Source organism: Triticum urartu, chromosome 5A (genome assembly GCF_056163025.1).
Source record: "Triticum urartu cultivar PI428250 chromosome 5A, HENAU_Tu73, whole genome shotgun sequence".
Taxonomy (NCBI): Eukaryota; Viridiplantae; Streptophyta; class Magnoliopsida; order Poales; family Poaceae; genus Triticum; species Triticum urartu.
In genome coordinates this window covers 644,581,724-644,725,902 of record NC_141877.1, presented here as the reverse complement: position 1 = coordinate 644,725,902, position 144,179 = coordinate 644,581,724, and the positions used below count along the sequence as shown (strand labels likewise).

At 43.6% G+C, this 144,179-nt stretch overlaps 1 protein-coding gene across 1 annotated transcript; it reads right to left on the bottom strand.

The window, feature by feature from the left end:
• Positions 1–19,104: 19,104 nt before the first annotated feature.
• On the bottom strand, positions 19,105–19,903 carry LOC125529389 (uncharacterized). The gene has a single exon (XM_048693803.2). The coding sequence runs from the start codon at positions 19,647–19,649 to the stop codon at positions 19,440–19,442; it is 210 nt and encodes a 69-aa protein (XP_048549760.1). The 5' UTR covers positions 19,650–19,903; the 3' UTR covers positions 19,105–19,439.
• Positions 19,904–144,179: the final 124,276 nt, after the last annotated feature.

Here is a 144,179-nt window from a genome sequence, read left to right as displayed (position 1 = left end):
ATTCAACTATTTACTCATAGGATATAAGTGAAGCACACGAGTAAATGACAAACTACTCCAAAAAGATATAAGTGAAGATCAATGAGTAGTTGAATAATTACGCAACTATGTGAAGACTCTCTAACATTTAATAATTTCAGATCTTGATATTTTATTCAAACAGCAAGCAAAGCAAAATAAAATTACATTCTAAGAATGTCAAACATCATGTGAAGAAGCAAAAACTTAGGATCAACCGAAACTAACCGATAGTTGTTGAAGAAGAAAGGTGGGATGCCAACCGGGGCATCCCCAAGCTTAGATTCTTGATACTTCTTGAAATATTATCTTGGGATGCCTTGGGCATCCCCAAGCTTGAGCTTTTGTGTCTCCTTAATTCCTCTCATATCACGGTCTCCCTAAATCTCAAAAGCTTCATCCACACAAAACTCAACAAGGACTCGTGAGATAAGTTAGTATAAACCAATGCAAAAACCTTATCATACTCTACTATAGAAAATCACTAAAATTATTATTCAACATTGCATACTAAATGCCTCTGCATATTTAATAGTCCTATCCTCAAATAGAATCATTAAAGAAGCAAACATATGCAAACAATGCAAACATAACAGCAATCTGCCTAAACAGGACAGTCTGTAAAGAGTGCAGGAAGATCCATAATTCCCTAACTCCAAAAATTATGGAATAAAATTCCCACTGTATTAAATTTATCATATCTTAATATGCAAAAGGTTTCAATATTTTATCACATTCTGACTTTTCTAGGGAATTATTGCAACAGCGGTAAACTTTCTGTTTTCAAACAGCAACATGAAGACTTGTAAAATAGGCATAGTAAAGGCTACCAATGCCAATAAAGATGCAAAACATTGTTCTAAATAACAGAAAGAAAATCCTAACAAAATAAATTGACGCTCCAAGAAAAACACATATCATGTGGTGAATAAAAATATAGCTCCAAGTAAAGTTACCGATGAACGAAGACGAAGGAGGGGATGCCTTCTGGGGCATCCCCAAGCTTAGGATCTTGGTTGTCCTTGAATATTACCTTGGGTTGCCTTGGTAATCCCCAAGCTTAGGCTCTTGCCAGTCCTTATTCCATAGTCCATCGAATCTTTACCCAAAACTTGAAAACTTCACAACACAAAACTTAACAGAAAACTCGTAAGCTCCGTTAGCGAAAGAAAACAAAACACCACTTCAAGGTACTGTAATGAACTAATTCTTTATTTATATTGGTGTTAAACCTACTGTATTCCAACTTCTATATGTTTTATAAACTCTTTTACTAGCCATAGATTCATTAAAATAAGCAAACAAGACATGAAAAACAGAATCTGTCAAAAACAGAACAGTCTGTAGTAATCTGTAACTAACGCAAACTTCTGGAACCCCAAAAAATATAAAATAAAATTATGGACATTACTAATTTATCTATTAATCATCTTCAAAAAGAATTAACTAAATAGCACTCTCCAATAAAAAATGGCAGCAATTCTCGTGAGCGCTAAAGTTTCTGTTTTTTACAGCAAGATCAACAAGACTTTCCCCAAGTCTTCCCAAAGGTTCTACTTGGCACAAACACTAATTAAAAGCATAAAACCACATCTAAACAGAGGATAGATGAATTATTTATTACTAAACAGGAACAAAAAGCAAGGAATAAAAATAAAGTTGGGTTGCCTCCCAACAAGCGCTATCGTTTAACGCCCCTAGCTAGACATGATGATTTCAATGATGCTCACATAAAAGATAAGAATTGAAACATAAAGAGAGCATCATAAAGAATATTACTAGAACATTTAAGCCTAACCCACTTCATATGCATAGGTATTTTTTGAGCAAACAACTTATGGGAACAAGAATCAACTTGCATAGGAAGGTAAAGCAAGCATAACTTTAAAACTTTAAGCACGTAGAGAGGAAACATGATATTATTGCAACTCCTACAAGCATATATTCATCCCTCATAATAATTTTCAGTAGCATCATGAATGAATTAAACAATATAACCAGCACCTAAAGCATTATTTTCATGATCTACAAGCATAGAAATTTTATTACTCTCCACATAAGCAAAATTCTTCTCATTCGGAATAGTGGGAGTATCATAAGAGACTTGAATACTATAAATTGTTTCCATATTAAAAGAGAAATGTTCAGAAAAAGGGTAATCATAATCATGACAAGTTTTATAAATATAATCATCACTAATTTTTATAGCATAAGTGTCATCACAATAATCATCATAAGTAGCAACTTTGTTCTCATCATAATCAATTGAAACCTCTTCCAAAATAGTGGAATAATTACTAAATAAAGTCATGACCTCTCCAAATCCACTTTCAACAATATAATCACGATAAGTAGGAGGCATGCTATCATCATTATAAATTTGCATATCAAAACTTGGGAGACTAAAAATATCATATTCATTAAACGTAGCATCCCCAAGCTTGCGACAAACATTAATTGCAGAAAATATATTCTCAAAAACATCATATTCATAAAACATAGCATCCCCAAGCTTGGGCCTTTTCATATCATAAGCATAATCACTCTCATCATCAATAGTGTGGATAGCACCGATAGTATAGCAATTATCATCATCACAATGAGTAATAGGAGCAACATTATTTGGGAGAGATACCTTTCTTCCTTTGCTTCTCCGTCTTCTATTTTTCTTCTTCACATCATGTGTGGGGTTAATCTTCTTTTTAGAGCTCCTTATTAATGAGATTGGTTGAATAGAAGGCTCCTCCTCGTTACCTGATTCATCATAAGAAATAATAGGAGGATATTAGGAAGTCTCTTCCCATTCATTAGTATTCTCTTCATCCTCTATTTGTTTTCTTTTCTTTATGTAATTGGCAATATAAGGGTTTCAATGCAATTCACCGCACAATACATATAAATTTCCTCTAGATCAAAATCAAGAAATTTATCGAGATTAAATTTTGGAATACCCTCAATTATACGTTTCATTTCTTCATAACCCAAAAGAAGACTAAGCTCTTTATGATGCTCAAGGGTAATCAAGTTATCACAATTTTTGGACACGACTTGATCATGAAACAAATAGCATTGGAGCTTTAAATGACCATGTTCATTGCAAAGTTCACAAGGATGGCGATAAATATTGAATCTTTCAGCACAAACATCTAGCCTTTCTTGCAACAATTTAGTTTCTAAATTCTTAGGCCTCTTGCAATATCTATCTTCCCTATTTGGTGTGTACTTGCAAACCCAATGCACTCCACAAAAATTGACATGTTTATAGGAGACATTTTCATCATAACTAGTGCAATCATCATTAGTACTATGGATATTCAAGGAGTTCGTACTAACAACATTGCAATCATGCTCATCATTCAAAGATTTAGTGCCAAACGTTTTAATGCATTCTTCTTCTAACACTTTGGTACAATTTTCCTTTCCATCATACTCACGAAAGATATTAAAAAGATGAAGCGTATGAGGCAAACTTCATTCCATTTTTTTGTAATTTTCTTTTACAAACTAAACTAGTGATAAAACAAGAAACTAAAAGATTCGATTGCAAGATCTAAAGATATACCTTCAAGAGCTAACCTCCCCGGCAACGGCGCCAGAAAAGAGCTTGATGTCTACTACACAACCTTCTTCTTGTAGACGTTGTTGGGCCTCCAAGTGCAGAGTTTTGGAGGACAGTAGCAAATTTCCCTCAAGTGGGTGACCTAAGGTTTATCAATCCGTAGGAGGCGTAGGATGAAGATGGTCTCTCTCAAACAACCCTGCAACCAAATAACAAAGAGTCTCTTGTGTCCCCAACACACCCAATACAATGGTAAATTGTATAGGTGCACTAGTTCGGCGAAGAGATGGCGATACAAGTGGTATATGGATAGTAGATAATGGTTTTTGTAATCTGAAAATATAAAAACAGCAAGGTAACTAATGATAAAAGTGAGCACAAACGGTATTGCAATGCTAGGAAACAAGGCCTAGGGTTCATACTTTCACTAGTGCAAGTTCTCTCAACAATAATAACATAATTGGATCACATAACTATCCCTCAACATGCAACAAATAGTCACTCCAAAGTCACTAATACCCGAGAACAAACGAAGAGATTATGGTAGGGTACGAAACCACCTCAAAGTTATTCTTTGCAATCAATCTGTTGGGTTATTCCTATAAGTGTCACAAACAGCCCTAGAGTTCGTACCAGAATAACACCTTAAGACACAAATCAACCAAAACCCTAATGTCACCTAGATACTCCAATGTCACCTCAAGTATCCGTGGGTATGATTATACGATATGCATCACACAATCTCAGATTCATCTATTCAACCAACACATAGAACATCAAAGAGTGCCCCAAAGTTTCTACTGGAGAGTCAAGACGAAAACGTGTGCCAACCCCTATGCATAGGTTCATGGGCGGAACCCGCAAGTTGATCACCAAAACATATATCAAGTGGATCAATAGAATACCCCATTGTCACCACGGGTATCCCACGCAAGACATACATCAAGTGTTCTCAAATCCTTAAAGACTCAATCCGATAAGATAACTTCAAAGGGAAAACTCAATCCATTACAAGAGAGTAGAGGGGGAGAAACATCATAAGATCCAACTATAATAGCAAAGCTCGCGATACATCAAGATCGTACCACCTCAAGAACACGAGAGAGAGAGAGAGAGAGATCAAACACATAGCTACTGGTACATACCCTCAGCCCCGAGGGAGAACTACTCCCTCCTCGTCATGGAGAGCACCGGGATGATGAAGATGGCCACCGGAGAGGGATTTCCCCCTCCGGCAGGGTGCCAGAATGGGTCTAGATTGGTTTTCGGTGGCTACGGAGGCTTCTAGCGGCGGAACTCCCGATCTATTCTTCTCCCCGAAGTTTTTAGTGTATATGGGTATATATGGGGGGAAGAAGTACGTCGGTGGACCTCCGGGTTGTCCACGAGGCAGGGGGCGCGCCCAGGGGGTTGGGCGTGCCCCCCACCCTCGTGGGAAGCCCGGGACTCTCCTGGTCCATCTCCGATACTCCGTGGGCTTCTTCTGGTCCAAAAATAAGTTCTGTGAAGTTTCAGGTCAATTGGACTCTGTTTGATTTTCCTTTTCTGCGATACTCTAAAATGAGGAAAAAACAAAAACTGGCACTGGGCTCTGGGTTAATAGGTTAGTCCCAAAAATAATATAAAAGTGTCTAATAAAGCCCATAAACATCCAAAACAGATAATATAATAGCATGAATACTTCATAAATTATAGATACGTTGGAGACGTATCAACGCGTGCTAAGAGAGATTGGTTTGTAAAAGTGTGTTCTTCTAGTTTTTGCGAAAATAATGATGAAGATCTTAAAGTGATTGGTGTGACTCCAATTGAATCATTATTTGCTAATATAAATCTTGATAAAGATGGTACTGGAGATGAGTCAACTTTACCTAGAAGGCGTCCCAATAATTTGGAGGGTGAAGATCTTAATGAAAAAATTGAGAAAAGTGGGATTGGAGAGGTCGAAACTTGAAGTAGCGATGAACCCACTCTTTTGGATTTCAAGGACTTTAATTATGATAATTGTTCTTTGATAGATTGTATTTCCTTGTTGCAATCCATGCTTAATTCACCTCATGCTTATAATCAAAATAAAGCTTTTACTAAACATATTGTTGATGCTATGATGAAATCATTTGAAGAAAACCTTGAGTTGGAAGTTTCTGTCCCTAGAAAGCTTTATGATGAGTGGGAACCTACTATTAAAATTAAAATTAAAGATTATGAGTGATATGCTTTCTGTGATTTGGGTGCTAGCGTTTCCACTATTCCGAAAACTTTATGTGATGTGCTAGGTTTCCATAAATTTGATGATTGTTCTTTGAATTTTCATCTAGCGGATTCCACTACTAAGAAACCTATGGGAAGGATTAATGATGTTGTTATTGTTTCAAATAGGAATTATGTGCCCGTAGATTTTATTGTGCTTGATATAGATTGCAATCCTACATGTCCTATTATTCTTGGTAGACATTTCCTTAGAACGATTGGTACAATTATTGATACGAAAGAAGGAAACATTAGATTTCAATTTCCGTTAAGGAAGGGCATGGAACACTTTCCAAGAAAGAAAATTAAGTTACCATATGAATCTATTATGAGGGATAATTATGGATTGCATACCAAAGATGACAATACCTAGATCTATGTTTTATGCCTAGCTAGGGGCGTTAAACAATAGAGCTTGTTGGGAGGCAACCCAATTTTGTTTTGTGTTTTTTGTTTTTGCTACTGTTCTTCAATAAATACACATTATTACTTCTGTAGTAATTGTGTTTTGGTGTTTTAATTAGTGTTTGAGCCAGGTAAGACCTTTGGGATAGTCTATGGTGATAGTTGATTTGATCTTGCTGAAAAACAGAAACATTTGCGTCTAGTAGCAGAGTTGTTTAAATTCACAGGAGGGTGATAAAATTCTGATTTTTTTCCAAAATATTGATATACAAATTTCCTAGGTTGTCCTAATTTTTCAGAATTATTGGAGTTACAGAAGTATACTAAGTTTCCAGATTACTATGGACTATTCTGTTTTTGACAGATTCTGTTTTCTATGTGTTGTTTGCTTATTTTGATGAATCTATGGGTAGTATCGGAGGGGGAGGGGTGTGAACCATGGAGAAGTTGGATTAAAGTATATATAACACCTATATAAATTTATAATGAGTTCACAATACTACCTAAAGTGGTGATTTATTTTATTATACTAACAGAGCATACGAGTTTTCTGTTGAGTTTTGTGTTGTGAAGTTTTCAAGTTTTGGGTAAAGATTTGATGGACTATGGAATAAGGAGTGGCAAGAGCCTAATCTTGGGGATGCCCAAGGCACCCCATGGTAATATTGAAGGACAACCAAGCATCTAAGCTTGGGTATTCCCCGAATGGCATCCCCTCTTTCGACTTCAATCCGTCGGTAAATTTACTTGAAGCTATATTTTTATTCACCACATGATATGTTTTTTTCATGGAGCGTCTTGTATGATATGATATGAGTCTTTGATTTTTAGTTTGCCACAATCATCCTTGATGTACACACCTTTTGAGAGGGACACGCTTTAATCGTGAATTTATTAGAATACTCTATGTGCTTCACTTATATCTTTTGAGCTAGGCAGTTTGCTCTAGTGCTTCACTTATATCTTTTTAGAGCACGGTGGTGGTTTTATTTTATAGAAATTGATGAACTCTCTTGATTCACTTATATTATTTTGAGAGTCTTTAAACAGCATGGTAATTTGCTTAGGTTATGAATTTGGTCCTAATATGATGGGCATCCAATAGGGATATAATAAAAACTTTCATATAAGAGCATTGAATATATGAGAAGTTTGATTCTTTGCATTTGTTTTCAGATATAAAGATGGTGATATTAGAGTCATACTAGTGAGTAAATTGTGGATTGGTATAAATACTTGTGTTCAAGTTTGTGATTCCCGTAGCATGCACGTATGGTGAACCGTTATGTGATGAAGTCAGAGCATGATTTATTTTTTTGATTGACATCCTTTGTGTGGAGGTCGGGAGCGTGCGATGGTTAACTTCTATCAACCTATCCCCTAGGAGCATGCATGTAGTACTTTGTTTCGATGGCTAATGAACTTTTGCAATCAGTATGTGAGTTCTTTATGATTAATGTTGAGTCCATGGATTATACACGCTCTCACTCTTCCACCATTGCTAGCCTCTCTAGTACCACGCAACTTTTGCCGGTGCATTAAACCCACCATTTACCCTTCCTAAAAACAGCCACCATACCTACCTACTATGGAATTTCCATAGCCATTCCGAGATATATAGCCATGCAACTTCCACCATTCCGTTTTATTATGACACATACCATCATTATCATATTGCTTTGCATGATCATGTAGTTGGCATAGTATTTGTCGCTTGGCCACCTTTCATATTTTTTTATACATGTCACTATTGATCATTGCACATCCCGGTTTACTGCCGGAAGCATTCATATAGAGTCATATTTTGTTCTAGCATCAAGTTGTAAATATTGAGTTGTAAGTAAATAAAAGTGTGATGATCATCATTATTGGAGCATTGTCCCATGTGAGGAAAGGATGATGGAAGCTATGATTCCCTCACAAGTTGGGATGAGTCTCCGGACTTTAAAGAAAATAAAAGAGGCCAAAGAAGCCGAAATAAAAAAAGAGGCCAAAGAAGCCCAGATAAAAAAATGAGAGAAAAAGAGAGAAGGGACAATGTTACTATCATTTTTCCACACTTGTGCTTTGAAATAGCACCATGTTCTTCATGATAGAGAGTCTCCTATTTTGTCACTTTCATATACTAGTCGGAATTTTTCATTATAGAACTAGGCTGGTATATTCCAATGGTGGTCTTCCTCAAATTGCCCTAGGTCTTCATGAGCAAGCAAGTTGGACGCACACCAACATCGTTTCTTTTTGAGATTTCATATACTTATAGCTCTGGTGCATACGTTGCATGGCAATCCCTACCCACTTACATCGATATCAATTGATGAGCATCTCCATAGACCATTAATTTGCCTGGTCGATGTGAGACTTTCTCCTTCCTTTTTGTCTTCTCCACAACCACCATATTCTATTCCACCTATAGTGCTATATCCATGGCTCACACTCATGTATTGCGTGAAAGTTGAAAAAGTTTGAGAACACCAAAAGTATGAAACAATTGCTTGGCTTGTCATCTGGGTTGTGCATGATGCAATACTTTGTGTGATGAAGATGGAGCATAGCCAGACTATATAATTTTGTAGGGATAACTTTCTTTGGCCATGTTATTTTGAGAACACATGATTGCTTTATTAGTATGCTTGAAGTATTATTGTTTTTATGCATATATTAAACTTTTGTTTTGAATCAAATGGATCTGAATATTCTTGCCACAATAAAGAAGATTGCATTGATAAATATGTTAGGTAACATTTCACATCAAAAATTCTGTTTTTATCATTTACCTACTCAAGGACGAGCAGGAATTAAGCTTGGGGATGTTTGATACGTCTCCAACATATCTATAATTTTTTATTGTTCCATGCTATTATATTATCTGTTTTGGATGTTTTATATGCGTTAATATGCTATTTTATATTATTTTGGGGACTAACCTATTAATCTAGAGCCTAGTGCCAGTTTCTGTTTTTTCCTTGTTTTCGACTTCTACAGAAAAGGAATATCAAACGGAGTCTGAATAAAACTTTACAATGATTTTTCTTGGACCAGAAGACACCTACGTGACTTGGAGAGAGGGCCACAAGAGTCCCGAGGAGGCCACAAGCCTCTAGGTCTCGCGCCTGGCTTGTGGGCCCCTCGGGAGTCCCCTCCTAGTTCCACCTCTATAAATTCCCAAATATTCCCCAAACATCAGAAGTGTCCACCAAAATACTTTTCCGCCGTCACAAGCCTCTTCTCTCGTGAGATCCCATCTTGGGGCCTTTTTCGGCACTCTGCCGGAGGGGGATTCGATCATGGAGGGCGTCTACATCAACCTTGATGCCCTTCCGATAAAGCATGAGTAGTTTACCACAGACCTAAGGGTTCATATCTAGTAGCTAGATGGCTTCTTCTCTCTCTTTCATCTTCAATACAATGTTCTCCTCGATATTCTTGGAGTTCTATCCGATGTAATATTCTTTTGCGGTGTGTTTGTTGAGATTTGATGAATTGTGGATTTATGATCAGATTATCTATGAATATTATTTGAGTCTTCTCTAAACTCTTTTATGCATAATTAAGATATCTTTGTATTTCTCTTTGAACTATCGGTTTAGTTTGGCCAACTAGATTGGTTTTTCTTGCAATGGGAGAGGTGCTTAGTTTTGGGTTCAATCTTGCGGTGTCCTCACCCAGTGACAGAATGGGTAGCGAGTCACGCATTGTATTGTTGCCATCAAGGATAAAAAGATGGGGTTTATATCATATTTCTTGAGTTTATCCCTCTACATGATGTCATCTTACTTAAAGCGTTGCTCTATTCTTATGAACTTAATACATTAGATGCAGGCAGGAGTCGGTCGATGTGTGGAGTAATAGTAGTAGATGCAGAATCGTTTCAGTCTACTTGTTACGGACATGATGCCTATATTCATGATCATTGCCTTAGATATCGTCATAACTATGCGATTTTCTATCAATTGCTGAACTGTATGTTGTTTAGCCACCGTATGTTTTCTTTCAAGAGAGAAGCCTCTAGTGAAACATATGGCCCCGGGTCTATTTTTCATCATATATTTTCAGATCTATAAACCAAAAAACCCCAAAATATCTTGTTGCAATTTATTTATATTTACTTTAGTTTGATCTTTTATTTATCTTTTATACATATCTCTAGTAGATCTCACTCTTGTTCGTGACCGTGAAGGGATAGATAAGCCCTTTTTCGCGTTGTGTGCAAGTGTTTGTTAGTTTGTGCAGGTGCATATATTGGGGACTTTCTTGTGCCTCCTACTGGATTGATACCTTGGTTCTTAATTGGGGTAAATACTTATCTCTATTTTGTTGTATCACCCTTTTCTCTTTAAGGAAAAATCAACGCAAGCTCAAGAAGTAGCAGTCCCACTAGTATTATGTTATTCATTTATTACTTGTTGAACTATTGGTCTGAACTGCAGAAGGAAAGAGGCTCAAAAAGTCTGTCGCAACATAGCAAACCTTTTAGTGCTGGTGGCCAATGAATATTACAACATAAAACAAGGATGGGCGCCGAAGGTGCCCAGGATTGATAATGGCTGAAGAGTGGTGTTACTTCGAGGATCTGACTTTGAGTGTTTTTCACATGCTAGTTGTGTTTTTATTTTTGCGCTTGTGTGGATGTAAGAGCATCTCCAACAGGTGAAGTAAAATAGGGCTCCCAAAAGCTGTTTTAGGGCACCAACAAGTGAGTTTTAGGGAACCAATTTTATTCCTTCTCCAACTGATGATGTAAAATAGGGAGCTACTAATCCAACAGATGATGTAAAATAGGGCACGCAAAACATCCAAACTAAAACTTGATCATTAGATATTTCGATCCAAACATTCAAAGTTTTAAGCATCCAAACTTAACATAGTTCGGCTACAACATGCAAACTTAAACTACAAACACTACAACAACAACTCTTCATCACTAAGTTTGTTCCCATCAATCTCTTCATCCTCGTTTGGATGAAACTCGTCGTCCAACTCGACGTTAATCACCCTTGATGAGGGACCATCATCGTCCTCCTTCTTTATCGCATTGTTGCGCCGCGCAAAGAACTCATACTCTGCCTGCATGAGGTCCAAATTTTCCATGAAGAACCTTGCCATAGCTGCCACATCACTCTGATAGGTGTTGAGCTGCTCCAGGACAAGATGTGTTTCCCTCTTGTCCGTGTAGGACACAATGTGCATTTTCGGGACTGATGAATTCCACCACCTCCTGGGATCCTACTTTGGGAAAGTTTATCTCACGCTTTGGCCAATGGAGCCTCCAACACGCGATGTCGAATGTGCGTGCAGTGAGCTGCGCCGTGTCAAACGTCCGGAGCTAATGTCGATCCCCATCGCATGTTAACTCGGTGATGTAACGGTCGTACTTCCGTAGCCGAACGCCTCGAAAGCCCATCTTCCTCGGCCCACGGTGTCATCTCGGTAGCAGTGGCGGCAGTGGTCGGAAGCGACCAGATTTGGTAGTGGTGGTGGCGTGGGAGGGAAGACGGCTGCACCCGGCTACATTTTTTTTAGAAAAGGAGGATGACCCCCGGCCTCTGCATCTGGGCGATGCATACGGCCACTTTATTAATTATTTTCATAAGACCTTACAAAGTCATACAACAGTAAGACTAAAGCCGCCGTCTAAGCAACAAACTGTCGCTACACCTATCCAGTTGGTGAAGGGGCGCATATAGCCTGGGCCTAATACCAAACAGACATCGCAGCCAAGCCTAACACTACTAGGGAAAAGCCTATACAGAGAATCTTATCAGCAGCGCGCTTTAAAATAAGGCGCTGCTGCTAATTAGCAGTAGCGAGCTAAGAATAACTCGCTGTTGAAATAAATATAGCAGTAGCGCGCCCCCTCAAAGACGCGCTACTGCTATAATTCCCACGAGGCCGCCGCGAGGCTAGCTATAGCAACAACGCGTTATAACGACAGGCGCTACTGCTATGTAGAATAGTAGCAGCACATTTCGCCAATAAGCGCTACTGCTAAGTTTACTACAAAAATTTAGTCTCACCTCGCTCCGTGAAGAGAGTTTCTACCACCTTAAATATGTTACTTCTCAAACTTTGACAAGCACTTGGTCTTCATTGAACTCTATGTGTAGAATTTGTGGCTGCAATATGAGTCTTCACCTGTTCCTAAACCGGTGAGCACTCATATTGACAAATCAGATTGTACACAAAAAGATCGTTGATGATCAATGTATTTTTGATAGATTGAACTAAGTCTATTTTTACATGCTGACACATAGCAGTAGCGCTTCTTTGTAAAAGGCGCTGCTTCTAGGTAGTTTAGTAGTAGCGTCTTTCTCTATAGCGCGCTACTGCTAAGCCATTCCATCTCCCACCCCCATCTCCTCTATCCAATCCACTCACAGTCACACACTCACTGGATCCCTCTCAATCCCCCGCGTCGGTCCTCCCCCGTCGCCCCTCCTCCCTCTGCGCCGCTGTCACCTCCTCCTCCTTGCTGGACTCAGTACCGCCCTCCTCCTCCGTCCTCCCTCTCCACTCGCTGCTGGCCGGCCCCTCCTCGCTCCGCCTTCCTCCTTCGTCCTCCCTCCACTGGCCGCCGCCGGCCCCTCCTCGCTCCGCCTTCCTCCTCCGTCCTACTCTCTTCTCCCTCCTCGAGTCGCCCCTCCTTCTCCCTCCTGCCTGCTACATTTTTATTTAGTAGGCTAGTTCATATGAAACATTTTTATTTAGTTGATTTAGTAGGCTAGTTGATTTAGTTGATTTAGAACATTTTGATTTAGTTCATTTAGTAGGCTAGTTGATTTAGTTGATTTAGAACATTTTAATTTAGTTGATTTAGTAGGCTAGTTGATTTAGTTGATTTAGAACATTTTGATTTAGTTGATTTAGTAGGCTAGTTCATTTAGTTGATTTAGAACATTTTGATTTAGTTGATTTAGTAGGCTAGTTCATTTAATTGATTTAGTATGCACCATTTTATTGTTATTTTTTCTGTACATGGATAGGTACGTAGTTGCTTTTGTTTTTTTAATAAGTTACTTTTTGGCAAAATGTAGGTGGTACCTTGTCATCTAATATGTTACTAGATCTTAGGATTATAATTGTCCATCAAATTGCTTCTCGTGGAAGAACCAAAAATATCTCATGATACTGTTTTTCTTTCCTGTGAAGTGGATCGTTAATCCTTTGCTCATATTGCTTTAGGAAAAATGGCACCACCACCACCACTATGTCGACTGTGCAAGTCAAGGTGCACCAGCAGCCTTGCAACTGGCAAGCTGTTCGGCATCTACTTCCAGCCGGGTTTTCGTCATGCGGCGGTAAGAAATTAGATGAAATGTAATAACTATTTTATTTTTAGTGTTGGCATTACTGCATTGTGTCATTTTGCTTAGTTTACACAGATTGTCCCATGCAATGTGAGGTTGAAATTCAACAAGCTGACAGGAGACACTGTGACATTTGAGGCTCCTGGAGGACCGTGCACTATGGAGGTCGAGAAAGAACGCAATATGTCATAGATTGGAGGAGATGGATGGGCCCGTTTCGTCGCTCGCATGCGTCTTACTAGTGGTGAGTTGATCAACTTCTCCTTTAGAGCAGAAAGACCCAAGCTGGCTGTCATTTATCTCAACCTGGTGGAAGATGATGAAGATGACAAAGATGATGAAGATAATGAGGACCCACTCAATGAAGATGATGAGGACCCACTTCATGAAGCCATCGTAGCTCAAAGAACAAGGCTGAGCGAGGAGGAGGTGTCCAACCTATGGGACATAATTCCGCCACGTGCTGACTTTGTCGGGGTGCCATTCATGACCTGCCTTACATATACCATGGTTGATCGACATGATATGGTATGTTATACTTACAAATGCAAATTATCCGATGAAATACTTAGTGTATAGTCCAATGATATGGTATGTTGTGTGGAATCTAGTCGATGATATGTTTTAGTGTAGAGTTCGATCACATGCTTATTAGTGTAGAATCTAAGGAAACTATTAATAGTGTAGATAATCCATATGTACTTATTTGCGAGGCTATTTATTAATTGAAATGTTTTTCTTACTACAAGGGGCTCCATCACAACCTGTACTTACCATGTGGACACGGACGGTCGCACACACTTAAACTCGGTTGGGTGGAAGAAATTCCTCGATGGCAAGAATCTTCATGTTGGACAGGCCATCCTAATTACTATCAGGAACACCAACTGCCCAGGCTTGAGGATGATGATTGTCTTTGATATCATCTAGAACTACATATGTGTGTGGCTATATCATCTAGAACTACATATGATGATCGTCGTCGATATCATCTAGAACTACATATGATGATCGCCGTTGATATGACCTTGTACTGCTTGAGGATGCATGTTGACTATGCATGAATTTGTTATCTAGTACTCCCTTCGTTCCAAATTACTCGTCATGGTATGAACCACGACGAGTAATTTGGAACGAAGGGAGTACTACCCAGTAATGGTTTATGAATTTGATATCTACTAGCAGTACCTAGTATCTAGTATCTGAAAGGGAAACTGAAAGGGAAAGGGGTACAGGGGAAAATGATGAAAGATATAGCAGTAGCGAGGGGCTGCGAACTCGCTACAGCTAAGTAATAGTAGCGCGTTCATAAAAAGCGTTGTTGATATCGTCAACAGTAGTAGCGCGGATAAGGACTGCACTACTACTATAAGTTAGCTGTAGCGCCTTATTAGTAGCGCGGCCACCCGCGCTGCTGCTAGCCTCAAAACCCGCGCTACTACTAGGCTTTTCCCTAATAGTGTAACATCTAAGACCTGATACCCCAACCTAGCCAGTTGTCAGGTCTGGGGCACACACTGGTCCAGTGTGCTCTCAGAGGCCGCCGCCGCCAACTGCCATCGCTCCATCTTCAGAACTGTACTGATGCATCAACCTTGCTCGGTCTAGCTATCGTCGACGCCACCACGGCGCCCAACGGCACCTCCTCCCTGCGCAAACAGCTGAGCACGTCGCGGTCGCCACTGATACACCTCAACGCCATGCTGCCAAGTACCACCAACCGACACAACTTGAAGTTCTTGGAACATCTGTCGTGCGTAGCATCTGCCGCACCAACATGACTTGACATCTCCACCGAAGCTCCATGCAAGACGAAGCCGCTCCACCTCCTGCCTCTGACTTCCAGCGCTGCTCCACAAATGATGCTCCCAAGAGAAACGACACCGTAGTGCCGCCATCGTCCGATCTGGAACACTAGATCCTAGGGTTTCTCCTGGAGCAGCACGAGTGGGTCGATAGTAGTTACACGATGATGCCTCCATCAAGGTAACGACGAGAACGCCACCATTGCCTGCCGTCGGCTCGGTTTTCACCGGCAACCATGTCTCCCCTACTCGCAGCCGGGACTAGATGATGGATCTCGAGATCCGATCACCAAGCCTCTGGCCGGCCATCTCTGGAAGAAGATGACCACCACGTCCACCAGCGTCACCACGCCGGGCACGCGTCGCGCCGGCACCCCCATGGTGCCAAGAGGCCGACAAGCCCCGACGAACACCACGCCTCACCAGCCGCCATGGCCCAGACCAAAGCACCACCAGATCCAGATCAGATCGTGGTCAAGAGCCCCAAGCCGCAGCCGCCGCGGAGGCAGCACCACTGGGCGGTGCCCTGCCCTCCACCCCGCCGTAGGACTGAGTCATCGCCAGAGCTCTACCGCGCCATGCCGCCAAGCCTCCGCCGAAAGAACTCGCGTCGCCACCAGGGGAGAGAGAGAGACGCGCCAGGGAGAGGCCCCGCCGCCGCCAGCACTGCCTGGGCTTTGCCCGACTGTGTCCCTCGGCAGCGGCGATGGGGGAGGGAGGGTGGAGGAGGGCCGGCGGCGGAGGGAGCTAGGGTTCCCCCGAGTCGCTTCAGAGAGGGACGTGAACATGACAAGTTAGGCACCCGGCTACATGAGGGGATGTTTTAGATAACAGTTGGGATGCGCATGGCTGCGTTTTGTTTTGTACGCACATGTGATATACATTTGCAGCACAAAGGGGTGCTGCCTCAATTTGAGACCGCAAAAATATAGAGATAAGTTCCTGGATGCAAACTGAGCTAACTTAGATTGTTAGATTCCTTGTGGTGGAACCAACCTACCAGGGTTTAAGTTTTAGACTTGTCATTGGTGCTCGCATTTTCTTAGATTTATTTCAGACTTTTCAGCGATGTTCGTTCAGTGGGAGAGATGTTCCTGTTGACTACGAGGCGTCTGTGTTGACTTCGTCAATCTCAAAATGTGATGTCGGCTCAGTGTTTTAGAGATGCTCGCGGGGATAGGTTGAACATGCATGTGTTCATAGAGGTGAGTGTCTGTGCATGTGTGTGTGCATCTATGTAACTTTGTTTAAAAAATGGTGAGATTCCTGGATAGTCAAGTAGAAGTTTAGTGAGAGAGAATCGAAAGATCCTGTTGCTGTTGCTAGGAGGATCGTAACCTGCCACAGCGAACCTCCTCCCAGTGCTCCTCCCCTCGCCGCTGCCGCCGTCGGCCTCCTGGCCAGCCGGGGTGGCGGCGGGGCGCCCCTTTCCCCTCTCAATCCCCTCTCTGCTCGACCCCACAGTGAATGTTAGTTCGCATCGGATCCAGGGACTCGATTGCTCATAGTTCGCATCAGATCCAGGACTCGATCCCTCACGCCGGTGCCTTCGATCCAGCGACTGGATCACTCACGCCGGCGCTCCAATCAAGTCGGTGCCTTTGATCCAGCGATTGGATCACTCACGTCGGCGCTTCAACAGATCGGGCGGATGCCTTCGATCCATCGCTCGCGGCTGCACTCCAATTGATCGATCGAGCCGGTGCCTTCGGTCCTAGCAGGATCTGTGTTGTGGCTCGGGCCAAGTCAAAGGATGTGCCCCCGCATGGTCTCATCGCAGCCAGCCCACCAGATCTGATGGCGGCCAGGTTCTACTGGCTGCTGGCATCCAGATCAGACTGGGAGATGTGCGCTACGGCTGGATCTTCGTCGTGAAGGATGCCGTGAAGCCGTTGTTGGTGCGTCTAGCATGAAATTGGTGATGTTGCGGGATGTAGCCGGAAGGCCCTTTCGTGGTTTTGGTGGCTCTTGCTCCGGCCAATTTGCTTCGACGGTGAGATGCAATCTACAAATGACAACTTGACACAGAGGGTGTGATTGTGCAGTGGTGCCAAGCCCCAACATTGCTCTAGGATTGTGGAAAAGTGGTGGCGACAACAGATGATTGACTCCGAGTTGATGGTGCTTCTTGAGTACCTGGTCTCGAGCTCCGGTGTTGTCATTTGTAGATTGCATCTCACCGTCGAAGCAAATTGGCCGGAGCAAGAGCCACCAAAACCACGAAAGGGCCTTCCGGCTACATCCCGCAACATCACCAATTTCATGCTAGACGCACCAACAACGGCTTCACGGCATCCTTCACGACGAAGATCCAGCCGTAGCGCACATCTCCCAGTCTGATCTGGACGCCAGCAGCCAGTAGAACCTGGCCGCCATCAGATCTGGTGGGCTGGCTGCGACGAGACCATGCGGGGGCACATCCTTTGACTTGGCCCGAGCCACAACACAGATCCTGCTAGGACCGAAGGCACCGGCTCGATCGATCAATTGGAGTGCAGCCGCGAGCGATGGATCGAAGGCATCCGCCCGATCTGTTGAAGCGCCGACGTGAGTGATCCAATCGCTGGATCAAAGGCACCGACTTGATTGGAGCGCCGGCGTGAGTGATCCAGTCGCTGGATCGAAGGCACCGGCGTGAGGGATCGAGTCCTGGATCTGATGCGAACTATGAGCAATCGAGTCCCTGGATCCGATGCGAACTAACATTCACTGTGGGGTCGAGTAGAGAGGGGATTGAGAGGGGAAAGGGGCGCCCCGCCGCCACCCCGGCTGGCCAGGAGGCCGACGGCGGCAGCGGCGAGGGGAGGAGCACTGGGAGGAGGTTCGCTGTGGCAGGTTACGATCCTCCTAGCAACAGCAACAGGATCTTTCGATTCTCTCTCACTAAACTTCTACTTGACTATCCAGGAATCTCACCATTTTTTTAAACAAAGTTACATAGATGCACACATACATGCACAGACACTCACCTCTATGAACACATGCATGTTCAACCTATCCCCGCGAGCATCTCTAAAACACTGAGCCGGCATCACATTTTGAGATTGACGAAGTCAACACAGACGCCTCGTAGTCAACATGAACATCTCTCCCACTGAACGAACATCGCTGAAAAGTCTGAAATAAATCTAAGAAAATGCGAGCACCAATGACAAGTCTAAAACTTAAACCCTGGTAGGTTGGTTCCACCACAAGGAATCTAACAATCTAAGTTAGCTCAGTTTGCATCCAGGAACTTATCTCTATATTTTTGCGGTCTCAAATTGAGGCAGCACCCCTTTGTGCTGCAAATGTATATCACATGTGCGTACAAAACAAAACGCAGCCATGCGCATCCCAACTGTTATCTAAACCCCAATGGATTGATCTCCTTGGACAAGTAACTCGATTAGGGACCGTAAATGGCAAATGAACGACGTCTGCAAGTCCATTTAGTAAGTTTTAGCTAGCTAGATATTTCATTTTCCCTGATTTTTTTATTGGACTGTTAGACCATAAGTGGGTTTAAACGGGATTAAATGCTACTCGGTTTACATCCCTAAACTCAATTACTCATTCTGCATTTTTGGGCATTGTACTTCATCCGGCGTGTAAGGATCAAGAATGATAACTCTAGTTGAAAAACAAAGAAAGAGTAAAGTACACAAAGAAGAAACGTACGAAAAAGAACAGTTGCAAGTACCAACAAGATGGTTAGGTGGCCTCAGTTTGGGAAATCAATAATTGTAAAAATGGGAAAGACGGTTGGTACGAGCATTGATCAACGACTAAAGTTCATCATGTGGAATGCTCATATATGCTTTCTCTCTAAAGATGAGATTCCTCAACATAGTTCAGTTTGCAATTGATTCTCAGTTACCATCAGACGAAACAGCGCACAGAGAAGTTGGAGCTATACATTCCTGATAAAATATCAAATCATCAACTAAATTGCCCAATGGACAACATACTGTGCCTCCCTGCGCTCCTAGAAGCTAAACCATCAGGAAGCCTGAAGATGAACGCGACAGTGACTGGGTATTCCTCTCGATCCTCCACGACCACGATACCTAACTGTTGAGCGATGAGGAGGTAGCAGGTAGCGGCGTCTCCTGGTCAGCCGAGGAAGACGTGAACGTTGACGGCGAGGATGAGGATGGCGATGAGGGCGAAGTAGATGACGGCGTGGACGAGTATGGAGATGCCGCTGGTCTGAAAGTTGCCGAACTCCACCATCCTGCCCTTGCCGGGGATCTGGAACAGCAGCCCCGGCGAGAGGAGGATGAAGAGCACCAGGCCGATGAACACCGGCGCCCAGTCCGCCATGCCCCTTAGCTCCCTGCTACAGGACTCGCCGGTTTGATCTCTCCTCGCCCCCACGGTTGCAGCTGGGCTCACCCTCTGGTTCCTTCGCCTGCTCTGTGATTGTAGGACCTGGGGACAGTGGAAGGAGTGTGATGAGTGAGGCCACGAGCGGGTGGGAGTGTGACTGTGTATATATGGCCTTTGGCGAGGGATCGGAGCCAACTGGGCACACAGGATCCCAAACCGACGCACACGGTCACCACCAGCGCGCCATGCCTTTCCGCACGCTCGTGACGTGTGCTCGTCCGCACATGCCGTCCTCTAGCCCGCTCGTTCGAGGAAAAGGCGGGGTGGTTTGCATGGGCGGATCAATGGAGTCGACGGTGGTGGTGGACTGGTGGTTGCCGTGTCCATTTCGGAGCGGGGCTGGAGGTCCATTTGGTGAAGCTAGACGACACTGCTCGGCGTCGCCCTTGATTGCCCTGTCCCCGCATGATTTGTTAGGCGCGCACATGCATGCATGCATGCTCCTTGTGGTCGTCTCGAGGGTAGTAGATCTACGGCAAGTTTCTACGGATTGAAGTTACGGAAAGCTCTCCCACCAATCATTCCCTCTCGTGATTTGCACCGTTGGGCCGCTCTCCCCTCTACTCTCCAACCATAATTTGCCACATCCTTCCGTGTCAGCCATCCTGTAAAATATGTCCGTAGGTGTAGCATCGTTGGGTAGTAGATATGTAGGAGTATTGGACAAAAGCGATGATCGTTGTGGGCTTGGGGTGGGGTGTCAAGCAAACAGAACATCGTGGTGCGTGGGCGTTGTGTGCACGCCGCTCGTGGCGGTCTGTGCCATGGCAGAATCTGCCAATTCCCCGAGTGCGATCGAGTGGTGCCGTATGGGGATTATGAAAGGGACCGGACCTGGAACTTGGTTAGAGCTCTCTTTTTCTGGGCGTCGTTTGTACTCACTGGTATATTTTACTTTAAGGTATGGGTTACGTTAACAAAAGTATCCAGGGGATTAACATGCTGACTCGATGCTAACCACCTAAGCTACTTTGCATAGCCGGCCTTCCAACCTTGGGAACGTTAGGTGCGCCGTCGTATGCAGCTACCCCAGGCAGAAAGATAACCATATTCTCGATAAAGTGGTTAAAAGTGGAAGGGATCCAATGGGCTGGGCCACAAGTGAAGGTGTGAATGGACTTTTAGGTGGTATATGGAGATTTCCTTTTTCAAATAGGAAGGATATAGTTCTCAGGGATTAGATTATTTGTCACACCTTTTTTTGCTTTAGCTATATGTCAGTCGACTAAATTTTCATTTTCGAGCAGTCAAACTGTAGCCTTGTTTCAAGGTGCTTTGTGATACGTGTGTGAAAGCTCACCAACGATTTGACTGGCCCGTTTATTTGTTCAATCCATTTCATGTATTTTCTTGCTGAGTGCTTGATGCAACCTCTTCATGCATGCATGTCTCCAACTCACGCACTCTTGCACGCACATGCATGGATGAAATGCATGCCAATTTGTGTGTGTGTGTGTGTGTGTGTGTGTGTGTGCCCGCGCGCACATGCGCATGCTTTTTCCCCTTGTGTTTTGTGTCTGCTTCGTTTTTTTTGTTTTTTAGTTTGGTTTTTTTTTCTTGATGTGTACCTTTTGATGTTGAGTATGTGTAAATATGTAGGCGCAAGTACTATATAAATATGTGTACACATTATACTAGAGTGTGGAAATGTCACTATTATATGTTTATTCTTACATATTATAAAAAGTGTATTTTTATGTTAATTGTGTGGAATTTTTTAAATTTTTTTATTTTCTCATTTTTAATGCTAACACTAAGGTGACTAATTCATTTTTTATAAAAATTTATTATTATTATTATTATTATTATTATTATTATTATTTAGTATGCACACATGTACTAAAATAATATGTGTCTAAATTATACTAGATTCTGAAAATTGCACTATTATATGTGTATTCTTGCATATTAAAAAATGCAATTTTAGTGCAAAGTTGTATGCAAGGCTTTTTCTTTGTTCATTTTTCATTAGAATTTTTTATTTTGTTTAATTTTTCTACCTTATTAAAGGGTAATACCAAAGTCACCAGTTCCTTCTTTCATAAAAAAAAGTCACCGCATATTTAGGAAATGCACTTTTCATAGAAATACACGATGTACATGTTTTAAGCACACATTGATCATTTTTCATAAATGTCATTAACTTTGTTTTAGACATGTCAAGAATTTTTAAGTGTTTCCAATATTTTATTAAAATTCTATGAACATTTTGAATCACACATTGACATTGAACATTTTGGAAAAAAATAAAAAAAGGAGGATTACCCCCGGCCTCTATATCAAGCGATGCACACAACCGTGAACATTTTCTAAATATGCATTTAACAGTATTTAATACACTCTTATCATTTTTTAAACACATGAAATATTTATCTAAAACAAATGTCCAAGTGTGTGACATTACTGTGCTACTTACGTGTTCATATTTGAAATTTACCTCGGCTGGGAAACGACTAATAGCGCTAGAGAACAGAAAAAACCAAAACTACCATAGCATAGTGGGACGATCCCAAGCTGGAACAGTTGCCGGCGAGGTGGACGCCCACGATTGATATGTGTGACACAGCCATCGCCATTGCCTGCATAATGTGTCGCTTGTTGCGAACGTTTACACAGCCATCACCTACAGAAGGATATAAACGGCTGGTCCAGTAGGTGCTCCGGTTTTTGGAAGCTTCCACTGGTTTTTGAAGCTTTTCGCCAGTTTTTTTTCCTTTGTTTTGATTGGCAAGTTTTCCTCTTCTGTATTCTGTTTTTCTTCCTTTTTCGGTTTTATGTTTTGTCTTTTCTTAAATACATGGTCAACATTTTATTAATATGCACTGAATATTTTTTTATTATATAGTCAATTTATTTCATAAATGATGATTTTTTAATATATGATGAACTTTTTCAGATATATCTATGCGCTGAACATTTTCAATTACACATTTAAATTTTTTAATATATGATGATCGTTTTATAATATATGGTAAACTTTTTCCATTACGTTGAACTCTTTCTAATATATGGCAAAAAAAATCGAAATATATGATTAAGATTTTATTTACCACAACTTAGCATTTTTATAAATTCACCAACAAATTTAAAATTTGCAAAAAGTCAATTCACAAAATTTATTAAATTCATGTACGTTTTTAATATTCTTGGAAAAAATTCAAATTCCTTAACTTTTTGCAGATCAACAATCATTTTGTTAAATTAAAGATATTTTTCAATCCATCAAAAAATGTTTATTTGCATTACATTTTTTGAAACTAAAAGGACCGACTGACATTTTTTCCCCATGATGCAACAATAAAAAGTGAGTCCCTAAAAAACCATTAAAGAGCCAGAGGAAAGAAAAGAAACAAGCCTGTAAGAGCATCTACAGGCGGACTTGGCAAACCCGGTCCCTCAAACGCCTGCGGACGCGCCTGGGCGCATCCGCTGGTACTGACCGGGCATCCCTCAAATAATGTAATTCACATTCGGACATCTCAATTATGATATCTCAAATCAATACAAACTCATGCAACTACGTCGATTCACACACATTGTCCGGCTACTCCATCACTACCAACTAAACAATGACATTGGAATACCAAATTTTGGCATGTTTGGTTATGGTGAAGTTCATCCACGGCAGCCCTTGCCCTTTCCGACGCCCTTGCCGTCCTTCTCGCGGAAGTGCCGGTCGAAGACATGGTACGGATCGAGCCGGATCTGCTCGTCGCCGGAGCTGTCCTCGCTATCGTTGTCCTTCTCCTCCTCCTTCGGCGGCAGTCCGGCCATGGCACGGACCGCCCGATTCTGCTCTCGAGCGAGGGCGCGCATGTTCCTCTTCTGTCGTTTCTTCACAATGCGGGTGTGGATGGCTTCCTCCTCTGCGGCCGCCAGCGCCGTCACGACGGGCCGCCCGTTCCCGGTGGGACTCATAGTCTACCCGAACGGTGATGGGGAAGGAGAGGTGTTCCGGCTGCCGGGACCGCGAGGATCCAACACTAGAGGACCCGAGCGCCCGGTGAGCCGACGCTATGGCGTCGTGGCGGATGAATCCGTCCGTCTGCCGGGAGCTGTCCTCCCGGGAGCGGCGGAGTGCAATGCAGACTGCCATTGTCTCCTCCAACCCGCACGGGATGACACCCCAGTCAACGAATCCGGAGTGGTCGGAGTTCGATTTGCCGCATGCCATGCTGGAGAAGGTCGGAACTTGTCGGAGGTGAGCTCGGGTGGCGGAGGGGAGTGGAGGGGAGTGGAGTGAAATGGCTAGGGTTTGCTCCGGCGAGCGGATAGGGACGGATATATGTGGTGTCGGGTGGGTCAAAATGGGGCGGGTCCAACGTGGCGGGCGTGCCCGAACACGTCCGAACGCCCATATCCGCCCTATATTTAGGCTGGATATGAGGGGTACCGGTCAGTCCAGGCGTTTGAGACGTCCGTCTGAATCGAAAAAACGTGACCGATTAGTAACCGGGCGGTTCGTGCGAACGTATAAATCGAGTTTGGGGCGCCCGGTTGTAGATGCTCTAACGAGGACACGTCGGGAGCTTCTAGGTTAGCCCACAAACGAGTGACGTGGGCAACGCAGTTTATAGTAGCTTACAAAGAGCGATACATGTCACCGCCCGCGGACGTCTGTCTTGCAAGAAGTGATACATAGAAATGCCCCGTGCAGAGGCGGGTGGAGTTCCCTAATTGGGCTAGAGTTTCCAAATCTGGTCAATGGGCCATGTCTGAGTGGTGAGGCATAGATTTAGCAGGTGGGTTAGTCTTGTTTTGGAGAGCTGTTATACCTCACTTCTAGCGAGCGCATCAAACACGTCGCCTGCTGCACTAACACATGGTTGGCACATAAACTCGTCCCTCACGTGGCTAATTTTAGAGTTTTTGTTTTGCTCACATCAATCAAAAAGTCCCTCATGTTCCAGTTTATTTGTTTTTCTTCACTTTTAGAAATATTCTTCAAATATATATTTAGAAATATATTTTATACTACCATGTTGGCCCCAAAAGTTTGTCCTATGTTAGAAAAATGTACACTGTGTATTAAAAAATGGTCATGGTGAATTTCAAGGAAATTCAACGCGTATTAAAAAATCATCATGTATCTAAATTTTGTTCACAGGATTAAGAGAAAATTTCGTATGCATATAAATAACATTTAACGATGTGTTAAAAACATATTTACCATCTATTTAGGAATTTTCTATCTTGAATTAAAAATTCGTCATTGTGCATTTTAACCTATACACATATTTATGCATGTTTTTTAAAAAAAATATGGATTTTTTTCAATAATATGTTTTCAAATAGACAGTGAACATTTCAAAATTACAGTATTAATATTTCCAAAGAAATGATGAGTATTTTTAAATACTCAATGCATTATTTTTACATACACATTGAACATTTTTAATACACGATGAACAATTCTTCAAAAGCGCTAAATATTTCTTAGTATACAATCAACCTTTTTAAAGTACATGATGACCATTTTTTTAATACAGTGGTGAACATTTTTTTAATCTGATGTGGGCCTCTATTCAATACACAGTTACATTTTGGTAAACTGCTATGAACATTTTCCTTATATATGAGAACAAAAACAAATAAAGGCAGGAATAAAATAAAAGGGGGAAATAATTAAAAAATAAATTAAGAAAAAGGAAATAGATTCAAAACAAAAAGTACAAAGGAAAAAAGAGAAAAACATAAATTGGAAAAACAAAAGAAAAAGGAAAAGTAAAGTAAAGTAAAACTTAAAAAGAATAATACAGGGAAAAGAAAAAATGAAGAAATGTGGACAAACCGATATATTTTATAGAACAAAAGAGATCACATGTATATTTAAAACAGATGACATCACATCTATGTACAGAACTATAAGAGGTCATGTATGTATAAAACTGATGATAACACATGTGCGTACACATACGAGAGCACAACGTATGTATGAAAACCTGTCCGTCGAAGGAAAAATGGCAAAAAAAATATCTAGGTAGCAGCCCACGAACAACCACTGTAGGGAAGCTGTGATCTCGAGCTCATATGATCCAGTTGTGAATAGTAAATTAGAAGATACCCCGCGGCATCCTGCGGGAGTTGGTTGCAATATATTATTTTGATGAGATCTGGTTGTCTGAAATTTTAATATGAGAATGAAGACTAAAACTACATTTTTTTAGAAATGTAGGAAAATCTCCGACCTCTGCATTTGGACGATGCATGTAATCACTTTATTAATTATTCATATAAGACCTTACAAAGTCACATAAAAATAAGACTAAAGCCACCGTCTAGGCAACATCTGTCGCTACTCCTATCCAGTTGATGAAGGGATGCTGATAGTCTGGGCCTAATGCCAAACAAACCTCGCAGCCAAACCTAACATCTAAGACGTGAGGTCCCAACCAGGACGCCTGCCGGGTATGGGGCACCCACCAGTCCGACGCACTCCTCAACCAGGACGTCTGCCGGGTATGAGGCCGTCGCGGCCACCTGCCACCAATCCATCTTTTAGTGTTGTACTGATGCATGTACCTTGCCTGGTCTAGCTGCCATCGACGCCAGACAACGAAACCATCCTGCGCTCATTCATCATCACACGCCCACCGGCAAGACCCCACTGCTCCATGCCGCTGAGACCCGCCGTTGTCGACGTGTCAGATACCACGCCGCTCCTCCTCTTGTCCCCTCCAGCCAACACTTGCTCCAAAACGATGCCCCCGGGAGGGAGAACGACATCGAAACGTCGCCATCGTCCGATCCGGTAGACCCAGATCTACGGTTTCCCCCGAAACCTTCCGATCAGGTTGACGTGACCTGCAATGACGATGCCTCAAGAAGGGAACGACGTCCGAGACACCGCCATCGTCCGCCATGACCGCAGTCAGGCGCGATTTTCACCGGAAGCCACGTCGTCCTGATCTCGCGGTTGGCGGGAACCGAGCGGAGTCTCACCACGAAGACGAGGGCCGCCGTTGGTAAACCGGCGGAGATCCAACATCTCCTCACCGGTCCCTCCACGCGCCGCCGGTCGGCGGAAGGCCACCCTGCAGCGGATCCGATCAGGGCATTGGATCCGCAGTCGCCGCCGCCATCATCTCCGTGCAGATCAGGCACCCCGTCGGATGGGGAGATGCCACCACCGCAGTCCATCTCAGGGTCGCCGCTCCGCCGGCTTATGGCGCTTCGGCCACCGCCGCACAGCAAGGGATCGCCGCCCCAGCCGCCGCCTTCGGATCCCACGAGAAGGGCCGCCCCTGCCGCCTCAGATGAGATCTCGCCGCATCCACCCGCCCAGGTGCCTTCGGTGCCGGGCCCGCCGCCACAGCGGCCCTCGCCGGTGACAGCGGTGGCAGAGGGAGGCGCGAGAGGAGGCCTGCGACACTAGGGTTCAGAGGCCCCTGATGTCGCCTAGGGGAGGCGATGCGAGGGGGCTATTGGCGCAGATCAAAGCGAAGACGGCGAGTGGAAGCAGTGGACTAAAACTACATATGACTTATTCTATTTGATTATTATATAGTTCTAAAATATTTGTAGAATATAAGTAGTATTACTCATGTATGGTGTGAGAAAATAAAAGCAATGGGTTGATGTAGGGAGGGAGGGATCAGGAGAGGGACGAGGAGGGGAGGGAGGTGGAGGAGGAATGGAGGAACTACCTCAGTGGAGGAGGAGCAGGAGCGCCGGTGGCGGCGGGAGATGACGGTGGTCGGGGAACAGCGGCGGCGGCGGCGAACGACGGGGGTGCGGGGGAGAGTGAGAGTGGAGAGGGGAGAGTGAGGGGCGGCCGGTTGGAGAAGATATGATGGCTTTAGCAGTAGCGCGTAAGAATAAAGCGTTACTGCTAAACAACATAGCAGTAGTGCGTTTTGGAAATAGGCGCTACTGTTATACCTAGTCTGGCGACAAGGTCGTGGCGATTGTAGTAGTAGTGATGTTGCCTCCTGACGCGCTATTGCTATGTGGATATCAGTAGCGCGGTTTGCTGTAGCACGCTACTGCCAAGTAGAAGTAGCGCTTTTTTTTAAACCGCGCTGCTGGTAATATTCTGTCTATAAGGTTTTCCCTAGTAGGGAAGTGAGATGTGTGCATGTGAAGATAAATAATATAAGTAACACTTTTTATACATGTTAAGATATGAGACGGCATGTTTACATGTTCATATAAATAGAAGTATTGGGCATTTAAGTAACATCTCACATCCATGTTAAGAGAATTAATAGTAGTGGATAATGAGGTGACATGTGTGCATGTTGAGATAAATATAAACAATGGAGATCAACTATTTAAATATATATGATTTTAATCAAATACCAACACATTAAAAAAACTGAAAATTTTACATATCAAAGATGTAAGACTTCTAGGTGTTTGTAAGTTTCGCAGTGAGATGGCATCCGAGGAGCTCGCTAAGAAACAAAGTTAAAGCTCGAATTTGGTTGCAGCTTTGAACATATTTTGAGCTCAAATTTTGTTTCCTTACCGAGCTCCTCTACTGGCATATCAACGCGCAAATTTGTAAGCACATACAAGAGTCTCATCTTTGATGTGTAAAAGTTTCAGTTTTGTACTTGTCTGTTTTTTTTCAAATTTGTTGTTCACTTGGCCGCAGATGCACCCAAGCTCTGAAATGCCGGTCTCTTGCAGTTAGTGATATATAGCTTTTGCGCTTGTTTTGAGTCAGATATCCTTTTATTTTATGTCAGAATACTTTTTCCTATGTTGTACACAATATATACTATATAAACATATTCTTTCGTCCAAAATAATGGGGTGTCCTATGATTCTATCGAAAACCCATGGATAGTTAGTCTGCCCCTATATGCACATTGCAGCTACCTCACAAGGCAACTGATTTAAATATTAGCGCCGACAGTAACATGTCGGTGGCTCGTTTTGGCGGTGGCAATAGTCGTTCGATGGTCTAGAGGCCTCTATACATTTTTTTATTATATTGGGATTGCTTTGTACTTTCAATGAACCTTTGTAATAGATCTAAAACCTTTTCAAAAAATAATAAAAATAACTCCATTAGCCTTTCGCAAAAAAAAACTTTGTTACGCTGAGCAGATCAATCAACTAGCCCTAGCACTTTTTTTCGAGGGGAACTAGCCCTAGCACTTGATGAAACTACATACTTGACGGCGCGTTAACTTTTAAATAAAATCTTGTAGACATCGAATAAACACACACAAAAAAGGAATAAACACAAATGTGGGACGTTGTTGTTTTGATAATTCAGACCTCGGGAGGGACTGGATGTGTATACAATTATAAAATCCCGCCCCTGAATATACAGTAGTTGGCATGTCGGCTATATACACGTAGGCCCTCGAACCCTAAGACTTTTCGACCTAGTTGTGCTTCACTTTCGTGTGGTTTAATCACGTTTTGGTGATGAATGAGCTGCCGGGTGCAGTGTAGATAATGTTGATGGTCGCCCCACGTATTCAAGGGCGCCGCCGTACACCCATGTGATGTGATCGCCACTGAGCGATTATGGTGTGAAGACCAGTTCAAGATTTTCTAGTTCCCCGCCCGTAAAAAAAAAAAATCTCTAATTGCGCTGATTGTTACTCCTTCTATAAACTAATATAAGAGCATTTAGAATATTAATATAAAAGCGTTTAGAATATTAAAATATCTAAACGCTCTTATATTAATTTACAGAGGGAGTACATCAAACTACCGAAAAAGGCAAGAAAGAATTAGTTTTGACGAAAGTCACCCATTTCAATGTGACATACGGCGATGTGTGTGGATGAGAGTCAAGATGGCAACGGGGCCCCGAAACCCGCGTCCCCGCGGGTTTTTACCCTATTAGGGGACGGGGATGGGCATCTTTTCATCCCCGCGGGGCTGTTGTTGGGCATTATACAACCCAACACGTTTCATGGGTTTGCACCCGTTTCGGTAGTCCCCGAACCCGAAACCCAGCAAACCCGGCAAAATACATTTTTTTTTACTGAAATATGCTCCTGTTTGTTGCTGAAATATGCTTATCTTCGTTGTTGAAATGGGCTATAGTTGTGCTGAAATAGGCTTCTTTTAGCTGATGTTATTCCTGAGTATTGTGCTGAAATTTGCAGTTGTTTTGCTGCTGAAATATACTATGTTGCTGCTGAAATGATATCATTGTTGCTACTATGTTATGTTTGCTGCCTCCGAAATATACTATGTATGTTGTTTAACTCTGCTAAAATACACTCTATATAACTGTTGAACCATCTACTATTGTTTTTTGTTAAAATTTGCTCCAGTTATGCTGATGAAATGTGCTTGTTTTGCTATTCAAATGTTATTCTTTGTCGCCACTATGTTTGTTTAAATATTTTTATTTTCTCATGGGTTTCCCGTGGGTTCTCCGAAACCCGATGGGTTTAGGGGACGGGCGAAAAACTAGCCCCGCATATGATGATGGGGACGGGGATGGGTTTGCGATTTTTTCGTGGGGATGGGTTCGGAAAGGCAAAACCCGATGGGTTTCGTCCCCGTTGTCATCTGGAGATGAGAGAGGAGGGGGGGCAGCCCCTCTTTTATTATTCAGAAAAAAAAGAGGGAGGGAGAGATGGGCAGCTCGCTGTATACATCAACGAAAATACCCTGTAGCCTGTACCTCCAAAGAAAGAAAAACGATACCCTGTACGTGTCGCGCGTCACATTAGGATGGGCCACTAATTTAAGTGCGACAACGCGCCCGCGTTATGCTGGGTCGGGAGAATGTTCAACGTCGACATGATGTATGGATTAACATGCATTTGGCATGGGCCGTTGCAGCGTAGCCAACGATCATGTAAGAAAGATAATTAGAGATATTTTTTCCTCAAAAAAAAGAAAGAAAAATCAGAGCGCCCTTATTTTCAATCGCCCATAAATACTGCCCATGCAATGCACGGATTGATTTCTTCTAATGATCACTGGCCGGTATTCGACATGTGTGTCTCGGCACACATAGCTGTAGGCGAAGGCTGGTGATTAAATGAGGCGTGTTGACTAGAGAGGGCATCATCTGAACTCATGGGCATATGCACCCACTTTTCATAAAATGTATTTTAAGCACGTTTTAAAATGTCAAAAAAATCAAAAGAAAATATCACCCATACATGTCCGCAAATGTGTGTACGCGGCACAAAGTTTTATGAAAAAATGTCTTTTTGTTTTGCCTCCGCAAAAAAGACAAATTTCAGTGCTTCTAAATATTGTTTCACGACATAAATTTTTGTCTCTTTTGCACAGGCCACAAAAAAGTTGTTTTTCCGTGAAACTTTATGCACGCACATAGAACATGGAGACGTACCCGTGCAATTTTTTCCAGATTTTTTTAGAATTTAGAAATGTGTTTTTCAAAGTGGGTTCATATGTACCCGGGTTCATCCATGCATTTCTCGTGTTGACTAGCCATAATGGGTAGTAACATAGAGTAGTAACATGGGCATGTTACTACTCTATGTTACTATCTCTATAGTGGGGAGTAACATATATGTGGTAACATGTAACACTTTATTTATTAGGCTATAGACTCATCTTGCCTTGATATGTGTGATGTTACTCATACTAGTAGTAACTAGCTATGTTATCACATGTCTCTCTTTCTTCATTTATTGCTTGCCACATCATCTATTTTATCTAGATATATGTGATGTTACTACCTATGTTACTCCCATTATGGGTAGTCGGTAAGCATGGGCGCTGATCGTGTCTCGCTTTTATGGCTGCCATTTGCAGAGTGGTCACAATATCTAGCCTGATGCGACAGTTTCTCTCTAAGACAGAAGCCAATAAGGGCATGTACGACGGTTGGTAGCACACTATTGTCTTGCAATAAAACATTATGCAATGGATCATCATTTAGTGCTTTTCCTGGCATTTGATATTGTGAGACTATACAAATATGGGAATCAAAATTAGAAATATGCGAATAAGAGAATAGATCTCATACAATACAGGCAAATATCTTAGCTCTTTTACTGAGAGCTCATCTTTTTAGCTAAGAGAAGGCAAGTTTTCTTTTCAAGCATGGCTAGTTGGCTACAAATCATGTCTTGCTGTTATGGCACTTTCTTCGTGAGAAAAAACAATAAGGGCATCTCTAACGGCGACCCGTAAATTTTCTTCTGTATCCATCCGTGGATAGGGGGAATTAAATGATTTATGGTGACACAATAAATTGGAATTGGTCCAAGAAAGTTACTATGGTGAATTCTATAACAGAATCCTGAGTATTTATAAGCTTGGTATAGTTTCTAGATGATTGTGCCAATAGAACACTATTCTCAATAGTGGTTCCATAACCCAGTTTATATACAAATCTTGTTTCACATAAATTATGGATTCTTGTAAAAGCATGATAGATGCATAAATATGCAAATGGTGTCAAGATCTGATGGGAGGAAGGCTATACCACAAGCAAAGCATGAACAAACACCGGATTGCCATTGGTGTAAAAGAAAATGTGATAACTAGATTACTGACTCTATTGCAAGTGTGAGACTTTGGAAATATGCCCTACATGCAATAATATTGTATTATTATATTTTTCATGTTCATAGTTAAGAGTTTATATTCTATGCTATAACTGCTATGATCCTGAAATATGCGATTCAATGGAAAACTCGAATGCACGTATGGAATGATACATGGCAAAAATTAGATTCCTAGTCTCACCTCTAAGACTAGCTCAAGTGTTGTTTGTGATCATTTTTTCTGGATCTTAGGATATCGTTAAGTGTAACGATAGTCCTAAAACAAACATTAAGAGTATGCCATTATAAGAACGATCATATTGAATCGACCAAAACTTGTTTGTTATACTTTGAGATAATACCGTCTAAAATTAATTGTTATAACACGAAGTGTTAACGTGTGTTTTAGTTCCTTAGACCATGAGAGTATCGTCGTCACTTCTTAGTGTACGGTGGACTTTGAGGTTTCTCAAACATCATCTGTAACACGATGATTATAACGACAACTTACAGGTGCATCGGAAAGTTTGACGAAGCACTAGATACCTAGATAATGGGATTTTCTCCTCCGGCGATGGAGACATATTCTTAGGGCCATCTCAGTGTGACGGCATCCGTCATCGTCTGGCCAAACACAGGTGACTATGTCACGGGATGCCGGAACATGTCAACAAGAAAGAAGAACAAAACCGGTAACGAGGAGATCGGTATAGGGAGCATGTGTATGACTCAAGAGGATACCGATACATCTCACTTCGGGTTTTGTAAACTACCGCGAAGCAAAGGTAATAGCACATGATACCCCAAAGGTCCACTCGAATGTCATTCTATAATCATAGGGATCGATATGGATGTCCTCGGTTCCGCTATCGGTCATTGAACAAAGGAATTTTGTTCATGTCTGTGTTTTACCGAACCTACAGGTTCACAAGCTTATTAAGGTAATCAGGATCTGCTGAGTATTAGTAGGATGGGAGTAGTGAGGATTTATTTGTGAAATAGTTTTGTTAATATTCAAAATAGTTTCGAGAGGAATCGAAAACATTTCGGGGCCACTGGAAGGGTTTCAGAGTTTATCGGCAATACCGGGTATTACCAAAAATAATATATAGGTGGAAAATGTTTTTGAGGATGTTAAATTAATTATAAAAGGTTGTAGTAATTGTTAGGAGGCTTTTATATTTAATTTAATATCAACGGGCCTTAAAAGGCCAAGTAGTGAAAGGAGTATTGGGCCACAAGGGCCCAATAGTGGTGGCGCCCCCTTCTCGCATGGAACAGAGGGAGGCCGAATTGGAGGGAGAGTCCCCCTCCTCTTGGCCGGCCAAGGGAGGGAGACTTTCTCTCCCCATGTGGCGCCCCCTCCTCCTCCTCCTCCAACCATTATATACTCGAGGCTTTTGGCACTTTTAAACACACAAGTCTTGCAGCCTCCTCTAGTTCTCTAGTTATAGTTCTAGTTGATCAATCAGAGCTTGACCTAGATCCTCTAATCCTCATAATTAGAAGACTAGTGTGGTTCCAATCTCCTTCCTCTAATTCTCATACGATGATTAGCTCTGTACGGTGAAGCACTGCCGGATCCTGAAGATCGTACGCTTGCAACTCGTAGTAGGCCTGTGCTTTCGACCTTTCGTTTGAGGGATTGTTCTTGGGTGGTTCGCGGGTTCGTTCATCTACGGTTTGAGGGACTCCAAGTACGATCTACATAGACTTGTCTTCTTCCACTGTAACTCGGAGTCATCAAATTCAAACCGTTAATGCATCTTTATATTGTTCTTGGGTGATTGTAGGGCGATTTTTTTGTTTTCTACTACATTTCCCAACAGGAGTGACATGGACAACACGATTGTATCACTCACGAAGAGCGATACATATCACCGCCCGCGGACATCTACGCAATAAGTGAGACATAGAAATGCCCCGTGCACAGGTGGATGGAGTTCCCTAATTGGGCTAGACTTTCCAAATTTGGTCAAGGGTCCATGTTCGAGTGGTGAGGTAAAGATTTAGCAGGTGGGTTAGTCTTGTTTTGCAGAGTTGCTATACCTCACTTCTAGCGAGCGCATCAACCTCGTCGCCTGCAACACTATCACATGGGCTGGCACATAAACTCGTCCCTCACATGGCTAATTTTAGAGTTTTCGTTTTTCTCACATCGGTCAAAAAAGTCCCTCATGTTCCATTTTTTTGTTTTTGTTTACGCTTATAAATATTCTTCAAATATATATTTAGAAATATATTTTCATACTACTACAATCGGCCCCAAAAGTTTGTCATGTGTTAGAAAAATGTACATTGCATATCAAAAAATGGTCATCATGAATTTCAAGAAAGTTTAATGTGCATTTAAAAAAACCATCATGTATCTAAATTTTTCATGGAATTAAGAAAAAATTCATGTGCATATCAAATAATATTTAACCATTTGTTAAAAACATATTTACCATCCTTTTAGGAATTTTCTATTTGTACTAAACATTCTTCATTGTGTATTTTAAACTATACAAAAAATTATGCATGTATTTAAAAATGTTCTGGAAAAAATTTTCAGTGATATTTTTTCAAACACACAATGAGCATTTCAAAATTACAGTATTAAATTTTTCAAAGAAACGATGAGTATTTTTAAATACTCAATGACCTATTTTTACATACACATTGAACATTTTTTAAACATGATGAACAATTCTTTAAAAGTGGTATATATTTTCTTAGTATAGGATCAACCTTTTTAAAGTACACGATGACCATTTTTTAGGAAAATGGTGAACATTTTTTAATGTGATGTGGGCCGCTATTCATACACAGTGTACATTTTGGAAAAATGATACAAACATTTTCCTTACATATGATGAACTAAAAAAAACAAAAGAGGAATAAAATAAAAAGGAAAAAGAATTGAAAAATAAATTAAGAAAAATAAAATAAAAGCAAAAACAGAAATTAGAAAGGAAAAATCAACATAAAAGAAATCGGAAAAACAAAAGAAAAATGAAAAGTAAAGCAAAAATTAAAAAGATAATACAAAGGAAAATAAAAATGCAAAAAATATGGACACACCGACATATTTTATAGAACAAAAGAGATCACATGTATGTTTAAAATAGACGTACATGTATGTACAAAACATATGAGAGCACATGTATGCATAAAACTGATGACAACACATGCACGTAAGACACACGAGAGCACAACGTATGTATGAAAACCTGCCCGTCTAAGGAAAAAATGGCAAACATTGTTTTCTGGGGAGAGTGAAGATATGGGTCATACTAGCATATGGTATTATTATCTGGACCGTTGGATGGGTGAATCGGCAGGTGGGAATCACATTCAATGCGAATCGCGCGAGCCGCAGAAATTGCTGTATGTCGAGTGGCGAACACATGGTGCGTATAGTACCCCGTATGTAGGCCCACACCCTCGGCGGGAACGGCGTCGCGGGCTTGTTAAGGACCGCTGGTCCTGTTAAAACATCGTACATGGACCGTGGTCCAGAATTTTTTGTGTTCCGTAGCTGTGTGCGTGCCCGTTGGCTAGGGAAAAAAAGCGTGTGCCCTGTCAGAGGCTGGTTGACGCCTCAGAGTGTTGTATTCCGTGGCGGAGAGCGTGCATGGCGGCGGCGGCGGCGAGGGGAGTATGGAGAATGCCCCTGTCTCATCTGGGGAGTCGGACAGCCGGACCCGAGATCGCCCGGCTGGATTGGAAAGTACAGAGAGCGATTTTTTTCTGAATTATTTTACACCCAGCACTGCATTTACCTACAGTTTTCTTTTTTTGTTGGTCTACATATTGTGTAGTAGATTAGTCTGCGATTCTGAACTCGTGATTCCTTTTTAGTGTCTATTAAGACAAGAGAAAGATCGACATAGTATAAGATTAATGAATAAAAAATAGACCCTGGGATGGTGCCCCATGAATTGCTGATGTACTAGACAGTAGGAGCTTCCTTCCATGTTTTGTGTTCACCCCCGCGATCCGATCAAAATAATCCTGGTGTGGCACAAAAAAAGGGATTACATTTAGGTCGTTCACCAGGATCGGCTTGAGTTGCTGGTGTGAAGGGTGGTGGGAGGGGGTTCGGTGGGTTGGGTGGGCTTATGTATGTTAGCTTCTTGGTCGGCTACTGGCGGAACCGTCAAATTTATTCCTTTTCCATGTGTTGGAGTGCATTACTGAAGGAGCATGTTTTCACACAGAGAGAACATGCAAAATTAAAAACAAAAAAAGACTGATCTCGCTGTCCAGTTCTGTGTGCTGCATCGCTGATGTACTGGATGTGTTATTTTTCATGCAGAGTTCGTTTAGACGCTAACCTGGCAGAGAGAACCCTCTGTCCTGTTAGGATGGGGGGCCTCGAAAAAACAATAAGAGGCTTTGCGGAACGAGATGGATAGGAGGTTGTTAAGCCAGAATTACGCACGAATTTTGACTTGTTGACTGAGGGTACGACTTCTACAACTTCATGCAGTAGGAGTGAGAGTGCGAACCTTATTTCAAGGATGTTTTCTGTGAAAACTGACCAGCACCCAAACGAGCGAGAGTGTGAGCCATATGCTCAAGAACTATGTGCCACCCGGCTCTCCGATGCATAAGTTTGTCAGGCAGTACATGCGGTTGCTGTTTGATCTCCAATAGGAGTATAGTTATGAAGAGAAGAGAATTAAAATTGTAAGTGGGGTTTCATCGAGACAAAACCTTTCTAGCTATGCCTGAGTTCTAACATGATGTTCTATGCAGGCGTGTGTAGTCTTACGGATAAATTCTTTCATTGAGATGCACACCAGCAAGGTGTACACCCGTGCAACGTTCTGAGCAGTTTGGGCTAGTCCTATACGAGGCTGGGGGATATCAGGTAGAGGAGGTGGAGAAGCATGCATTGTACAAGGCACAACCCACACACGTCCGGAGAGCCGCGAAAAGTGGAGCAGGGTTGTTTTCCTATATGGCTGACAATGGCTCAGAGTTTGAGTGCGAATGTGGGCTGTTTGAGCACATGGGCATGTTGTGCTACCATATTCTGAAGGTTGTGCTACCAAGGATGCTCGAGAAATACTGCCGGAGCACCTGTAGCACTACCAGCGAGATCAGCTTGGCTCTACATCGCTGACTTTCTGGCATAATCGCATGTATGTGCAGGCGTTGGAGTTGGTCAGGTTGGGTGACGCCAGTGTCGAAGCTTATGATACACTATGGGGCTCTTCAATTAAGCAATGACTTTCATGGCTCCTTTCGACCAGGCAAGGTATGGGCTTGGACTAGAGGATCTTGCAATTGGCAAGAAACAAGGCATTGTAGATGAAGGATATAGCAAAGCTGGGCAAGATGAGGATGTCATGTTGTCAGGCCACAACAATCCTTTGGTTGGCCTGGGAGTGCCATCAAATAAGAGAAGTGCAGGGAGGCCAACGAACGCGAGAGATCGACTACCTTAGGAAGGCATGAGTAAGAGGGGTAGATTCAGTAGCGTCTGCAAAATTCAAGGCCACAGAAGAACAACCAGCCTACAGAGAGATGTCTCGAAAGTTCAGAGGAAGGAGGCCAAGTGCAGCAAGTGTGGTGTCGCTGGGCACAAGAAGAACAAGGCCAACGGGTAATGTTGCGCAGTGTCTTGCTGTAGGGGTTAGGGCCAAAGTGGATGTAACTGCACGCTAATGAACTATTGTCATGATAAGTGTAGTAAACTGTACTGAGAGATAACTGAATTTTATTTGTGTATGTCTAAATAAATGCATTAGCAGTACTATGCATGAAACTCTTCTGGTAGATGTTGATTTGAAAGGAAACCATGCATGTTGGAGGCGCACAGTGCCACGCGGCTGGCATGCCCGTGCTAAGAGGATCAGGTAGTTTGAACTTTTAAATTTTGGACTTGTACAAGGTGTTTACGGTTGGGTGTGCTGACGGTCCAAGAAAAAGAATCATGGCCGAGACCGTAGCGGACGAAGGTAGGTCCTGGCCATAAAGGAGAAAGGACACGCCGCGTGGGTACTGTTCTATAAATAAGTCGCCCGTAGCAATACACCATTGAATACAGCTGTGCGCGTGGATCCCAAGATAGACCAACTGCTCAGATAATGCTACCATATGGTAGTATGAGCCATATCGAATTTTCGTTTTCTGGGCTGCATCCCACGAACAAGCACTGTAGGTAAGCCCTATAAACTGATCACAGAAGCAAAAATCTAACTATGATCTTGAGCTCATATGCTCCACCTATGAATAGTAAACTAGAAGATACCCCGCGGCATCCAGCGGGAGATGGTTGCAATATATCATTCTGATGAGATCTGGTTGTCTGAAATTTAAATATGAGAATGAAGACTAAAACTACATATGACTTATTCTATTTGATTATTATATAGTTCTAAAATATCCGTAGAATATAAGTTCTATTTCTCATGTATGGTGTGAGAAATATAAGTAATGGGTCGATGAAGTGAGATGTGTGCATGGGTAGATAAATAATAAAAGTAACATTTTTGATGCATGTTAAGAGATGAGGTGGCATATTTGCATGTTAAGATAAATAGAAGTATTGGGTATTTAAGTAACATCTTCCATGCATGTTAAGAGAATTCATAGTGGATGATGAGGTAACACGTGTGCATGTTGAGATAAATAAAAACAGTGGGGATCAACTACTTAAATATATAGGATTCTAATCAAATACCAACACATTAAAAAAGCTGAAATTTTTGCATATCAAAGATAAAACTCTTCTAGGTGTTTGTAATTCTCGTAGTGAGAACACATCTGAGGAGCTTGCTAAAAAACAAAGTGAAAGCTCGAATTTCGTTGCAGCTTTGGACATATTTTGAGCTTAATTTTTTTTGTTACTAGGTGTGACTCCCCGGCTAAATCGTACACTAATTATACGCGCAAACGTGTACGATGAAGATTAGAGACTCACGGGAAGATATCACAACACAACCCTAGACACAAAATTAAATAATACAAACTTTATATTACAAGCCAGGAGCCTCGAGGGCTTGAATACATAAGCTGGATACACAAGAGTCAGCGGAAGCAACAATATCTGAGTATAGACATAAGTTAAACAAGACTGCCTTAAGAAGGCCAACACAAAAGCAACAATGATCGAAAAGGCAAGGCCTCCTGCCTAGGACCTCCTAACTACTCTTGGTCGTTGGCGGTCTCCACCTAGTAGTAGGCATCCTCGGGGTAGTAGTAGCCGCCAATGGTGTCATCTGACTCCTAGGATCCACTATCTGATCACAGCAATCGGGTATAGGAGAAAAGAGGTAGCAAAGCAACCGTGAGTACTCATCCAAAGTACTCGCAAGTCTTACATCAGAACTATACTAAGTATGCATCAGTATCAAAGGAATGAGCTGTATCTGTCGACTGAACTGCAGAATGCCAGAGGAGAAGGGAAAACCTAGCCTATCGAAGACTAGCATCTTCAAGCATCTTGCAGCATTCAGAAGAGTACAAAATAGCATTTTATAATTAACAAGTATGTTGTAGAATTAACGTCCAGGGATCCTTCCTCAACTCCCTGCGAGAAAGCAACCCCGGAGCCAACATATCCATCAGATATCTCAAGTATCAATTTCTAGTTGTAATAGATCAGGATACAACTCTGAGCGTCCATTACTGTGGACACGGATATTCGAATAGATAACTTCCCTGCAGGGGTGCACCACATTACCCAAGACGCTTGATTTCTCTGGCCGAACACACTTTCCTGGGTCATGCCCGACCTCGAAATATCAACACGTCGTAGTCCTACCTAGGCTCCGCAGAGAGGTCCCCGTCGGTCTACATCCTAAGCGCTCTGGGGTCTTAGGCCTATCGCCCTTTGCACTCAGGGTCGTTATGCGACGAGCCGGGATGAGCACCACCTCATCCTGGATGGCACTGGCCCGACAGGCCCACAATGCTGAACTGGACGTCTGATAGAGCTTTCGGAAGAAACGTACGACGCCGAGTGCCCATGTCTGTTCCCGCGTGGTGGTTAGTGTGTATAGGCCAGTGGCCAACTCAAATCAAATACCCAAACCTTTAGTGTATTGGGAGCTCGCGGAGACGAGCAGAGACTCACGATCATGTGACCTCGTTGCCCCGTCTCGAGGAAATATGGCAAGGGCCAGGCCCAACCCTCTCTCTGGGGTGGTCCACCTGCCCAGCCGTGCCTTGTAATTATCTCACGGGTGCTCTCTGGCCCGCCCGACTTTCACATCAACTCATGGGTACCCCTCAGGGCCGACCCGACTAACCAGAGACTGTCGGGAACTCGGGTCCACCTATACCGTGATGGTACCACCTGCCCCTTCAGTCCCGCAGTAACAGTACACGACGGCTACAGGTAAAGGTAACTATGTGTCCGTGTCATCAAGGGGGAAATCCGAGGAATCACCCTCAATGGATTCCCACTCGATGTAACCATCAAGGTGAACATATGAGGAATCACCCTCGAGGTTCACACTTGAAGTGTTGCACAACAGAGCCGTATCAGGAGTGGTGAAGGAGGATCACCCTCGATGACCACGACCGAATAGCTACACTACAGAGTTTGTTGGGGAACGTAGTAATTCAAAAATTTCCTACGATCACGCAAGATCTAACTAGGAGATGCATAGCAATGAGACGGGAGAGTGTGTCCATGTACCCTCGTAAACCGAAAGTGGAAGCGTTTAGTAACGTGGTTGATGTAGTCGAACGTCTTCACGATCCAACCAATCCAAGTACCGAACGTACGGCACCTCCGTGTTCAGCACACGTTCAACACAATGACGTCCCTCGAGCTCTTGATCCAGTTGAGGACGAGGGAGAGTTTTGTCAGCACGACGACGTGGCGCACATGGCTAGGTACAATTGATGTGTGTTCTAGGGGTGCCCTCCCCACGTATATAAAGGAGGGAGAGGGAGGGAGGCAGCCTAGGGCGCGCCCAAGTAGGAGGAATCCTACTTGGGCCCCTACTCCAATTTAGCCCCCCTTACCATATTTGGACAAGGGGGAAAGGAAGGAGGGGTAGGGGAAGGAAGTAGGAGTCCTACTTCATACTTTCCTTTTCCTCCTCTCCTTTTCCTTTCTCCCCACGTGGCTGGCCCTATAGGGGGCGCACCAGCCCCTTATGGGCTGGTGTGTTCCCTTACTTGGCCCATTAAGCCCATATCTTTGCCGGGGTTTGTCCGGAACCCCTTCCGGTGACCTGATATCACCCGGAACACTTCCGGTATCCGAATATAGCCTTCGAATATATAAATCTTTGCCTCTTGACCATTTCGACTCCTCGTCATGTCTGTGATCTCATCCGGGACTCCAGACAAACTTCGGTACATCAAATCACATAACTCATAATACAAATCATCATCGAACGTTAAGCGTGCGGACCCTATGGGTTCGAGAACTATGTAGACATGACCGAGACACATTTCCGGTCAATAACCAATAGCGGAACCTGGATGCTCATATTGGCTCCTACATATTCTACGAACATCTTTATCGGTCAAACCGCATAACAACATACATTGTTCCCTTTGTCATCGGTATGTTACTTACCCGAGATTCGATCGTCGGTATCATCATACGTAGTTCAATATCATTACCGAGAAGTCTGTTTACTCGTTCCGTAATGCATCATCCCGCAACTAAATCATTAGTCACATTGCTTGCAAGGCTTATAGTGATGAGCATTACCGAGAGGGCCCAGAGATACCTCTCCGATACATGGAGTGACAAATCCTAATCTCGATCTATGCCAACTCAACAAACACCATCGGAGACACCTGTAGAGCATCTTTATAATCACCCAATATGTTGTGACGTTAAAATAGGACACAAGGTGTTCCTCCGGTATTCGGGAGTTGCATAATCTCATAGTCAAGGGAACATGTATAAGTCATGATGAAAGCAATATCAATAAAACTAAACGATCATTTATGCTAAGCTAATGGATGGGTCATGCCCATCACATTATTCTCTAATGATGTGATCCCGTTCATCAAATGACAACACATGTCCATGGTTAGGAAACTTAACCATCTTTGATTAACGAGCTAGTCAAGTAGAGGCATACTAGGGACACTCTGTCTGTCTATGTATTCACACATGTACTAAGTTTCTGGTTAATACAATTCTAGCATGAATAATAAACATTTATCATGATATAAGGAAATATAAATAACAACTTTATTATTGCCTCTAGGGCATATTTCCTTCAGTCTCTCACTTGCACTAGAGTCAATAATCTAGTTCACATCGCCATGCGATTTAACACCAATAGTTCACATCGTCATGTGATTTAACACTCTATAGTTCACATCGCTATGTGACCAATACCCAAAGGGTTTACTAGAGTCAATAATCTAGTTCACATCGCCATGTGATTAACACCCAAATAGTACTAAGATGTGATCATGTTTTGCTTGTGAGAGAATTTAGTCAACGGGTCTGCCACATTTAGATCCATATGTATTTTGCAAATTTCTATGTCTACAATGCTCTGCACGGAGCTACTCTAGCTAATTGCTCCCACTTTCAATATGTATCTAGATCGAGACTTAGAGTCATCCAGATCGATGTCAAAGCTTGCATCGACGTAACTCTTTACGACAAACTCTTTGTCACCTCCATAACCGAGAAACATTTCCTTATTCCACTAAGGATAATTTTGAATGATGCCCAGTGATCCACTCCTCGATCACTATTGTACCCTCTTGCCAAACTCATGGTGAGGTACATAATAGGTCTGGTACACAACATATCATACTTTATAGAACCTATGACAGAGGCATAGGGAATGACTTTTCATTCCCTTTCTATTTTCTGCCGTGGTCGGGTTTTGAGTCTTTACTCAACTTTATACCTTGCAACACAGGCAAGAACTCCTTCTTTGACTGTTCCATTTTGAACTACTTCGAAAACTTGTCAAGGTATATACTCATTGAAAATTTTTATCAAGCGTCTTGATCTATCTCTATAGATCTTGATGCTCAATATGTAAGCAGCTTCACCGAGGTCTTTCTTTGAAAAACTCCTTTCAAAAACTCCTTTATGCTTTCCAGAAAATTCTACATTATTTCCGATCAACAATATGGCATTCACATATACTTACTAGAAAGGATGTAGTGCTCCCACTCACTTTCTTGTAAAAACAGGCTTCACTGCAAGTCTGTATAAAACTATATGCGTTGATCAACTTATCAAAGCGTAAATTCCAACTCCGAGATGCTTGCACCAGTCCATAGATGGATCGCTGGAGCTTGCACATTTTGTTAGCACCTTTAGGATTGACAAAACCTTCTGGTTGCATCATATACAATTCTTCTTTAAGATATCCATTAAGGAATGCAGTTTTGACATCCATTTGCCAAATTTCATAAAATGTGGCAATTGCTAACATGATTGGGATAGACTTTAAGCATCGATACGAGTGAGAAAATCTCATCGTAGTCAACATCTTGAACTTGTAAAAACCCTTTTCGACAAGTTGATCTTCGTAGATAGTAACACTACTATCAGCGTCCGTTTTCCTCTTGAAGATCCATTTATTCTCAGTGGCTCGCCGATCATCGGGCAAGTCAATCAAAGTCCATACTTTGTTCTCATACATGGATCCCATCTCAGATTTCATGGCCTCAAGCCATTTCATGGAATCTGGGCTCATCATCGCTTCCTCATAGTTCATAGGTTCGTCATGGTCTAGTAACATGGCTTCCAGAACAGGATTACCGTACCACTCTGGTGCGTAACATACTCTGGTTAACCTACGAGGTTCGGTAGTAACTTGATCTGAAGTTTCATGATCATCATCATTAACTTCCTCACTAATTGGTGTAGGCATCATTGGAACTGATTTCTGTGGTGAACCATTTTCCAATTCAAGAGAAGGTACAACTACCTCATCAAGTTCTAGTTTCCTCCCACTCACTTCTTTCGAGAGAAACTCCTTCTCTAGAAAGGATCCATTCTTAGCAATAGATAACTTGCCTTCGGATCTGTGATAAAAGGTGTACCCAACTGTTTCCTTTGGGTATCCTATGAAGATGCATTTCTCCGATTTGGGTTCGAGCTTATCAGGTTGAAACTTTTTCACATAAGCATCGCAACTCCAAACTTTAAGAAATGACATCTTAGGTTTCTTGCCAAACCACAATTCATATGGTGTCGTCTCAACGGATTTAGATGGTGCCCTATTTAATGTGAATACAATTGTCTCTAATGCATAACCCCAAAACGATAGTAGTAATTCGGTAAGAGACATCATAGATCGCACCATATCTAATAAAGTACGGTTATGACGTTCGGACACACCATTATGCTGTGGTGTTCCAGGTGGCATGAGTTTGTGAAACTATTCCACATTGTTTTAATTGAAGGCCAAACTCATAACTCAAATATTCGCCTTGCGATCAGATCATAGAAACTTTATTTTCATGTTACGATGATTCTCTACTTCACTCTGAAATTCTTTGAACTTTTCAAATGGTTCAGACTTGTGTTTCATCAAGTAGATATACCCATATCTGCTCAAATCATCTGTGAAGGTCAGAAAATAATGATACCCGCTGCGAGCCTTAACACTCATCGGACCGCATACATTGGTATATATTATTCCGATAAGTTAGTGGCTCGCTCCATTGTTCCGGAGAACAGAGTTTTAGTCATCTTGCCCATGAGGCATGGTTCGCAAGCATCAAGTGATTCATAATCAAGTTATTCCAAAAGCCCATCAGCATGGAGTTTCTTCATGCTCTTTACACCAATATGACCTAAATGGCAGTGCCACAAATATGTTGCACTATCATTATCAACTTTGCATCTTTTGGCATCAATATTATGAATATGTGTATCACTACAATCAGATTCAATAAACCATTTATTTTGAGTGTATGACCATAGAATGTTTTATTCATGTAAATAGAACGACAATTATTCTTTGACTTAAACAAATAACCATATTGCAATAAACATGATCCAATCATATTCATGCTCAACGCAAACACCAAATAAAATTTATTTTAGGTTCAACACTAATCCCTAAGGTAAAGGGAGTGTGCGATGGTGACCTTATCATCCTTGGAATCATTTCCAACACACATCGTCACCTCGCCCTTAACTAATCTCTGTTTATTTTGCAACTCTTGTTTCGAGTTACTACTCTTAGCAACTGAACCAATATCAAATACCAAGGGGTTTCTATAAACACTAGTAAAATACACATCAATAACATGTATATCAAATATACCTTTGTTCACTTTGTCATCCTTCTTATCCACCAAGTATTTGGGGTAGTTCCGCTTCCAGTGACCATTCCCTTTGTAGTAGAAGCACTCAGTTTCAGGCTTAGGTCTAGCTTTGGGTTTCGTCACGGGAGTGGAAACTTGCTTGCCATTCTTTCTTGAAGTTCCCTTTCTTTTCCTTTTCCCCTTTTCTTGAAACTAGCGGTCTTGTTAACCATCAACACTTGATGCTCTTTCTTGATTTCTACCTTCGCTGATTTTATCATCGCGAAGAGCTCGGGAATCATTTTCGTCATCCCTTGCATATTATAGTTCATCACGAAGTTCCAGTAACTTGGTGATAGTGACTAGAGAACTCTATCAATGACTATCTTATCTGGAATATTAACTCCCACTTGATTCAAGTGATTGTAGTACTCAGACATTCTGAGCACGTGCTCATTGGTTGAGCTATTCTCCTCCATCTTGTAGGAAAAGTACTTATCAGAGGTCTCATACCTCTCGACTCGGGCATATTCGTGAAAGTGTTCAAAGTGGAGACATAGAGATTTGTAAAGTACATACGGACCTGAATGTATCAGATCCGTTGACTAAACCTCTCCCTAGAGCAAAACATGATCAACACCAGAACTGCATGGGTGTTCGATTCATCACAATGTAACTAGAATATTGACTCTAGTGCAAGTGGGAGACTGTTGGAAATATGCCCTAGAGGCAATAATAAAATGGTTATTATTATATTTCTTTGTTCATGATAATTGTCTATTGTTCATGCTATAATTGTGTTATTTGGAAATCGTAATACATGTGTGAATACATAGACCATAACACGTCCCTAGTGAGCCTCTAGTTGACTAGCTCGTTGATCAAAAGATAGTCATGGTTTCCTGACTATGGACATTAGATGTCATTGATAACGGGATCACATCATTAGGAGAATGATGTGATGGACAAGACCCAATCCTAAGCTTAGCTCAAAGATCGTGTAGTTCGTTTGCTGTAGCTTTTCTGAATGTCAAGTATCATTTCCTTAGACCATGAGATTGTGCAACTCCCGGATACCGTAGGAGTGCCTTGGGTGTGCCAAACGTCACAACGTAACTGGGTGACTATAAAGGTACATTACAGGTATCTCCGAAAGTGTCTGTTGGGTTGGCACGAATCGAGACTGGGATTTGTCACTCCGTATGACGGAGAGGTATCTGTGGGCCCACTCGGTAATGCATCATCATAATGGGCTCAAAGTGATCAAGTGATTGATCACGGGATCATGCATTACGGTATGAGTAAAGTGACTTGCCGGTAACAAGACTGAACAAGGTATTGGGATACCGACGATCGAGTCTCGGGCAAGTAACGTACCGATTGACAAAGGGAATTGTATACAGATTGATTGAATCCTCGACATCGTGGTTCATCCGATGAGATCATCGTGGAGCTTGTGGGAGCCAACATGGGTATCCAGATCCCGCTGTTGGTTATTGACCGGAGAGGCTTCTCGGTCATGTCTGCATGTCTCCCGAACCCGTAGGGTCTACACACTTAAGGTTCGATGACGCTAGGGTTGTAGAGATATTAGCACACGGTAACCCGAAAGTTGTTCGGAGTCCCGGATGAGATCCCGTAGGTCACGAGGAGTTCCGGAATGGTCCGGAGGTAAAGATTTATATATAGGAAGTCCAGTTTCGGCCATCGGGAAGGTTTCGGGGTCACCGGTATTGTACCGGGACCACCGGAAGGGTCCCGGGGGTCCACCGGGTGGGGCCACCTATCCCGGAGGGCCCCATGGGCTGAAGTGGGAGGGGAACCAGCCCCTAGTGGGCTGGTGCGCCCCCCTTGGGCCTCCCCCTGCGCCTAGGGTTAGAAACCCTAGGGGTGGGGGCGCCACCCTTGCCTTGGGGGGCAAGGCACCCCCTTGGCTGCCGCCCCCCTAGGAGATTGGATCTCCTAGGGCCGGCGCCCCCCAGGCACCCTATATATAGTGGGGGGGGGGGGGAGGGAGGGCTGCGCACCCAAGCCCCTGGCCTCTCCCTCTCCCTCCCGTGACACTCCTCCGTCTCCCAGCGCTTGGCGAAGCCCTGCCGAGATCACCGTTGCTTCCACCACCACGCCGTCGTGCTGCTGGATCTTCATCAACCTCTCCTTCCCCTTGCTGGATCAAGTTGGAGGAGACGTCTTCCCAACCATACGTGTGTTGAACGCGGAGGTGCTGTCCGTTCGGCACTTGGTCATCGGTGATTTGAATCACGTCGAGTACGACTCCATCAACCCCGTTCTCTTGAACGCTTCCGCTCGTGATCTACAAGGGTATGTAGATGCACTCCTCTTTCCCTCATTGATAGATGAATCCATATATTGATCTTGGTGATGCGTAGAAAATTTTAAAATTCTGCTACGTTCCCAACAGTGGCATCATGAGCTAGGTCTATGCGTAGTTACTATGCACGAGTAGAACACAAAGTAGTTGTGGGCATCGATATTGTCAATTATCTTGCCGTTACTAGTCTTATCTTGATTCAGCGGCATCGTGGGATGAAGCGGCCCGGACCAACCTTACACGTATGCTTACGTGAGACCGGTTCCACCGACTGACATGCACTAGTTGCATAAGGTGGCTGGCGGGTGTCTGTCTCTCCCACTTCAGTCGGATCGGATTCGATGAACAGGGTCCTTATGAAGGGTAAATAGAAATTGGCAATTCACGTTGTGGCTTTGGCGTAGGTAAGAAACGTTCTTGCTAGAAACCTATAGCAGCCACGTAAAAACTTGCAACAACAATTAGAGGACGTCTAACTTGTTTTTGCAGCAAGTGTTTTGTGATGTGATATGGCCAAAGGATGTGATGAATGATATATGTGATATATGAGATGATCATGTTCTTGTAATAGGAATCACGACTTGCATGTCGATGAGTATGACAACCGGCAGGAGCCATAGGAGTTGTCTTTATTTATTTATGACCTGCATGTCAACATAAACGTCATGTAATTACTTTACTTTATTGCTAAAGAGTTAGCCATAGTAGTAGAAGTAATAGTTGACTTGAAAACTTCAAGAAGACACGATGATGGAGATCATGATGATGGAGATCATGGTGTCATGCCGGTGACAACGATGATCATGGAGCCCCAAAGATGGAGATCAAAGGAGCAAATGATATTGGCCATATCATGTCACTACTTGATTGCATGTGATGTTTATCATGTTTTACATCTTATTTGCTTAGAACGACGGTAGCTTAAATAAGATGATCCCTCGTAAAATTTCAAGAAAGTGTTCCCCCTAACTGTGCACTGTTGCGAAGGTTCGTTGTTTCGAAGCACCACGTGATGATCGGGTGTGATAGATTCTAACGTTCGAATACAATGGGTGTAAGACAGATTTACACACGCAAAACACTTAGGTTGACTTGACGAGCCTAGCATGTACAGACATGGCCTCGGAACACAGAAGACCGAAAGGTCGAGCATGAGTCGTATAGAAGATACGATCAACATGAATATGTTCACCGATGTTGACTAGTCCGTCTCACGTGATGATCGGACACGGCCTAGTTAACTCGGATCATGTTATACTTAGATGACTGGAGGGATGTCTATCTGAGTGGGAGTTCATTGAATAATTTGATTAGATGAACTTAATTATCATGAACTTAGTCTAAAATCTTTACAATATGTATTGTAGATCAAATGGCCAACGTTGTCCTCAACTTCAACGCGTTCCTAGAGAAAACCAAGCTGAAAGACGAGGGCAGCAACTATACAGACTGGGTCCGGAACCTGAGGATCATCCTCATAGCTGCCAAGAAAGATTGTCCTAGAAGCACCGCTAGGTGACGCACCCGTCCCACAGAACCAAGACGTTATGAACGCTTGGCAGACACGTGCTGATGATTACTCCCTCGTTCAGTGCGGTATGCTTTACAGCTTAGAACCGGGGCTCCAAAAGCATTTTGAGCGACACGGAGCATATGAGATGTTCGAAGAGCTAAAAATGGTTTTTCAAGCTCATGCCCGGGTCGAGAGATATGAAGTATCCGACAAGTTCTTCAGCTGTAAGATGGAGGAAAATAGTTCTGTCAGTGAGCACATACTCAAAATGTCTGGGTTGCATAACCGCTTGACTCAGCTGGGAGTTAATCTCCCGGATGACGCGGTCATTGACAGAATCCTTCAGTCGCTTCCACCGAGCTACAAGAGCTTTGTGATGAACTTCAATATGCAGGGGATGGAAAAGACCATTCCTGAAGTATTTGCAATGCTGAAATCAGCAGAGGTAGAAGTCAAAAAGGAACATCAAGTGTTGATGGTGAATAAAACCACTAAGTTCAAGAAAGGCAAGGGTAAGAAGAACTTCAAGAAGGACGGTAAGGGAGTTGCCGCGCCCGGTAAGCAAGCTGCCGGGAAGAAGCCAAAGAATGGACCCAAGCCCGAGACCGAGTGCTTTTATTGCAAGGGAAGTGGTCACTGGAAGCGGAACTGCCCCAAATACTTAGCGGACAAGAAGGCCGACATCACAAAAGGTATATGTGATATACATGTAATTGATGTGTACCTTACCAGTACTCGTAGTAGCTCTTGGGTATTTGATACCGGTGCGGTTGCTCACATTTGTAACTCAAAGCAGGAGCTGCGGAATAAGCGGAGACTGGCGAAGGACGAGGTGACGATGCGCGTCGGGAATGGTTCCAAGGTCGATGTGATCGCCGTCGGCACGCTACCTCTACATTTACCTACGGGATTAGTTTTAAACCTCAATAATTTTTATTTAGTGCCAGCTTTGAGCATGAACATTCTATCAGGATCTCGTTTAATACGAGATGGCTACTCATTTAAATCCGAGAATAATGGTTGTTCTATTTATATGAGAGATATGTTTTATGGTCATGCTCCGATGGTGAATGGTTTATTCTTAATGAATCTCGAGCGTAATGCTACACATGTTCATAGTGTGAATACCAAAATATGTAAGGTTGATAACGATAGTCCCACATACTTGTGGCACTGCTGCCTTGGTCACATAGGTGTCAAACGCATGAAGAAGCTCCATGCAGATGGACTTTTAGAGTCTCTTGATTACGAATCATTTGACAGGTGCGAACCATGCCTCATGGGTAAAATGACCAGGACTCCGTTCTTAGGAACAATGGAGCGAGCAACCAACTTATTGGAAATCATACATACTGATGTGTGCGGTCCAATGAGTGTTGAGGCTCGCGGTGGCTATCGTTATGTTCTCACCCTCACTGATGACTTGAGTAGATATGGGTATGTCTACTTAATGAAACACAAGTCTGAGACCTTTGAAAAGTTCAAGGAATTTCAGAGTGAGGTTGAGAATCAACGTGACAGGAAAATCAAGTTCTTGCGATCAGATCGTGGGGAGAATACTTGAGTCACGAATTTGGCACACACTTAAGAAAATGTGGAATAGTTTCACAACTGACGCCGCCTGGAACACCTCAGCGTAATGGTGTGTCCGAACGTCGTAATTGCACTCTATTAGATATGGTGCGATCTATGATGTCTCTTACCGATTTACCGCTATCATTTTGGGGCTATGCTTTAGAGACTGCCGCATTCACTTTAAATAGGGCTCCGTCGAAATCCGTTGAGAGGACACCGTATGAATTATGGTTTGGGAAGAAACCTAAGCTGTCGTTTCTAAAAGTTTGGGGATGCGATGCTTATGTCAAGAAACTTCAACCTGAAAAGCTCGAACCCAAATCGGAAAAATGCGTCTTCATAGGATACCCTAAAGAAACTGTTGGGTATACCTTCTACCTCAGATCCGAAGGCAAGATCTTTGTTGCCAAGAATGGGTCCTTTCTAGAGAAAGAGTTTCTCTCAAAAGAAATAAGTGGGAGGAAAGTAGAACTTGATGAAGTATTACCTCTTGAACCGGTAAATGGCGCAGCTCAAGAAAATGTTCCTGAGGTGCCTGCACCGACTAGAGAGGAAGTTGATGATGATCATGAAACTTTAGATCAAGTTGCTACTGAACTTCGTGTTGGAAATATGCCCTAGAGGCAATAATAAAAGCATTATTATTATATTTCCTTGTTCATGATAATTGTCTTTTATTCATGCTATAATCGTGTTATCCGGAAATTGTAATACATGTGTGAATAAATAGACACCAACATGTCCCTAGTAAGCCTCTAGTTGACTAGCTCGTTGATCAACAGATAGTCATGGTTTCCTGACTATGGACATTGGATGTCATTGATAACGAGATCACATCATTAGGAGAATAATGTGATGGACAAGACCCAATCCTAAACATAGCACAAGATCATATAGTTCGTTTGCTAGAGTTTTCCAATGTCAAGTATCTTTTCCTTAGACCATGAGATTGTGTAACTCCCGGATACTGTAGGAGTGCTTTGGGTATACCAAACGTCACAACGTAACTGGGTGACTATAAAGGTATACTACGGGTATCTCTGAAAGTGTCTGTTGGGTGTTGACACGGATCAAGACTGGGATTTGTCACTCCGTATGACGGAGAGGTATCACTGGGCCCACTCGGTAATGCATCATCATTATGAGCTCAAAGTGACCAAGTGTCTGGTCACGGGATCATGCATTACGGTACGAGTAAAGTGACTTGCCGGTAACGAGATTGAACGAGGTATTGGGATACCGACGATCGAATCTCGGGCAAGTAACATACCGATTGACAAAGGGAATTGTATACGGGGTTGCTTGAATCCTCGACATCGTGGTTCATCCGATGAGATCATCGAGGAGCATGTGGGAGCCAACATGGGTATCCAAATCCCGCTGTTGGTTATTGACCGGAGAGCAATCTCGGTCATGTCTACATGTCTCCCGAACCCGTAGGGTCTACACACTTAAGGTTCGGTGACGCTAGGGTTGTAGGGATATGTATATGCAGTAACCCAAATGTTGTTCGGAGTCCTGGATGAGATCCCGGACATCACGAGGAGTTCCGGAATGGTCCGGAGGTAAAGAATTATATATAGGAAGTGCTATTTCGGCCATCGGGACAAGTTTCGGGGTCACCGGTATTGTACCGGGACCACCGGAAGGGTCCCGAGGGTCCACCGGGTGGGGCCACCTATCCCGGAGGGCCCCATGGGCTGAAGTGGGAAGGGATCCAGCCCAAAGTGGGCTGGGGCGCCACTTCCCCCTAGGGCCCATGCGCCTAGGGTGGGGAAACCCTAAAGGGGGGGCGCCCCCTTGCTTGGGGGGCAAGCCCCCCACCCCTTGGCCGCCGCCCCCCCTAGGAGATTGCATCTCCTAGGGCCGGCGCCCCCCTAGGCTCCCTATATATAGTGGGGGGAGGGAGGGCCTCTCACCTATGCCTTTGGTGCCTCCCTCTCCCTCTCCAACACCTCCTCCTCCTCCATAGAGCTTGGCGAAGCCCTGTCGGAGTACTGCAGCTCCATCACCACCACGCCGTCGTGCTGCTGCTGGAGCCATCTTCCTCAACCTCTCCTTCCCCCTTGCTGGATCAAGAAGGAGGAGACGTTACGCTGACCGTACGTGTGTTGAACGCGGAGGTGCCGTCCGTTCGGCGCTAGGATCTCCGGTGATTTGGATCACGTCGAGTACGACTCCCTCATCCCCGTTCTTTGAACGCTTCCGCTCGCGATCTACAAGGTATGTAGATGCATCCGATCACTCATTGCTAGATGAACTCATAGATGGATCTTGGTGAAACCGTAGGAAAATTTTTGTTTTCTGCAACGTCCCCCAACTGTGGTATCAGAGCCAGGTTTATGCGTAGTTCTCTATGCACGAGTAGAACACAATTTGTTGTGGGCGTTGATGTTGTCAACTTTCTTGCCGCTACTAGTCTTATTTTGCTTCAGCGGTATTCTGGGATGAAGCGGCCCGGACCAACCTTACACGTACGCTTACGTGAGACCGGTTCCACCGACTAACATGCACTAGTTGCATAAGGTGGCTGGCGAGTGTCTGTCTCTCCCACTTTAGTTGGAGCGGATTCGATGAAAAGGGTCCTTATGAAGGGTAAATAGAAGTTGACAAATCATGTTGTGGCTTTCACGTAGGTAAGAAAACGTTCTTGCTAGAACCCTATTACAGCCACGTAAAACTTGCAACAACAATTAGAGGACGTCTAACTTGTTTTTGGAGCAAGTGTTTTGTGATGTGATATGGCCAAAGTTGTGATGAATGATGAATGATATATATGTGATGTATGAGATGTTCATGCTATTGTAATAGGAATCACGACTTGCATGCCGATGAGTATGAAAACCGGCAGGAGCCATAGGAGTTGTCTTTATTTTTTGTATGACCTACGTGTCATTGAGAAATGCCATGTAAATTACTTTACTTTATTTCTAAACGCGTTAGCCGTAGTAGTAGAAGTAATAGTTGGCGAGCAACTTCATGGAGACACGATGATGGAGATCATGATGATGGAGATCATGGTGTCATGCCGGTGACAAGATGATCATGGAGCCCCAAGATGGAGATCAAAGGAGCTATGTGATATTGGCCATATCATGTCACTATTATTATTTGATTGCATGTGATGTTTATCATGTTTTTGCATCTTGTTTACTTAGAACGACGGTAGTAAATAAGATGATCCCTCATAATAATTTCAAGAAAATGTTCCCCTAACTGTGCACCGTTGCGACAGTTCGTTGTTTCGAAGCACCACGTGATGATCGGGTGTGATAGATTCCAACGTTCACATACAACGGGTGTAAGACAGATTTACACATGCAAACACTTAGGTTGACTTGACGAGCCTAGCATGTACAGACATGGCCTTGGAACATAGAAGACCGAAAGGTCGAGCATGAGTCGTATAGAAGATACGATCAACATGAAGATGTTCACCGATGTTGACTAGTCCGTCTCACGTGATGATCGGACACGGCCTAGTTAACTCGGATCATGTTATACTTAGATGACTGGGAGGATGTCTATCTAAGTGGGAGTTCATTGAATAATTTGATTAGATGAACTTAATTATCATGAACTTAGTCTAAAATATTTACAATATGTCTTGTAGATCAAATGGCCAAAGTAGTCCTCAACTTCAACGCGTTCCTAGAGAAGACCAAGCTGAAAGACGATGGCAGCAACTACACGGACTGGGTCCGGAACCTGAGGATCATCCTCATAGCTGCCAAGAAAGATTATGTCCTACAAGCACCGCTGGGTGACGCACCTGTTCTCCCTGCAGAACAAGACATTATGAACGCTTGGCAGGCACGTACCGATGACTACTCCCTCGTTCAGTGCGGCATGCTTTACAGCTTAGAGCCGGGGCTCCAAAAATGTTTTGAGAGACACGGAGCATATGAGATGTTTGAAGAGCTGAAAATGTTTTTCCAAGCTCATGCCCGGGTCGAGAGATATCAAGTCTCCGACAAGTTCTTCAGCTGTAAGATGGAGGAAAACAGTTCTGTCAGTGAGCACATACTCACTATGTCTGGGTTGCATAACCGCTTGACTCAGCTGGGAGTTAATCTCCCGGATGACGCGGTCATTGACAGAATCCTTCAGTTGCTTCCACCGAGCTACAAGAGCTTTGTGATGAACTTCAATATGCAGGGGATGGAAAAGACCATTCCTGAAGTATTTGCAATGCTGAAATCAGCAGAGGTAGAAGTCAAAAAGGAACATCAAGTGTTGATGGTGAATAAAACCACTAAGTTCAAGAAAGGCAAGGGTAAGAAAACCTTCAAGAAGGACGGCAAGGGAGTTGCCACGCCCGGCAAGCAAGCTGCCGGGAAGAAGCCAAAGAATGGACCCAAGCCCGAGACTGAGTGCTTTTATTGCAAGGGAAGTGGTCACTGGAAGCGGAACTGCCCCAAATACTTAGCGGACAAGAAGGCCGGCATCACGAAAGGTATATGTGATATACATGTAATTGATGTGTACCTTACCAGTACTCGTAGTAGCTCTTGGGTATTTGATACCGGTGCAGTTGCTCACATTTGTAACTCAAAGCAGGAGCTGCGGAATAAGCGGAGACTGGCGAAGGACGAGGTGACGATGCGCGTCGGGAATGGTTCCAAGGTCGATGTGATCGTCGTCGGCACGCTACCTCTACATTTACCTACGGGATTAGTTTTGAACCTCAATAATTGTTATTTAGTGCCAAGTTTGAGCATGAACATTGTATCAGGATCTCGTTTAATACGAGATGGCTACTCATTTAAATCCGAGAATAATGGTTGTTCTATTTATATGAGAGATATGTTTTATGGTCATGCTCTGATGGTGAATGGTTTATTCTTAATGAATCTCGAGCGTAATGCTACACATATTCATAGTGTGAATACCAAAAGATGTAAGATTGATAATGATAGTCCCACATACTTGTGGCACTGCCGCCTTGGTCACATAGGTGTCAAACGCATGAAGAAGCTCCATGCAGATGGACTTTTAGAGTCTCTTGATTACGAATCATTTGACACGTGCGAACCATGCCTCATGGGTAAAATGACCAAGACTCCGTTCTCAGGAACAATGGAGCGAGCAACCAACTTATTGGAAATCATACATACTGATGTGTGCGGTCCAATGAGTGTTGAGGCTCGCGGTGGCTATCGTTATGTTCTCACCCTCACTGATGACTTGAGTAGATATGGGTATATCTATTTAATGAAACACAAGTCTGAGACCTTTGAAAAGTTCAAGGAATTTCAGAGTGAGGTTGAGAATCAACATGACAGGAAAAATCAAGTTCTTACGACTAGATCGTGGAGGAGAATACTTGAGTCACGAATTTGGCACACACTTAAGAAAATGTGGAATAGTTTCACAACTGACGCCGCCTGGAACACCTCAGCGTAATGGTGTGTCCGAACGTCGTAATTTCACTCTATTAGATATGGTGCGATCTATGATGTCTCTTACCGATTTACCGCTATCATTTTGGGCCTATGCTTTAGAGACTGCCGCATTCACTTTAAATAGGGCTCCGTCGAAATCCGTTGAGACGACACCGTATGAATTATGGTTTGGGAAGAAACCTAAGCTGTCGTTTCTAAAAGTTTGGGGATGCGATGCTTATGTCAAGAAACTTCAACCTGAAAAGCTCGAACCCAAATCGGAAAAATGCGTGTTCATAGGATACCCTAAAGAAACTATTGGGTATACCTTCTACCTCAGATCCGAAGGCAAGATCTTTGTTGCCAAGAATGGATCCTTTCTAGAGAAGGAGTTTCTCTCGAAAGAAGTAAGTGGGAGGAAAGTAGAACTTGATGAAGTATTACCTCTTGAACCGGAAAATGGCGCAACTCAAGAAAATGTTCCTGAGGTGCCTGCACCGACTAGAGAGGAAATTAATGATGATGATCATGAAACTTCAGATCAAGTTGCTACTGAACTTCGTAGGTCCACAAGGACACGTTCCGCACCAGAGTGGTACGGCAACCCTGTCTTGGAAATCATGTTGTTAGACAACGGTGAACCTTCGAACTATGAAGAAGTGATGGCGGGCCCGGATTCCGACAAATGGCTAGAAGCCATGAAATCCGAGATAGGATCCATGTATGAAAACGAAGTATGGACTTTGACTGACTTGCCCGTTGAGCGGCGAGCCATAGAAAATAAATGGATCTTTAAGAAGAAGACAGACGCGGATGGTAATGTGACCATCTATAAAGCTCGGCTTGTCGCTAAGGGTTATCGACAAGTTCAAGGGGTTGACTACGATGAGACTTTCTCACCAGTAGCGAAGCTAAAGTCCGTCCGAATCATGTTAGCAATTGCCTCATTTTATAATTATGAGATATGGCAAATGGACGTCAAAACGACATTCCTTAATGGTTTCCTTAAGGAAGAATTGTATATGATGCAGCCGGATGGTTTTGTCGATCCTAAGAATGCTGACAAGGTGTGCAAGCTCCAACGCTCGATTTATGGGCTGGTGCAAGCATCTCGGAGTTGGAACATTCGCTTTGATGAGATGATCAAAGCATTTGGATTTATGCAGACTTATGGAGAAGCCTGCGTTTACAAGAAAGTGAGTGGGAGCTCTGTTGCATTTCTCATATTATATGTAGATGACATACTTTTGATGGGAAATGATATAGAACTCTTGGACAGCATTAAGGCCTACTTGAATAAGAGTTTTTCAATGAAGGACCTTGGAGAAGCTGCATATATATTAGGCATCAAGATCTATAGAGATAGATCAAGACGCCTCATAGGTCTTTCACAAAGCACGTACCTTGATAAGATATTGAAGAAGTTCAATATGGATCAGTCTAAGAATCAACCGTGTGAGTTAACAAATTCCCGCGGTTATGGGCAGATGGGAATTTGTTAATGTCCGGTTGTAGATAACCTGAACCTTAACTTAATTAAAATGAATCAACCGTGTGAGTTACCGTGATGGCCTCTTCTCGGCGGAGTCCGGGAAGTGGACACGGTGTTGGAGTAATGTTTGCGCAGGTTGTCCTCTAGTTTCTCGCTCGCGCTTTGCCTCCTCTTCTCTCTCTCTTTTGCGAATAAGTTAGCCACCATATATGCTAGTCGCTTGCTGCAGCTCCACATATATTTACCTTACCCTACCTATTAAGCTTAAATAGTCTTGATCGCGAGAGTGCGAGATTGCTGAGTCCCTGTGGCTCACAGATTACTATTACACCAGATGCAGGTCCAGATGATTCCGCTCCAGGTGACGCGCTCGAGCTCAAGTGGGAGTTCGACAAGGACTCTCAGCGATACTATGTTTCTTTTCCTGATGATCAGTAGTGGTGCCGGGTGATCGGGACCATGTCGCTTGTTGGGTTATCTTTCATTTTGGCGCCGTAGTCGGGCCATGAGTGTTTGGATGATGTATGTTATTTATGTACTTGATTGACGTGGTGAGTGTAAGCCAACTATGTTATCCCTTTTATTATCTATATTACATGGGATGTTTGTGATGATTGCCTGACTTGAGACATATGCCTTCAATGCGATTATGCCTCTAAGTCGTGCCTCGACACGTGGGAGATATAGTCGCATCGAGGGTGTTACAGTCGGGCCCGATGACTCTCTTCTATGACAACACTGGAGCTATTGCCCTTGCCAAGGAGCCCATGTTTCACAGGAAGACCAGGCATATCAAGCGTCGCTTCAACTCCATTCGTGAAAGTGTTCAAAGTGGAGACATAGAGATTTGCAAAGTACATACGGACCTGAATGTAGCAGATCCGTTGACTAAACCTCTCCCTAGAGCAAAACATGATCAACACCGGAACTGCATGGGTGTTCGATTCATCACAATGTAACTAGAATATTGACTCTAGTGCAAGTGGGAGACTGTTGGAAATATGCCCTAGAGGCAATAATTAAATGGTTATTATTATATTTCTTTGTTCATGATAATTGTCTATTGTTCATGCTATAATTGTGTTATCTGGAAATCGTAATACATGTGTGAATACATAGACCACAACACGTCCCTAGTGAGCCTCTAGTTGACTAGCTCGTTGATCAAAAGATAGTCATGGTTTCCTGACTATGGACATTAGATGTCATTGATAACGGGATCACATCATTAGGAGAATGATGTGATGGACAAGACCCAATCCTAAGCTTAGCTCAAAGATCGTGTAGTTTGTTTTCTGTAGCTTTTCTGAATGTCAAGTATCATTTCCTTAGACCATGAGATTGTGCAACTCCCGGATACCGTAGGAGTGCCTTGGGTGTGCCAAACGTCACAACGTAACTTGGTGACTATAAATCGTGTAGTTCGTTTGCTGTAGCTTTTCTGAATGTCAAGTATCATTTCCTTAGACCATGAGATTGTGCAACTCCCGGATACCGTAGGAGTGCCTTGGGTGTGCCAAACGTCACAATGTAACTGGGTGACTATAAAGGTACATTACAGGTATCTCCGAAAGTGTCTGTTGGGTTGGCACGAATCGAGACTGGGATTTGTCACTCCGTATGACGGAGAGGTATCTCTGGGCCCACTCGGTAATACATCATCATAATGAGCTCAAAGTGATCAAGTGATTGATCACGGGATCATGCATTACGGTACGAGTAAAGTGACTTGCCGGTAACAAGACTGAACAAGGTATTGGGATACCGACGATCGAGTCTCGGGCAAGTAACGTAGCGATTGACAAAAGGGAATTGTATACGGATTGATTGAATCCTCGACATCGTGGTTCATCCGATGAGATCATCGTGGAGCTTGTGGGAGCCAAGATGGGTATCCAGATCCCGCTGTTGGTTATTGACCGGAGAGGCTTCTCGGTCATGTTTGCATGTCTCCCGAACCCGTAGGGTCTACACACTTAAGGTTCGATGACGCTAGGGTTGTAGAGATATTAGCACACGGTAACACGAAAGTTGTTTGGAGTCCCGATGAGATCCCGGAAGTCACGAGGAGTTCCGGAATGGTCCGGAGGTAAAGATTTATATATAGGAAGTCCAGTTTCGGCCATCGGGGAGGTTTCGGGGTCACCGGTATTGTACCGGGACCACCGGAAGGGTCCCGGGGGTCCACCGGGTGGGGCCACCTATCCTGGAGGGCCCCATGGGCTGAAGTGGGAGGGGAACCAGCCCCTAGTGGGCTGGTGCGCCCCCCCCCTTGGGCCTCCCCCTGCGCCTAGGGTTAGAAACCCTAGGGGTGGGGGCGCCACCCTTGCCTTGGGGGGCAAGGCACCCCCTTGGCCGCCGCCCTCCCTAGGAGATTGGATCTCCTAGGGCCGGCGCCCCCCTAGGCACCCTATATATAGTGGGGGGGGGGGAGGGAGGGCTGCGCACCCAAGCCCCTGGCCTCTCCCTCTCCCTCCCGTGACACTCCTCCGTCTCCCAGCGCTTGGCGAAGCCCTGCCGAGATCACCGTTGCTTCCACCACCACGCCGTCGTGCTGCTGGATCTTCATCAACCTCTCCTTCCCCTTGCTGGATCAAGTTGAGGAGACGTTTTCCCAACCGTACGTGTGTTGAACGCTGAGGTGCTGTCCGTTCGGCACTTGGTCATCGGTGATTTGAATCACGCCGAGTACGACTCCATCAACCCCGTTCTCTTGAATGCTTCCGCTCGTGATCTACAAGGGTATGTAGATGCACTCCTCTTTCCCTCATTGATAGATGACTCCATAGATTGATCTTGGTGATGCGTAGAAAATTTTAAAATTCTGCTACGTTCCCCAACAGCTACCGCCGTACTAAGCAAAATAAGATGCATAAAAGATAAACATCACATGCAATCAAAATATGTGACATGATATGGCCATCATCATCTTGTGCCTTTGATCTCCATATCCAAAGTACCGTCATGATCTCCGTTGTCATCGGCATGACACCATGATCTCCATCATCTTGATCTTTATCAACATGTCGTCACATGGTCGTCTCGCTAACTATTGCTTTTGCAACTATTGCTATCGCATAGCGATAAAGTAAAGCAATTATATGGCGCATGCATCTTATGCAATAAAGAGACAACCATAAGGCTCCTGCCAGTTGTCGATAACTTTAACAAAACATGGTCGTCTCACACAATAATTTATATCTCATCATGTCTTGACCATATCACATCACAACATGCCCTGCAAAAAACAAGTTAGACGACCTCTAGTTTGTTATTGCAAGTTTTACGTGATTGCTACGGGCTTCTAGCAAGAACCGTTCTTACCTACGCATCAAAACCACAACGATTTTTCGTCAAGTGTTCTGTTTTAACCTTCAACAAGGACCGGGCGTAGTCAAACTTGATTCAACTAAAGTTGGAGAAACAGACACCCGCCAGCCACCTCTGTGCAAAGCACGTCTGTAGAACTAGTCTCATGAACGTGGTCATATAATGTCGGTCCGAGCCGCTTCATCCAACAATACCGCCGAATCAAAGTAAGACGTTGCTGGTAAGCAGTATGACTATCATCGCCCACAACTCTTTGTGTTCTACTCGTGCATATGACATCTACACATAGACCTGGCTCGGATGCCACTGTTGGGGAACATAGTAATTCAAAAATTTCCTACAATCACACAAGATCTAACTAGGAGATGCATAGCAATGAGACGGGAGAGTGTGTCCACGTACCCTCGTAGACCGAAAGCGGAAGCATTTAGTAACGCGGTTGATGTAGTCGAACGTCTTCACGATCCAATCGATCCAAGTACAGAACGTACGTCACCTCCGTGTTCAGCACACGTTCAGCATGATGATGTCCCTCGAGCTCTTGATCCTGTTGAGGATGAGGAAGAGTTCCGTCAGCATGACGGCATGGTGACGGTGATGATGAAGTTACCGGCGCAGGGCTTCGCCTAAGCACTACGACGATATGATTGAGGTGTTAACTGTGGAGGGGGCGCCACACACGGCTACGAACAATTGATGTGTGTTCTAGGGGTGCCCTCCCCACGTATATAAAGGAGGGAGAGGGAGGGAGGAAGCCTAGGGCACGCCCAAGTAGGAGGAATCCTACTTGGGCCCCTAGTCCAATTCACCCCCCCTTACCATATTTGGAAAAGGGGGAAAGGAAGGAGGGGGAGGGGAAGGAAGTAGGAGTGCTACTTCATGCTTTCCTTTTCCTCCTCTCCTTTTCCTTTCTCCCCACGCGGCTGGCCCTATACGGGGTGCACCAGCCCGTTGTGGGCTGGTGTGTTCCCTTACTTGGCCCATTAAGCCCATATCTTTGCCGGGGTTTGTCCGGAACCCCTTCCGGTGACCCGATATCACCCGGAACACTTCCGGTGTCCGAATCTAGCCTTCCAATATATGAATCCTTACCTCTTGACCATTTCGAGACTCCTCGTCATGTTCGTGATCTCATCCGGGACTCCTAACAAACTTCGGTACATCAAATCACATAACTCATAATACAAATCGTCATCGAACGTTAAGCGTGCGGACCGTACGGGTTCGAGAACTATGTAGACATGACCGAGACACATCTTCGGTCAATAGCCAATAGCAGAAACTGGATGCTCATATTGGCTCCTACATATTCTACGAAGATCTTTATCGGTCAAACCGCATAACAACATACGTTGTTCCCTTTGTCATCGGTATGTTACTTGCCCGAGATTTGATTGTCGGTATCATCATACCTAGTTCTCGTTACCGGGAAGTCTCTTTACTTGTTCCATAATGCATCATACCGCAACTAACTCATTAGTCGCATTGCTTGCAAGACTTATAGTGATGAGCATTACCGAGAGGGCCCAGAGATACCTCTTCGATACACTGAGTGACAAATCCTAATCTTGATCTATGCCAACTCAAAAAACACCATCGGAGACACCAATAGAGCATCTTTATAATCACCCAGTTACATTGTGACGTTAAAATAGCACACAAGGTGTTCCTCCGGTATTCGGGAGTTGCATAATCCTATAGTAAGAGGAGCATGTATAAGTCATGATGAAAGAAATAGCAATAAAACTAAACGATCATTTATGCTAATCTAACGGATGGGTCATGTCCATCACATCATTCTCTAATGATGTGATCGTGTTCATCAAATGACAACACATGTCTATGGTTAGGAAACTTAACCATCTTTGATTAACGAGCTAGTCAAGTCGAGGCATACTAGGGACACTCTGTTGGTCTATGTATTCACACATGTACTAAGTTCCGGTTAATACAATTCTAGCATGAATAATAAAAATTTATCGTGATATAAGGAAATATAAATAACAACTTTATTATTGCCTCTAGGGCATATTTCCTTCAGAGTTATCATCAGGAGTTTGTTATGAGGTATCACCCCGGCACTCGATAGTAGCTCTGCAAAGTCGAGCAACAAAAGGGGTGTGATGTGATGTGTCGGATCTGGACGTCGATCACGTTGAGCGAGGAGGTGGGCCGCGAGTGGGGGAACGACACGGTGCGGCGCGGCAGGGGCGTGGCACTACGGTGGCGGGCGTCTGCGGGGAGGCGGCCGCGCGGGGCTGATGTAGGCGGCGCGGGCAAGGGAGCGGCGGGCGGAGGCGGGCTCTGCCGACGCCGACAAGCAGCGACGAGCAAGAAGCAACGGATCAGAGGAGCGGGAGAGCATAACGGCGAGTACGGCGGCAGTGGAGCCATGGGACAGGGGCGGGGCGGAGCGGACGCGGCCGCCGGCGAAGTGAGTGCCGAGGCGTGGGCGGCGACGTGGCACAGGGGGAGCGAGGGGGACGCGCGCGTAGGCGCTACCGAGCATGATAGGGGGCACATGGGGAGAGGGGCATGGGCGGACAGGGATGGCTCACCCTCAGTGTCGTGGTACGCTAGCGAGGCGCGATGGCGACGTCGGGGAGGAGACGAAGACGAGGTGGCGACGGCGAGCGGCTCTGGGGGCGTCGGGGACGGTGACACGGCGACGAGGTAGCTCTGGTCGGTGGCTAGGCGTGGTCGAGGGGGGGATGGGAGGGTTGCGATGGGGCGACGGGCTCAATGCCCCCGATCTCCATCCAGAATTGGGGGGAGAGGGGAGCAAGGGAGACGTGGGGTAGTGGAGAGAGTGGGAGGGTTTCAGGCTAGGGTTGTGGGGAGTGGGGGTGATAATGAGTGGGAAGGGCCGGCTGGCCCGGCCCCGGGGGCAGGGGGTTTGTTTTCCCTTTTTTCTAGTGTTTTGTTTTGTTTTTATTTTGTTTATTTTTCTTTTAGAGTTTCTGCTTTCTTTGAGTTTTTAATTTATTCTAGTTTTATAAAAAATACAATACTAGCCCCTAAATTAGTATTAATAATTAACCCACTGCTACAAAAGTTTGACACTCCAATTAATTAGTTTGCATATTTTTATTAATTAAAAAACATTTGAAATAATGTTTTAGCCCCTGTATAAATTGTTTTAAGGCATCAAATCTTTTTATAAAAGTGTTGGTTCACCACCATAATTAGTTATGAAATATTTGTCACACTTTGAACAATTTAGTTTTCATGTTTGAGAAATTTGAATCTTGGTCTTTAATTTGAATTTGAAACTTGAACCGGTTTGAAACAACATGGGATTTAGCAACAGTAAAAAAGGTGACATGACATCATTAGTGTGGGATTACTGTAGCTTAATTATCCTGGCGTTACACTAGGCTCCTCTACTGTCATATAAACCGGAAAATTTGTAAGCACCTACAAGAGTCTTGTGTTTGTTGTGTAAAAATTTCAGTTTTGTATTTATTTGTTTTTTCTTTTGAATTTGCTGTTCGCTTGGGTGTCGATGCACCCGAGCTCCGAAATGCCGGTCTCTCGCAATAAGTGATATATAGTTTTTGCACTGGTTTTGAGTTAGATATCCTGTTATTTTATGCCACAATATTTTTTCCTATGTTGTACACAATATATACTATACAAACATATTCTTTCATCCAAAATAATGGGGTATTCTATCGAAAACCCATGGATAGTTTTTTATTTTGTTTTGAAAACAAACCCATGGATAGTTAGTCTGCCCCTATATGTACATTGTAGCTACTTCACTAACCAACTGATTTAAATATTAGCGTGTCGACGGCTCGTTTTGGCGGGTCGTTCGGTAGCCCAGGGGCCTCTATACAATATTTATTATATTTAGGCTGCTTTGTACTTCTGATAAATCTTTATAATAGATCTAAAGCCTTTTCACAAAATAATAAAAATAACTCCATTAGCCTTTCACAATTTTTTTTTACTTTGTTAGGCTGAGCAGATCAATCAACTAGGCTTAGCACATGATGAAATTGCATATGTAGCGGCGTGTTAACTTACAAATTATCTTTTAGTCGTGTGCAACATCCGAAGGCAAAATAATTCGTGCCTTCTACTGCGACCTATGAGCAGGATTTTTTCTTGACAGAATATCGCCAAGCAGTTTTTTTTTTGCAGTTTTGATGGAAGTACACACAGAATAAATAAACACACAAAAGGGGAATAACAGAAATGTGGGACGAGGCCCTCTTCTTTTGACAATTCAGACCTCGGGAGGGACTGGATGTGTATACAATTGTAAAACCATTTTTTTTTTTGCGAAATTACAATTATAAAATCCTACCCCTGATTATACAGTGTAGGCATGTCTGATATATAGACGCAGGCCCTGGAATTCTAAGACTTTTCGTCCTAGTTGGTGCCTCCTTTTCGTGTGGTTTAATCACGTTTTGGTGATGGATGAGCTACCGCGTGCAGTGTACATAATGTTGATGGTCGCACCACGTATTCAAGGGCCCCGCAGTACACCCATGTGATCGCCACTGAGCGGATATGGTGTGAAGACCAGATCAAGATTTTCTAGTTCCCCGCCAAAAAAGGATAAACATTCTCTAATTGTGCTGATTGTTACATCAAACTACAGAACAAAGGCAAGAATGAATTTGTTTTGACGAAAGTCATCCATTTGAATGTGACATAGGGCGATGTGTGTGGATGAGAGAGAGGGACAGCCCCTCTTTTATTATCCACAAAAAAAAGAGGGAGAGAGAGGTTTTTTTTTTGCAGGGAGAGATGGGCAGCTCGCTGGACATCAACGAAAACGATACCATGTAGTAGACTGTAGCCCCCAAACAAGGAAAAAGGATACTACCTCCGTCTAGGTGAATAAATCATTTGCGTAGTTCTAGGTCATCGATTTGAGCAATTAAATATGTATTATATGTCATGAAAAGTATATCACTAGATTTCTACACGGATGTAGTTTTTAAATATATATTTTTTGTCACGTATAATACATATTTAGATAGTTAAATCATTGACCTAGAACTACGCGAATGACTTATTCACCGAGACAGAGGTAGTACCCTGTATGTGTCGCGCATGCCACTAATTTAAGTGTGACAACGCGCCCGCGTTACGCGGGGTCGGGAGAATGTTCAACTTCAACTAAGAGTGTTTGGTTACAATAGTGAACAGTACGTGCGTTGCATACACATCTCAATCCAGCCTGGCTCTGGAAAAACAGCCTCATATGCGACATCTGCAAGCAGTGGCGTAGCCAGCCCGATTTGTCAGGGTGGTCCGGTAATAGAAATATTTACACAAGTTTTGTTTTATTTTAAACGAAATGTTTTTACTACACTATACATAAGCTATGGGGGAATTCCAGGGTGGTCCATGGACCACCCTGGCCACCCCCTAGCTACGCCACTGTCTGCAAGTTGTTTGGTTGCCTGCATATGGACTTCCTGCATTAGGGGATCAACTTTGGCACGTTGTTTGGTTGCCTGCATTGTCTCGGCGCATACAACTACATGATGTTTGGTTGCCTGCATGGGTTATGATTAAGAGCTAGCACTTGCACTTAGCACACATGATTAAGAGCTAGCAGAGGAAGGGGGAGAAGAAACGCAGGGTGCGCCGGACCATGAGGACTGTGGTGGATAGTGGCCGTGGAGCCGTGTCCGACATGACGAGCATGGAGTTGTGGGCGAGCGATCCCGTCGGCGGCACGGCGAGCGACACCGTTGGCGAACTAGTTGCGGTGCTCGCGCAAAGACAGTGGTCAGGGGAGGAGAATGCAGTGCTCGTGCCATGATATCATCTGTGCAGTAGGACGAGAGAGGGGGCCGAGATGATCGATGCCGGAAACGACTCCAGTGTAGTGGGACGAGAGAGAAGGGGCCGAGAGGAGGCCAGGATGACCGATCCCGTCGGTGGCGCGGTGAACTGCAGTGTGCGTGCCATTGCAACGTCAGTGCAGTAGGAGGACGACAAAGAGTAGGCCGAGATGAGCGATGCCGGAAACGACTCTAGTGTAGTAGGATACGGGCAAGGAGATCAAGGGGAAGGGCGTCGACGTCGAGAGGGACGAATAAAAGGGCTTTGAGCAGAGGACGGAGGAGCTCGATATGGCGGCGTCAGTGCAGTAGACTGATGTTCAAAGAGAGATGAAGCTACGATCGTCAAAACCAAAAATTTACAACACAAATGTTGTGAGGAACTGCGAGATTAGGCTGCTGGTCAACGGAAATTTCAAATAATCGATCGTGCGCGACGAATCTGACAAAATTCGTACAAAATAGCTCCGAACGGGAAGAAGAAATTAATAATTTATGACCGACGAAACTACGAACCGATCGTATCATTTTCATGTAGAGTTTATCTCGAACCGAGGCACTATTGTGTAGATCAATGGAAGGAGATTAGATAGAAGCTTACTCGAGGTTGAAGACCTCAGGTGATCACCTCGCATTCCTTCCGTCTTCACTCGTGCAAAGACCCACTCGCTTGCGCTCGGCTCAGCCTGGCTCGCGAGAAACTGTCAATTCGAACGTTTCCAGCGAGTCAAGCTCTCACTGTTTTAAGAAGCATATGATGTAGCCCCAATAGTAAAATCAGACAAACAAACAGATCTTTTGCTTTTGGACTCTATGCGGGCAACTAGCGTGTTTGGCAACGTGGACCTGATGTATATGGACGGCATGGGCCGTTGCAGAGGTGCCAACGATCATGTAAGAAAGAAAATCAGAGCGCCCTTATTTTCAATAGGCCATAAATACTGCCCATGCGGTATTCGACATGTGTGTCTCGTTGCACATAGCTGGAGGCGAAGGCCGGTGATTAAATGAGTCGCGTTAGGCCGCTGATCGTGTCTCGCTTTTATGGCGGCCGTTTGCTGAGTGGTCACAATACTTGGCGTGGTGCGACAGTTTCTCTCTGAGAGAGAAGGCAATAAGGGCATGTATGACGGTTGGTAGCACAATATTGTCTTGCAATAAAACATTATGCAATGGATCATCATTTAGTGCTTTTCCTAACATTTCGTATTGTGAGATTCTACAAATATGGGTAATCAAACCTAGAAACATGTGGATAAGAGAATAGATCTAGTACAATACAGGCAAATATCTTAGCTCTTTTACCGTGAGCTCATCTTTTAGCTAAGAGAAGGCAAGTCTTTTTTTTTTTTCAAGCATGCTAGTTGGCTATAGATCATCTATTGCTTTTATGGCAATTTGCAGAGAGGTCACAGTAGGTCCGATGCAACACTTTCTCCGCAAGAATAAAAAATAAGGGCATCTCCAAAGGCGGCCCACAAATTTTCTTCTGCATCCGTCCGTAAATAGGAGGACCGACCTGTGGACATGAATGCGGAAGGCCGCCGTCCAACCGTAGCCGCATACATTTTGACAACAGTTCGAATCAACCGGACAAAATTCGTGCAAACACGACCGTATTTCCTATAAACATGCTGTATTTCAAATAAACATGACCGATTTCATTACATTTACATCAACTAAGTTGCTAGTCCATCTCTGAAGGTATAATTAATACCTAATCTAAATGGTCGCCGGGACCCGTTCCCCTGGTCTAACAATGAGCCCCGACAACTGAAGTTTCGCCTTCTCCAGTTCCGCCTCCGTAATCTCCGCCTCCGAAGCCCCAGGAAGCGAAGTTATCCGCCTCCACGTCGCCGCCAAGTGGCTAATCGCCCAACGATGTTCAGCCCATCAAGCTTGGCTTCAACAGGAGGGGAGGAGCGGTGGCCTTCCTGGAACCCGAGCGGCGGCGACCTATAGTGCAGTACTCTTCCTCGATGATTGCGGCGCCTGCGGATGTGACGGCTTCATGGTCGTAGCGGCGGGGTGTGCCCTCGGCGATGTCCTCCTCCTCGTCGGACTCGCCGAACACCGCCTCGCCCGCCTCGTCGCACTCCTTGTAGGCAGCCGCCACCTCCGCCAACCGCTCGTGGTACCGCAAGCGGGCGAGCTGGATCTCGTGGGCGGAGCGGTTGGACACGAGCAACACCTTGTGCTCCGTCAGGTCCGCGCCTGGCGTGACCGCCTTTCCAGTGGCGAGCTGCTCCTCCTCCTGCAGGTGTGGTGGTTCTAGGCGGCGTCAGCCTGCGCCTCTCAGAACTGCTGCTCCCGTTCCTCCCGCACCATGTACATGTAATGGGCACAGGCCTCGCCGATGGTCATGGTGCAGTGCATCGGCAAGGGTGGCGCGGAGGAGGAGGGTGGCGCCAGTTGGTCATCGGCCACCTCCTCCATTGGGACATCATCGTCCTCTATCTGCCGGCCGGCCAGCCAGCTGACAGCAATGGCGGCCATCTCCTTCTTCTAGTCCGGCGTCTTCCCGTCCCAGAGAGCTTTCGTGGGGGAGGAATGCATGGTGGGAGTGGTAAGGAGAGGGATCAGAGGAGGATGACTGCAGCTATTGTTGGGGAACGTAGCATGCAATTTCAAAAAAATTCCTATGCTCGTGCAAGATCTATCTAGGAGATGTATACCAACAAGAGGGAGAGAGTGTGTCTACGTACCCTTGTAGACCGAAAGCGGAATCGTTTGACAATGCGGTTGATGTAGTCGAACTTCTTCTCATTCTGACCGATCAAGCACCGAACGTACGACACCTCCAAGTTCTGCACACGTTCAGCTCGATGATGTCCCTCGAACTCTTGATCTAGCAAAGTGTCGAGGGAGAGTTCCATCAGAACGACGGCGTGGTGACGGTGATGGTGAAGTGATCCGCGCAGGGCTTCACCTAAGCACTACGAAGATATGACCGGAGGCGTAAACTCTAGAGGAGGGCACCGCACACGGCTAACAATTGTTGGTGTGTGTTTTAGCGGTGCCCCCCTTCATATATATAGGTTGGAGGGGAGGAGAGGCAGCCAAGGGGATGCCCCAAGTAGGAGGAATCCTACTTGGGGTCCTCCCAATTCGGCCTCCCCCTTTTCCTATTCGAAGTAGGAAGGGAAGAGGGGGAAGGGGGAATCCTATTCCCTTTTTCCTTTCATCCTTCCCCTTTTCTACTCCAATTTGGCCAGCCCATATGGGAGGGGCGCACCAGCCCCTTAGGGGCTGGTCTGTCCCCCTTTTGGCCCATGTAGTTGCCTGGCGGATGCCCGGAACCCCTTCCGATGACCCGATATGCACCCGGTACCCCCAGAACACTTCCGGTGTCCGAATATCATCGTCCAATATATGAATCTTTACCTCTCGACCATTTCGAGACTCCTCGTCATATCTGTGATCTCATCCGGGACTCCGAAAAACATTCGGTTACCAAATCACATAACTCATATAATACAAAATCGTCATCGAACGTTAAGCGTGCGGACCCTACGGGTTCGAGAACTATATAGACATGACCGAGACACCTCTCCGGTCAATAAACAACAACGGAACCTGGATGCTCATATTGGTTCCCACATATTCTACGAAGATCTTTATCGGTCGTACCGTAATGACAACATATGTTATTCCCTTTGTCATCGGTATGTTACTTGCCTGAGATTCGATCGTCGGTATCTCCATACCTAGTTCAATCTCGTTACCGGCAAGTCTCTTTACTCGTTCCGTAATGCATCATCCCACAACCTACTCATTAGTCACATTGCTTATTATGATGTGCATTACCAAGAGGGCCTAGAGATACCTCTCCGATACTCGGAGTGACAAATCCTAATCTCGATCTATGCCAACCCAACAAACACCTTTGAAGATACCTTTAGAGCATCTTTATAATCACCCAGTTATGTTGCGACGTTTGATAGCACATAAGGTATTCCTCTGGTATCCGGGAGTTGCATAATCTCATAGTCGAAGGAATATGTATTTGACAAGAAGAAAGCAATATCAATAAAATTGAACGATCAACATGCTAAGCTAACGGATGAGTCTTTTCCATCACATCATTATCCTAATGATGTGATCCCGTTCATCAAATGACAACACATGTCTATGGCTAGGAAACTTAACCATCTTTGATTAACTAGCTAGTCTGGTAGAGACTTAGTAGGGACACGGTGTTTTGTCTATGTATCCACACTTGTATCAAGTTTCCGGTTAATACAATTCTAACATGAATAATAAACATTTATCATGATATAAGAAAATATAAAATAACAACTTTATTATTGCCTCTAGGGCATATTTCCTTCAGTCTCCCACTTGCACTAGAGTCAATAATCTAGTTCACATCGCCATGTGATTTAACACCAATAGTTCACATCTTTATGTGATTAATACCCATAGTTCACATCGCCATGTGACCAACACCCAAAGGATTTACTAGAGTCAATAATCTAGTTCACATCACCATGTGATTAACACCCAAAGAGTACTAAGGTGTGATCATGTTTTGCTTGTGAGAGAAGTTTAGTCAACGGGTCTACCACATTCAGATTCGTATGTATTTTCCAAATTTTCTATGTCCACAATGCTCTGCACGAAGCTACTCTAGCTAATTGCTCCCGCTTTCAATAGGTATCCAGGTCGTGACTCAGAGTCATCTGGATTAGTGTCAAATCTTGCATCGACGTAACTCGTTATGATAAACTCTTTATCTTTATCACCTCCATAATCGATAAATATTTCCTTAGTCCTCTTAGGTAACTAACGATAACTTTGACCGATGTCCAGCGATCCACTCCTGGATCACTCTCGTACCCCCTTGTCAAACTCATGGTAAGGTACACAATAGGTCTGGTACACAGCATAGCCTAATTTATAGAACCTATGGCTGAGGCATAGGGAATGACTTTCATTCTCTCTATATATTCTGCCGTGGTTGGGTTTTGAGTCTTACTCAATTTACACCTTGTAACACAGGTAAGAACCCTTTCTTTGCCTGATCCGCTTTGAACTCCTTCAAAATCTTGTCAAGGTATGTGCTTTGTGGAAGTCCTATCAAGCATCTTGATCTATCTCTATAGATCTTGATGCTCAATATATAAGCAGCTTCACCGAGGTCTTTTATTGAAAAAATCTTATTCAAGTATCCTTTTATGCTATCTAGAAATTCTATATCATTCCCGATCAACAATATGTCATCCACATATAATATCAGAAATGCTACAGAGCTCCCACTCACTTTCTTGTAAATACAGGCTTCTCTGAAAGTATGTATAAAACCATATGCTTTGATCACCTCATCAAAGCGTATATTCCAACTCCGAGATGCTTGCACCAGTCCATAAATGGATCGCTGGAGCTTGCACACTTTGTTAGCACCTTTAGGATCGACAAAATCTTCTGGTTGCATCATATACAACTCTTCTATAAGATATCCATTAAGGAATGCAGTTTTGACATCCATTTGCCAGATTTCATAAAATGCAGCAATTGCTAACATGATTCAGACATACTTAAGCATCGCTATGAGTGAGAAAATCTCATCGTAGTCAACACCTTGAACTTGTAGAAAACATTTTTTGCGACAAGTCGAGCTTTGTAGATAGTAACACTATCATCAGCATCTATCTTCCTCTTGAAGATCCATTTATTCTCAATGGCTTGCCAGTCATCGGGCAAGTCCACCAAAGTCCACACTTTGTTCTCATACATGGATCCTATCTCAGATTTCATGGCCTCAAGCCATTTATCGAAATCTGGGCTCATCATCGCTTCCTCATAGTTCGTAGGTTCGTCATGGTCTAGTAACATGACTTCCAAAACATGATTACCGTACCACTCTGGTGCGGAACATGCTCCGGTTGACCTACGAGGTTCGGTAGTGACTTGATCTAAAGTTTCATGATCATGATCATTAGCTTCCTCTCTAGTTGGTGTAGGCATCACTGGAACTGATTTCTATGATGAGCTACTTTCCAATCGGAGAGAAGGTACAATTACGTCATCAAGTTCTACTTTACTCCCACTCACTTCTTTCGAGAGAAACTCCTTCTCTAGAAAGGATACATTCTTAGCAACAAAAATCTTGCCTTCGGATCTGTGATAGAAGGTGTACCCAACAGTTTCTTTTTGGTATCCTATGAAGACACACTTCTCCGATTTGGGTTCGAGCTTATCAGTTTGAAACCTTTTCACATAAGCATCGTAACCCCAAACTTCAAGAAACGACATCTTTGGTGTTTTGCCAAACCATAGTTCATATGGTGTCGTCTCAATAGATTTAGACGGTGCCCTATTTAACACGAATGCAGCTGTTTCTAATGCATAACCCCAAAATGATAGGGGTAAATCGGTAAGAGACATCATAGATTGCACCATATCTAATAAAGTACGGTTACGATATTCAGACACACCATTATGATATGGTGTTCCAGGTGGCGTGAGTTGTGAAACTATTCCACATTGTTTTAAATGAAGGCCAAACTCGTAACTCAAATATTCCTCTCCATGATCAGATCGTAGAAACTTTATTTTCTTGTTACAATGATTCTCCACTTCACTCTAAAATTCTTTGAACTTTTTCAAATGTTTCAGACTTGTGTTTCATTAAGTAGATATAGCCATATCTGCTCAAATCACCTGTGAAGGTCAGAAAATAATGATACCCGCCGCGAGCCTCAACACTCATCGGACCACATACATTGGTATGTATTATTTCCAATAAGTTAGTGGCTCACTCTATTGTTATGGAGAACAGAGTTTTAGTCATCTTGCCCATGAGGCATGGTTTGCAAGCATCAAATGATTCATAATCAAGTGATTCCAAAAGTCAATCCACATTGCCAGGACCGGGTTTTCGGGATATTAATTTCCCAGAAAATGGCCCTTGTGCTCACCAGCCCTAGGATTACTGTTAGCTGATGAGACACCAACTTGATACAGAAACTCCAAGCAAAATACAAAATGTGTAGTACAAGACCATCCTGGCCTATGAGTACAACAAATGGTTTCTAGTGGTTGATGGCGGAAGCGGTTTGTGGTTCATCAGCGTCTATGGGACTCCATTTCCCACAGGAACAGCAGACCTGGATAACTCCTATCTTCGCGAGGCTGCTATCACCATTGCATAGGTTCCGGGCTGTCATCGCAACGCTCCTCTCCATGCAAGAAATCTAGCCAAGACAATAGCCATGGACAAGCCAGTGAGTACTTTGAATGTACTCGCAAACATTATGAACACATGTATAATATAACAAATGGTAGTCGTGCTCTGAGATATCCCATGATCACAACGTTAGTCACGAAATAAAAATCCATGATGCACGCAAGCAGGTTATTCATGTCAAATATGAATATGTAATCGGAGAGTTGAATTAGAATGCACCGATCGGGTGTCTGAAGCGACGCCTCGAAAGGATAATAATATAAATCATGCCTCAGTCGGGCGTCTGAGCGACACCACATAAAGGGCTTATAAGTAAATGAATAACAAGCATGCCACAGTCGGGCGTCTCCGCGACACCACGTAAAGGGCTTATAAAGTAAATGGATAACAAGCATGCCACAGTTGGGCGTCTCCGCGACACCACATAAAGGGCTTATATGAGAACAATCACAGTGAATATCCAGGAGGTAGAACCGTCCCAGGGATATTCAAATAATGTAAATGGTTAGTCCATAATAACAGTAATCATAATCATCATGAGTCACAAGTCATGATCCATGTTTTGGTTTAGCAATCTTTCCTCCGAAGATCGACACTAAGACCGACACTTGACCCATCCCAGACTGTAGTCCTTAACCCTGGACACGGCTATTCGAATAGATATAATCTCTGCAGAGGGTGTACTCTTTACCCACGAGTAACAGATTCCTTTAGTCCATCGGGACTAATTCCGTCTACGGTCTTTTAATTGAAAACACACCTGACCGCACACACCAGCCTAACTAACCGGTGTCTGGAATCACCCACGTCACCCGTTAAGTGAAACTCTAAGTGGGGAGGCTACAACCTCGACTAGCACAGGATCACAAAATTTATACCACGCGCAAACTAGGGGAGCTACCCTCTCGGCTCTAACCGGAAACACCCATGCCCCCGGACCAGGTGGCATGCCTACCACATGCAGCCGGTATCTTCCACCATGGCCTCTCTATACGGTGTGTTCTAGGAAAGGGGTTGACAACTTACTGAACCGTACCCTACCTATGGCAGGGACAAGTGGTAGTACGAAACAAGTATGGGGTTATTGGAACACGACTCGATCTATGGTCGACTCATGAGGTTAAAGCATTACCTGCATGATGAGCATAAGGAATATATTTCACACCAATCAGATAGAATCACCACTCATCATACCTCCCTCTGCCCTACCGGACATAACCGTCTCAACGAAGGATTAGAGACAAGCTCGTGTCTACCCAAGACAAAGACTTTCCCGGATTCCTTCCGGTAGGCATGAAAGGCATACGAGGGTGGTCACTATCAGAAGCATATCAAAATCCCAACAGCAAGGAATCATCATTATGCACTCATGAATACGATCGTGACACCACATAAAATACCGAATACTTCGCGTCAAGGTGGTGTCGTATTTGCATCAATTGACACACAACAAATATTATGCCGGGGTTCAGAATGCTTGCCTTCAAGAGTATGCAAGTGGGGTGCACTTTTTGAATGTTGCCTTCTTCTTCAAAATCCTATTTTGCGAAAATTTAAAATTAACACATAGTTTCAAAACAGTACATAAAATTTGTTTGAATTTTTTTCAAATAAATATGAAAATAAACTAGACCAAATTTGAGAAACAACAGAAAAAGAATCAAGTCAATTGGACTTATATTTAAAAAGTTATAGCCAGTCAAAGTTTAGTCAAAATCTATTTTTAATAAAAATTAGAAAAAGAAAACGTTTCGAGGAGCTTACGCTTTTCACTTAGCGAAGACGTATTTGGTGGAATACGTTTCCACTTAAGCCAACGCGGGCCGTCGCTGTGTCGTTGACAGTGGGTCCCTTGGGCCCACTGGTCAGGTTTGACCAGTCGCCCGCACCTCCTCCCTCCTCTGTCCGAGCGGAGGCGGAGCTCCGGCGATCAACGCCGGCGATTGGTGGCTCCTTGCGGGGCTCCGTCGGCGGGGACAGGTTCACTGCACTAGGGCAATCCTCTCGGTGGTCGAGAGGGTTGCGGGGACGAAGGGAGTCGCCGGCGGCGAGCTCTGCGGCGGACGATGGCTTCGGGACAAATGGGGGCTTGGGCTATGGTGGCTCCCGACCGGGTTTGTGAGGCGGGGTGGCTCCGCAAGGTCAAAGGGAGTCGAACGGTGGCACTGGATGGAGTGGGGAGACTCTACTCGCGACGCACGACACCGGAGCGTGGCGGCGGCCGAACTGCCGGAGACGAGGAAGACGAACTCCCCCCGTCGACGACTGGTTATGGGAGTACTAGGGGAATGATCTGAGTTTGCCTGGGGGTTTGGAGGAGCTCGAGGGTCCCTATTTATAGCGGTCGGGGTCGGTTCCGACGGCGGCCGTGGATAGGAACGACAAACCGCCGTTCTGTTGCAGGCAGGGTGACGTGGCGGCGACGGGCGCTAGCGGACGGCTCGTGGATGAGTTCGAGCTATTCTAGAGGGCAGCTGGTGGGCTGGAGTGGCTCGGGCGCCGCCGTCCATGGCAGAGGCCTGCTGCGGCCGTCAGCGGCTTGCGGTGGTGGCGCTGTGGAGTGCCAGGAGGGGGCTAGGGCGGCCCTGCGATGAGGAGGGGTCGGGGCGCGCTGGCTGCGAGCGGGAATTGATCAAAATGAACGCGGGGAGGTGGCAACGAGACGCGGCGACTCGGGCGCACGCACGTGCAAAATGCGCGCTCTGGCCGCGCCCAGAGCACGCACGCCAGGCATTCGACAAAATGCCAACGCACTCTAGGCCCCTCTGATGCCTCTACAACTAAACATGACTAGGCTAATGATTACACGAGAGCTAATAGACATGCTGGTAAGGCCATTAGGGCAACTTCCTAATGCAAGTCCAAAAGCATGCCAAAACTGGCCATGCTCCTAACCTGCTTGATGGAATGCCAAGGGCATCTAGGCATCTCTTCTGGTGGCCAAAAACTCCAGATCATAGTCTCTTTAGATGATAAAGAGGGTGGTAAGGTTAGTTTGTCAAAAACAAAAACTTGTTAGTGCAAGTTTTTGAGAAAACCAAATCTGGACAGAAAATAAAGGCTATTATTGCATGGGCCAAGAATACTCCAATGGGTCCAAACTCCTGGACTTAAGGGTTTGGTAGGGTGGTTTACAAGCAGGAGAAAGATCAAGGGCAATAGGGCAAAACAAAATAGGGTTGCAGTAGAAAACACCAAACTGGACCAGAGAGTAAAAGAGGATGATTTGCTCAAATTTTTCCAAGAACACCAATGGGGTTTTGCATAAAGTTGAATTATATACTCCTACTAACATACCCTAATTTTGGTGGAAACTATAAAGAAATGTTTAATTAGGTTGTAGTGCAATTCACAAACTGGACCAGATTTGAAAACTTGGGGTAGGGCTCAAATTTTTCAAATGACTAAAAGAGATTTTTGCATAAAAGTGATGTGGAAACATCACATGACATCCCCAAATTTTGGTGGGGATTTTAAATAAGTATTTGAAAGGGTTGTAGTGCAAATGGGACCCTAAAACTTATGAAAAAAAATCATTTTTAAAGAAATAAAGCTCAGGGAAAATAATTGTAAAAATAATTCCACTGATAAAAAGAAATGGTCTTGGGAAGATATACAAGTCCAACAATATTTTTGGAAAGTTTTCACTTGGGGTAAAAACTCCATAATTCAGGTGAAAAGAGTGGTTCTGAAACCAAAGGAAATCGAGAAAATAGAAATTTAATTTACCACAACAAAATTTTAATTAATAAATCATGGTTAAAATTTTGGGGTGTTACACACATGGAGTTTCTTCATGCGCTTTACACCAACATGATCTAAACGGCAGTGCCACAAATAGGTTGCACTATCATTATCAACTTTGCATAGTTTGGCATCAATATTATGAATATGTGTATCACTACGATCGAGATTTAATAAACCGTTTACACTGGGTGTATGACCATAGAAAGTTTTATTCATGTAAACAGAAAAAAAATATTCTCTGACTTAAATGAATAACCGTATTTGCAATAAACATGATCCAATCATATTTATGCTCAACGCAAACACCAAATAATATTTATTTAGGTTCAAAACTAATCCTGAAGGTAGAGGGAGTGTGCGATGGTGATCCTATCAACCTTGGAATCACTTCCAACACACATTGTCACCTCGTCCTTAACTAGTCTTTGTTCATTTTGCAACTCATGTTTTGAGTTACTAATCTTAGCAACTAAAACGATATCATATACCCTGCGGTTACTATGAACACTAGTAAAGTACACATCAATAACATGTATATCAAATATACCTTTGTTCACTTTGCCATCCTTCTTATCCGCCAAATATTTGGGGTAGTTCCACTTCCAGTGACCATTCCCTTTGCAGCAGAAGCACTCAGTTTCAGGCTTAGGTCTAGCTTTGGGTTTCTTCACGGGAGTGGCAACTTGCTAGTCATTCTTCTTGAAGTTCCCTTTCTTTTCCTTTGCCCTTTTCTTGAAACTAATGGCCTTGTTAACCATCAACACTTGATGCTTTTTCTTGATTTCTACCTTCGCCGATTTCAGCATTGCGAAGAGCTCAGGAATCATTTCGTCATCCCTTGCATATTATAGTTTATCACGAAGTTCTAGTAGCTTGGTGATAGTGACTAGAGAACACTGTCAATCACTATATTATCTAGAATATTAACTCCCACTTGATTCAAGCGATTATACTGCCCAGACATTCTGAGTACATGCTCACTGGCTGAGCTATTCTCCTCCATCTTGTAGGCAAAGTACTTGTCAAAGGTCTCATACTTCTCGACATGGGCATGAGTTTGAAATACCAATTTCGACTCTTGGAACATATTATATGCTCTGTGGTGTTCAAAACATTTTTGAAGTCCCGGTTCTAAGCCGTAAAGCATGGTGCACTAAACTATCAAGTAATCATCATACCAAGCTTCTCAAATGTTCATAATGTCTGCATCTGCTCCTGCAATGGGTCTGTCACCTAGCAGTGCATCAAGGACATAATTCTTCTATGCAGCAACAAGGATAATCCTCAAATCACAGACCCAGTCCGCATCGCTACTATCATCTTTCAACTTAGTTTTCTCTAGGAACATATCAAAAACATAGGGAATCTACAACGCGAGCTATTGATCTACAACATAGATATGCAAATACTATCAGGACTAAGTTCAATTAATTATATTACTTATGAACTCCCACTTAGATAGACATACCTCGAGTCATCTAAATGATTACGTGATCCAAATCAACTAAACCATGTCCGATCATCACGTGAGATGGAGTAGTCTTCAATGGTGAACATCTCTATGTTCATCATATCTACTATAAGATTCATGTTCGACCTTTCAGTCTTCAGTGTTCCGAGGCCATGTCTGTACATGCTAGGCTCGTCAAGTTTAACCCGAGTATTCCGCATGTGCAAAACTGTCTTGCACCCGTTGTATGTGAACATAGAGCCTATCACACCCGATCATCACGTGGTGTCTCAGCACGACGAACTATCGCAACGGTGCATACTCAGGGAGAACACTTATACCTTGAAATTTTAGTAAGGGATTATCTTATAATGCTACCGCCGTACTAATCAAAATAAGATGCATAAAAGATAACATCACATGCAATCAAAATATGTGACATGATATGGTCATCGTCATCTTGTGCCTTTGATCTCCATCTCCAAAGCACCGTCACGATCTCCATCGTCACCGACTTGAAACCTTGATCTCCATCATAGCGTCATGGTCGTCTGCTACCTCTTGAGCATGCGTTGGTTTTCCCTTGAAGAGGAAAGGGTGATGCAGCAAAGTAGCGTAAGTATTTCCCTCAGTTTTTGGGAACCAAGGTATCAATCCAGTAGGAAATTACACGCAAGTCCCTCGTACCTGCACAAACAAACAAGAACCTCGCAACCAACGCGATAAAGGGGTTGTCAATCCCTTCACGGTCACTTACGAGAGTGAGATCTGAAGAGATAATAATGTAAATATTTTTGGTTTTTTTTGTATAGATTGGAAAATAAAGATTGCAAAATAAACGGCAACAGAAATGGTTTGTAGATGGGAGAATAATATAATGGAGAATAGACTCGGGAGCCATAGGTTTCACTAGTGGCTTCTCTCAAGATAGCAAATTCTACGGGGTGAACAAATTACTATCGAGCAATTGATAGAAAAGCGCATAGTTATGAGAATATCCAGGCATGATCATGTACATAGGCATCACGTCCGCGACAAGTAGACCGAAACGATTCTGCATCTACTACTATTACTCCACACATCGACCGCTATCCAGCATGCATCTAGAGTATTAAGTTCATAACAACAGAGTAACGCATTAGGCAAGATGACATGATGTAGAGGGATAACTCAAGCAATATGATATAAACCCCATCTTTTTATCCTCGATGGCAGCAATACAATACGTTCCTTGCTGCCCCTGCTGTCACTAGGAAAGGACACCACAAGATTGAACCCAAAGCTAAGCACTTCTCCCATTGCAAGAAAGATCAATCTAGTAGGCCAAACCAAACTGATAATTCGAAGAGAATTGCAAAGATATTAAATCATGCATAAAAGATTTCAGAGAAGAATCAAATATTGTTCATAGATAATCTTGATCATAAACCCACAATTCATCGGATCTCGACAAACACACCGCAAAAATAATTACATCGAATAGATCTCCAAGAGAATCGAGGAGAACTTTGTATTGAGATCCAAAGAGAGAGAAGAAGCCATCTAGCTAATAACTATGGACCCGAAGGTCTGCGGTAGACTACTCACACATCATCAGAGAGGCTATGGGGTTGATGTGGAAGCCCTCTGTGATCGATTCCCCCTCCGGCGGACCGCCGGAAAAGGCCCCAAGATGGGATCTCATGGGTACAAAAGGTTGCGGCGGTGGAAATAGGGTTTCGTGGTGCTCCTGGATGTTTTCAGGGTATATGGTTATATATAGGAGGAAGAAGTAGGTCGGTGGAGCTACAAGGGGCCCACGAGGGTTGGGGGCGCGCCTTGTAGGGGAATGTTGCAGAAAACAAAAATTTTCCTACGGTTTCACCAAGATCCATCTATGAGTTCATCTAGCAACGAGTGATCGGATGCATCTACATACCTTTGTAGATCGCGAGCGGAAGCGTTCAAAGAACGGGGATGAGGGAGTCGTACTCGATGTGATCCAAATCACCGGAGATCCTAGCACCGAAGGGACGGCACCTCCGCGTTCAACACACGTACGGTCAACGTGACGTCTCCTCGTTCTTGATCCAGCAAGGGGGAAGGAGAGGTTGATGAAGATCCAGCAGCACGACGGCGTGGTGGTGGATGCAGGAGTCACTGCAGCAGGGCTTCGCCGTTCTACTGCAAGAGGGAGAGGTGTAGCAGGGGAGAGGGAGGCGCCAAGAGTCAAGGGTGCGGCTGCCCCTCCCTTCCCCCTTTATATAGCCCCCCTGTGGGGTGTGCCGGCCCTAGGAGATGGGATCTCCTAGGGGGAAGGGGGCGGCCAAGGGGTGGAGTGCTCCCCAAGCCAGGTGGGGCGCCCCCCACCCTAGGGTTCCGAACCCTAGGCGCATGGGGTGGGCCAAGGGGGGGCGCACCAGCCCACTATGGGCTGGTTCCCCTCCCCACTTTAGCCCATGGGGCCCTCCGGGATTGGTGGCCCCACCCGGTGGACCCCCGGGACCCTTCCGGTGGTCCCGGTACAATACCGGTGACCCCCAAAACTCTCCCGATGGCCGAAACTACACTTCCTATATATAATTCTTCACCTCCGGACCATTCCGGAACTCATCGTGACATCCGGGATCTCATCCGGGACTCCGAACAACTTTTGGGTTACTGCATATTCATATCTCTACAACCCTAGCGTCACCGAACCTTAAGTGTGTAGACCCTACGGGTTCGGGAGACATGTCGACATGACCGAGATGGCTCTCCGGTCAATAACCAACAGTGGGATCTGGATACCCATGTTGGCTCCCACATGCTCCTCGATGATCTCATCGGATGAACCACAATGTCGAGGATTCAAGCAACCCCGTATACAATTCCCTTTGTCAATCGGTACGTACTTGCCCGAGATTCGATCGTCGGTACCCCAATACCTCGTTCAATCTCGTTACCGGCAAGTCACTTTACTCGTACCGTAATGCATGATCCCGTGACCAGACACTTGGTCACTTTGAGCTCATTATGATGATGCATTACTGAGTGGGCCCAGAGATACCTCTCCGTCATACGGAGTGACAAATCCCAGTCTTGATCCGTGTCAACCCAACAGACACTTTCGGAGATACCCGTAGTATACCTTTATAGTCACCCAGTTACGTTGTGACGTTTGGTACACCCAAAGCACTCCTACGGTATCCGGGAGTTACACAATCTCATGGTCTAAGGAAAAGATACTTGACATTGGAAAAACTCTAGCAAACGAACTATACGATCTTGTGCTATGTTTAGGATTGGGTCTTGTCCATCACATCATTCTCCTAATGATGTGATCTCGTTATCAATGACATCCAATGTCCATAGTCAGGAAACCATGACTATCTGTTGATCAACGAGCTAGTCAACTAGAGGCTTACTAGGGACATGTTGGTGTCTATTTATTCACACATGTATTACGATTTCTGGATAACACAATTATAGCATGAATAAAAGACAATTATCATGAACAAGGAAATATAATAATAATGCTTTTATTATCGCCTCTAGGGCATATTTCCAACACGCCTTCCCCCCCTGGGCGCGCCCTCCTGCCTCGTGGCCTCCTCGCTTCTTTCTTGACGTCCGCTCCAAGTCTCCTGGATCACGTTTGTTCCAAAAATAACTCTCCCAAAGGTTTCATTCCGTTTGATATTCCTTTTCTGCGAAACATTGAAATGGGTAAAAAACAGCAATTTGCACTCGGCCTTTGGTTAGTAGGTTAGTCCCAAAAATAATATAAAAATGTATATTAAAGCCCATTAAACATCCAAAACAGATAATATAATAGCATGGAGCAATAACAAATTATAGATACGTTGGAGACGTATCAAGCATCCCCAAGCTTATTTCCTGCTCGTCCTCGAGTAGGTAAATGATAAAACAGAATTTTTGATGTGGAATGCTACCTAGCATAATTCTCAATGTAATTTTATTTATTGTGGCATGAATGTTCAGATCCGAAAGATTCAATACAAAAGTTTAATATTGACATAAAAATAATAATACTTCAAGCATACTAACAAAACAATCATGTCTTCTCAAAATAACATGGCCAAAGAAAGTTATCCCTACAAAATCATATATTCTGGCTATGCTCTATCTTCATCACACAAAGTATTTAATCATGCACAACCCCGATGACAAGCCAAGCAATTGTTTCATACTTTTGATGTTCTCAAACTTTTTTAATCTTCACGCAATACATGAGCGTGAGCCATGGATATAGCACTATAGGTGGAATAGAATGGTGATTGTGGAGAAGACAAAAAGGGAGAAGATAGTCTCACATCAACTAGGCGTATCAACGAGCTATGGAGATGCCCATCAAAAGATATCAATGTGAGTGAGTAGGGATTGCCATGCAACAAATGCACTGGATCTATAAGTGTATGGAAGCTCAAAAAGAAACTAAGTGGGTGTGCATCCAACTCGCTTGCTCACGAAGACCTAGGGCATTTTGAGGAAGCCCATCATTGGAATGTACAAGCCAAGTTCTATAATGTAAAATTCCCACTAGTATATGATAGTGACAACATAGGACACTCTCTATCATGAAGATCATGGTGCTACTTTGAAGCACAAGTGTGGTAAAAGGATAGTAACATTGTCCCTTCTCTCTTTTTCTCTCATCTTTTTTATTTGGGCCTTTTCCTCTTTTTTATGGCCTCTTTTTTTTCCTTTTCTTATTTTCCGTCCGGAGTCTCATCCCTACTTGTGGGGGAATCATAGTCTCCATCATCATTTCCTCACTTGGGACAATGCTCTAATAATGATGATCATCACACTTTTATTTACTTACAACTCAAAAATTACAACTCGATACTAGAACAAAATATGACTCTATGTGAATGCCTTCAGCGGTGTACCGGGATATGCAATGAATCAAGAGTGACATGTATGAAAGAATTATAAAGGTGGCTTTGCCACAAATACGATGTCAACTACATGATCATGCAAAGCAATATGACAATGATGAAGCGTGTCATAACAAACGGAACAGTGGTAAGTTGCATGGCAATATATCTCGGAATGGCTATGGAAATGCCATATAGGTAGGTCTGGTGGCTTTTTTGAGGAAGGTATATGGTACCGGAGAAAGTTGCGCGGTACTAGAGAGGCTACCAATGGTGGAAGGGTGAGAGTGCGTATAATCCATGGTATCAATATTAGTCATAAAGAACTAACATACTTATTGCAAAAATCTATTAGTCATCGAAACAAAGTACTACGTGCATGCTCCTAGGGGGATAGATTGGTAGGAAAAGTCCATCGCTCATCCCCGACCGCCACTCATAAGGAAGACAATCCATAAATAAATCACGCTCCGACTTCATCACATAACGGTTCACCATACGTGCATGCTACGGGAATCACAAACTTTAGAACAAGTATTTCTCAAATTCACAACTACTCAACTAGCATGACTCTAATATCACCATCTTCATATCTCAAAACAATCATCAAGTATCAAACTTCTCATAGTATTCAATGCACTTTTTATGAAAGTTTTTATTATACCCATCTTGGATGCCTATCATATTAGGACTAATTTTAGAGCCAAATAAAATTACCATGCTGTTCTAAAAGACTCTCAAAATAATATAAGTGAATCATGAGAGATCAATAATTTCTATAAAATAAAACCACCACCGTGCTCTTAAAGATATAAGTGAAGCACTAGAGCAAAATTATCTAGCTCAAAAGATATAAGTGAACCACATAGAGTATTCTAATAAATTCCGATTCATGTGTGTCTCTCCAAAAGGTGTGTACAGCAAGGATGATTGTTTTAAACTAAAAAGCAAAGACTCAAATCATACAAGACGCTCCAAGCAAAACATATATCATGTGATGAATAAAAATATAGCCTCAAGTAAAGTTACTGATGGACGAAGACGAAAGAGGGGATGCCTTCCGGGGAATCCCCCAGCTTAGGCTTTTGGTTGTCCTTGAATTTTACCTTGGGGTTCCTTGGGAATGCCCAAGCTTAGGATCTTGCCACTCGTTATTCCAAAATCCATCAAATCTTTACCCAAAACTTGAAAACTTCACAACACAAAACTCAACAGAAAATCTCATGAGCTCCGTTAGTATAAGAAAACAAACCACCAATTCAAGGTACTGTAATTAACTCATTATTTATTTATATTGGTGTTAAATATACTGTATTCCAACTTCTCTATGGTTCATACCCCCCGATTCTAGCCATAGATTCATCAAAATAAGGAAACAACATACGAAAAACAGAATCTGTCAAAAACAGAACAGTCTGTAGTAATCTGTAGGTTTCAAATACTTCTGTAACCTCAAAAATTCTGAAATAAATTGGTGGACGTGAGGAATTTTTATCTTAATCATCTGAAAAAATAATCAACCTAATCGCACTCTCTAGTAAAAAAGGCACCAAATCTCGTGATCCCTAAAGTTTCTGTTTTTTACAGCAAGGTCGCAAAGACTTCCCCCAAGTCTTCCCAAAGGTTCTACTTGGCACAAACACTAATTAAAAACATAAAACCACATCTAAACAGAATCTAGATGAATTATTTATTACTAAACAGGAACAAAAAACAAGAAACAAAAATAAAATTGGGTTGCCTCCCAACAAGCGATATCGTTTAACGCCCCTAGCTAGGCATAAAAACAAGAATAGATCTAGGTATTGTCATCTTTGGTATGCAATCCATAAGTGGCTCTCATAATAGATTCATAAGGTAATTTAATTTTCTTCCTAGGAAAGTGTTTCATGCCTTTCCTTAACGGAAATTGGAATCTAATATTTCCTTCTTTCATATCAATAATTGCACAATCGTTCTAAGGAAAGGTCTACCAAGAATAATAGGACATGTAGGATTGCAATATATATCAAGAACAATGAAATCTACGGGCACATAATTCATATTTGCAACAATAAGAACATCATTAATCCTTCCCGTAGGTTTCTTAATAGTGGAATCCGCAAGATGCAAATTTAAAGAACAATCATCAAATTCACGGAAACCTAACACATCACACAAAGTTTTTGGAATCGTGGAAACACTAGCACCCAAATCACATAAAGCATAGCATTAATGATCTTTAATTTTAATTTTAGTAGTAGGTTCCCACTCATAATAAAGTTTTCTAGGGATAGAAACTTCTAATTCAAGCTTTTCTTCATAAGATTGCATTAAAGCATCAACAATATGTTTGGTAAAAGCTTTATTTTGACTATAAGCATGAGGAGAATTTAGCACGGATGCAACAAAGAAATACAATATATAAAAGAGCAATTATCATAATTAAATTCCTTGAAATCCAAAATAGTGGGTTCATTCCTATGCAAAGTTTTGACCTCTTCAATCCCACTTTTACCAATTTTTGCATCAAGATCTAAAAACTCCGAATCATTGGGACGCCTTTTAACTAAATTTGACTCATATCCAATCACATCATTATAAAGATTCATATTGAAAAAAAAGATTTAATAGGAGACACATCAATCACTTTTAGATCTTCATCCTTATTATCGTGAAAACTAGAAGAACACGCTTTTATAAAGCAATCTTTTTTAGCAAGTATCCTAGTGGTTCTTTATTTGCACTCGTCAACGGAAATTCTCATAGATTTTAGAGACTCATTGATATCATGCTTAGGTGGAATAGATCTAAGTTTCAAAGAATCAACATCAAGAGAAATTCTATCCACGTTCCTAGCCAACTCATCAATCTTAGGCAATTTTTCTTCAAGCAAAGCATTGAAATTCTTTTGCAAAATCATAAATTCTTTAACACTAGTCTCAAAATCAGAGGGCATCTTATTAAAATTTCCATAGGAGTTGTTGTAGGAATTACCATAATTATTAGAGGAATTACTAGGAAACGGCCTAGGATTAAAGTTTCCTCTATACCTGTTGTTACCAAAATTGTTCCTACCAACAAAATTCACATCCATAGATTCATTATTATTCTCAATCAAAGTAGACAAAGGCATATCATTAGGACCCGAAGAAACACTCTTATTAGCAAACAATTTCATAAGTTCATCCATCTTTCCACTCAAAACATTAATTTCTTCTATAGAATGAACCTTTTACTAGTAGATCTTTCGGTGTGCCATTGAGAATAATTAACCATAATATTATCTAGGAGTTTAGTGGCTTCTCCTAAAGTGATCTCCATAAAAGTGCCTCTCGCGGCTGAATCTAAAAGATTTCTAGAAGGAAAATTCAATCCAGCATAAAATTTTGTATAATCATCCATAAGTTTAATCCATGAGCAGGGCAATCACGTATCATTAATTTCATCCTCTCCCAAGATTGTGCAACATGCTCATGATCAAGTTGCTTAAAATTCGTAATATCGTTTCTAAGAGAGATGATCTTAGCAGGAGGAAAATACTTAGAGATAAAAACATCTTTCACTTATTCCATGAATCAATACTATTTTTAGGCAAAGACGAAAACCAAGTTTTAGCACCATCTCTAAGCGAAAACGGAAATAGCTTCAATTTAACAATATCATTATCCACATCTTTTTTATTTTGCATATCACACAAATCAATAAAGCTGTTTAGATGGGTAGCGACATCTTCACTAGGAAGGCCAAAGAACGGATCTTTCATAACAAGGTTCAGCAAAGCAATATTAATTTCACAAGATTCAGCATCGGTAAGAGGAGCAATCGGAGTGCTAGTAAAATCATTGTTGTTGGTATTGGTAAAGTCACACAATTTAGTATTGACTTGAGCCATCGTGACAAACAATCCAACACACAAGCACACAAGAAGCAAGCGAAAAGATACGGACGGAAAAAGGGTGCACAGAAAAGAGGGCGAATAAAACGGCAAGGGTGAAGTAGAGGAGAGGAAAACAAGAGGCAAATGGCAAATAATGTAATGCGAGGGATAAGAGTTTGTGATGGGTACTTGGTATGTCTTGAATTGTGCGTAGATCTCCCCGGCAATGGCGCCAGAAATCCTTCTTGCTACCTCTTGAGCATGCGTTGGTTTTCCCTTGAAGAGGAAAGGGTGATGCAGCAAAGTAGCGTAAGTATTTCCCTCAGTTTTTGAGAACCAAGGTATCAATCCAGTAGGCGATTAAACGCAAGTCCCACGTACCTGCACAAACAAACAAGAACCTCGCAACCAACGCGATAAAGGGGTTGTCAATCCCTTCACGGTCACTTACAAGAGTGAGATCTGGTAGAGAAAATAAGATAAATATTTTTGGTATTTTTGTTGTATAGATTGGAAAATAAAGATTGCAAAATAAACAGCGACATAAATGGCTTGTTGAAGGGACAATAATATTCCCACAAAAAAGAAGGGAGAATAATATAATGGAGAATAGACCCGGGGGCCATAGGTTTCACTAGTGGCATCTCTCAAGATAGCAAATTCTATGGTGAGTGAACAAATTACTGTCGAGCAATTGATAGAAAAGCGCATAGTTATGAGAATATCTAGGCATGATCATGTACATAGGCATCACGTCCGCGACAAGTAGACCGAAACGATTCTGCATCTACTACTATTACTACACACATCGACCACTATCCAGCATGCATCTAGAGTATTAAGTTCATAACAACAGAGTAATGCATTAGGCAAGATGACATGATGTAGAGGGATAAACTCAAGCAATATGATATAAACCCCATCTTTTTATCCTTGATGGAAACAATACAATATGTGCCTTGCTGCCCCTGCTGTCACTAGGAAAGGACACTACAAGATTGAATCCAAAGCTAAGCACTTATCCCATTGCAAGAAAGATCAATCTAGTAGGCCAAACCAAACTGATAATTCAAAGAGATTTGCAAAGATATTAAATCATGCATAAAAGATTTCAGAGAAGAATCAAATATTGTTCATAGATAATCTTGGTCATAAACCCACAATTCATCGGATCTCGACAAACACACCGCAAAAAGAATTATATCGAATAGATCTCTAAGAGAATCGAGGAGAACTTTGTGTTGAGATCCAAAGAGAGAGAAGAAGCCATCTAGCTAATCACTATGGACCTGAAAGTCTGCGGTAAACTACTCACACATCATCGGAGAGGCTATGGTGTTGATGTAGAAGCCCTCCATGATCGATTCCCCCTTCGGTGGAGTGCAGTAAAAGGCCCCAAGATGGGACCTCACGGGTACAGAAGGTTGTGGCGGTGGAAATAGGGTTTCGTGGTGCTCCTGGATGTTTTCAGGGTATATGGTATATATAGGATGAAGAAGTAGGTCGGTGGAGCTGCGAGGGGCCCACGAGGGAGGGGGCGCACCCTCCTGCCTCGTGGCCTCCTCTCTTCTTTCTTGACGTCCACTCCAAGTCTCCTGGATCACATTTGTTCCAAAAATAACTCTCCCGAAGGTTTCATTCCGTTTGGTTTCCGTTTGATATTCCTTTTTTGTGAAACACTGAAATAGGCAAAAAAACAGCAATTTGCACTGGGCCTTTGGTTAGTAGGTTAGTCCCTAAAATAATATAAAAAGGTATATTAAAGTCCATTAAACATCCAAAACAGATAATATAATAGCATGGAACAATCAAAAATTATAGATACGTTGGAGACGTATCATCGTCTCGCCAACTATTGCTTCTATAACTATCACGAACACATAGTGATAAAGTAAAGCAATTACTTGGCGTTTGCTTTTCATACAATAAAGCGACAACCATAAGGCTCCTGCCAGTTGCCGACAACTTTTACAAAACATGATCATCTCATACAATAACGTATATCACATCATGTCTTGACCATATCACATCAGAACATGCCCTGCAAAAACAAGTTAGACGTCCTCTACTTTGTTGTTGCAAGTTTTACGTGGCTGCTACGGGCTTCTAGCAAGAACCATTCTTACCTACGCATCAAAACTACAACGGTGATTTATCAAGTTTGTTGTTTTAACCTTCAACAAGGACCAGACGTGGTCAAATTTGATTCAACTAAAGTTGGAGAAACAGACACCCGCCAACCACCTTTATGCAAAACTAGTTGCATGTCTGTCGGAGGAACCAGTCTCACGAATGTGGTCATGTAAGGTTGGTCTAGGCCGCTTCATCCAACAATACCGTCGAATCAAAACAAGACATTGGTGGTAAGCAGTATGACGATCACCACCCACAACTCTTTGTGTTCTACTCGTGCATATCATCTATGCATAGACCTGGCTTGGATGCCACTGTTGGGGAACATAGCATGCAATTTCAAAAAAATTCCTACGCTCGTGCAAGATCTATCTAGGAGATGCATATCAACGAGAGGGGGAGAGTGTGTCTACGTACCCTGGTAGACCGAAAGCGGAAGCGTTTGACAATGCAGTTGATGTAGTCGAACTTCTTCTCGTTCCGACCGATCAAGCACCGAACATACGACACCTCCGAGTTCTGCACACGTTCAGCTCCATGATGTCCCTCGAACTCTTGATCCAGCAAAGTGTCGAGGGAGAGTTCTGTCAGCACGACGGCATGGTGACGGTAATGGTGAAGTGATCCGCGCAGGGCTTCTCCTAAGCACTACGAAGATATGACCGGAGGCGTAAACTGTGGAGGGGGGCGCCGCACACGACTAACAATTGTTGGTGTGTGTTCTAGCGGTGCCCCCTTCATATATATAGGTTGGACGGGAGGAGAGGCAGCCAAGGGGGCGCTCTAAGTAGGAGGAGTCTGTTGGGATCTACGATAGGGTGCGTCGACTGCAAATTAAAATTTTCCTACGCGCAGAACAACAAAGAACATGCTACGGGAGATGGATCACAGTTTGTTACCACTAGCCGCGCAGTGCCGTGCAGCGGAAGAAGAGTTGGGGCAGCGCATCCGCGTGGATCATCTCCTCCTCGTCCGATCTCCCTTGTATAGCCGGTCGTCGGTCCCACGTACAGGTTCACTAGAGCGGCGCAAGTGCACCACGTCCAACGATATCCGCGCGTGCAGGAGGAACATCGTGCGGCGGACTGCTAGGTCCGATCACACAACCAACGGCGAGTGGAGGTGTCTATTCGCAACACATGCAAACCCTAGTGACAGCGTCGAAGCGATCCACCACATGAGTGTGCCGCACCCAACTTTATATAGGCGTCCGTCGTGGGCTCAACACTTGGGCCTTGCACGGACCCTAAAGACCATAAGTCTACTCGGCCACAATCCGAATACATCTCGGATCACATCCGACCAGTGTCCTCGGATCTGACCTCGTAGGTTCCTTCCCTTAAGCACGCGACCCCTTAGGTTCAAGCTGGCTTGGTCGCAGTTCGGATCACCTCCGAACTACATGGCTGGTAGCGGCCTCTAGCAAGGCGTGCCGACCACCAAGCAGATGTTGAAGCTGGTTAGGCGAACCTGTACATCACACTTCCATTCCTTTTGCCACACGATATATGTTGTCGGGCTCAAGGCGAGTCTGTCATCCTTGTGCTAGCCCGACCTCTTTCTTGTTCCAGTGATGCCAACCACAAACCGGATTATCTCATAATCCTTGTCGCATGGCCATGCTTATCCTGGTCGGATCACACGAGGGGCCCATAGTATATCTCTCATGATCGGAGGGGCAAACCCATCTTGCTCGACCATATCTCACAGCATGGGTCTGGACAAGCCAGAAACAAACCTTTGTAACTACCCAGTCACGAAGTAGCGTTTGGTTGGCCCAAAGCAAGTCTGTTACCATCCTGAGTACATGTGCTAGCTCAGGTCTTAGGACATATAACGTATGTTGTACTAGAGATTCACAGATGACATATCGATGCGTCTCATAGTTGGGTCTGTCCGACTCGGACCTTATCTCAACTAGGATCCGACTATGTCGAATCTGACCAGATCCTTCTGAGTCCATATTATCCGGTTAGCATCCAATGCCCCATGGCTAGTGAGACCAAGCCATCGACCGTGTCATATGCTAGTCTAGTTGGCTGCGCGTCCACACAACCCTTTCGACTAGGGACCTTTTAGGACAGTCATCATACAATGCATAGTCCCACAAACAAGTCAAGTACTTGCTGATACACATCATTGATAATGTCCAAGGACTATCTTTATTCATAAACACATAGGAAATATCATCATACAATGCATAGTCCCACAAACAAGTCACGTACTTGCTGATACACATCATTGATAATGCCCAAGGACTATCTTTATTCATAAACACAGAGGAAATATCATCATACATGATTGCGTATAGGGCATATCTCCAACAGTCTCCCACTTGCACTAGAGTCAATCAAATAGACATCGAATGCCCATAGCTCTAACGTGCCCCTCATGCTTGGGTTGTGGAAGCGGCTTAGTCAACGGATCCGCAACATTTGCATCTGTGTGAATTTTGCATAACTCTACATCACCACTCTTTACGATCTTTCGTATCAGGTGATATTTCTGATCTATGTGTCTGACCTTGTGGTGATTCCTCGACTCCTTGGCTTGTGCGATGGCACCAGAATTATCGCAATAAAGGTCCAACGGTTTTACCGAGGCTGGGAAAATACCAAGATCATCCAGAAAGTTCTGGATCGAAACACCTTCCTTTGCAGCTTCACAAGCCGCAATGTATTCGGCTTCTGTAGTAGAATCGACCACTGTATCTTGCTTGGAACTCATCCAGCTCACTGCTCCTCCGTTCATGATGTACACGAATCCGGACTGTGATCGACAATCATCTTTGTCGGTTCGGAAACTAGCATCGGCGTAACCCCTTACGACGAGCTCTTCCTCACCTCCATAAACAAGGAACATCTCTTTAGTCATTTTCAGGCACATCAAAATAGTCTTTACCGCTGCCCAGTGACTCTCACCTGGGTTGGCCTGGTATCTACTTGTTAGGCTTATTGCAAAAGCAACATCGGGCCGCGTACATATCATGGCATACATGATGGATCCGATTGCCGAGGCATACGGAATCCTACTCATCTTGGTTCGCTCATCAGATAGTTCGCACACGAACACGTCACCGTGTACCCTCGACGTCGGGGGTGATGCACCGTAGCTCACGTCGAAGGAGACCCGCCGGAAGCGCGGTACGCAAGACAATCTGGCGGGTGCTTCTAAGGACCCGAAACCCCACACGCCCGAGAGGGACCCCGTTAGGGCGCGCGGCGGCTATGGGCTGCCCTAGGTCGGCCTGACCGCCCCTAGGGCCTCGAGGTTCGCCGCCCTGCAAACGAAGAACGAACGAAGAACGAGGAAAAGAAGAACAAGGGGGAAGGAAAGGTAAAGGTAAAAAAGTGGTATATTATTTGATCGATTGTGTGTTGTTATTCAATCGGCCGCCACTCCTTACATATATATGAGGTGATTGGACTTTCCGTACAAGAAAAGGTCTCAAATCCCGTCCAAAACATCAAAAGTTAACTAATTCAGAATACGAGGGCCGGAACTTCCGGGCTAAAATTACATCAAGTAGCCCTCGTGCACAGCTCTTGCAGGTCGCATATGGCTTCGGATCGCGATGGTCCCAAAATAAAAGTTGTAGATCTTGCAACAGAGAAAAATTCCTTAGTTGATCACGTTTTCATCCGAGGTCATATTGATGTCGAAATCGGCCCCGGAAATATGCAAATAATGTTAAAATTCCAGCTTTCGGGGCGCACCGCGTGCAAAGTTTCTGTTACCCGGAACCTCCCCAGAAGTTTTGCCCGAAACTTCCGGGGTAGACTTATGCAGCACATAGTTTTGGCTCTAACTTTTGCATACAAACTCCGATTTAGACGTTTTTTATATCGAAACTGATCGTCTCGACAAGACAAAGACAATCCGTGTAGAAACATTTCTCATATGAGGCCATCTTGGGGGCGTAATCAGCCGAATAGTATTCTGAATACAAAATCTGAATACTTCAAACACAACTTCGGCCTTATAGATGAGACCGGATGGCTATGGCCCAAATATCAAATTTTCTCCTTTTTAAGAAACTTAACTTTCTCATTTTGAGCACTTCTCCATTTGAGGCCATCTTAATTATGTTTTTGACCATGCCAAAATCTGGTGTCAACACATGCCCCCCTGTTTTTCGGCAAAGCTTGTGTGCCGGAAAATAACTCACATATAGCTAGTTCTAAGGACGATGTCAACACTCCATCGGCCATTTTGCATGTTCTTAGGACGATAAGTATATATCGGCCATTGCTTGTTTGAACCTATTGATGCAAACTTGGGTGAAAACTTCTCAGCTTCATAACAATCCGGTGATAAGGTTCCATAGATCAAAGCCAACCTACGAACCATATTGCTCACCCTTTCGCTAGGATTTTGCAGATAATCAAGAATGAACTTCCTCCAATCCTTACTTCGCCTGCATAAAAGTTTCATTAGTGGCCGAAGCGGTGGGCTTCGGTTCGGCCTTACCTATATTGACAAGACCTAGCATCGGCTATTGATAGAAATGTAATACACCATGGTTAACATAGTAGACGGATGCTTGCTGTGCCAACTCTTTCGAATTGTCATGTCTAGATATATGAACAATTTTAAAGCAACCCAAGGTAAATCTTGCATCTAGACATACCAAAAGATAAACTATAAGTGATTCTTCAAAACATTGATAACCCTTGGATATTTGTTGCACTACTAATAATGAATCACCAGAAGCCTCAATATGTATAGCACCTATAGCAAGGCAAAGCTCCAATCCAAATAACAATGCATATTCGGCTTTGATCATCGTGCAAAAATATTTTAAGCGGCATGAGGCTTCACAAAATAGCTTCATAAGGAGATATATAAACAACACCAACACCTTGGCTATTGCTATAATTTTAACCATCAAAAATAACCTCCATGGTACTAGAAAGACTAGGACAATATCAATGAACATGTACTTTGTTTTGGTCTCCAATTGAACTATGGATGATGTTAGGATACTACATCGGCCATGCTTTGACATATTCTTAGGGCGATAGATAAATATCGGCCATTACCATGAGGTCCATGTAGAATTCACCCACCAAAGTATGTATAGCCGAAATAAACAAATGAAATAGCAATAAAATATTTCGGCCCCTTTGTATTAGTAACAAAAATGTAACTAACCAAATGTATAGTGATTTGGTAATACCCTGTCATGATATAGAAAATTATGTTGTATCCATGGATCAAAATAAATCCATGGAGGTTAATTGATCATACCTATGGATGAATTCCATGGCAAAGGCATGAATGATATGGTTGAAGAATATGCATGATGTGCTAACCGAAGATTTTGATGTTGTGATGCACACCTTCGGCTTAATTGTTGGTTGCTTTCATTCTTCTCTTTCTTCACTTTTTTAACACTTATTGCAATAGAAGGTTGCACATCATTTTTATTTTGACTGCTCCTCTTGGGAACCCATGCCATGTTCTTCTTTTTCAGCTCTTGTGCACTAAGTTTTTGTAATTCCTTCTTTCGCCAATACGATAAGCCGAGTGGGCACCCCGGCTGTGATTATGTTTGAAGCAATGGCAATTCTTGTTTTACCTTGTGCACTCTCAACTTTTTTTCTTCAGATTTGCCACTTTGACTCTCGATAATTGGTTGCTTCATCTCATTGCCTTTACTAGCAAATGGCAACACTTTAATTGGCTCTTTTTCATTTGAGATCAGTTGTGAAGTAGCACTATTATGACCATCTCTTTTAACACGGTACACTTGTTTGACCACCTCTTTCTTCTTCTTTGAGCTCAGGACCGATTCCTTATTATTGAAATGGTCTTTAACATATGATTGTTCAAATGTTGATCTTCTCGGAGATGCACAATATTGGTTAGATGGTCTAAAATAAGATGGAGAGTGTGCCCTTGTATCATACCTGTCCCATGATGGATATGGATCTACATGAGCATAGAGATGCATCCACGGCATTGGCACTGGTGGCCCAAAATAAGGATATGAATATGTTGCATTAAAATGCTCACTTTGCCAATACCGATCCTCATATTTGCGCCTTGGGGATGATCTTGGTTTCTTTGCATGATTTGGCCGATAAGCAGTCTTCTCTTCACTCTTCTTTTGATATTTATCCAATAGTTCAGCGAAGGTAATTTTTGATCTCTTACACTTGCGCTTATTTCGGCCTTTGTTTTCTTTTGGTTTGCTTTCATCGATCATTGGATTTCCTTGTTGCCCCCAGTCCTTAGCGTCTTCATTGTAGCTTCGATGGAATTCTCACCCTCAAGTTCATGTTCATTGTGATCTTCAACTACTTCTTTACTTGAAAGCTTGATCCCATCACCTGTAGTTTTTACCTTCTCTTTAGATGGACCAGCTTGAAGTAGCCAATGCAAAAACTTTTTGCCATCAAGACCAATCGGAATAGACTGGTCATCCTTTGGTGTTTGAACAAATTTCAATCGTCCTTTTTCAATGGCTGATTTAACTATTTGACGAAACATGTGGCAGTCCTCAAAATTATGCTTGGATGAATCATGCAACTTACAATACATTCGTCCTTGGATAGATGGCTTGACATGGTGATCAAGAATTCTAATGTAATTATTTTTCAACAACAAAGCAAAGATTTGATCACACATGTTTGAATTGAAGGTATACCTTTTGTTTTCTAGACGATCTTGTTGTGATAACAGCTTTGGAGTTAAGCAAACGACTGGTTCAGATTTGGCATCTTCCCATTCGGCTATGAATTCTCTTTCACATTCTTTTTCCGATGTCCTTAAATAAGAAACTATACTAGCATCGGTTTTCCCAAAAGATTTTAGCCTTGGCTTTAAATTTCTGAAATCAAAGTAGTTAGAACATACACGTCTCAATTGAGACCATGCGTAAGCCAAGTATGAAGCAAGCAAAGCTACCCAATTAGATATAAACTTTCAATAAAGCAATGGGAAACGCTTTGGCCACAGTAATAAGTCACTATCGGTCTCTTTGAATGGTACAATATATTGACCGACATGCTTAGTAACAATTTTATTGCCAATAAGTAAAATACCCTTCTTCATTGGTCCTTGAAAATTACTTATGAGAATTTTTCTAATAGACGCATCAACAATAAAGTTGTGACCAAATATGAAAATAGGTAAATTACTTACTAGACATACCTCTTCAAATATGTTGGGAGAGCATGATGATTGCATGGCATGAATAATATCGTGCTTTGTTTTTGGATGGCTTCCCAACACTGCGTCACAATTTTCCTCTTGATTCCGTGCATCATAAATATTAAGATCTTTTTCAACCGAACTTTGTTCGGCTACTTGTTCTTGTCCTTGAAACGTGCCAATTTCTATGGCACGAAACTCATAGGGCAGGAAGTAGGTTCCATTAACTTCAGAAAAATCAAGTATGGCTGTCTTGCTATACTTTCCATGCCCTTTCTCAACAATGTTTTCCTCTTTGTATTTGATGGATTCAGAATCTTTACTACATGATTCGGCTTTTTCAACCGAAGCACTTTTAGTTTCCGAATCATCATTGTTTTCACCGGTTATATCAATTGGCAACACTTCTTTTCTTTGAGCTAATTCCCTATCAATTCTCTCTTGGCGAAGTACTTGCACCCTATCGCGCAAAGCTTTAACTCCCCTCTCAATCTCAGCCCGCTCTAGATTAGTTTGCCCCCCAATGCTTTTAGAATCTTTCGACAATGAAGTGTCAGTGTTGCCGAAATTTTGCAATTGTGTAGGGGGTGTATAATATGTTGTCATACTAGGTGGAGGTGTATGCACTGCTGTATAACCATATGCTCTCTCGCCAATTCTATCAATTGATGAAGTTTCATCTTCTTGCAAAACTCTAGTCTTTATTGCAGCATAATCAGGATACAACCCCTTTTTATATTGTTCAAGGCAAAGAGCACTAATCCTCTTATTTGTGTTAAGCTCTTTTTTAACGTAGCCACAACCACTTCTGGAAGAGATTGCTCCGCAATACTTTCAGATTCTTTCGGCAATGATTCATGAGTGTTTCCAAAATTCTTGAATTGCGTACAGTATGCATTATATGCTACAGTATTTGATGATGGCACATGTGTTCCTGTAAAATTTTCACTTATTCGGCTATGACCATGAAGATGCGGGGCCGAATTATGAACATCTACAGTTGCATACGGTGCTGAAAAGTTACTAACATGAGGTGTAGCATATGATGGTTGAGAGTAACTGGCCGAATAGCTAGTAGTACCATGGCCAATTCTCCCATCCATCGGCAAGGTTGGATTCACATATTGAAAATTAGTTGCCGATGAATAAAAAGGTGAAACACTTTCTTGTATGCTATTGGGAATTTTAAGATGAGGTGTTTCAAATTGATTAACCAAACCCATCATGTTGTTCATCGGTGTATGGATTTGTGGGGTTGCCGATGCATGCGAGTTTGGATACATATGTTGTACGTTGCTAAAATCATAAGAATTTGAAGCATGAAGATTGCTTTGCATTGGCCCTTGCGCATAATTAGATGCATGATTAATAAAACTAGGGCTAGTCGATACATTATGCTCATTAGGCGATCTAGCAACAACATATGAATTATTTGCATCTACAAAAGGGAATTGGGTATTCATATTATCTTTGTAGATTGCAAACCCTAGATGATGATCTCTTCATATCAAGAACGGGCTGGAGACCATTCAAAGCTTCGTCCCCAGCGGAGTCGCCAAAAAGTGGTTCGCACACGGACACGTCACTGTGTACCCTCGACGCCGGGGGTGATGCACCGCAGCTCACGTCGAAGGAGACCTGCCGGAAGCGCGGTACGCAAGACAATCCGGCGGGCGCTTTTGAGGTCCCGAAACCCCACACGCCCGGGAGGGACCCCGTCAGGGCGCGCGGCGGCTATGGGCTGCCCTAGGTCGGCCTGACCGCCCCTAGGGCCTCGAGGTTCGCTGCCCTGCAAACGAAGAACAGACAAAGAACGAGGAAGAAGAAGAACAAGGGAGAAGGAAAGGTAAAGGTAAAAAGTGGTATATTATTTGATCGATTGTGTGTTGTTATTCAATCGGCTGTCACCCCTTACATATATATGAGGCGGCTGGACTTTCCGTACAAGTAAAGGTCTCAAATTCTGTCCAAAACATCAAAAGTTAACCTAATTCGGAATACGAGGGCCGGAACTTCCGGTCAGCCCGGAACTTCCGGGCTAAAATTACATCAAGTAGCCCTCGTGCACAGCTCCTGCAGGTCGCATATGGCTTCGGATCGCGATGGTCCCAAAAGCAAAGTTGTAGATCTTGCAATGGAGAAAAATTCCTTCGTTGATCACTTTTTCATCCGAGGTCATATTGATGTCGAAATCGGCCCCGCAAATCTTCAAATAATGTTAAAATTCCAGCTGTCGGGGCGCACCACATGCAAAGTTTCTGTTTAGCCCGGAACCTCCCCGAAAGTTTTGTCCGAAACTTCCGGGGCAGACTTATGCAGCACATAGTTTTGACTCTAACTTTTGCATACGAACTCCGATTTAGACATTTTTTATATCGAAATCAATCGTGTCGACGAGACAAAGACAATTAGAAACATTTCTCATATGAGGCCATCTTGTGGGCGTAATCAGCCGAATAGTATTCTGAATACAAAATCTGAATACTTCAAACACAACTTCGGCCTTAGAGATGAGACCGGATGGCTATGGCCCAAATATCAAAGTTTCTCCTTTTGACGAAATGGAATTTTCTCACTTTGAGCACTTCTCCGTTTGATGCCATCTTAATTATGTTTTTGACCATGCCAAAATCTGGTGTCAACACAGATGTCGAAGGACTCTGAGTCTCTCTTAGCCTTATACCATGTGAGAGTGGCAAGAACCCTTTCTTTGCCTCACTCATGTTGAAACGCTTCAACCTTTATATATGTACGTGCTCTGGCTTAAGCCGAGCAGCCTCCTTGATGTATCTCTAGATCTTAATGCCTAAAATGTACATTGCCTCACCAAGGTCCTTCATCGAAAACTTGCCATTCAATGATTCCTTGACCGAGTTCAGCATCGAAATATCATTTCCGATAAGTAGTATGTCATCCACATACAAGATCAAAAACACTATCGAGCTCCCACTTAACTTCTTATATAAACAAGAGTCCTCTTTGCTTTTGATGAAGCCAAAACCAGTGACGACCTCATCAAAATGAATGTTCCAGCTCCGAGATGCTTGCCTCAATCCATAAATGGATCTCTTGAGCTTGCATACCTTACTAGTGCTAGTCAGATCGACAAAACTGTCAGGCTGTATCATATACACGTCCTTGGTTAAATTTCCGTGAAGGAAAGCCGTCTTGACATCCATCTGCCATATCTCGTAATCGAAATATGCAGCTATAGCTAGTACGATCCTCACCGACTTCAGCATCGCTATCGGCGAGTAAGTCTCCTTGTAGTCAATTCCTTGAACTTGTCCATAACCCTTAGCGACAAGCCAAGCTTTGTGGATCTGAACATTTCCATCCACATTGGTTTTCTTCTTAATGACCCATTTGCAACCAATGGCTGTTATGCCAGGCGGCGGATCAACCAAGTCCCAGACTTGATTCTCATCCATGGACTTTAACTCGGATCTCATGGCCTCCAGCCATGCCCCGGAATCTGGGCTCACCATCGCTTCCGCATATGTGGCCGGCTCGTCACTTTCTAACAACAATACATCACGCACTCTGTGCAATCTTTCCGACCTCCGTGGTTCCGATGCTGCTTCCACTATGGATTCCCTGACTGACTCTGATATGATCTCATCATCAGCCGAGCCGTCCCCGAGTGGTACTCGAATTTCTTCGAGTCGGACTGTCCTCCCACTGGCGTCCCGACTGAGAAACTCTTTCTCAAGGAAAACCCCATTCTGAGCAACAAACACTTTGTTCTCTTTCTGGTTGTAGAAGCTATATCCCAAGGTTTCCCTCGGATATCCCACGAATATGCATCTATTCGACTTGGGTGTAAGCTTGTCTGACATAAGTTTCTTGACAAATGCTTCACAACCCCAAATCTTTAGAAAAGACAAACTGGGACTCTTCCCGGTCCACATCTCATGTGGTGTCTTGTCTACGGATTTTGATGGTACCCTGTTAAGTGTGAAAGCTGCAGTTTCTAGAGCGTATCCCCAGAATGACAAGGGTAAATCCGATTTGCTCATCATAGATTGAACCATGTACAAAAAGGTACGATTCCTCTGTTCCGATACACCATTTCTCTTTGGCGTACCCGAAGGTGTGAGCTGAGGTACTATACCTCTGCTTTTCAGATGATCATCAAACTCCTGGCTCATGTACTCACCTCCACGATCATATCGTAGAAGTTTTATAGTCTTGCCGAGCTGATTCTCAACCTCGTTTTGAAACTCTTTGAACTTTTCAAAAGTCTCCGACTTGTGCCTCATCAAATAGATATATCCATATCTACTCAAGTCGTTGATAAAAGTCACGAAGTACTGATAGCCACCTCTGGTAGTTGTGCTCATTGGTCGACACACATCACTGTGTATCAGTTCCAACAGCTCGGATGCCCTCTCACAACTCTTTGCGAAAGGAGACTTAGTCATCTTGCCGAGAAAGCATGATTCGCATGTCTCGAACGACCCAAAGTCGGTTGAAGTTAGGAGTCCATCATCATGGAGCTTCTTCATGCGTTTCAGACTAATGTGTCCAAGCCGGCAATGCCAGAAGTATGTCGGATTTATCTCATTAGGCTTATGCCTCTTGACATTCATGTTATAGACCGGTTCCTGTTCTAGATTCAATATGAATAACCCATCAACAATGGGTGCATAGCCGTGGAACATACCATTCAAATAAATTGAACAACTATTGTCCTTTAAATTGAATTCATAACCCTGACTCATCAAGCATGAGGCAGAAATAATGTTCCGACTAAGTGCAGGAATGTAATAACAATTATTCAATTCCAAAATAAATCTAGAAGGAAGCTGGAGCTGCATCGTGCCGACCTCCAACGCAGCAACTCTTGCTTTGTTGCCGACCCTAATGTCAATCTCCCCTTGTGCCACACGCCTAGTTCTTACCAGCCCCTGCATCAAGTTGCAAATGTGAAGAACCGATCCGGTATCAAATACCCAAGACCTGCTAGGTATGGCAGCACGGTAAATGTCTATAACATATGCAACAAGTGTACCTTTGCCTGAAGCAGCATTCCCGGCCTTCTTGCCATGCTCTGCAAGCCACTTGCTACAGTTCCTCTTCTAGTGACCAGTTTCCTTGCAATGATAGCAAATGGTCTTTGAGTCCGGTCCAGACTTCGGCGCAGCGGCAGAGGTTACCGTCTCCATGCCCTTTTCTTTAGCCTTTTTCTTGGACCAACTCTTCTTGAACTTAGCCAATTTCTGCACCATCAACACTTGATGCTTGCCTTTCTCAATATCCTGCTCTGCCACTTTGAACATCCCATGCAATTCAGTGAGCTTCTTATCCATGCCATGCATATGATACTTCGAGATGAACGTCCCATAGCTGGGCGGAAGAGAACCCAGAACTGCATCAGTAGCTAGCTCATCCAAGAGTGGGAAGCCCACCCGATCCAAAGCTTGCACATATCCGATCATCTTGATCACATGCGGGCTCAGTGGATCACCTTCCTTCAGCTTACAATCCATCAAGGATCGCCAGACGTTGAACCTTTCGGTCCTAGCCTGCACCTGAAACATGCTCTTGAGACTCTCGATCATATCGAAAGCCCCAACGTCTTCGAAATGCTGCTGCAAATCGGGCTCCATACAAGCCAGCATGAGGCAGCTAATCTCGTTTGATTCATCAACGAGTTTCTGGTAGGCATTCTTGGTTGTGGTACTAGCATTATCGGCAGGTTCATCTGGAAGCGGATCCTCTAGAACATGTTCCTTTTTATCATGCTTGAGAATAATTCTCAAATTTCTATACCACGTGGTAAAGTTTGTTCCATTCAGTTTATCCTTTTCCAGAATTGATTTCAATGCAAAGTTGGGTTGAGCAGGTGGTGCCATTGATCTAGAATAGAAAAATATGCAATCACTAAGCATGTGTTTATGTAGAGTTATTCTAGCCTTAAACAGAAATACTCCCACTGAAGTCAGCATCCCTTCGCAAACTCTCAGGATTCAGGATCCGACTAGCACATGCGACTAGTGAGCTTTAGCATCACTGCTAGACAACATGTCTATCTGGTAAGCAACTCCTTGCTAATCGTATCTCTGTACGACTCCTGTCGGTCGGGTAGGTATCTCATACCCCGGCTCCCGACCTCTTTTGCCACAAGGCCCAAAACCGTTTTGATAGCCTTGTCAAGTTAACCTAATGCAGTGCATGTCCGTGTCCGACACGAACCCTTCAGTTCAAGGACACCTAGCAGCACCCCAATTTTATGAGCCAACTACTAGACGTACTTGACGTGCGAAGGTGCAACATCGGGAATGGCAATTTACTTGATATTCATGAGGGATCTTTCTACCATTCTAACATGCATAGAAACAAAGAAGCATAACAATCACAAGTAAAACATATATTGTGAAATAGTATGGCTCCTTCATGGATGTCATTCTAGATCGGCTCCGACTCCGATGACCATCTAGGAACTCCATCTTGTTTGTCACGCCGGGACGCCAAGCCACCAACCTGATCTCTATTATCCAACTACTACAACTAGTAATGAATTTTACATAGAGTCACAAGTCGACATGCAGGTCGTTATACAATATAATGACAGCACTTTGGCTCCTACCGACTGACAAACATGACACATAGGCCATGTATAATTTACACACATGCATCACATACACATGAGTCATACTATTCACATCAAACATGCAAAAGAAAGTTACGCATAGAATCCATTCTACCGGTTTGAGTGATCGTGTATGAAATACAAGGCGCTACGCACACGGGTGCGGGCAGCGCCCGACGTTTTCGAAAATCATAGATCACATCTGAACTCCGATCATGCCGAATTCTCTGATCTGGCCGATCTTATTGATCATCGCGAGCCCGATTCGGATTTATGTTTCACTGTTAACCCCGATGGCGGATACCAACCGGTAGGGGTAGGTTGTGTCACAACCTCATCGACTCCGATCATCAGAAAACATAGCCACATTGATCCCCATGTGCAATTGATCTCATCAACCGTGCACACATCATATCTCATCAACGACAACAGATCTCATCTATCGCCTCCACATATCTAATATGCATACGATCTGAATCCAAATCCTATAGGAGAGGCTTTGATACCACTGTTGGGATCTACGGTAGGGTGCGTTGACTGCAAATTAAAATATTCCAACATGCAGAACAACCAAGAACATGCTACGGGAGATGGATCACAGTTCGTTACCACTAGATGCGCGGTGCCGTGCAGCGGAAGAAGAGTTGGGGCAGCGCGTCCGCGTGGATCGTCTCCTCCTCGTCCAATCTCCCTTGTACAGGTTCGCCGGAGCGGCGCAAGTGCACCGCCTCTAACGGTATCCGCGCGTGCAGGAGGAACGTCGTGCGGTAGACTGCTAGGTCCGATCACACAACCGGCGACGAGTGGAGGTGTCTATTCGCAACACATGCAAACCCTAGTGACAGCGCCGAAGCGATCAACCGCATGAGTGTGCCGCACCCCACTTTATATAGGCGTCCGTCGTGGGCTCAACACTTGGGCCTCGCATGGACCCTAAAGCCCATAAGTCTACTTGGCCACAATCCGAATACAACTCGGATCACATCCGACCAGTGTCCTCGGATCTGACCTCGTAGGTTCCTTCCCTTAAGCGCGCGACCCCTTAGGTTCAAGCCGGCTTGGTCGCAGTTCGGATCACCTCCAGACTACATGGCTGGTAGCGGCCACTAGCAAGGTGTGCCGACCACCAAGCAGACGTTGAAGCTGGTTAGGCAAACCTGTACATCACACTTCCATTCCTTTTGCCACATGATATATGTTGTCGGGCTCAAGGCGAGTCTGTCATCCTTGTGCTAGCCCGACTTCTTTCTCGTTCCAGTGATGCTAACCACAAACCGGAATATCTCATAATCCTTGTCACATGGCCATGCTTATCCTGGTCGGATCACACGAGGGGCCCAGAGTATATCTCTCCTGATCGGAGGGGAAAATCCCATCGTGCTCGACCATATCTCGCAGCATGGGTCTGGACAAGCCCGAAACCTACCTTTGTAACTACCCAGTCATGGAGTAGCGTTTGGTTGGACCAAAGCAAGTTTGTTACCATCCCGAGTACATGCACCAGCTCAGGTCTTAGGACATAGAACGTATGTTGTACTAGAGACTCACAGATGACATATCGCTGCGTCTCATAGTTGGGTCTGTCCGACTCAGACCTTATCTCAACTTGGATCCGACTATGTCGAATCCGACCAGATCCTTTCGAGGCCATATTATCCGGTTAGCATCCAATGCCCCATGGCTAGTGAGACCAAGCCATCGACCGTGTCATATGCTAGTCTAGTTGGCTGCGCGTCCACACAACCCTTTCGACTAGGGACCTTTTAGGACAGACATCATACAATGGATAGTCCCACAAACAAGTCACGTACTTGCTGATACACATCATTGATAATGTCCAAGGACTATCTTTATTCATAAACACATAGGAAATATCATCATACATGATTTCCTCTAGGGCATATCTCCAACAGAATCCTACTTGGGGTCCTCCCAATTCGGCCTCCCCCTTTTCTTATTCCTATTCGGAGTAGGAAGGGAAGAGGGGAAAGGGGGAATCCTATTCCCTTTTTCCTTTCCTCCTTCCCCTTTTCTACTTCAATTTGGCCAACCCATATGGGAGGGGCGCACCAGCCCCTTAGGGGCTGGTCTATCCCCCTCTTGGCCCATTAAGGCCCATCTAGTTGCCGAGGGGATGCCCGGAACCCCTTCCAGTGACCCGATATGCACCCGGTACCCCCAGAACACATCCGGTGTCCGAATGTCATCGTCCAATATATGAATCTTTACCTCTCGACCATTTCAAGACTCCTCGTCATTTCCGTGATCTCATCCGGGACTCCGAACAACATTCAGTTACCAAATCACATAACTCATATAATACAAAATCGTCATCGAATGTTAAGCGTGCGGACCCTACGGGTTTGAGAACTATACAGACATGACCGAGACACCTCTCTGGTCAATAACCAACATCGGAACCTGGATGCTCATATTGGTTCCCACATATTCTATGAAGATCTTTATCGGTCGTACAGTAATGACAACATACGTTATTCCCTTTGTCATCGGTATGTTATTTGCCCGAGATTCAATCGTCGGTATCTCCATACCTAGTTCAATCACATTACTAACAAGTCTCTTTACTTGTTCCATAATGCATCATCCCGCAACTAACTCATTAGTCACATTGCTTGCAAGGCTTATTATGATGTGCATTACCGAGAGGGCCCAGAGATACCTCTCCAATACTCGGTGTGACAAATCCTAATCTCGATCTATGCCAACCCAACAAACACCTTCAGGGATACTTGTAGAGCATCTTTATAATCATCCAGTTACATTGTGACATTTGATAGCACACAAGGTATTCCTCCGGTATCCGGGAGTTTCATAATCTCATAGTTGAAGGAATATGTATTTGACATGAAGAAAGCAATAGCAATAACACTGAATGATCAACATGCTAAGCTAATGGATGGGTCTTGTCCATCACATCATTCTCATAACTATGTGATCCCGTTCATCAAATGACAACACATGTCTATGGCTAGGAAACTTAACCATCTTTGATTAACGAGCTAGTCTAGTAGAGGCTTACTAGGGACACGGTGTTTTGTCTATGTATCCACACATGTATCAAGTTTCCGGTTAATACAATTCTAGCATGAGTAATAAACATTTATCATGATATAAGGAAATACTCCCTCTGTGCGGGAAAAGTTGTCACCAGTGTAGTTCAATTGTAACTTTAGAGAAAAACCCTTTTCATTTTAAATCTAGTTCTAATTTGCTCTTCTTCCTCCCCCGACGCCTGCCGGCACCGCGCGCTCCAGCCTCCGGCTCCCCCCGTCACACGCGGGCACCGCATGCCCCGGCCGCCGTAGGACGAGCTGGTGACGAAGTCCCACTTGCGCCGCCGCCCACCTGCCCCACAGCTGCCATCTTGCGCCGCCCCTGCCTAGCTACGCCGCGGAGGCGAGCTTCGCCGCCGCCCACCTACTCCTCCGCGGCAACACCTCGACGGGCGGCGATTCCATGGCTCACAGGCGGCTCTCCTCATCGTTCTGCTCGCATCCCCGGTCGCAACCCCGGCGCGCCAAGGCTAGGCACTCTGCTACGGGAGTTGGGCAAGACCCCGTCAGCCGCTGCTCCACCGCCATGCACCTAGGGGTGGACTAACGAGCAGCTCGACTCATTAAGCTCGTACTCGTTAAGCTTGTGCTCGTTAAGGCTCGGCTCGTTAAGCTCGTTAAGATTAACGAGCAGAAAACCCTGCTCGGCTCGGCTCGTTTGAAGCTCGTTAAGCTCGTGAGCGCTCGTTAACAGATTATAATGTTTTACGATATACAGGATGAATGTGTAGGTGTGGTTTTCAAGACGAAATATGATGACTATAAAAAGAAATGCAGTAGTTTGTTGTCTCATAGGTCGATTAGATTGAATAGATGGGCTGAGGTGCTATAAAAGTTTGTCACGTAAAATGAAAATATGTGTTGTGTTGTTACTAACGAGCTTAACGAGCTGCTCGTGAAACTCGTTAGCTCACTCGTTAAGCTCGTTAAGCTTAACGAGCTGAAATCAATGATTGGCTCTGTTCATTAAGAAGCGAGCTACGAGCTTAACGAGCCGAACTATCGAGCGCTCATTAAGCTCGCGAGTTACGAGCTTTTGGTCCAACCCTACATGCACCGAGGTGACCAGCGCATCTACCGTAGGGCCCAGCGCCGCCGCCCACCTGCTACAGAGGCGACCACCGCCACCCACCCACTCCTCCTCGCCCATTTCTTCTTCTTCTTCGGCCAGGCGACCCAGCTCCTCCTCGCCGCCTCTGCTGCTACTGAAAAGTAGCCAGCGCACTGAAATCAGTGTCAAATTGATGTTAATTTGTTGTGCAGATCAAATTGAGGTGAATTAGAGTAGCAGCGGATCATCTAGTCTGTAATTTGATGAGCGGATCATCCTGATGTGCTAGAGAGCCTTCATATACACAATGAACAAATTAAAGTTCAGAAATTGTTCAATAGTGAATTTATCCAGTCAGCAATGCAGCGTTGAGGCCTCACTTCAGTAAATGAAAATTTACTGTCAATTTTCAGGAATGCAGCATAAAAGATCAAATTTACTGAATTTGTTTTTAGTTTTCACAGTTTTGACAGTGACTAGTTACTGGTTTCACATTGACAAGTCAGACTTCACAGTAGTAAAGATCTAAATTACAGAGGGCTTATTTACCCAAAATCACACTTGATAAAAAAATCATGGATTGTTGTTAACTGAAAATTAGTGAAAGGAACTGCTGCTGATCATGGATTGCTTTTAATTAAAAATAGAGCATCTGGCTTGTCTTATCATGGTGATGAGAACTGCTGCTGATCAGTGATTGTTTATTTTTAGTAGATAAAGTTTATTTTCAGTTAACAATGCCCAAGTTTCTTCTCAGTACATCAAGTTTATTTTTAGTAAATGTAGAGCTATTGCCAAAGGAACAACCACTAGAAAGAAAATATGTAGAGCTATTTTCAGTAAATGGTCTGTTTTGTTACTAGGAGTAGTCCTTATCTGAATAATTGTGAGCAAAAATGGGAGTAGTGTTCTAGATGGACTAGCACCACTATCCTACAGTTTAGTCTATTCAGTCAATATCCAGTGGAGTAGCAACCAACCGAAGATCATTTCACACAAATTCAAGTTCGTATAGTGGAGTAAACAGTAGATGCACAAAATTTAAGTTGCTGTACAGTGAAGTTTAAGTGAACAATCTTGCATGGCATCCTTTGTGGCCATGGCAGCCTTTTACAAAATGTACACACTGGACATTTCTGAACATTTGCATAACTAGATCAACTAGGGTAGCAGGAATAGACATTGCTGCTTTTAATTTCTTCAAACTAACTTATGTGTTAAAAAAGTGCACAATTATGCATTACATTGCAATACACTGAATTGTGCTTCGAACAGCGCACAATAGTGCATAATCTATTGGTCTTTTGTGCACTATTCCAAAATGGAAACTGTAGTAAACTGAAGTTTTTCTTGCTGCAATGTTATTTAGAGCATCACTTCACTAGTAATCAAAAGATCACCTTACACGGTTAATTGATCTTAAATAAGAGTTGATAAAAACATGTCCCTTAAAATAACATTCAGTAACTGCATTCGTTCACAGCATACACACGCTCCCCTGTTAAGTTAACTGAATTATTCAGATTAAGTTAACTGAATTTGGTTGGGGTGTCTGCAGCAAATTCAGCTAATGGTTTTTCTGAATCAGCAGAGCATTTCAGCAAGAAGTAAAAACACCACAGAAGAGTGAATTGTCTGCTGTAAAATAACTGTGCCCAGAGATTGCTTTGGTGAAACTATACTGATCAATGCCTACACGTGAACAAACATCGTACACATGCGAGTAGAATTGAGAATCAGAATTGCAACGCTCAGGCATAAAAAAAGCATTCATCACAAGTGCATGCACCTTGTTGATGAGATTATCCTTCTTGAGTATGTAGAGCAAGACCCAGCCCACCACCGGCATCTCGAGGACCCACACAAAGATCTTCACCAGAAGCCCGGCGACCCGAGGAGCTGCTCGCCGGAATTTAGCATTCAATAGCAACAAGAAAAGAGGATGAGAATTCATAATTCAGCAGCAACAAATGTCAAACCTTTGACATTGGGACATACAGCAACCGTCGTGACCTGAGGAATACTGTAATTCAGCAGCAACCACTGACGGGGCAGGCCTCGTTGTCTTCCTCCTCATCCAGAGAGGAAGCCCCAGCAACGAGCTGTTGGTGCTCCTGCCCTCCGATGACACGGACATGGTCTGGCGATGGTTCTTGGGAAGGTGAGGGTGGTCGTGGCGCGGGGCGGAAGGGAGCTATCGGTGTCAAAACCGGCGGATCTCGGGTAGGGGCTCCCGAACTATGCGTCTAAGGCGGATGGTAACAGGAGGCAGAGGACACGATGTTTACCCAGGTTCGGGCCCTCTTGATGGAGGTAAAACCCTACGTCCTGCTTGATTGTTCTTGATGATATGAGTATTACAAAAGTTGATCTACCACGATATCAGAGAGGCTAAACCCCAGAAGCTAGCCTATGGTATGAGTGTATATTGTCCTACGGACTAAAACCCTCCAGTTTATATAGGCACCGGAGGGGGCTAGGGTTACACAAGGTTGGTTACAAAGGAGGAGATATCCATATCCGTATTGCCTAGCTTGCCTTCCACGCCAAGTAGACTCCCATCCGGACACGGGACGAAGTCTTCAATCTTGTATTTTCATAGTCCAACAGTCTGGCCAAAGGATATAGTCCGGCTGTCTGGAGACCCCCTAATCCAGGACTCCCTCAGTAGCCCCTGAACCAGGCTTCAATGACGATGAGTCTGGCGCGCAGTGTTGTCTTCGGCATTTCAAGGCGGGTTCCTCCCCCGAATACACAATGGAAGACTTTGAACGCAAGGATAGTGTCCGACCCTGCAAAATAAGTTCCACATACCACCGTAGAGAGAATAATACTTCCACAAATCTAATCTGCTGAGACGTTTTGATAGCATGACATCACTTCATGGCCCGGTTATTATTCGAACCGCTTTTTTTCAACCAGCTCCGCACATATCGCGAGGCGGTTTTCTTGATACGTCTTGTCAAAGCAGAGATCGTGTTCCCCTTATCACGGTTTCTCATCAATACGGACGTGGGTAACCCAATCGCGCCATCAATTGCGGCGCCTAGGGAATAAGCGGTTTTGCCAGGCAAGTGGGGAGACTCATCGCCTCCTCTGACCTTATAAGGGACAAAGATTTACTTTTTACATCCACGCCTTCTTCCTTCTCGCTTACCCATTCCCGCACACTCGAGCTCTAGCGCCCAAGCTCACGTTCTTCTTCTAAAACCACTCCAAGCATGTCTGGAGTAGGAGGCAAGTAGATGGTTTCCTCCGTCACGGAGGAAAACATCAAAAACTTACGGGGAGCCGGATACCTAGCTGCGAATATCGTGCACCGGCTGCCGAATGCGGGGCAGATCGTCCCCACGCCCGAACCCCATGAGAGGGTAGTTTTTCTTACCCATTTCGTCCGCGGACTAGGATTTCCCCTCCACCCATTTATCCGCGGGCTCATGTTCTACTACGGGCTGGATTTTCATGATCTGGCCCCCAACTTCATCCTCAACATCTCGGCGTTTATCGTTGTGTGCGAGGCCTTCCTCCGCATCAGGCCCCACTTCGGCCTATGGCTGAAAACCTTCAATGTCAAACCGAATGTGGTGGGTGGCCAGCAAGCAGAACGTGGAGGCGCCATGGTGGGCAAGATGCCTAATGTCACCTGGCTCGAGGGTACCTACGTGGATACCATAAAGGGGTGGCAATCGGGGTGGTTCTACATCACCGAGCCGCGTGACTCCAACTGGGTGGCGGCCCCCAAATTTCGATCAGGAATCCTGATACGTCTCCAACGTATCTATAATTTTTGATTTCTTCATGCTATATAATCTATGGTTTTGGACATTATTGGGCTTTATTATCCACTTTTATATTATTTTTGGGACTAACCTATTAACCGGAGGCCCAGCCCAGAATTGTTGTTTTTTGCCTGTTTTAGGGTTTCGAAGGAAAGGAATATCAAACGGAGTCCAAATGGAATGAAACCTTCGGGAACATGATTTTCTCAATGAATAATACTAGGGAGACATGGACCCTACGTCAAGAAATAAAACAGGAGGCCACGAGGTAGGGGGGCGCGCTCACCCCCACCAGGCGCGCCCTCCACCCTCGTGGGCCCCCTGTGGCTCCACCGACATACTCCTTCCTTCTATATATATCCACGTACCCCCAAACGATCAGAACAGGAGCCAAAACCCTAATTCCACCGCCGTAACTTTCTGTATCCACAAGATCCCATCTTGGGGCCTATTCCGGAGCTCCGCCGGAGGGGGCATCGATCACAGAGGGCTTTTACATCAACACCATAGCCCCTCCGATGACGTGTGAGTAGTTCACCTCAGACCTACGGGTCCATAGTTAGTAGCTAGATGGCTTCTTCTCTCTTTTTGGATCTCAATACAATGTTCTCCCCCTCTCTTGTGGAGATCTATTCAATTTAATCTTCTTTTTGCGGTGTGTTTGTTGAGACCGATGAATTGTGGGTTTATGATCAAGTCTATCTATGAATAATATTTGAATCTTCTCTGAATTCTTTTATGTATGATTGGTTATCTTTGCAAGTCTCTTCGAATTATCAGTTTGGTTTGGCCTACTAGACTGATCTTTCTTGCAACGTGAGAAGTGCTTAGCATTGGGTTCAATCTTGCGGTGTCCTTTCCCGGTGACAGTAAGGGCAGCAAGGCACGTATTGTATTGTTGCCATCGAGGATAACAAGATGGGGTTTTCTTCATATTGCATGAGTCTATCCCTCTACATCAAGTCATATTGCTTAAGGCGTTACTCTGTTTTTAACTTAATACTCTAGATGCATGCTGGATAGCGGTCGATGAGTGGAGTTATAGTAGTAGATGTAGGCAGGAGTCGGTCTACTTGTCTCGGACGTGATGCCTATATTCATGATTATACCTAGATATTCTCATAACTATGCCCAATTCTGTCAATTGCTCAACGGTAATTTGTTCACCCACCGTAGAATACTTATGCTCTCGAGAGAAGCCACTAGTGAAACCTATGGCCCCCGGGTCTATCTTTATCATATTAATCTCCTACTACTTAGTTATTTCCTTTACTATTTACTTTGCCTTTTTTTACTTTGCATCTTTTATCATAAAAATACCAAAAATATTATCTTATCATATCTATTAGATCTCACTCTCGTAAGTGGCCTTATAGGGATTGACAACCCTTATTTGCATTGGTTGTGAGGATTTATTTGTTTTGTGCAGGTACGAGGGACTCGCGTGTAGCCTCCTACTAGATTGATACCTTGGTTCTCAAAAACTAAGGGAAATACTTACGCTACTTTGCTGCATCATCCCTTCCTCTACGGGGAAAACCAACGCAGTGCTCAAGAGGTAGCAAGAAGGATTTCTGGCGCCGTTGCCGGGGAGGTCTACGCAAAAGTCAACATACCAAGTACGCATCACATACCCTTATCTCCCGCATTACATTATTTTCCATTTGCCTCTCGTGTTCCTCTCCCCCACTTCACCCTTGCCATTTTATTCGCCCTCTCTCTCTATCCTCCCTCTCTTTCCCGTTTGCTTCCTTTTGTCCCCTTGCTTTTTGTTTGCTTGTGTGTTAGTTTTCTTGCTTGTCACGATGGCTCAAGATAATACTAAATTGTGTGGCTTCACCAATACCAACAACAATGATTTTATTAGCACTCCGATTGCTCCTCTTACCGATGCTGAATCTTGTGAAATTAATGCTGCTTTGCTGAATCTTGTCATGAAAGATCCGTTCTCCGACCTTCCTAGTGAAGATGCCGCTACCCATGTAAATAGCTTCGTTGATTTGTGTGACATGCAAAACAAGAAAGATGTGGATAATGATATTGTTAAATTGAAGCTATTTCCTTTTTCGCTTAGAGATCGTGCTAAAGCTTGGTTTTCGTCTTTGCCTAAAAATAGTATTGATTCATGGAACAAGTACAAAGATGCTTTTATCTCTAAGTATTTTCCTCCCTCTAAGATCATCTCTCTTAGAAACGATATTATGAATTTTAAGCAACTTGATCATGAACATGTTGCACAAGATTGGGAGAGAATGAAACTAATGATACGTAATTACCCTACTCATGGTTTAAATTTGTGGATGATTGTTCAGAATTCTTATGCCAGATTGAAATTTTCTTATAGAAATCTTTTAGATTCGGCCATGGGAGGCACTTTTATGGAAATCACTTTAGGAGAAGCTACTAAACTCCTAGATAATATTATGGTTAATTATTCTCAATGGCATACTGAAAGATCTACTAATAAAAAGGTGCATGCGATAGAAGAAATTAATGTTTTGAGTGGAAAGATGGATGAACTTATGAAATTATTTGCTAATAAGAGTGTTTCTTCGGATCCTAATGATATGCCCTTGTCTACTTTGATTGAGAATAATAATGAATCTATGGATGTGAATTTTGTTGGTAGGAACAATTTTGGTAACAACGCGTATAGAGGAAATTTCAATCCTAGGCCTTATCCTAGTAATCCCTCTAATAATTATGGTAATTCCTACAACAATTCTTATGGAAATTATAATAAGATTCCCTCTGATTTTGAATCTAATATTAAAGAATTTATTACTTCATAAAAGAATTTTAATGCTATGATTGAAGAAAAATGGCTTAAGATTGATGATTTGGCTAGGAACGTTGATAGAATTGCTCTTGATGTTGATTCTTTGAAACTTAGATCTATTCCACCTAAGCATGATATCAATGAGTCTCTCAGAGCCATGAGAATTTCCATTGGCGAGTGCAAAGAAAGAACCGCTAGGATGCGTGCTAAGAAAGATGTCTTTATAAGAGCGTGTTCTTCTAGTTCCTATGAAAATAAAGATGAAGATCTAAAAGTTATTGATGTGTCCCCTATTAAATCTGTGTTTTGCAATATGAATCTTGATAATGATGGGACTGAATATGATCCACATTTACCTAGAAGGCGTTCCAAGAATTCAGAATTTGTTGACCGTGATGCTAAATTTGATCCACTATTATGGATTTCAAGGAATTTAACTATGAAAATTGCTCTTTGATTGATTGTATTTCCTTGTTGTAATCCGTGCTAAATTCTCCTCACGCTTATAGTCAAAATAAAGTGTTTACTAAACATATCGTTGATGCCTTGATGCAATCTTATGAAGAAAAAATTGAATTGGAAGTTTCTATCCCTAGAAAACTTTATGATGAGTGGGAACCAACTATTAAAATTAAAATTAAATATCATGAATGCTATGCTTTATGTGATTTGGGTGCTAGTGTTTCCACGATTCCAAAGACTTTGTGTGATTTGTTAGGTTTCCATGATTTTGATGATTGCTCTCTAAACTTGCACCTTGCGGATTCCACTATTAAGAAACCAATGGGAAGAATTAATTATGTTCTTATTGTTGCAAATAGGAATTATGTGCCTGTAGATTTTATTGTTCTTGACATAGATTGTAATCCTTCATGTCCTATTATTCTTGGTAGACCTTTCCTTAGAACGATTGGTGCAATTATTGATATGAAGGAAGGAAATATTAGATTCCAACTTCTATTAAGGAAAGGCATGGAACACTTTCCTAGAAATAAAATTAAATTACCTTATGAATCTATTATGAGAGCCACTTATGGATTGCCTACCAAAGATGGCAATACCTAGATCTATTCTTGCTTGTTATGCCTAGCTAGGGGCGTTAAACGATAGCGCTTGTTGGGAGGCAACCCAATTTTATTTTTATTCCTTGATTTTTGCTCCTGTTTAGTAATAAATAATTTATCTAGCCTATGTTTTGGTTGTGTTTTTTGTGTTTAATTAGTGTTTGTGCCAAGTAGAACTGTTGGGAAGACTTGGGGAAAGTCTTGTTGAACTTGCTGTAAAAAACAGAAACTTTAGCACTCACGAGAACTGCTGCCATTTTTATTTGGAGAGTGATATTTAGTTAATTATTTTTGCAGATGATTAATAGATAAATTAATCACGTCCAGCAATTTATTTTAGAATTTTTGGGGTTCCAGATCTTGCGCTAGCTACAGATTACTACAGACTGTTCTGTTTTTGACAGATTCTGTTTTTCGTGTGTTGTTTGCTTATTTTGATGAATCTATGGCTAGTAAAATAGTTTATAAACCATAGAGAAGTTGGAATACAGTAGGTATAACACCAATATAAATAAATAATGAGTTCATTACAGTACCCTGAAGTGGTATTTTGTTTTCTTTTGCTAACGGAGCTCACGAGATTTTCTACTTCGAGTTTTGTGTTGTGAAGTTTTCAGGTTTTGGGTAAAGATTTGATGGATTATGGAACAAGGAATGGCAAGAGCCTAAGCTTGGGGATGCCCATGGCACCCCCAAGATAATCTAAGGACACATGAAAGCCAAATCTTGGGGATGCCCCGGAAGGCATCCCCTCTTTCGTCTACTTCTATCGGTAACTTTACTTGGAGCTATATTTTTATTTACCACATGATATGTGTTTTGCTTGGAGCGTCTTGTATGATTTGAGTCTTTGCTTGCTAGTTTACGACAATCATCCTTGCTGTACACACCTTTTGAGAGAGCCATACATGATTTGGAATTTGTAAGAACACTCTATGTGCTTCGCTTATATCTTTTGAGTTATATAATTTTGCTCTAGTACTTCACTTATATCTTTTAGAGCACGGTGGATTTGTTTTATAGAAACTATTGATCTCTCATGATTCACTTAGATTATTTTTAGAGTCTTAATAGCATGGTAATTTTCTTAAAATCCTAATATGCTAGGTATTCAAGATTAGTAAAATTTTCTTAAGAGTGTTTTGAATACTAAGAGAAGTTTGATGCTTGATGATTGTTTTGAGATATGGAGGTAACAATATCAAAGTCGTGCTAGTTGAGTAGTTGTGAAATTGAGAAATGCTTGTGTTGAAGTTTGCAAGTCCCGTAAAATGCACGTATGGTAAACGTTATGTCACAAATTTGAAACATGAGGTGTTATTTGATTGTCTTCCTTATGAGTGGCGGTGTGGGACGAGCGATGGTCTTTTCCTACCAATCTATCCCCCTAGGAGCATGCGCATAGTACCGAGGTTTTTGATGACTTGTAGATTTTTGCAATAAGTATGTGAGTTCTTTATGATAATGTTCAGTCCATGGATTATACGCACTCTCACCCTTCCATCCTTGCTAGCCTCTTCGGTACCGTGCATTGCCCTTTCTCACATTGAGAGTTGGCGCAAACTTCGCCGGTGCATCCAAACCCCATGATATGATACGCTCTTTCACACATAAACCTCCTTATATACTCCTCAAAACAGCCACCATACCTACCTATTATGGCATTTCCATAGCCATTCCAAGATATATTGCCATGCAACTTTCCATCATTCCGTTCATCATGACACATCCATCATTGTCATATTGCTTAGCATGATCATGTAGTTGACATAGTATTTCTGGCAAAGCTACCGTTCATAATTCTTTCATACATGTCACTCTTGGTCCATTGCATATCTCGGTACACCGCCGGAGGCATTCATATAGAGTCATCTTTTGTTCTAGTATCGAGTTGTAATCATTGTGTTGTAAATAAATAGAAGTGTGATGATCATCATTTTCTAGAACATTGGCCCAAGTGAGGAATAAAAAAATAGAAAGGCCATAAAAAAAAGAGAAGGCCCAAAAAAATAAGAAATGCCCTAAAAAAATAAAAGGCCCAAAAAGAAAAAAAGAGAGAAAAAGAGAGAAGGGACAATGTTACTATCCTTAGCCACACTTGTGCTTCAAAGTAGCACCATAATCTTCATGTTAGAGAGTCTCTTGTTTTGACACTTTCATATACTAGTGGGAATTTTCATTATAGAACTTGGCTTGTATATTCCAACAATGGGCGTCCTCAAGTGCCCTAGGTCTTCGTGAGCAAGCAAGTTGGATGCACACCCACTAGTTTCTTTTGTTGAGCTTTCATACATTTATAGCTCTAGTGCATCCGTTGCATGGCAATCCCTACTCCTTGCATTAACATCAATCGGTGGGCATCTCCATAGCCCATTGGTTAGCCTCGTTGATGTGAGACTTTCTCCTTTTTGTCTTCTCCACATAACCCCCCTCATTATATTCTATTCCACCCATAGTGCTATGTCCATGGCTCACGCTCACATATTGCGTGAAAGTTTATAGGTTTGAGATTACTAAACTATGAAACAATTGCTTGGCTTGTCATCGGGGTTGTGCATGATGAGAGCATTCTTGTGTGACGAAAATGAAACATGACTAAACCATATGATTTTGTAGGGATGAACTTTCTTTGGCCATGTTATTTTGAGAAGACATAATTGCTTAGTTAGTATGCTTGAAGTATTATTATTTTTATGTCAATATGGACTTTTGTCTTGAATCTTTCAGATCTGAATATTCATACCACAGTTGAGACGAATTACACTAAAATTATGCCAAGTAGCACTCCACATCAAAAATTCTGTTTTTATCATTTACCTACTCGAGGACGAGCAGGAATTAAGCTTGGGGACGCTTGATACGTCTCCAACGTATCTATAATTTTTGATTGCTCCTTGCTATATTATCTACTGTTTTGGACATTATTGGGCTTTATTATCTACTTTTATATTATTTTTGGTACTAACCTATTAACCGGAGGACCAGTCCAGAATTGTTGTTTTTTGCCTGTTTTAGGGTTTCGAAGGAAAGGAATATCAAACAGAGTCCAAACGGAATGAAACCTTCTGGAACGTGATTTTCTCAACGAATAAGACCAGGGAGACTTGGACCCTACGTCAAGAAATAAAACAGGAGGCCACGAGGTGGGGGGCGCGCCCACCCCCACCAAGCGCGCCCTCCACCCTCGTGGGCCCTCTATTGCTCCACCGACGTACTCCTTCCTCCTATATATATCCACGTACCCCCAAACGATCAGAACAGGAGCCAAAACCCTAATTCCACCGCCGTAACTTTCTGTATCCACGAGATCCCATCTTGGGGCCTGTTCCGGAGCTCCGCTGGAGGGGGCATCAATCACGGAGGGCTTCTACATCAACACCATAGCCCCTCCGATGAAGTGTGAGTAGTTCACTTCAGACCTACGGGTCCATAGTTTGGAGCTAGATGGCTTCTTCTCTCTTTTTGGATCTCAATACAATGTTCTCCCCCTCTCTTGTGGAGATCTATTCAATGTAATCTTCTTTTTGCGGTGTGTTTGTTGAGAACGATGAATTGTGGGTTTATGATCAAGTCTATCTGTGAATAATATTTGAATCTTCTCTGAATTCTTTTATGTATCATTGGTTATCTTTGCAAGTCTCTTTGAATTATCAGTTTGGTTTGGCCTACTAGATTGATCTTTCTTGCAATGGGAGAAGTGCTTAGCTTTGGGTTCAATCTTGCGGTGTCCTTTCCCGGTGACAGTCAGGGCAGCAAGGCACGTATTGTATTGTTGCCACCGGGGATAACAAGATGGGGTTTTCTTCATATTGCATGAGTCTATCCCTATACATCATGTCATCTTGCTTAAGGTGTTACTCTGTTTTTAACTTAATACTCTAGATGCATGCTGGATAGCAGTCGATGAGTGGAGTAATAGTAGTAGATGCAGGTAGGAGTCGGTCTACTTGTCTCGGACGTGATGCCTATATACATGATCATACCTAGATATTCTCATAACTATGCTCAATTCTGTCAATTGCTCAACAGTAATTTGTTCACACAGTAGAATACTTATGCTCTCGAGAGAAGCCACTACTGAAACCTATGGCCCCCGGGTCTATCTTTATCATATTAATCTCCTACTACTTAGTTATTTCCTTTGCTATTTACTTTGCCTTTATTTTACTTTGCATGTTTTATCATAAAAATACTAAAAATATTATCTTATCATATCTATCAGATCTCACTCTCATAAGTGGCCTTATAGGGATTGACAACCCCTATTTTCGTTGGTTGCGAGGATTTATTTGTTTTGTGCAGGTATGAGGGACTCGCGCGTAGCCTCCTACTGGATTGATACCTTGGTTCTCAAAAACTGAGGGAAATACTTACGCGACTTTGATGCATCATCCCTTCCTCTTCGGGGAAAACCAACGCAGTGCTCAAGAGGTAGCAAATCCCCACGCGGCTCACCTCCTGGAAAAAGAAGGGCCTGTCCTGGGGCTCTTCGATAGAGCTGCCCGGACTCCAGACCTACATCCAGAACATGACAAACAAGAAAATCAATCTCGTCAACGTGGTCCAGGTTATGCTCTTCCGCCGGATCCTTCTGTGCCAACGACGGGCATTTGTTTTGTGGGAGTTCGACTCGACCCAGCACCAGATGCTGCGAGAGCTCTATGACATGACACACGAGGACGTCTGGAGGGTGCTGTTCAAGGGTGCCGAGATGCCTCCCTCCCTCACCGAGGACCGCAGACTCAGCGCAAAGCGCCGCGCTCGTCTGGTAGGCTTTTATATCTCTCGGGGTATTTATGTGCCCTGGTTTGGTTTTGTGCTGGATCTAAGCTTTCATGTCATTAACATGACTGGATAAAGATAGCGGAGCAGCTTGATTGCCCAGCCCCCCTGCCCGAAGAACCTGCAAACACTCTTCTAACGAAGATGCTGACTCCGGCACCTTACGAGGTGCCGGAAAAGACGGCCAAGAAGAAGGCCGCGGGGACCCGAAAGGGTCTCTGGCGCAAGGTGGTTCTATCGGACTCATCGTCCGATGAGTCCGACGCGCACTCCTCCCACGGAAACGAGGAGGAGGAGAAAAGTTCTCCCCCCCAGCCGGGGGAGACAAGAAAAGGAAGGCCGACCCATCCGGGGAGGCCGAAGGGTCCAAGAAGGGAAAGACCCTCCCTCCGGACAGTGCCACGACGGCCGCCGACAGCGGCGACGAGTGGCTACCCAGGGACAAGCCCCTGGCGAAGTCGTAAGTGTCCGGACACCATAGTACTTCATGGTGTGTTTTATTGTACTGCCTTTGCTCATGCCGAACATGATTATGCACTCTGGCCCGAGCTCATCTCGATGTACCCTCGTCGAGCGGCTCTTTGGGCTCGTCGGATATGAACAGCGGTTCTCCTCCGACGGCTTCCACCCCTCGCCCTACGGACAATGCCGAGGTGGTGTCTCAAAAGGCACCGACCCAAGGGGAGGTGACCTGGGGGCGCCTCACGGCGACCTCCCGGACCCTGAATACCAAGGGAGCGAGGATCCTACGGGCTTCGAGTTCGGGACCCAGCCGGACACTGCGCCAGAACCTTCGATGGTTCCGGACTCCGGCAGGCGGTCCCCCATTAAGGGGGGCCAACCATCCGTGCTGGTGTCCTCTGTCCAACTAGAGGCACCGGACAACTTGCTGGAAGCGCTTCACAGTGCTATCTCTTGAGCACTGTGTTGGTTTTCCCCGAAGAGGAAGGGATAATGCAGCAAAGTAGCATAAGTATTTCCCGCAGTTTTCGAGAACCAAGGTATCAATCCAGTAGGAGGCTACGCGCGAGTCCCTCGCACCTGCACAAAACAAATAAATCCTCGCAACCAACGCAAATAGGGGTTGTCAATCCCTATAGGACCACTTACGAGAGTGAGATCTGATAGATATGATAATATAATATTTTTGGTATTTTTATGATAAAAGATGCAAAGTAAAATAAAGGCAAAGGAAATAACTAAGTAGTAGGAGATCAATATGATAAAGATAGACCCGGGGGCCATAGGTTTCACTAGTGGCTTCTCTCGAGAGCATAAGTATTCTACGGTGGGTGAACAAATTACTGTTGAGCAATTGACAGAATTGAGCATAGTTATGAGAATATCTAGGTATGATCATGTATATAGGCATCACGTCCGAGACAAGTAGACCAACTCCTGCATGCATCTACTACTATTACTCCACTCATCGACCACTATCCAACATGCATCTAGAGTATTAAGTTAAAAACAGAGTAACGCCTTAAGCAAGATGACATGATGTAGAGGGATAGACTCATGCAATATGAAGAAAACCCCATCTTGTTATCCTCGATGGCAACAATACAGTACATGCCTTGCTGCCCTTACTGTCACAGGGAAAGGACACCGCAAGATTGAACCCAAAACTAAGCACTTCTCCCATTGCAAGAAAGATCAATCTAGTAGGCCAAACCAAACTAATAATTCGAAGAGACTTGCAAAGATAACCAATCATACATAAAAGAATTCAGAGAAGATTCAAATATTATTCATAGATAGACTTGATCATAAACCCACAATTCATCGGTCTCAACAAACACACCGCAAAAAGAAGATTACATTGAATAGTTCTCCAGAAAAGAGGGGGAGAACATTGTATTGAGATCAAAAAGAGAGAAGAAGCCATCTAGCTACTAACTATGGACCCGTAGGTCTGAGGTAAACTACTCACACTTCATCGGAGGTGCTATGGTGTTGATGTAGAAGCCCTCCGTGATCGTTGCCCCCTCTGGCGGAGCTCCAGAACAGGCCCCAAGATGAGATCTCGTGGATACAGAAAGTTGCGGCGGTGGAATTAGGGTTTTGCCTCCGTATCTGATCGTTTGGGGGTACGTGGATATATATAGGAGGAAGGAGTACGTCGGTGGAGCAACAGGGAGCCCACGAGGGTGGAGGGCGCGCCTAGGGTAGGCAGGCGCGCCCCTACCTCGTGGCCTCCTGTTTCTTTTCTTGGCGTAGGGTCCAAGTCTCTCTGGTCTTATTCATTGAGAAAATCACGTTCCCGAAGGTTTCATTCCGTTTGGACTCTATTTGATATTCCTTTTCTTCGAAACCCTAAAACAGGCAAAAAACAGCAATTCTGGGCTGGGCCTCCGGTTAATAGGTTAGTCCCAAAAATAATATAAAAGTGGATAATAAAGCCCAATAATGTCCAAAACAGTAGATAATATAGCATGGAGCAATCAAAAATTATAGATACGTTGGAGACGTATCAAGCACCCCCAAACTTAATTCCTACTTGTCCTCGAGTAGGTAAATGATAAAAACAGAATTTTTGATGCGGAGTGTTAGTTAGCATAATTTTAATGTAATTCTTCTTAATTGTGGTATGAATATTCAGATCCAAAAGATTCAAGACAAAATTTCGTATTGACATAAAAATAATAATACTTCAAGCAGACTAAAAAAGCAATTATGTCTTCTCAAAATAACATGGCTAAAGAAAGTTATCCCTACAAAATCATATAGTCTAGCTATGCTCTATCTTCACCACACAAAATATTTAAATCATGCACAACCCCGATGACAAGCCAAGCAGTTGGTTCATACTTTTGACATTCTCAAAACTTTTTCAATCTTCACGCAATACATGAGCGTGAGCCATGGATATAGCACTATAGGTGGAATAGAGTGGTGGTTGTGGAGAAGACAAAAAGGGAGAAGATAGTCTCACATAAACTAGGCGTATCAACGGGCTATGGAGATGCCCATCAATAGATGTCAATGTGAGTGAGTAGGGATTGCCATGCAACAGATGCACTAGAGCTATAAGTATATGAAAGCTCAAAAAGAAACTAAGTGGGCGTGCGTCCAACTTGCTTGCTCATGAAAACCTAGGGCATTTTGAGGAAGCCCATCATTGGAATATACAAGCCAAGTTCTATAATGAAAGATTCCCACTAGCATGTGAAACTGATAACATGAGAGACTCTCTACTATGAAGATCATGGTGCTACTATGAAGGACAAGTGTGGTAAAAGTATGGTAACATTGCCCCTTCTCTCTTTTTCTATCATTTTTTATTTGGGCCTTTTCTCTTTTTTTATGGCCTCTTTTCTTTCTCCTTTTTTTATTTTTATTTTTCGTCCGGAGTCTCATCCCGACTTGTGGGGGAATCATAGTCTCCATCATCCTTTCCTCACTGGGACAATGCTCTAATATTGATGATCATCACACTTTTATTTTTCTTACAACTCAACAATTACAAGTCGATACTTAGAACAAAATATGACTCTATATGAATGCCTCCGGTGGTGTACCGGGATATGCAATGATGCATGAGTGACACATATGAAAGAATTATGAATGGTGGCTTTGCCACAAATACGATGTCAACTACATGATCATGCTAAGCAATATGACAATGATGGAGTGTGTCATAATAAACAGAACGGTGGAAAGTTGCATGGCAATATATCTCGGAATGGCTATGGAATTGCCATAATAGATAGGTATGGTGGCTGTTTTGAGGAAGGTATATGGTGGGTGTATGATACCGGCGAAAGGTGCGCGGTACGAGAGAGGCTAGCAAAGGTGGAAGGGTGAGAGTGCGTATAATCCATGGACTCAACATTAGTTATAAAGAACTCATATACTTATTGCAAAAATCTACAAGTTATCAAAGAAAAGTATTACGCGCATGCTCCTAGGGGGATAGATTGGTAGGGAAAGACCATCGCTCGTCCCCGACCGCCACTCATAAGGAAGGCAATCAAAAAATAAATCATGCTCCGACTTCATCACATAAAGGTTCACCATACGTGCATGCTACGAGAATCACAAACTTCAACACAAGTATTTCTCAAATTCACAACTACTCAACTAGCACAACTTTAATATCACCATCTTTATATCTCAAAACAATTATCAAGTATCAAACTTATCATAGTATTCAACACACTCATAAGGAAGTTTTATCATTAATCTTGTATACCAAGGATATTAGGATTTTAAGAAAATTACCATGCTATTTAAGACTATCAAAATAATCTAAGTGAAGCATGAGAGATCAATAGTTTCTATAAAACAATCCACCACCGTGCTCTAAAAGATATAAGTGAAGTACTAGAGCAAAATTATATAACTCAAACGATATAAGCAAAGCACATAGAGTATTCTAACAAATTCCAAATCATATATGGCTCTCTCAAAAGGTGTGTACAGCAAGGATGATTGTGGTAAACTAACAAGCAAAGACTCAAATCATACAAGACGCTCCAAGCAAAACACATATCATGTGGCGAATAAAAATATAGCTCCAAGTAAAGTTACCAATAAAAGTAGACGAAAGAGGGGATGCCTTCCGGGGCATCCCCAAGCTTTGGCTTTTAGGTGTCCTTAGATTATCTTGGGGGTGCCTTGGGCATCCCCAAGCTTAGGCTCTTGGCACTCCTTGTTCCATAATCCATCAAATCTTTACCCAAAACTTGAAAACTTCACAACACAAAACTTAAAGTAGAAAATCTCGTTAGCTCCGTTAGCGAAAGAAAATAGAAAGACCACTTCAAGGTACTGTAATTAACTCATTCTTTATTTATATTGGTGTTATACATACTGTATTCCAACTTCTTTATATTTTATAAACTATTTTACTAGCCATAGATTCATCAAAATAAGCAAACAACACACGAAAAACAGAATCTGTCAAAAACAGAACAGTCTGTAGTAATCTGTAGCTAGCGCAAGATCTGGAACCCCAAAAATTCTAAAATAAATTTATGGATGTGAGGAATTTATCTATTAATCAACTTCAAAAAGAATTGACTAAATATCACTCTCCAAATAAAAATGGCAGCAGTTCTCGTGAGTGCTAAAGTTTCTGTTTTTTACAGCAAGTTCAACAAGACTTTCCCCAAGTCTTCCCAACGGTTCTACTTGGCACAAACACTAATTAAACACAAAAAACACAACCAAAACAGAGGCTATATAAATTATTTATTAATAAATAGGAGCAAATAGCAAGGAATAAAAATAAAATTGGGTTGCCTCCCAACAAGCGCTATCGTTTAACGCCCCTAGCTAGGCATAACAAGCAAGAATAGATCTAGGTATTGCCATCTTTGGTAGGCAATCCATATGTGGATCTCATAATAGATTCATAAGGTAATTTAATTTTATTTCTAGTAAAGTGTTCAATGCTTTTCCTTAATGGAAATTGGAATCTAATATTTCCTTCCTTCATATCAATAATTGCACCAATCGTTCTAAGGAAAGGTCTACCAAGAATAATAGGACATGAAGGATTGCAATCTATGTCAAGAAAAATAAAATCTATGGGCACATAATTCCTATTTGAAACAATAAGAACATCATTAATTCTACCCATAGGTTTCTTAATAGTGCAGTCAGCAAGGTGCAAGTTTAGAGAGCAATCATCAAAATCACGGAAACCTAACAAAACACACAAAGTCTTTGGAATCGTGGAAACACTAGCAACCAAATCACATAAAGCATAGCATTCATGATCTTTAATTTTAATTTTAATAGTTGGTTCCCACTCATCATAAAGTTTTCTAGGGATAGAAACTTCCAATTCAAGTTTTTCTTCATAAGATTGCATCAATGCATTAACGATATGTTTAGTAAACGCTTTATTTTGACTATAAGCATGAGGAGAATTTAGCACGGATTGTAACAAGGAAATACAATAAATAAAAGAGCAATTTTCATAGTTAAATTCCATCCATAATAGTGGGTTTAGCAACATCTAGGGTTTTAATTTCTTCAATCCCACTTTTATCAATCTTAGCATCAATATCAACAAATTCTGAATTCTAGGAACGCCTTATAGGTAAAGGTGGATCATATTCAGTCCCATCATTATAAAGATTCATATTGCAAAACAAAGATTTAATAGGGGACACATCACTAACTTTTAGATCTTCATCTTTATTTTCATAGGAACTAGAAGAACACACACTTATAAAGGCATCTTTCTTAGCACGCATCCTAGCGGTTCTTTCTTTGCACTCATCATTGGAAATTCTCATGGCTTTGAGAGACTCATTGATATCATGCTTAGGTGGAATAGATCTAAGTTTCAAAGAATCAGCATCAAACTTAATTCTATCAATGTTCCTAGCCAAATCATCAATCTTAAGCAATTTTTCTTCAATCATAGCATTAAAATTCGTTTGCGAAGTAATAAATTCTTTAATATTAGATTCAAAATCAGAAGGCATCTTATTATAATTTCCATAAGAATTGTTGTAGGAATTACCATAATTATTAGAGGGATTACTAGGATAAGGCCTAGGATTAAAATTTCCTCTATACGCGTTGTTACCAAAATTGTTCCTACCAACAAAATTCACATCCATAGATTCATTATTATTCTCAATCAAAGTAGACAAGGGCATATCATTAGGATCATAAGAAACACTCTTATTAGCAAATAATTTCATAAGTTCATCCATCTTTCCACTCAAAACATTAATTTCTTCTATCGCATGCACCTTTTTATTAGTAGATCTATCAGTGTGCCATTGAGAATAATTAACCATAATATTATCTAGGAGTTTAGTAGCTTATCCTAAAGTGATTTCCATAAAAGTGTCTCCCACGGCCGAATCTAAAAGATTTCTAGAAGCAAAATTCAATCCGGCATAAATTTTTTGAACAATCATCCACAAATTTAAACCATGAGTAGGGTAATTATGCAACATTAATTTCATTCTCTCCCAAGCTTGTGCAACATGTTCATGATCAAGTTGCTTAAAATTCATAATATCGTTTCTAAGAGAGATGATCTTAGCGGGAGGAAAATACTTAGAGATAAAAGCATCTTTGCACTTGTTCCATGAATCAATACTATTTTTAGGCAAAGACGAAAACCAAGCTTTAGCACGATCTCTAAGCGAAAAAGAAAATAGCTTCAATTAACAATATCATTATCCACATATTTCTTTTTTTACATGTCACATAAATCAACGAAGCTATTTAGATGGGTAGCGGCATCTTCACTAGGAAGGCCGGAGAACGGATCTTTCATGATAAGATTCAGCAAAGCAGTATTAATTTCACAAGATTCAGCATCGGTAAGAGGAGAAATCGGAGTGCTAATAAAATCATTGTTGTTGGTATTGGTGAAGTCACACAATTTAGTATTATCTTGAGCCATCATGACAAGCAAGCAAACTAACACACAAGCAAACAAAAAGCAAGCAGACAAAAGAGGCAAATAGAGAGGGAGGATAGAGAGAGAGAGGGCGAATAAAATGGCAAGGGTGAAGTGGGGGAGAGGAAAACGAGAGGCAAATGGCAAATAATGTAATGCGGGAGATAAGGGTATGTGATGGGTACTTGGTATGTTGACTTCTGCGTAGACCTCCCTGGCAACGGCGCCAGAAATCCTTCTTGCTACCTCTTGAGCACTGCGTTGGTTTTCCCCGAAGAGGAAGGGATGATGCAGCAAAGTAGCGTAAGTATTTCCCTCAATTTTTGAAAACCAAGGTACCAATCCAGTAGGAGGCTACGCGAGAGTCCCTCGCACCTGCACAAAACAAATAAATCCTCACAACCAATGCAAATAGGGGTTGTCAATCCCTATAGGGCCACTTACGAGAGTGAGATCTGATAGATATGATAAGATAATATTTTTGGTATTTTTATGATAAAAGATGCAAAGTAAAATAAAGGCAAAGGAAATAACTAAGTAGTAGGAGATCAATATGATAAAGATAGACCCGGGGGCCATAGGTTTCACTAGTGGCTTCTCTCGAGAGCATAAGTATTCTACGATGGGTGAACAAATTACTGTTGAGCAATTGACAGAATTGAGCATAGTTATGAGAATATCTAGGTATGATCATGTATATAGGCATCACGTCTGAGACAAGTAGACCGACTCCTGCCTGCATCTACTACTATTACTGCACTCATCGACCGCTATCCAGCATGCATCTAGAGTATTAAGTTAAAAACAGAGTAACGCCTTAAGCAAGATGACATAATGTAGAGGGATAGACTCATGCAATATGAAGAAAACCCCATCTTGTTATCCTCGATGGCAACAATACAATACGTGCCTTGCTGCCCTTACTGTCACCGGGAAAGGACACCGCAAGATTGAACCCAAAGCTAAGCACTTCTCCCATTGCAAGAAAGATCAATCTAGTAGGCCAAATCAAACTGATAATTCAAAGAGACTTGCAAAGATAACCAATCATACATAAAAGAATTCAGAGAAGATTCAAATATTATTCATAGATAGACTTGATCATAAACCCACAATTCATCGGTCTCAACAAGCACACCGCAAAAAGAAGCTTACATCGAATAGTTCTCCACAACAGAGGGGGAGAACATTGTATTGAGATCAAAAAGAGAGAAGAAGCCATCTAGCTACTAACTATGGACCCGTAGGTCTGAGGTAAACTACTCACACTTCATCGGAGGGGCTATGGTGTTGATGTAGAAGCCCTCCGTGATCGATGCCCCCTCTGGCGGAGCTCCGGAACAGGCCCCAAGATGGGATCTCGTGGATACAGAAAGTTGCGGCGGTGGAATTAGGGTTTTGCCTCCGTATCTGATCGTTTGGGGGTACGTGGATATATATAGGAGGAAGGAGTACGTCGGTGGAGCAACAGGGAGCCCACGAGGGTGGAGGGCGCGCCTAGGGTAGGCAGGCGCGCCCCTACCTCGTGGCCTCCTGTTTCTTTTCTTGGCGTAGGGTCCAAGTCTCTCTGGTCTTATTCATTGAGAAAATCACGTTCCCGAAGGTTTCATTCCGTTTGGACTCTATTTGATATTCCTTTTCTTCGAAACCCTAAAACAGGCAAAAAACAGCAATTCTGGGCTGGGCCTCCGGTTAATAGGTTAGTTCCAAAAATAATATAAAAGTGGATAATAAAGCCCAATAATGTCCAAAACAGTAGATAATATAGCATGGAGCAATCAAAAATTATAGATACGTTGGAGATGTATCACACAGCGCTTCCATCGATGAATAACACCGCACTATCATGAGTGCGGTGGTCAAGAAGGTTCAGTCCGCCAAAAACAGACTGACCGAAGCTTGCGCCAGCCTCCTAACAGGCTTTGAGGTAAGCATTCAAAATATAAAAATATTACCGCATAGATAGTAGCCCCTGATGCTCTGTTCGGTGTTCGCGAAGAAAAGCCGAATAGAGTATCAAATGATAACTCAGGAGTCTAATTAGAGTATGTATATGTGTATGTGCAGGCTTCCCTGCTGGCCGCTGCCGCACGTACTGTGGAGCTCTCTGCGCTGAAGCAGGCCCTGAAGTGGTCTGAGGACGAGCTTGGCCTTACCAAGGGCAGCTCGAAGAGAGCAAAGGTAAGATATACCCCAGTTTATATAGTTAAAAAGAAGTTCGGTGTAAAGTAATAGGATCATCATGAATTTGTTAGGGGCCACGACCGAGGTGGAGACCCTGAGGAAGGCGTTGTCCGCGGCCGAAGACAAAGCGGCCAAAGAACGCATTGAACGGGAGAAACAAGAAGCCCGAGTGGGCGAGGTGCACCAAGAGCTCGAGGCTCTCGCCAAAAAGCATGAGTCCTTGGAGCTTGACTCCAAGACGCGAGAGTCTGAGCTCGCGCAGGCGCTTGAAAGCGCCCGGAGCACCAAGACCGAAGCCCACAAGGCCCTCCAGGAGATTGATGCGGCGAAGAAGATAGCAGCGGGTAAGGCATTCAATATGCAAAGCAAGCATGTGAAGGAGACTTTCCTTTTTATTACCGAGTTCAGAGCTCTCCAGGAGCATTTGCAGATCTTCCCCGCAGTGTGCTGGATGCCGTGGAGTTTTACCGGGCTGAGGAGGGGAGCTCAACGGAGAAGTTCTTCTGGTCTCAGTATACTGGGACCAAACACCCCGTGTCCTTGAGCGACCACCTGAAGCAGTTGGTCGAACTTCACAAGGCGGCCGAACAGGCCATAAGGGGCCTTATAGTCCGGATGTGGCCTGGCAAGCCCCTGTCCGGCAGCTACTTCGGTCTGGTGAGGCGGCTGGTGGAAGCCTGCCCACGGCTTGAGGTCATCAAGCGGTCCGTCTGCATCGAAGGTGCATGCAGGGCTTTTGCCCGGGCGAAGGTGCACTGGGCGAAGCTGGACGCCGTGAAGCTTGTGAAGGAGGGGACGCCGGAGGGCAAGGAGCATCGCTGCCCCGAGAATTACTATGAGAGCGTCCTGAGGGGTTCCCTCTTAGTGGCAGATGAGTGTACCAAGGATGTAATCTTTGAATGAACATGCCCATGTGATCATGTAATATGAAACGAGTTCTTTTGCGCCATGCGACACTTTCTTAATTTAAAATATTACCTTCTGTGCGGCCGTTTATAAAATCTGAGAGTTGGCCAGTCGTCAGCTTCTTCCCCCACGTAACTAGTACCGGGGTGTTCAGGGTAAATCTGAACACTCTTTACCCCAATTTTGGGTCCTTCAAGGGAGGTGCTCAGCGCAACGAACCAGGCAATCGAACTATAATGCTTTATCACTCTCACTTAGCCATAGAAGTCTATGATTTTAAATTTTTGGCGAAGCCCCTGGTATTCGGAGGGCCGAATTTGGGGCGCTATACACGCCTAAGCCGGACAAGGCCGAATCATCGCCCGAAGTGGAAAAATTCTTTAAGGACTTGAGACCTCTCAAATAGCGACCAGTCTCTCGCCTTATCATGACAGTCAGTTTTTGGCTTTCTCTACTGAGGTGCTCGTCCGGAAGAACGGAGACACAATCGTAGTAGTTCTCCCACTGCTACCTTAGCCGATATAGCGGAACGTAAGGTACCAAAGCATGGGAGCCGGGCAACCCAACATTTGACCCAAGACATGATTCGGAGCTGATGCATATAATGCTATAAGTTCGGGGTGCCGCACTGTCGAAAGTATTCGGACTTCTTGCGCCGTATTACGGGGTAAACGAGAGCCCCTGGCGTACTGACTGCACCCGAGCGTGCAAGTGCGGAATGTCGTAAATGGACATGTAAGAGAAAGAGAAAAACTTAAATAATGCAATGACAGATTAATAATATGCATTGTTATTTGAATAATACGTCGAAGCATACTGGTACAGGTAGTGCAATAAGCATAAAGTAGGACAATTCGAAATGTCCTATCCCAAGGCAAGCTACGCATAAATAGTGAAAAGCGGGTATATCAAGTATTACTAGAGACCACCTGGCGGTTCCCATGTTCATCCTAGCTTCTTGCCGCCTTGGTTGTTGTTTCCGGAATGTGTCCGACAATCAGACTGCCGGAAAGGGCTTCCGAAGAGTTAGGCCCTGAAAGAGAAAATGAATGTCAAAGGTATACAGCCCCTGGTGTGGTTAAGCCACAATGCGAGGTGTGTCCTGATTGTGCCCCCGCCTATGTCCATGGTATTTTCAATGCGTAGTTATGTACGCGCGGCACGAATTTCGTCGCTGCACTGGGACTGGGACGGGGCCGGATTGCTAGGCGAGCGTTCATCGCGCCAGGCGATCCTGTTGCAGATTGTTCCGGACTCGCTTGAAGGTGTCCGGGGGCTGTAACGCCGAATGAGTGGTCTTCCTGAGTGTGCTCTTCTGTACGGAGCGAGCGTTCTGTGTTTCCATTTACTGTTATGACCCCGCGGGGTCCTGGCATCTTGAGCTTGAGGTATGCGTAATGCGGCACTGCGTTGAATTTTGCAAATGATGTCCGTCCGAGCAGTGCATGATAGCCACTGCGAAACGGGACGATGTCGAAGATTAACTCTTCACTTCAGAAGTTATCCGGTGATCCGAAGACCACTTCCAGTGTGATTGAGCCTGTGCAATGAGCCTCTACACCTGGGATGACGCCTTTTAAGGTGGTTTTGCTGGGTTTGATCCTTGAGGGATCGATACCCATTTTTCGCACTGTATCCTGATAAAGCAGGTTCAGGCCGCTGCCGCCGTCCATAAGGACTCGAGTGAGGTGAAATACGTCAATGATGGGGTCTAGGACTAGTGCGGCGGATCCGCCATGACGGATGCTAGTGGGGTGGTCCCTGCGATCGAAGGTGATCAGACAAGCAGACCATGGGTTGAACTTCGGGGCGACGGGCTCCATCGCATAGACGTCCCTTAGTGCACGCTTCCTGTAGGATCGAAACTATGTCTAGAGGGGGGGTGATTAGACTACTTGACCAAATAAAAACTTAACCTTTTCCCAATTTTAGTTCTTGGCAGATTTTAGCTATTTTAGGACAAGTCAAGCAATCATCACACAATTCAAGCAAGCATGCAAAGAGTATATCGGCAGCGGAAAGTAAAGCATGCAACTTGCAAGAATGTAAAGGTAAGGGTTTGGAGAATTCAAACGCAATTGGAGACACAGATGTTTTTCCCGTGGTTCGGATAGGTGGTGCTATCCTACATCCACGTTGATGGAGACTTCAACCCACGAAGGGTAACAGTTGCGCGAGTCCACGGAGGGCTCCACCCACAAAGGGTCCACGAAGAAGCAACCTTGTCTATCCCACCATGGCCATCGCCCACGAAGGACTTGCCTCACTAGCGGTAGATCTTCATGAAGTAGGCGATCTCCTTGCCCTTACAAACTCCTTGGTTAAACTCCACAATCTTGTCGGAGGCTCCCAAGTGACTCCTAGCCAATCTAGGAGACACCACTCTCCAAGAAGTAACAAATGGTGTGTTGATGATGAACTCCTTGCTCTTGTGCTTCAAATGATCGTCTCCCCAACACTCAACTCTCTCTCACAGGATTTGGATATGGTGGAAAGAAGATTTGAGTGGAAAGCAACTTGGGGAAGGCTAGAGATCAAGATTCATATGGTAGGAATGGAATATCTTGGTCTCAACACATGAGTAGGTGGTTCTCTCTCAGAACATATGAGTTGGAAGTGTAGATGTGTTCTGATGGCTCTCTCCACAAGTGAAGAGGAGGTGGAGGGGTATATATAGCCTCCACACAAAATCCAACCGTTACACACAATTTACCAATCTCGGTGGGACCGAATCAACAAACTCGGTCGGACCGAAATAGTAAACCTAGTGACCGTTAGAGATTTTCGGTGGGACTGACATGCAACTCGGTAGGACCGATATGGTTAGGGTTAGGGCATAACGTAATCTCGGTGAGACCGATTACACAAACTCGGTGAGACCGATTTTGGTAATTAGCTAACCAGAGAGTTGGTCAGGCAAACTTGGTGGGACCGATTCGCTCTTCTCGGTGAGACCGAAATGTTACGAAAAGGAAACAGTGAGTTTACATTGCAATCTCGGTGGGACCGATCCGCTCTTTCGGTGAGACTGAAAAGTTACGAAAGGGAAACAGAGAGTTTGCAATCCCATCTCGGTGAGACCGAGATCCCTATCGGTAGAACCGATTTGCTAGGGTTTGGAAATGGCTATGACAAGTGAAACTCGGTGACGCCGGGTTGAAAGAATCGGTAGGGCCGAGTTTGGCTTAGGGTTTAGGTCAAATGTGGATATGGGAAAGTAGTTGAGGGTTTTGGAGCATATCACTAAGCACATGAAGCAAGAGGCTCATTAAGCAACACCTCATCCCTCCTTGATAGTATTGGCTTTTCCTATGGACTCAATGTGATCTTGGACCACTAAATTGTAAAATGAAGAGTCTTGAGCATATGAGCTAGAGCCAATCCTTTGTCCTTAGCACTTTGAGGGTTCCACTTTCACCATCCATGCCATGCCAATCATTGAGCTTTCCTGAAATGATCATCTTGGAATAGCATTAGCTCAATGAGCTATATGTTGTTATGAATTACCAAAACCACCTAGGGATAGTTGCACTTTCAATCTCCCCCTTTTTGGTAATTGATGACAACATATAGATCAAAGCTTCGACAAATAATAATAAGAATGAAATATATCGTTGCTTTGAGAAGTATGTGATAAGTAAGAGCTCCCCCAATTTGTGCATATTTAAAATTTGCTTTGGACTGCAAATGCACAAAGAGTTAGAGTCATGGGTTACTCACTACTGGAATCAGCTACTTTGCCATCTGCCAGATCTTTGCCGTCTGCTAGCAGACGGCAAAGAAGCCCTTTGCCATCAGCTACCCGAAAGCAGACGGCAAAGAACTGGCTGATGGCAAAGAAAGCCTTTGCCATCAGCCAGTTCTTTGCCGTCCGCTAGCTGACGGCAAAGATTCTTTGCCGTCCGCTAGCAGACTGGAAAGAGGGCGGGGGCCCCACTGAGGAGCTGGTTAAAAAAACTTAACGGGCCCCCCTCTTTGCCGTCTGCTAGCAGACGGCAAAGAGCAAATAAGCGGACGGCAAAGGGGGGCGGACGGCAAAGATTTAACATACCTAACGGCCCGCCCCCACCCCGCGCCTTCTCTCTCTGTTTCTCTCCTCCCATACGCGCGCCGCCGCCACCACCACTCGCCGCCGCCGCGCCCCGGCCCCCCTGCGCCCCACCGCCCCAGGCCCGGCGCCGCCGCCCCGCCCCCCTCCTCCACCGGCTCCCCACCTCGTCGCCACTGCCGCCGCCCCGCCCCCCTCCTCCACTGGCCCCCCGTCTCAGCGCCGCCGCGCCCCGGTCCCCCGCCCCCCCTCGCCCCACCGCCCTGGGCTCGGCGCCGCCGCCCCAGGCCGCCCCGCCCCCTCCTCCACCGGCCCAGGTGAGCTCTACCTCTCCTCTATTTTTCCTTTTTTTTCTGTTTTTTTAGTTTTAGATTTATGTTTAGTTTAGATTTAGTTTCAGTTTTAGTTTTAGGTTTAGTTTTAGGTTTAGGTATAGTCTTAGTTTAGCTTTAGGTTTAGATTTAGTTTTTTCCTTTTTTTCTGTTTTTTTAGTTTTAGGTTTATGTTTAGATTAGATTTAGGTTTAGTTTTAGGTTTAGTTCAGTTTTAGGAAAGAAAAAGAAGAAGAAGAAAAAAACAGGAGAGGAGGAGAAGAAGAAGAGGAAAAAGGAAAGGAGGAAGAAGAAGAGGAGGAGGAGAAGAAAAAAGAAGAAGAGGAAGAAGAAGAAAAAAACAGGAGAGAGGAGAAGAAGAAGAGGAGGAGGAGAAGAAAAAAGAAGAAGAGGAAGAAGAAGAAAAAAACAGGAGAGGAGGAGAAGAAGAAGAGGAAAAAGGAAAGGAGGAGGAAGAAGAAGAAGAATAAAAAGAAGAAGAAGAAGGAAAAAAAGGAAGAAAAGGAAGAAAAGGAAGAAGAGGAAGAAGAAGAAAAGGAAAAAGACCCCGACCCGGCACCCCGACACGACACCCCGACCCCGACCCCGAGACCCCGACCCCGACACCCCGAGCCTGACCCGACACCCCGACCCCGAGCCTGACCCGACACCCTGACCCCGACACCACACCCCGACCCCGAAACAACACCCCGACACCGACACGACACTACCCCGACATCGACACGACACCCCGACCCCCCGACCCCGAAACAGCACCCCGACCCCGACACGGCACCCCGACACCGACAGGACACCCCGACCACCGACACCTCCCGAAAAGGTGTTCTTTGGCCTTCCAGAGGCCGACGGGGTCATATATTTGTGAATTATTAGTTAGGTCATATATTTTTCGATTTTGTTATGAAAAACATCATATATAATTGTGTTGATCGTGTAGTTTTAAATGTGCAGTTGTTTCATCGCTGCGAGGTTTGGTGTTCGACGACCTCGCCGTGCGTTTGACGAGCTCTGCCCCTTCGTTCGTGGGTGAGCACAAATGACAAGTCCTCCTCCCCCATTAATTATTTGATCTATTCCGATGAAACTTGATAGCTAGCTATATATGTGTCTTGAATCATCAGTATGCGTAACCAATATGTGTCTCCCGTTCGAAAGCGTCATAGTTATAAATATGCATGCATTTGCATATTTATAACCTTGATTCTTTCGAATTGTCCAACGCTATCCATGGACAGCCCGAGTATGTGTAGATTGGGTTCGTTTTCCCATATGCTTTGCTCCAGATCCGACGCATATATTTCGTCAGTGCCTCCCCTGTTGTTCTCCGGGTACACATCCTCTCTGTTTATTGCAGAGACGTGTATCAGGAGAACAGCGGGGAGGTGCTGCCGAAATTTTGCATCGGATCCGGAGCATAGCATGGGAAAATAAACCCAATCTACACATACACGGGTAGGATTAGGACCTATCATTACCTATTAGAGTGTAGGTTGCATGGATGTAATAAAATTGACAAAGTAGATCAACTGATGAATATATACATGGTGAATTACATATATAATTGTTGTGTGTCCAGTAGCTCTGAAAGTCAAGATGAGTGTCCGTGCTTGGATGTATACCGGTCACACTGGTCAGAACAAATGGAGCGCTGAATGGTTCACAAAAACTAAGGGGTTTGTGCAAGCCGCATTTGCAAATGGCCAAAAGAAAACCTGGTGCCCCTGTTTCCGGTGCGGCAATTGGGAAAACAAGACAGAGGCTGAAATGGGCAAACACCTGCAGAAGAGTGGTTTTACGCCCGATTATACGGTGTGGACATTTCATGGTGAGTATGCCCAACGTGACCGAGCTGAGGTGGATCATCGTCGCACCGACGAGCATGGTACCGGGATGGAAAACATGGTGCAAGGCTATGATGATGCTCGGGATTCGGACGAGGAGATGGAGGAATCTGCAAAGGCCTTCAATGAAATGTTGGAGTCTTCGAAACGTCCGCTCCACGAGCACACTGAGCTTTGTCAGTTGGATGCCATCTCACAAGTAATGGCTCTGAAGGCTCAGTTCAACTTGGGCAGAGAATGCTATGACGCAATTATGACAGTATTTGGACGCTTTCTACCTAAAGGCCATGTAATGCCTGCAAACCTGTACCAGTCGGACAAAATCCTCCGTGCACTGAAGATTCCCTATGAGAAGATACATGCCTGTGAGAAAGGATGTGCCTTATTTAGGCTTGACTATGCGGACTTGAACTATTGTCCCATTTGCAAGTCTTCCAGGTATATTGTGGTAGACAACGGTATGGGTGAGAAGACACAGACCAAAATCCCCGTTAGTGTTCTTCGGTATATGTCAATCGTACCAAGACTTCAACGTCTTTTCATGGTCGAAGAGACGGCCAGACAGATGACATGGCACAAAACAGGCAAAAGAACCGAACTAGATGCAGATGGGAATCTGATGATGGTACACACATCGGATGGTGTTGCGTGGAAAAAGTTTGATGAATTACATGCTGACAAAGCGGCAGATCCGAGGCATCCTCGAGTCGGCATCAGCACGGATGGGTTCAGTGTGTTTGGTACGACGGCAGCCCAATACAGTTGTTGGCCCGTATTTGTCTTTCCACTCAATCTCCCCCCCGGACAGATTATGCAAAGAAAGAACATTTTCCTGACGTCGATAATTCCAGGACCCAACTATCCGGGCAAAAATATGAATGTGTACATGCAGCCGCTTAAGGACGAATTGCAAGAAACCTGGGATAATGGGTTCAAGACATACGACGCCTTTAGCAAACGGAACTTCATAATTCGTGTCTGGTACATGTACTCGATGCATGACTTGCCGGCGTATGCGCTATTCGTTGGCTGGTGTGTGCATGGAAGGTTCCCGTGCCCCACATGCAAGGGAGCTCTTGAGTTTCGTTGGCTTCAGGCCGGTCGCAAGTTTTCTTGCTTCGACATGCATAGACAGTTCCTGGATCCTCGCCATAAGTTCAGGAAAGACAAGAAGAACTTCATCAGGGGTAGAGTTGTCAAAAACTCTGCACCACCTGCATTGACAGGCCAACAGACCCTGTATCAGTTAAACGCTCTCGAGCCAGATCCACAACGTCCAGGGTACTTCAAGGGGTATAATACTAAGCATGCGTGGACTCACAAAACATGCTTATGGGATCTGCCTTACTTCAAAGACCTCCTTTGCCCACACAACATCGACGTGATGCACACTGAGAAGAATATCGCCGAGGCACTTTTTGGTACATTGTTCGGCATAGATGGGAAGTCAAAGGATAATACTAAGGCTAGAGTCGATCTGGAGGCGCTATGTGATAGGCCGTTACAAAACATGAAAGAACCGAAAGGAAAGCAGAACTGGATGAAGCCAAAGGCATGGTTCAATCTTGGAAGGCCAGCTATGAGGGAAATTCTCTTGTGGGTGCAACAGCAGTTGATGTTCCCCGATGGGTATGCAGCGAATCTAAAGAGGGGAGCGAATCTTGATAAACTGAAGATATTTGGTCTCAAGAGTCATGATTGGCACATATGGATTGAGCGGGTAATGCCGGTGATGTTGCGTGGCTTCATCCCTGAGGATGAATGGCTAGTACTGGCAGAACTCAGCTATTTCTTCCGTGTTCTTTGTGCGAAAGAACTATCGCCTGGCGTGCTAGAAGAAATGGAAGAGTTGGCGCCGGAGTTGATCTGCAAGTTAGAGAAGATCTTTCCACCGGGCTTCTTTAATCCAATGCAGCATTTGATTTTGCATCTCCCGACCGAGGCAAGATTGGGGGGGCCCGTGCAAAATCGTTGGTGCTACCCAACTGAGAGGATGCAAAAGACGCTTCGAGAAAAATGTAAAAATAAACGTAGAATTGAAGCATCGATGGCTGAGGCATTCATCACAGAGGAGGCGGCAAACTTCGTAACAGCGCACTACGAAGCCAAAAATCGTCATTTGCATAATCCGAAGCCTCGGTACAATTCTGACGAGCCTAAAAAGGGTGGATCCAACCTCAGCCTATTCAAAGGGAATCTCGCACCAGCTAGTGTTTCACATCCAGTATCTTTGGATAACGAAGATTGGCGGACCATTTCGTTGTATATCTTCAACAACCTGATAGAAGTGCGGCCGTACATCGAGTAAGTTCTCGGTACATTGTTTCGCAGCTTCTATTTCCTTTGAACTACTCTTATTCCTGGATATGTCATACAGTCGATACGTCACCATATTCTCGTATGGAGCGGAGATCCAAAAGGATTCCGTCGAAGAGTATGAGCTTCTCGCAAAGCAAGGAGGTGGCTATCCCGGTTTCATCTCTTGGTTCAAACAAACGGTAATTTCTATTAGACAATTTCATATCATTCGCTAATTTGTGCATAATGCAACAATCCTTTCATATTAAACTTGTAGGCTAATTCAGAGTCTATGGACGCTGAATTGAGACAAGTCGCTAATGGTTTCGACTATAAGGTCCGTTCATTTGACAAGTACGACATCAACGGGTATCGCTTTCATACCTATGGCAAAGAGCTATCTATGGCCGACCGAAAGTCAACAAATTGTTGTGTATCTGCTATCGGCGAAGGAGGTACCGAGTATTATGGGAGAGTTGAAGCAATTTATGAACTTCTGTTCTATGGTGAAAATCCACCGAATGTCGTAGTCTTCAAATGTTATTGGTTTCAGCCGAAGGAGACTAGAAGGACTCATGAACATGTAGGGCTAGTTGAAATCAACCAAAGCACTCATTTAGATGTTCCTGATGTCTATATTATGGCTCAACAGGCGACCCAAGTATTCTATCTACCGTGGGCCTGCCAAACTAATCCAAATCTGAAAGGTTGGGATGTCGTTTATGAAGTGCCGCCACGTGCTAGACTTTCTCCCCCAAAGGAAGAGGATTATGAACATCACATTAACCCAGACACATATGAAGGAGAATTCTTCCAAGAGACACGTCTTTCCAAAAAGCGTTTCAAGAACCGCTATACTTCACCCCAAAACATTGAAGTAGACAGCGACAATGAATCCGACATCACCCCAGAGGTTACTGCTGCGGATGACCTGTCAATGCTTGACCGATTACGTCAAGGTGGCCTTGCACATGTTGATGCCAATGAACCCTATGAGCCCGTCATTGATTATAGTGATGATGATGATTATGCATTTATTGATGATACTGATCGAGATTATTAGTAGTGTCAGGTATTACATTTTTTTATGTTGTACTTGATGATGATACACTTAAGTGATACACATATTATTATTCATGTCGGTCTTTTTTTATGTTGTACTAATTTCGTTTACTGTTTGTCATGGCAGGTGTTGAAAGATGGTGGGCGCTGGTCGGGAGCGTGGTCTGAGGTCTTCCATTCCAGACGCACCTCTTCGCCGAGCGTTGCTGGACAGTATGGCCACACCGCCGGGCCCTTCTTCGTCGACCGTGGTGCCCAGCAGGGGACGAGGTAGGAAGAGAGGAGGTGGGGCACGTGGTCGTGGGAGAGGAGGTAGGGTGACTGCTACGGCGCCTTCCTCGCCGCCACCCCCAGCCATTTCACCCGAGCACGTGACTGCTAGGGTGGACTCGTCCGAGGAGGAGGCTACACGGACTCCGGTCCACGAGCCTCCGGTCCACGGGTCTTGGGCCCACGAGCCTCGGGTCGACTGGCCTTCGGCCCACGAGAGTTCGGCCCACGTGACCCCGGAGGAGCACACGTCCGGATGGGGTACCTGGCCGGATCAGCCCGAGGAGCCGAGTGGCCATGCTGATGATGGCGGGGAGCCGACTGATCTTGAGGAGGGGGGCACTGTCTACCAGCGTGGTGCTACACGGCTCCCGTCCGTGCCGATGACCCGCGAGCAGAGGTGGTTGATTTTCCCTGATGGGGAGAGGTACGTAAGTGCATTTAATATTTTTGTACCTTGTGCAGTCACGTTTTTTCAAATAACTAATGCGTTGGCCTTGTCATGCTGCAGGGGTTGGGACCACCATCATAGTGTCCGCCGGCCCAACTCCGTCCTTGGAGTTCTTTGCCGGCAAAACTTCCCGGGGTTTGTCACGTTGCCTGGTGAGGGTCGGCTTCCAGAGCTTGGATTGAGTTGGGAGCACTACGTGGCTGCCCCGGCCCCGCCGGATGAGATTATCGACGGTGTCGTGTGCAACACGAGGGCAGACATGGTGATCAGAAAGTTCTGGGTAATTTCTCCTTTACACATTTAAAAATCTTCAACTAGCTAGTTATTAATTGTACTAATCAATATTGTCTCATTTGATTGCAGACATTCTACATGTGTGAGGAGGGATACGAGGAGGACGCGGCACATGTTATCGTGAACGTCTGCAAGCGCCTACTCCAGAACTTACGGCACGAGGCTCGGGTGCAGGCTGTTCGAGACTACTACGCCTTGCGTGGTATCAAGAAGACCAAGCCGGCGTGCCGCGATAAGTTCCTGAGTAAGGAGCAGTACATGAAGGTAATTCTTAAGGCCTTCTCTACTTAAGTTCCTTCATTTAGTAATTCTTAGCCGTAGTGCTCAAGTTTCTATTTGCTAACTTAGGCGCCTCCGAGATGGTGTGCGGATCGGATGGATTGTTGGGAGGTGTTGGTCGATGAGTGGTGCTCACAACGATGGCTAGCCCTCCACACCGAGGCCAAGGACAAACGTGCCCAAATGGAAGGTGTGCCACACCATCAAGGCAGCTCCAACTTATATCAGTTCGGGCGCAACTGGGTATGTGGTTTGCTTCATGATTCATGCAATTCATTCATCATGCTAGCTTGAGCCCTTTAATTACTAATTTTCATTGTTTCTCTCTTTCAGGCACGCTACAATAAGGCGGATAAGGTGCCAGAGGTGTACGACCTGTATGCCATGGCCCACACTGCCTCTTTCAAGAAAGTCAAGGCTTTCTCTCAGTCTGACATCGATGATGCAAACAACTTCACCAACATCTCCTCCCACAACAAGCTCGTGAGATATAGAGATGAGGGGAAGGCGAGGAAAGGGGAGGAATTTAACCCGAGCCAGGGTCCCATTGATCCAGAGCTGTTGATGATATCTGGTGGCGGGAGGTCCCATGGCTCCATAGCCATTGGAGATGGACTTATCCGTTGTCCTAGCACTCTCCCGGAGATCAAGGCGCGCCAGTCGAGCTCCGCTCCTGAGATAAGGCCTCGTGAATGGCCAGTGCAACTCGCCATCAAGGTTAGTGATACGTACTCAGTTATCTTTCTCCAGTACATTGTGTGCGCTTCCATCAATGATTACAAATGGTCATGTGAGTGGTGTTGCAGGCTGCTATACAGAGTGAGAGAGATAGAACGGAGAAACTTCTGGCGGAGGCGGCGGAGAGGCAGCGGGAGTTGGAGGAGAGGACGACAAAGATGATGGAGGAGGAGAGGGCACGGAATGACATGCAGGCAAGGGCCATGTACGAGCTCCTTGTGGTAAGTTTCTTCTGCAGATTAGCCAAAACATTCATGTAGTGTTTGTCTCATTACTAACTAGTATGACTGAGTCGTCAAAACCAAATGTGCAGTCTGTGTGCGAGAAGACAGGTCAGACCGCTCCGCCGATGCCAGTGATTGCTCCTGGGACCACGGTGAGTTTAATTTGAATGGACATTACTTGCTAGTCTTAACATTTGAGTGTCATCATGCTAACAAGACATTGGAAATGATCTTTGGTGCAGCGTAACTCCAGACAAGCATCGCACGATCCTTCTCCAGCTACCGACACGAGCCACCCCGCTCCTACACCTCCTACATCTTGGTAAGTTTATCTAGTGTTTTGCTTAACACATGCATAAAGACCTAGACTTAGCTTTATTTCCTCCAATGCTTACCATAATGACCTAGACTTAGCTTCTTCACCTCCAAAATGACTTAATAAGCTTACTGACCTCCAAAACCATCCATTTTACCTAAGTTAGCTCTAAAACGATCTGTACTTAGCTTACTTATGTCAAAAATTGCATAATTAGCTTAGTTAGCTTATAGACGATCCATTTTACCTAAGTTAGCTCTAAAATGACCCATTTTACCTAGGTTAGCTTATAAATGATCCAGTTCATCCAAGTTAGCTCAAAAATGACCCATTTTACCTAGATTAGCTCCTAAATGATCCATTTTACCTACGTTAGCTTTAAAATGACCCATTTCACCTAGGTTAACTCCAAAATGACCAATCTTACCTAGGTTATCTCATAAACGATCCATTTCAACTAATTTAGCTCATAAACGATCCATTTCACCTAGGTTACCTAAAAAACGATCCATTTCACCTAAATTAGCTCTTAAATGATCCATTTCACCTAAGTTAGCTCAAAAAGATCCATTTCAACTAAATTAGCTCATAAATGATCCATTTCACCTAAGTTAGCTCAAAAAGGATCCATTTCAACTAAGTTAGCTCATAAATGATCCATTTCATCTAAGTTAGCTAAAAAAGATCCATTTCACCTTAGTTACCTGAAAAACGATCCATTTGACCTTAGTTAGCTCATAAACGACCCATTTCAACTAAGTTAGCTCATAAATGATCCATTTCACCTTAGCTAGCTCATAAACGACCCATTTCAACTTAGTTAGCTCATATATGATCCATTTCACGTAAGTTAGCTCATAAATGACATACTCTTCTTGTTCTAGTCTTCTTCTTGTTCTACTCTTCTTGTTCTAGTCTTCTTCTTGTTCTACTCTTCTTCTTGTTCTACTCTTCTTGTTCTAACTTTCTTATTTTTCATTTTGCAGAGTTCATTCACTTGACGAAAGCTTGCATAGATGGAGTGCTCCTTATCCCTTTCTCTGTTTCTTTTGTATCGTTGAACTATGCATGTATCGTTGGATGAAACTATTGTAATATATATGGTTGGATGCCTCTATGTTTAACTTGTTATGTATGATGGAACTATGCATGTAATATATATGGTTGGATGATGAAGTTATGTGTTGGATATCTTATATGTTTGCTCTGTAATGGCCTTTTGAAATATATCTA

Excerpts from the sequence above, each read along its gene's own strand:
- LOC125529389 (XM_048693803.2), bottom strand. The coding sequence starts at position 19,649 with ATGGCGGACTGGGCGCCGGTGTTCATCGGCCTGGTGCTCTTCATCCTC.